A 134,830-nucleotide genomic window follows, 5' to 3' on the forward strand; every position below is an offset into this window, starting at 1 on the left:
ACACACATCCTCCATACAACCAGGCAGTGTACAAAAATTGCAGAGAACTATCAATGCTGCCAGCATAGGTGCTTGGATACTCAGTTCTCTCAAAGGAAGCAGCACTTAGTGCCTAGGATTTTTGAGCAATTTTAAGGAAAAAAACCAGGAAAACAGGTGACGCCAAGAAAACATATGTGTTCAGATGCTGTGTTCAAACAAGCTAAAGATTTGCTTAGTAAGGAAGGGTTTAAAGACATATACATGCTCTAAAGCAGTGCTCCCTCCAGTGATGTAATTTCAGGACTTTGTCCAGGCTTTTCTTCACAAATCCTACTTTCTTGAAGGACAGGAGGGTAATCCCTAGAGAGCAATAGGAGAGCCAACTTGTCTCAGGAGAGCTATATGCGCAGAGGGGGTGGAAGAGAGAGCCCACGCTATGCTGAGAAACAGAGGCGAGTGTTCACGTTGTTAGCAAGCTCTGGGGCAGGAGTTCTTACTCTCCTTCCTCTTTCTCCTCCCTTGTGGTCCCCAACTCGATGTGCGTGCAGTGGGCCAACCCTCAGTGTTTTTCTACAATTCATAGATGTATTTCTAGACACCTTCTCAAAAAGCTAAGAGAAGAGCAAACGAATGCTGTGGGGAAAATACCATGACAGGCATTTAAAGTAGTTTTTAAAATAACAGAAATTTACATATTTAAATTGTTTATAAATCTATAAATTATACACTATGTTATATTGTACATCTATTGTATGACAGCTGATGCTTTTGGAAGATGCTTGGAGAGAACTGTTTGTTCTAGGAATAGCACAATGGGCCATTCCAGTTGATGCTAACACTCTACTGGCTGTATCTGGTAAGAATTGCACAATTTAATGACTTTGTTACAAAAATTACCATAAAAATACATTACTGAAAAAAGAACAACATGTAAAGAATAACAAATTCGTACTGAACAATAGAGCATACCTGTCATTTATAAATCTATATTTAAATGCAAATAATGTTGTTTTGTTGTATTCATGACTGCTTGCATTGTCATTTAAATGCAAATTACTGTGTTTGTTATCATGCAAGAGAAGATTTTATATTAACTTTCATACAATATAGTCAGTTTACATCGAACCAGATAGACAAGTGTGACAATAGGGTGGATATTGATACAGAGGATTTTGTCAGAAATCAATATTAAAAAAAGCAAATGCCTTTAATGCTATTTAATTCATCTGTTTCTGTTTTAGGCATGAACGGTGACAATACAGATTCTCAGAAGCTGAATAAAATTATTTCAGAAATACAGGCTTTACAGGAGGTTGTGGCTAGATTTAGACAACTTCGGCTAGATGCTACTGAATTTGCCTGTCTCAAATGCATCGTCACTTTTAAAGCTGGTAAGCAGAAAGAATCTCTCAGTCATCTGGTCTGAGATGCACCAGGTTGCTACATTAAACCAAAGTGATGTTTCAAGGATCAGACATAGCTTTATATAACCCAACAGGTTTCCCAGTATTGAATTCCAATAGTCAGTGTTATTGTGTTTTGAAAAGCTGACAGTGGAGTGCTGGGGAACTAATGGGGATGCTTAATTTCCATTGATAGCACTAGCTGAACTGTTTTGACCCATTCAGGAGTCAAGTTGAACTAGTAACTGATCTGCTTTCCAGTGCCTACACACAGTGGTTCTGAACTGAGGAGCTTCCGAAACGCTGCTGCCATTGCAGCCCTGCAAGATGAAGCCCAGCTCACTCTGAACAGCTACATTCATACCAGGTCAGTGGTGTCTTCTCTCAATACTTCTTGCAAGTGTAGGGGTAAAATCTGTCTCTCACTATAGGGAAGGACACATTTCCACTGACTGAAATTGGGATTGGGCTGTTATCAGCGAGTATACGTTGAATGTCAGCCTGTTGGGATTTGGCATTTCCTGGTAGAATCATCATAGAAAAGGTTGGAAAAGACCCTTAAAATCACGGAGTCCAATTGCTAACCTGACACTGCCAAGTCCACCACTAAACCACGTCTCTAAATGCCACATCTACGTGTCTTTTAAATACCACTGGGGATAGTGACTCAAGCACTGCCAATGCTCGACAGCCCTTTCAGTGAATGATTTTTTCCTCCAATATAAACCTCCCCTGGTGCAACTTGAGGCTGTTTCCTCTTGTGCTATCACCTGTCACTTGGGAGAAGAGACTGACTCTCAACTCCTTACAATCTCTTTTCAAGTAGTTGTAAAGAGAGAAGGTCTCATCTCAGCCTCCTCTTTTCCAGATTAAACACTCACAGCTGTTCCTTACAGGATTTGTGCTCTAGACTCTTCACCAGCTTTGTTGCTCTTCTCTGCACACACTCCAGCACCTCAATTTGTTCAGGAAAATGGAAAAGTGGACCTGCAGAAGCAGGGATTTGGACTAGATGATCTCTAAAGGTCCCTTCCAACCCCTAACATTCTGTGATTCTATGTAGTGAACGTTGTGTGGGCATCAAAAGCTGGGAGAAAGAACGGAAAATATCCTATTACAAGAAGAGATTACCTTGGGATAAAACAGAGCTTCTTTAATTAAAAAAGTTTCTTTCCAAATGTCAAGCAGTATGCAACTCGTATGGTAACCAAAAGTGGGCAAAACAATGACCATGACAATCCAGCTAGGTTTGAATTGTGCTTTAAATGACAAGGTATTTATCACAGGTCAAGCTCTTCCCTGAACTACATCAAGAACATAGTTGCTGTATAAGAGACAAGTCAGAGCAGATCCTGTCTCCATGTTGCTACTATTCTGAGGCAATAAACACAGGAGCTAATCAAAACTCAGGTGACATTGATCTACGTTCTGCTAATCTCCATTATGAGGGTTTTCCTGAGGTCTGCCTTCTTGCTCACATGAGTACAGAACACTGGGGTTTGACAAAGGTATCGCCTGTCTGTACAACTTGTCAAATATTGGTCTCATCTATAAAGGAAAATCCTTTATTTGAAAAAGTAACTAAAGACATTAAATTAATTTTTTTCCTGTTTCTGTCTCCTAGGTACCCCACACAACCCTGTCGCTTTGGAAAACTTTTATTGCTTTTACCAGCTTTACGTTCAATTAATCCATCTACAATAGAAGAAGTATTTTTCAAAAAGACCATTGGGAATGTACCGATTACGAGACTGCTTTCAGATATGTACAAATCCAGTGACATATAAGTTACCTTCAAACAAACAATCAGGATGGACAGTTTGAGAAGAACTTTTACCTACGGAGAATAAGCCTCAACTAACAAAATCTACAGGAAGCATAAGCCTGGGAACGTTTAGCCTTTAAACCCATTGACAAAAAAATATCCCAGTAGATATGATTCTGCTGCTCTGAACAGAGTGATTTAGATCACAGAGAGAATGCTTTGTTCTACAGAAAAAGTGAAAGTGGTTGGAATTTGGCTGTTATTCCTGTTACTACAGGATGAAGGCAATTCAGATGCCAGTCATAGTTAACAAAGACTCCGCTATTCTCTCATTTAACTGGCAAATCTGAGACAAAAAAAGAAGGTACTTTAGTCTGTTGAGTATTTGGAAGTGTCTGACCAAACTTGGCTTCTGTTGTAACATGAGATGTGGTGGCCTTCAGAATTGTTTTAAAAGTAGCCTATGTTGGGAAAATGTTTTAAATATGATAGATAACATTTAAGACCGGGTTACCAAAACATTGCTTCTGCTGTAATACATCATGAAGTGGCCTTCAGAACTGATTAAAATAAATAGCTTATGACGGCAGCTCCATTCTTCCTGCAAAATGAACTGGTGATCTTTGGTGCGGACGTCACCACAATTTGTTCGGGCAACATCTCAAAGACAGAAGAGCTTTATGTACTTCCTCTCCAACCTTCCCGCTTTCTTCTTCCACACAGACCCACACAGACACACATTGACACGCACATACACCTGAAAAGATACAAGTCAAGAAAGGAAGACTGAAACAGCAAAACCAAATACAATGGAGATGACCGCTTCAGTGACCTGCTGGCTGTCCCGTTGGCACAGTGCTGAAACCAAAGGCAACGGTGGCCAAACTCTTTGTCAGTGAGATGCGCAGAGAAGTGAAAGGACTATTAAAAAAAATAATAAAATCAACCGAAGGAATTTTATTTCAAAGAAATAAAAAGTTGTTGACTGATATAATGCTAACCATTTCCAAAAGTCTCCAATGCCTTTTTAGAAAACTCCAGGTTCTAATTTTGAAGCCTTGTTCACCTACACTCTCTCACACACAAAAATGTTATAAGCTGCTTATTTCATGTATGAAAAACGTAGGAAAAAACATCATTTAAAGATAGCTGCTGTACTTTTCAAAATTTGATTTATTAGGAACTAGCACTGAGAAAAATCAGCACTTGGACTATCATAGAATGAGTAAAACTTTTCCTGTACAAAGTGGATTAACTGATTTGTGAAGTTAAAAAGTTGTACTCATTGTATTTACAAAGAATAAAAAAAATATATTGAATTTAAATTACTTTCTACTGTTCTTTTAACACTTGTCTTTCTATCTCTGGATTAGTTTCTTCCACTGAACCCTACTTACCAGGGAACAGAAATACTCTCCACTAAGACAGAATACCTTGGATGCTGTGGAGTTTCCATCATCAGAGGTTTTAAGACACAGTTAGACTAACATCAGAGGAATAGCTTAGGTGATCCTGCCTTGGGGCAAAGGGACTTTGCAGAACCTGCATAGAGCTACTTTCTGTAATTCATAGAATGGTAGGATTGGAAGGGACCTTTAGAGATCATCTAGTCCAACCCCCCTGCAGAAGCAGGTTCACCTAGATCAGGTCGCATAGGAACGTGTCCAGGTGGGTCTTGAAGACCTCCAAGGAAGGAGACTCCACAACCCCTCTGGGCAGCCCGTGCCAGGGCTTCCTCACCTGAACAGTGAAATAGTTTTTTCTTATGTTTAAGTGGAACTACTTATGTTCCAGCTTCATCACATTACCCCTTGTCCTGTTGCTAGGTACCATAGGAAAAAGGGATGTCCCAACCTCCTGGCATCCACCCTTTAGATATTTATAAATGTTAACAAGATCACCACTCAATCTCCTCTTTTCCAGACTAAACAGCCCCAGTTCCCACAGCTTTTCCTCATATGAAAGATGTTCCATTCCCCTGATCATCTTGGTGGCCATGCACTGGACTCTCTCGAGCACTTCCCTGTCCCTCTTGAGCTGAGGAGCCCAGAACTGGACACAATACTCCAGATGAGGCCTCACCAGGGCAGAGTAGAGGGGGAGAAGAACCTCCCTTGACCTGCTGGCCACACTCTTCTTGATGCATCCCAGGATGCCATTGGCCTTCTTGGCCACGAGGGCACATTGCTGGCTCATATTTAGTTTATTATCAATCATGACTCCCAGGTCTCTCTCTGCAGAGCTGCTCTCAAATATACAGCTGCTGCAAGGTTTCACTCTTAAGGAGCTGACACTTTTTACTCTCTCCAGGACACTTTTTCTAGGTCATAGGTCTAACCCAGTACAAGTCTTCTGTTTCACGCTATGACAATATTAGTCAATTGTGCACCTAACAAAGGGTGACAAGTGCAAAAATACCACTTCAACTAAAAAACTTCTGAGGTTTTATTAAGGTGGCCAATTGTAAAATTGTAACAAAGAAAGATGTAAGCAACTCCCAATGCACAGATCAAGTTGGCAACTGGAAAATGGAAATTCAACATGTTCATATGGCAATGAGTGACCAAAGAGTCATGTACATTAAAGTAACAGGTGGAAGTTTACGGTGTCTATCAGTGGCCCATTGGTTTCCAGCATCAAGGAATATGGATCACAAGTGAAATCCTAGCTCCATTGACTCCAAGTACAAAAATCTCACATGTTCAAGAGGGCAAAGTTTTGACTCCGACTCTCTTCCCTTTGCACAGTCTGTTGGGTCTCACATTGTTTCCATGAGGGCAAGACCATGAAGAACACAAGATCATTTTTTTGATGAGTCAGGTGAGACAACACAGGGACTAGAGAACTTCAAAATATCTTCTATACAAAGTAGCATAGAGCATTTGAAAACACATTTCTCAGGCTGCACAGCACATTCTTACAAAGAAAACAAACACTTCATGAAGCGTTTGTCCTGTATCTGTAATAACCTCAACCATTTTCTGCTCTCTATACTAAAAAGAGCTGGACAGGGCAGCAAAATCAGTTGTGGTTCTCCACTCTGTGACAACTCAGTTTATGAGCTAAAGAAGTTGAACGCAGTGCTCTGCAGAATGACAGAACACTCATTTCAGGAAGATTCCTGATGCTGTCCTAGAACAATAACAAACATGAACTGCATCCACACTGCAAGGCACCTGCACTCTGTGCTATTGTCCCTTTATCACTCAGGACAGAGAATGTAACAGAGCATACTGGCTTTCAGCTGCAAGGCTGAGAAGAATATACCTTCTCTTACCTGCAGGGCCTAGCCCTGCTACAGGACAGACTCACAAGATGCAAACAATGCCCAGATAGATATCCATGGTTTAGGCACAGCTGAACTCAAATCACATCTTCCTCCTAGCACTGCAGACTGCACAGAAAGTGAACCTCTTGTGCTACGCCAGAATTAGGGTCCCTAGCTAGCCTTGAAGTAAAATCCCAGAGTCCAGTGCAGCTGAGCTGTCAGCCTCAGACGTTAATACTCCAAAGTCCTCACCTGGACATCAATCATGACATTCCCTCTTCAGCTTTTTTTTTTTCACAGCAGATTATTCAGATGTATCATTGTCCTTTGGGCATGATGGGACATTTACTTTAGTTTCTGAAAGAAACTTCTCTGGGAAAAAGATCATTTGAGAAAAGACAGACATCACTTTGGTACATATCTAAGCCTAAATAATAAAACTTTATACACACTTAGCCCTTCTTTCCCCAGTTCCAAGAATAACTCAACTTTTAAGCATGATTCAAAAAGCACAGGGAATTTTAGAATTGGTTTTACACTATCAATTTTTTTTTTAAGGCTGGACTGTGTTAGAAAGATATGACAGAACATTGAGAACTGTGAGAACATTGTCAGTTTTGGTCTCTGGTTTCATGAATACATCTGTTGGACAGACTCTTCCCAGTCTTTTAAGTATGAAGGGGAAAGAGCAACTATTTAAGCAACTATTCAGTGTAGCTAGTCAGTAGTACTCCATTTAATGTCATCAGCCACCACTGTTTTGTACCTACATCCAGATTTTCATAAATGAGGTTGATAAAGGAAATCAATCACTTTAGCAGTAAGTTAGTAAGATTCTCAACAGTGGTTAAGTATTGAGACAGAAAAACCAGCAAAGCCAAGTCTAAGCCAACATGTGCTGTAACCAGATAGCACAAAACCCTCAATCACATTCCTAGTGTTCTTGAATTTGTTTAAGGCAGCTGGATAGGTAACTCCCATGCCACATTCAGAAGCACAGAATTCAGCCACAAAAACATCTGGCGAGAAAGACCTCAGCAATGTCCATGTCTGAACTGCAGTACAAATATCAACCACCTGCATTTCACCAGTGGTCACAAGCACAATGCTACAGCTTCCCCTTCCTTTAATATCCGGGAAAATAGTCTGTGATCACATCTTATAGCAGGCTTATATGACTTCATGCCTCTAACTGTAGTTGTAGAGCAGAGTTACTTCAATCTAGGACTGAAGTTGTAGTATATTGTAAGTTATGTCAACATTCCTTTCTATGTAGGATGGTATAATTTTCACTTGCTACTTGAAGACAGATTGATGCTTCTTATGCCAAACAGAAAGGTACTCTCTTCCCAAACTTATTAAAGCCTGCCTACCATGAATGCGCTTCTACCTTTGGCTCCACAACACGGGAACAGCTTTCAATACCTTTATATATTCTTTAACACTTGAGCACTGAGTGTCAGCATATCAGGGTATTTAGTGCTGGCTGTTAGTAACACAGGACTACATTGCAGAAGAGCATCACAGCAAGGCTGAAACACCACTTCACTCTTTACAGTCAAGTCCCTGCTTCTCAGAAAGCACAAGATACCCCACACTCAAGGTCAAGAGTGACAAAACATTTGAAGTGCATTTTCACTTTTATTTCAAAACTTTAGACAAGTTACTTTAGTATATAAATTTGACTTTTTCCTCTTACAGAATATAAAGATAATTCCCTCATTACTTCAGTATAAAGTGTTTTACAAGCTTGAAGACAATTGAATAAGTGTTTCTCACACAAGGTATCAGAAATAAAGCATTCTTTCTACAGGAGTTCAGACAGGTGACTACCTCAGAAACAGCAGAGCAGTTTAGTCAAATACAAGTGAACACGTGACACTACAGCTGTGCAAGTTCAAGTAAGGCCAAGTCAGTAAACATTGTTAAGTCATTGCAAGGAAGAGTGGAAAGGTTTGTGAGGCATTGCATGGGGTGGATGGTCTCAAAGTATAATACTTTTAAATCAGGGATTGAGAGGGATTTAGCTAGAAGACAAGTGAGATCTTTAATGCTATAAAGCATATACAAAGACCAAGCAGTGTACTGATGTTAGTGGAGACTTTGTGCCTGTTCATCCTCAGCATGCTAAGACAAAACTACCACCTCTTAAAAACCAAGCATAAGAACCACTAATGTGTGCAGAACTCAAGTATGTCTTATTTTGGATGGTGTGTAGTTTTTGTCTATTACTTCATCTTGTAAGAACATGTGAAGACAGCGCTCGTTCTGTGCCAGTGGGTGGCCTGCAACCCTGGAGAGGAAAACACAAACGTTAGTGCTAACAAACCAAGTCTACTTGTAGTTAGACAGCAGAACAAGGTTTTATACCAATAACCTATGGTTCTTGCACTTAGGCAGAGATCCCACTTCCATTTCACTGCTGGCAACTGAAATGATACCTGTTAGCAAGATTTGTCATTCTTGCCCAGATAAGGTTAGTCCATAGAAACCCTGATCTACCTCAAACAATTTCAAAGCACGTTACATCATCATGTCACCTGCAATGGAAGGGACTATCAAAGTGCCCATCCTAGCATTAGCAAATCCAGAGTTAAACATGACAAGAAGATTTTTACAGGTCTTGATGCCTTTGATGCAGGACACCTTTCTAAAGGTTAACCCCTCAGTTCTCAGTCTAATTCCACAGTAGCTGGCCCAGGAGGAGTTAGAGACTTAGTCCAGCAGGGGGTGTGAAGGTCTTCTAAAGGCTCTGACATCGCTTAGAGGAACGGCTCCTGACTTATCACAGGCACTATTCCTAGCACAAACAAGCAGCACTGACACACGGCCAGAGGGTACTGGGCATTCTGGAAATTGCAGTTAATCAGTTATGGATATGAAAACTTAGAAGCAGCTTGGTTTTTGAGAAAAGTTACACTTAGTTTTGTCAATCAAGACAGGTTTCTTCTTTTAAGAGAGAAAGTCCTCCTTCATTCCTAGAACAGCTTATGTCAATCTTATGGCCTCCATATCTGTCAGAACATTTCTACTCTAAATGGAAGCTGTCCAGATGAACACATATAATACATAGTCGACTCCATCATTTCAGCATCAGTACTTCTAAGCACTTTTGTACATCTTCTCCAAATGTATCTATTAGCACTTATTTCACCAGATTCACTTGTCATTGAGGGTGTCCTTTAATAAGGAAGCCGAATCTTACTAATACTGAATAGCAGAGCTATTTGAAGTGCAGTCATACAACCTATCAATCTTGCTAGGTTCTAGTAAATGGGTAGCAGTCAAGTACTGGCACACAAGGAAGACAGTCTGGAATGACTGGCTTGAGTTTATTAACCCCCAGACTTTAGCTGTTGGCCATGAACTTCAAGAAAAACACATACAGAAGATGACAAGGCAGTAGCATATTCCTTCTTTGTTTCTGGAAGGATTGCAAATTGGTGGCCAAATTGCAAGATTGGTTTTGATCTCATTCAGCTCTTGGTTTCACATGAATACCTCATCCTATATTGGCTTTTCCTCGGTATTCTTCACTAAGGTGACCCTTATATCAAATCCATACAACAGCACTACAGCTGTTTTTTCAATAATTTTCTGGCAGACTAAAAATCAGCTTTAGGAAGACCTGAATGTTGCAACATAGCCACCCCTGTGAATGTCATTCTAAGTAGTACTGATGGTGGTGGCAGCAACATGGACCAAGAGGACTGACTCAAGTAAGCTGCACTGCTGTGATTTAGTCCCTCTAGATTTTATGTCTAGAGGGACAAAGCTTCTCAACATCCATCTTAACACTCCCAGGTATCAAGAGCTGCCATTGGCACTCCAGGATCTTTTTTTGGGAACCATGCTTTCTGTTATCTGAGGGATTTTTCCTCTAAGCAAGGATCAGCTTTGAGGATGCAGTAATGTGAATGCATTATGCAAATTACCTTCAGGTCTAAGTTCACTAGTACCCAGAGTACTTGGTAGAAGCTTTAAAGCTTTTATATGGTTCAAAACTTTAATTAGTAGTATCTGCCTGATGAGGTGTTCATGCCATTAGAATAAATTGATGAGGCTGAATACCTAAGAGTTGTGCCTGAAAAGCCTTGTTCCAGTTGTACTCAAGTCTGCCACTAGATCAATATCTACATTAACAGTCTGCTTTCATGTTTCAAAGATGGAAAGATTGACCAAGAAGTTTTACACTTCCAAAAGATCGATGTATTACTTGCTGTAGGACTGAACAAGTGATAGCAGCAAATTGGCCACTCTATTTCTGTCAGCTATACTGAGTTTTTCAGACATTCCAGTTAAAATGACTGTTTCATCATCAGCTGCCTCAGAACATAAACTGCCCTTTAACCCCACATATTGCTAAACTCAGCATACAAAAAGTCAGTTAAAACTCCATGCCTGAACTAACAATAATCGACAAGTAGATGCTCATAAGTTCTGGCTTAACTCTGATATCCTCTGTCCCTGTTAAAAAGCATTACAGCTGAACAAGATTAGAATTCTAGCAGAATTGACAATCTTTTAAAAGGTAGCAGTCCCAAAGCCAGTTGGTGGGAACAGCACTGGCTCTAGTGACCACAAGAGCTAGTTAACTGACAGTATTCTTTCTTACCCACTGTTTGAATCCACATTGTTAAAGACATCAAAGTAGCTCTCAGGTCAATAGCCCTTCAGAAGAAGAATCCTCAGACTTTGGATTTTGTCACTGCCTTTCAAAGAGTGAACAGGAATTACAGTAATAAAGTGCCTATTTCAAACTATATGTTTGTACCTCAGGTAGTGTTTTTCCATCTTCAAAGACTCTCATAATAATTAGAGAAAGTATGCATCATTACACAAACCAATACCTCACATCTGCAATCAGAGTAAACTGCTCTAAGTCCACAGTAAACTCCATTGTTCCTTCAGTGGAAGATACCTTTTCAGAAATGAAAAGGTAGAAGTATTTTAAATGCTATAATTTTGGTAGTAATTTGCATAAATTAACAACAATACTAACATTCACTTCAGCTGCTCAGCTAAGCATTAAAATATCCAAAATAAACACTGGATGAGAAGTGTAAGTATGTCCTACTGCCAGATTACGCAAAAGTTATTATTATGAACCTAGTGCAGCTACCATAGGTGGAGGATTAGCACCTTTCATTCACAGTTTTCCAGAGCAGAGTTCTCATTTTGTATCCAGATAACTAGACCAAATACTTACTTGTTTATGAACTGTTCAAGAGCTTGCTTTCTTTCCTCTATAAAGGAATCATCAAATATGCCATCATCTCCTCGGAACGGGAGCTGACGGAGAAGAGCTTTGCCTGGTAGAGGTGGTACCACAACCTGAAAAATTTAGAAGTAAATTTACTTAAATTTATACAACTCCTGTGCCACCTCTTCCTCCTAGAGGACCCAACTAAATCACATTCCTAGTGAAGCAGTGAAACACGACTAAAGAACAGTATCTGCCTGCAGAGATAAGATGAATTCATGTAGTAACACTGAGTCAACTCAAAACCATTGAACAGCCTCTAGCATCGTATAACTGAGGTTTCCTGAAAGACTGACAGCATTTTAGTTCTGGACATTTCCAATCACAGTATCTGCTCTATATGATATATACGCACTATAATGATAACATTTCAGCATCACTACTCTTTGTACGTTTATGACTACTTATATTTACCTTCCATTTTACCCACCTTGCTTTCTCTTTCTAGCTCATTTCTTAGCCATTCAAAGTCACTGTATCTTCTTCTGACTGTAGATTCTTTCAATTTGAAGATAGGTAGATTTGTCTGAAAAAAAGAACATAAGCTATCGATTAGACAAATTTGAAGTTTTGACAAGCAGAAGCAAGAAGTAAGCTGTTAAGCTACAAATTAGTTCCACTTGACGAACAGTAATACTGCAAACTCACAGAACACAGTAATACAAAGCTCTGTAAGCTCAATGAATAAGCTGTGCCTCAAACTGCTTAACTCTGGGCCTTGTTTATATGGCATCCTGCGCACTGGTATTTTACCACCCTAGCACCTAGCAGAATAGCAAATGTGCTGGTCACTTGAGATGTTCCTAAAGTTGCACAAGCATCTGCTATCCTTACTGTCTCAGGAACTAGATTACCAATGCAAATATGTACAGAATTGGAGCAGGGGAGGGAGAGGAGAAAGAAAAAAAATACACACAGGCTTCTTATTGCCTTCAAGGCCAACAAGGCTGAGACATTCAGTGAAACATTCAACACAACATTCAGCGCTGATGAGATTAGACTGTTTTGCTACAAAATTAAACCATGCAGAGGGTGATTTCCTGAACATGACTAGGAATCAGCACCCAACTCTAACACCCTTGAAAGAGACATCAAACATGAGCCAGGCTATAAGGCTGCACAAGAAGACAAGCATTCTGACATATGTCCTTCTAGTAGCTTTTGTGACAGTTTACATTATTTCTGTTCACTCTTGGGATGCAGTGTTATTCCATTGCTGTAATCCAACTTGCACTTGATTTTCAGATTAGACATTAAGATAGCACTCTCCTAATGACATCTGCACAATGGAAAACTCCAAGACCATGATCTGAAGCTTAAATGTCATAGGTATGTCAAGCTGTCTAAAGGGTTACAAAAATGTTTGTAGAAGTTATAACCTACTAAAAGCAAGGACAAGAGTCTTTAATTGCCATACATCACCAAGAATAACAGAATAAAGCTTATTGTTGTCAGACTGCATATTCATTAACTGTCTTATTTGAAGATACATGAAGACTCGAGGAATACGCTAGGAAGTTGACATTCACTTGAGACCACAGTTATCCCCACTTTTCCTGTTGGCAGAAGCACAGTAGTCATTCTCAGATGGCGTCTTACTCTTTGTTGGTTTATTTTTAAGTTGTAAAGCCATCTCACTGAGCTTCTGGATGCAGTTTGAGTGGATATCCCCATACAATATCATCTGTAGAATGTTACGCTTTAGCTGTTGAGTGATACTTTTGGCTGCTCAAAACAGGTTTAATTGCAGAGATATTTTCCTGCACTACACAGGTTGATGACCATGGGCCATTGTATTACTACCAACCAATAACGAGGTTTTGGCTGTCCCAGCTCAAATACTTGAGAAGTTAGTTGTGTACTTCCACATTATGCTATTAGTCTGCAATTTCCAAGTGATAAACTACAGAACAATATTTTGTTATGAAATCTTATCACTAGACGCTTAAAAGTATTCAAGTTCTCCTTCCCAGGTTAAACATTATTGTTTATATAACTACTAATAAAACTGCACTTAGATCAGAAGTCAGTTTTTAAATACATGCTTTTGTCTTGAGGATAAGAATACTCAAGAGTAAATAAAGCTAGGTATCCCAGAGTGAAAGCAATGCCCAGAAGTGAAGTATTAGATTCTTTTTCTGATTTCAGCTACTAGCTTTTTAACCAAGTTCATACTTCCCGATTACAACATCAAATCTTTCTCAGCTTCTTGGGTAGAAAGTCTTTTAAATATTTCAGACATAGACTCTCACCTGCAGAAAACATTCCATTATCTTCTCAAGTTACTTACAAAAAGGATTAGGACTGAATAAAAGTGGCTAAAACATAATGAGTTCCCAGGTCTTCAGGAACTCTTTCCATGCTTCAGGGCATAAAGTCTATGAAGTTTAATCTCTAAACAACCTATCAGGCTTACAGGTACAATGTGGAGATAGAAGTGCCAATTGAGCTCATTTTACTTTCTGCATTCCCTTTTGAACTTTTGACATACTGGCAAGCTTACCAGACAAGAGGATAGTTAGAGTTCCTGTCTGTCCTTCAAGCTGAAAAATCTCTAATTTTGTCACAAGCACTGGAGATGTTAAAACTGAAGAGTATGCTAGAAAGCTCCCCTTAATTTAAGTGGCTTACAAGTCACAACTTGACAGCTACATGCTAGAGAAAAGTGCATGTCCCCTGTCCTTTGGTCTGGATTCGAATCGGAGCTTTCCAAGCTTAATTTCTAAACCTCATGTTTCTTAAAACCCAGAAACTGCAGCAAGTTTCCTTCCTCTAGAAATTAGTATTGGTAAAGCAGTGTTCTTCAGACATGCAGCTGTTAGAAAGGATCTATTTTCAACAAGCAACTTGAGAGTCCTATTTTATACTGCTTAACCTATTAGCATCTTAAAGTATCTATTTTTAACTTGGGATATAGTCACATCTGAAGTTACAGCATCTGCCTCTCATTACTACTCTGAGTAGACCACTTTTTCCTTCAGTAGCAAGGGTTTCTGCATGTCCTACTGCTTCCATCTACCACAGATAGATGGCTTTTATTAAGCAAGCCAGACAGCTGCTGAGGTACATACTATCATTGGGCAAGAATTTGGTAGGAGATAATCCTAAGGTGTCAATAGAAACTTACAATTTCTATCCAAGTGTTACTTCAAGACCATATAAAGTATCAAAAAAGTTTCTCAGACTTAAAGTTTATGCTCAAAATTTATCCTTGTGTTCTAGTTTCAGCTGGAATAAAGTTAATTTTCTTCTTAGCAGCTGGTACAGTACCATGTTTTGGTTTTAGGATGAGAATAATTTTTACAACACTGGCGTTTTAGTTATTGCTGAGCAGTGCTTACACTAAGTCAAGGACTTTTGAGCTTTGGATACTGCCCTGCCAGCATAAATTGGGAGTGCACAAGAAGCTTTGAGGGAACACAATCAGGACAACTGACCCTAGACGAACTTGTGACATCATGCCCAGTATATAAACTCAAGGTGGCTAGTTGGGGAACGCCATAGCTCAGGTATTGGCTTGGCAGTCAGCAGATGGTAAGCAATTATATCACACATCAATTGTTTTGTATAATCAAATTATTATTTTCCCTTTTCTGTCTTATTTAACTGCCTTTGTCTCAACCCACAAGTTTCACTTTTTCTTGCTTCTCTCCCTCATCTCACTGAGCAAGTGAAGCAGGTGGGCTGCTGTATGGTACATAATTGCTGGCTGGGTTAAACCACAACACCTTGATTAGTCAGAGGTGCCAGCAGCTATTCTGAACACTGCTAGTGTTTTGTTTGCCTGCTAGAACAGAGACAAGAACAAAGCATGAACCTTGAAGTCAGGCTAGTTTCATTTCTACAAACATTTCTCCCCATGCTCATTCAGCATTACAGCGTTGGCTTTCTGGCCTGCTGCTCTGCAAAGTCTACTGTCATGAAACTCATGATCCAGTTTGGCACAGCCCCTGGAGCACAGCTCACTCCCCAAATAAATTCAATATAATTACCGTAGCAATTGTTTCTTCTACTGTGTAATAATTAGTCTCATTTTTATCACAAACATTTTTAACAACTTCCTAGACCAAAACAATGCCTCTTAGCAGTTTGAATTCAAGTCTTCAACCTGAAAGGATTATGCATTACTTAAGACATTAGACAACCAGAACTCTGAATTGCAGATAAAGCATTATTCCAGAAGGACTAATAAAACAGCTCTGCAGAAGTCCCACACAGCTGAAAATCTTAAGCATAGAAAGATGCTACGATAAGACAGATTCTGTCTAGCACTGTTTCTGCATCAGACTACACATGGACATCCATTAGACTTTCTCTAACTGATAGTCAAAATAATAGTCTATATTCTGCTGGGCATGTTAATGGCCAAGCCAGTACATTGGAATAAACATTGTTAGAACCAGCACCAAGTTAAATAGCAGATGACAAAACTCAGACCCTAAGTCACTCCTGCTTTCCTCCACTCAGAAGCCAAATGAGCTTCTACAGTCACTTGATGGTTCAACAAACTGGCAATGGGAAGCAGTGGGTGCCTGCTAACTGATTTCAGTGCAAAAGCTACACTAACAGTAACCATACTTCTTTATCCATACTGATGCTATAACATATTCAAACTACAAGCCCAACTCAAAGATCAGGAGGTTTCCACTCGGAAGCAAACAGCATTTCTAAGACAGTAGCTTGCATAACCAGCTAACAGTCTTCTAGCTCTTACTGCAATCAATCCCTGAGCTTTGCCCAGACCGAAGTCCAAAGATTGTTTGTGTATACAAGTGAGGCAGAATGCAAGTAGTTTGAGTACTAGTCCATAGTGTCCACTCAGCTTCAGATACACAGCTCTTCAATGCAGCTGCTCTGGTATGTAAGTTAGCTTAAATGCAGGAATAACCAGAGTACTTGATTTTTAAAACATTAGTTTGTAATTCCAAGTAATTTTAAGTGTTCTGTTATCCAGAGTGGACTAATTTATCCAGTGAGTGGAAAAAGCCTTGCAAATAGCCAGATTTGCTCCCACAGATTTGTTTCCAGACAAATTGAATGCAAAGAGCATTTGAGTTCCTTCCAAGAGCATGCTGACTCTCCACAAGATTGACTCTGAATCCCACTGCAGCCTCATCCATGCCCACATCTGCAGAACCTTCCTCCACAGCTGCAGTTGTTCAGTAGAGTTCGGGGTAAACTTGATTCTTTCCTCATCTGTCAATGCAACAGCAGCACTGCACTGCCCACATTTCCCACTCCTAACAGACAGAGAAGAAAGCTGCACTGTTGCCATAGTACCTACTTCAATATCTTTTCAAATAGGTTATGGTAGCCTTGATACAACTCTATTTCAATTAAAATAAAGTGAAATAAAGCACTCTGATAGAAGTTTGTGGTCTTGGCTCTCAGAAGTTAAATGCCAGCTTCTTGCTATCTCTTCATAGAAGCTGTAATCTGTCTCAAGAGACTACATCTTTTGGCTACATTTAGAGTCAGCCAATGAGAGCTCTGGGGTATAACAGTATGTAGCACTCAGGGTGGATAACAAAGTATTACAGTTTCATTAACCTGAGAGCCTGCTGTCCTTTAGCACAAGGAACTGGCTCCAGCAGCCCATTGTTACCACAGAAATCTTGCCAGTGGTTTGTTTCCGTCCCAATTTGACATAAGCAGCTACCTCCCCATTTCCTACAATTATAAAAAGCAAGAAAGAAGGCAATCATGCTCTAAGGTTCAGTTACTGAGAGTTTAGATTTTTGCTGTGTACTTGACTGCAGGAAAACCTCTCTCCCCACTGCAAAAGGTCAGATAAGAGCTTGGGTTTTTTTTAAGGTTTCAGTCCTTTTGATCTAAGAGTTCCACCTTCCCTTTCATCCGCTTGGTGTCCAGGTCTACTGAAGGTACCTACATGCAAAAAACCTAAAGTTAACAGAACACTGAAAAAAATCTGACTACATGTATACACTCAGGTTTTTAGAAATACTGATTAATTATACCAGGAACTGTGGAACTTCCCATATCACAGTACTGAGACATGGAGCTCAAATGTTTTCCATCTTAAAGACTAAGGCAGTGAAATCCCAATGAGAAAACAATGACAAAGACTACAAGTCTATAGATAAGAGTTAACCTTTGTCAAGTCTAATGCCTTCAGTCCAGAGATGCTCTATGAAAATCAGCACAGACGTGTCTGGGTTTTTGCCAAGCAGCACCTATCAGTACCATATCAAGTTCATCAACATCATGAACAGATGAATTATCATATGCCATGACCAAAAGGATCAAAGTCTAGAAAAACAGATTGTGTACTGGTTCCTTATTCTTCAGGTTACATGCTCAGGAACCAAAGATAAAAACAGGATCCCACTTTAAAAAGGACACATTCAGGTAAAGGCTTTTACAACACCTAGAGAGAATCAGTAACTCTAGATAATTATTTCAAGGTTAGCAACCCAAAGTCTCCAAAGTCTCAAATTCTTAAGTAGCCATCTAATAAATACAGAAAGGCTTATAGCACCCATTCACTAATTTGTAGCATATCTTATCACTTAGGAGGTGCTGTGACTTATTTATGCTCATAGAAATAGTCCCTGAAGCTTTATTTCCAGGTATAGAGGTGGCTTTAAATCATTTAAGAAACAGCTTCATCTTCTTCTGGATTTTACACTAAAGCTGTACACACCAGCTTAGAGTTACAATTTTCAGAATGGCTTCATAGCCAAACTATACTGCCATATGCCCCAGAAGATCCTCCTATGTCTGGGTTCTCAAGAAATAGCCACAGAAGGGGTCTGTTCACGGATCTGTCTTCAGATGGTAAAATGTTGGGTTTTCCACCTTGACTAGAAAGTTAGGTCTTCTCCATGCTTCTCACATGAAAAAAAAAAAAGTAGCAACAGCAACTGCAGACCCTTCACTTAGTGCTATAGCTTCACAGGGCATTCAGATTATGAACTTACGAAAACAGCTTCTAGCAGTGCAACTGATATTGCATTACCAAGTGAAAAAACTAAAGAAAAATATTTCCCTTACAGTTAGAAGCTCATAAATTTACACTGCATTATTTATTTCCCTGAAAAACAGTAAAGACATGACTGCTCTGAAGTTCAAGCTGACACTTTTTTGGCAAGCCATCTAAAAAGTAAATATGTATCAAGATATTCTGGCACCACATATCTACCTGGATCACAGCCATCTGTCCAACAAAGATTAGTCATTGTTCTGTTGATTTGGTCTGTTCAGCACCATAGTAGAGTGCACTCTTAATATATGACAATCAAAGCCCACATTGTATGCACAGCAATAGAGACCAAGTCACTGGTTAAACTAATACACTAATAGGAAACACTATTCAGAGACTTAGATTTTATTTACACACTAACATACATCAACATCAGTACCTTTGGACGAGGTTCTTGAACCTAGTTCAATCAAATCCTCTACAGAAAAATCAGTTGCTCTGAGCAAATACACACAGTAGACTTGTAAATCTACCCTCCTTGCTCCAGACGTTTCTTTTATCCAAGCTATTCCACTTATGTCTCCCAAGTCAGTGTTCTGGGAAGTTCTTGGCCTTCCAGCTATCCTCTTCTGAATTATTACTCAACAGAACAGTTAATATTTATAACAGTGCAGTACCCGGGCTGTAAAACAGAAACGAAGTCACCTGAATCAGTGCATTTTTATTCTTCAAAAAGGAGTTTAAAAATACCTAACTGGTGGCGGTGTCTAGAATAGGGTACTAAAAAGAGTAATTAACTACAGTTAGAGCAGATTTGCAACATGATGCAAGATCTGCAGTGGTAGAGAAATAGAGAATTAGTGCTGATTATGCATCCCTAAACATATCCACACTGACTCAGTGTTTAGTCATTACTCTACCACAAGCTTCACTGACTACAAAACTGAACAATGCTGAAGTCAACTGCATGTACCAGCAGATTAGATTCTTCTCATGGTGGGAGAAAAGAGTCTGCAAGTCCAAACCTTGCCAAATGTATGAAGGACAAGAAACTTGGTATCATTCAAGGATAGAATATTTCAAAGACATTCACCAGATCAAGAGCACTACTTCACAAAAACATGGCATAAGACAAGTGCTTTCTGAACAAGTTAAACTTTCAGTTCATTTACCATTTTACTCTGACTCAATCTGATCGCCAAAGTCAGACTCAAATCAGTCAGACTACTACAAATATGCTGAAATGTAAACATTGTATCCAAGCTAGGTCTTGAAAAAATGGTTAATATGAGAACAGATTTTCAAAGCTCAAGATCAGCAGTACTTGGCCATACTTCCCCAATCCTTTGAGACCAATACTATTCTTAACACTGCAGGCACTTCACAGCCTGTGTGTTCATTTCCTTCCCGACAGTGAGCCTACTAGTCAAGTACCTCTGCGAGTCTACAGAAATCTTTCTGCAGAAGATATGGAAAAGGTGACTGCTACCTTAAAGAGCATTGTTGTTACCCAAGTGAGGTATTTCACAACATCTGGAAGCACAGCAGCAAGGCTACTGCTTTCTACACCTCAAGACAAGCCACTGAGCTATAGAACTTCAAGTAGCTTAAGTGTGCCTTAGTGCAGAGTTTAATCACACTCAGAGGAAACAGGTCATTCAGCATTAAACACCACAATTAACAAGACAAAGCCTTTTTGTTAAACGTTGGTTTTGACTAAAAAGAATTAACTACTTGGACTAGTAGCTCCTGTCACAGGTATTTTATTTTAGTTTTGTCATTTTGAATATTAATGATCTCTCTGCAAGTTCTCACTAACTATAAAAAGATAATTTAACCTTTCCTTCTAGGTGACAAACCCAACTACAATATGTGGCACAGAAAACTACAATATGTGGCACAGAAAACTACAATATGTGGCACAGAAAACTACAATATGTGGCACAGAAAACTACAATATGTGGCACAGAAGTCACTTCTACAGAAACAGTAACAGATGAAATTGTCTCAATAAAGGGTTATATTCCCAAATGTAGCAAGTTCCTGGACATTTCTACACTTTGGGTAGAAACTCAATGTGCTTATCTCCCATGGCAGTGCTTTTACAGTGGGTGTATGGCTCTGAAGCATGTCACCAGTTGCTGGGACTGGAGTTAGCTTGTAAAGCTTAAGTCTTTTCTCCTTAAAGGATTTTGCAACTGAAGCAGTTGCATAGAATCTGCTTAAGCAAAGATGTTCCTGTTGACCTACTTATCAGAAAAACTGTCTCAATTGCAGTAGAAGTCAAATGATACCTAGAACTGGATTGAGGACTGCAGATTACTATAGGATAATGTGACAACTTCTTTTGTTTTACATTCATTTCCTGGAATTCAGAGATGACTGGCTTACAGCCCATAAACAGTAACAGGTATTCACATGCCCTTGTTGAAAACTGTTGATGTGCATATGTCCACACTGAAAGCATATTACAAGTAGAAGGGAACTACCTTGCCTCTGGTGCTGGTTCCTGAGCAAACAGCTAGTAAAGACTCATGAGAAACACCATAAGGCATGCAAGGGTATTTACAATGGGAACTTCACTGTTGGTTTACACTCTCCTCAAGAGGTAAGGAAAGGGAAGTAGTTTGTTGAATTACTTCAGTAGGCTGTCTAGTGGACTATGTTAGTTTTAATCACTGCACAATTACCATACTGTGATCATCTAGATACCTTTAGATGAGAAAACTACTTTATCAAGTCTTATTTTGCTAGAAAAAACACTCGGAGCCTTATACCTTACCTTATCTTTCTCCCTTGTGACTAATCCTAAGCCTTGACACAAAGGATACCTTAGAATCATGCTGATGAAAAGCAAATTCTCAAGTGCCCTGTCAAGAACATAACCCACTCCAATTTGCTATTTTAGCACTGCTGGATAGCATTTTCTATCTTTTACCCTTACTGAAAAAAGACATTTGACTTCCATTGCCAAGCTGCACTGTAGTGTCGTATTGCCACATTGTATGTCTTACAGTAGTTGCTACACCTTGCCCAGTTTAGCAAGAACAGAATGTTATTTAATGCAAGTTCAGGCTCAGAAAGTCAACACTTTGGCCAAGTGACCACCTGTGAAGTAAGCTGCCCCATAGGAAATGCTGTTTAGATTCTATCTGCAGCAATCAGAGAGCTTAACTGCTTGTGAAAGTACCATACATTTACCACAACATATAGCCATCCTGCACAGAGATACACACTATGAAAAACTCTCCCAAGTATGGAAATACAATTTACTTGCTTATCCAGTAGTATACTCTTGGGCAGTCTACCCAAAACTTTTGAGTTCCCTATTAGGCTTTTCAGCTCCCACCAGAAGTTGAAGAGTACAGCAATACAAAACTGAAGCATGAGGTTGTTCTTCTTGTTGTTTTCCAAGCAACAGATATACTTCAGCTGCAGAGTCGGTAGAAAGTATACCAACAAAACCTTTAGGGGAACTCTGCAGTATTTCACACAAGTAGTTTTTGCAAGACATTAGCTAACAGATATCAGCTCAATAGTCTGCTCACAAGCTCAGTCTCCCAAAAATAAGTTACTGCTTTGTCTGAATCCCAAAGCTTTAAAGACAGAACTACCCTTGGACTGAGTTTGGACATTTGTATCATTGTCACAGTGTTTAAAACCTTTAATGCAAACATGAATCTCAGTGTCCTCTCTGACAGCACTTCTGGCTCAGTGTTATCTTCAGCCATAAGATGAAGCCTTTACCAGAGCTTGGCTGCAGTTACACCATCTATTTCTGTACCACTTAATATTTTGATGTTGGTATTAACAGAAGATACAGCTTTCCTGATACAATACAGGTAACTCACTCCATCTTCTCAGGTTTGTTCTGCTTGCCACTGCTAGCACTGCTGGGGCAAATTGGAAATGTCAGCTGCTACTTTCTGTGACCACAAGCACTTGTCAAACCACAGAGGCTAGCTGGTGGCTGTTGTCTGTCACACTCCAACAAGCAGTTTATCGTACAAGGCCTACCTTTCAGAAATACAATGCTACAACAATTCGAGTTTGAACTCTTCTCCCATGCTTAAACTTGCATATTAGCAATATGGTCTATGTTCTGCTGAGAAGCAGTTGACTGATACAAGCTTAGACAGCGAACATAATTCTGCATGACTTGTATTACCTGCTCTGTAGCCTTACAGCATACATAAAACTCAATTTTACCATTCATGATAGCTCTAAAAAAATATACAACATGGATGCTCTATGCACAGTCACACACAATTGGAAAGGGATTGATCATGAATGGTAAGAGATAGTCCTGTATACAGGCATGCACAGATGCAAGTAAGGAGGGTGGAGGAAGCAATATTTATATAGCAGTCAAACTGGAAGGAAGAACAGAGGAAAGTCACAGTACTATCATAGTGTATGTTCATTCAAGATACTTCCAGGTCTTACAACAGGAATACTCAATTTTCTACCCTAAAATAACACAGGGTACAAGAGTAATCTGTCTCAAATCCCATTTTTCTGTTTTCCTTTCTGCTGAAGAACTTCAGTTGGGGATTCTAAAAAAATTTTGTTTTTTTTTAATCCCAGCAAACTTGGGTCCCATTCCCAAGGTCATATCATTGCTAGGCCCTTTTTGTATCATCTTCCCTGGATTCAGCAATTTCAAACGCTCACTCACAAAAAAAAAAAAAGAAATCATCAGGAACTTAAGGCACAAATACTTGTCAGTAAGGCAGAAGTACATTTTTCTGCTAAATGGACAGGTAGGATTCTGTTAAGGGTACTGTAATGCAACACAAGCTGGTAAGTTCTAGTTTGTCCTCACATAGAGGCCAAACACAGGCTACAACTGTATTCTGCCTGCCTTACCGACAAATCTTGAAACATGAGAATAGCCCCTGGACATGGCAGTTCAGGAGCTTCAGAATTTAAGAAGTATTCTGCCTAGTAGCTTTAGATCTCAGTTGACTGCACTTTTAAAATTAAATTTACACTGAAAAAACTTAGGCCTTTAATAGTGGAAAAACCAGAGGGTTTTAGTCTTCTCTGAAGAATTTTAGCAGCCAAGGCAACAGCCCTCAGCTGAAGCCTTCTGTGCCATGAGGGTAAATGCATCCCATGAAGTTCAGTGAAAGAAGAACTCATGTTGAAGAGAATGGTTGCAGGGGCTAAATGAGGCTTCATCCTTCTCCATTACTGCCTACCAGCCAAAGACAAGGATCATGCTGTAGATACTGCATTTTTCTGTCCACTCCTCCAGGCCCTGTTTATGAAACTACAAAGGCTGGGGAAAATCATAATGACTTCACATAGCTTCTCAGGCTCAAGACTACTAGCCTTTGGGGGAAGTCAGTGAGAACAGCCCTTCCAGCTAGGAAGGAGCCTAGTACTACTAATAAAATAGTATTTGAGAATACATGTTGAGAAACTGCCCTATTTGTTAGGAATTCCATTTATATTTCAGGTACAAAAGGAAACAGGAAGCCTCCCCCCCCCCATACATACCTTATAATTTCAGTCTAACACATGTGCCCACTAGACTTATTTACACATTCTCTACAAGTTTTTGAGCCTGCTGGAATACTGAACTTGACCTCCTTCTCAGAGCAGATCCACCTGTATTACTACATTTCAGACAGTGCAGAGTTTGCTCTCTTCTATTTACTTAAGGAGACACACACAGTTGCTCACAACACAACAGTATTTCAGTCTAGTGGCAGTTGCACCCAGCAGTGCCGAAAGTGCCTTTGTCCTTGGGTTATCTTAACCGGGACGTGTTGTCTTAGCGACCACTGGACCGCCACGGTTATCATCTGCGGCCCTTTGCAGGAGCCGGGGCCTGCTCTCACGCCGAGGATGAAGCCCACGGCTGGTCAGTCGCCAACCTTCCCAGCGGCACTCACCGCACTAACTGTCAAATGGGTGCTGAAGGACACAACGGTGGCTTTCAGCCACCGCCACCTGGGCCGGGGCAGTGGGACACCCCTCGCATTTACGTAAGAACCGGCCGGACACACAGACTCCCCATTCCCTTCCTCTCGCCAAGGGCGATCGGGAGCGCGGCCGGCTCCAGCGCCCGCCGCCAGGCCGGGCCGGGCCAAGGCCAGGCCAGGCCGTCCTCTCACCTTGACGCGGATCTCGTAAGTGGTGAAACGGCCGCGGCCCACCCCCACCGTCTGAGGGTTGCCCACGTCGATCTCCAGGAAGTTGCTGGGCGGCCCGTAGGCGTCGTTCAGGTTCTGAGGCTTACTGATCAACCGCCGAGTGTCCGCAATCGTCTCGGCCATGGCGGAGCGCACGCCTTCCCCCGGGGAGCGCGGCAGGATTAAGCGAAGGAGCGAGCACCAAGCGCCGCCACCCCGCGCCGCCCGCCCTCTTATCGCCCCTCGGCCAGCTGACTGCCCAGCAACGCGCACCCACGCCGCCGCCGACAGCGGATGCGCCCGCCGCCCGCGCGCAAGGCGCCTTGGCCTCTGTAGTTCTCAGGGGCCGCTCCCTTCGCAACGCCCGGCGCGGCCTCCCGCCTCCCAAACTACAGATCCCGATGTGCGCGGGAGGCGCGGAGCGGCCGCTGTGAGGGCTGGTTTCTGGGGCCCGACAAACGGGCGGCGCGAAAGGCTGGGTGCGGGCTGTTGGGTTCGGCCCCCGCTCCAGCCGGCGGGTGAAAGGTTAGGCGGGGGCTGTGGGGCTCGGCCCCAGCTCCAGCCGGCGGTGCGGCGGGTTCCCGATCTTCCGCAGGTCTTCCTCCTGCTCAGAGTTCACAATGAGCCCCCTTCTCTCGTCCAGGGAAGGTGCTCCTGTGCGAGGTCGTGTCTAGACCGTTGTGCGGTGTGGTGCGGGCAGCTCCGAGAGGCCGCGCCGTGAGGCGACCCCGGGCGGCAAGGCCGAGGCGGAGGCCTCTATTGATGCGGTGGCACAGATCAGAAACAGAGCAGCGATGCGCAGCAGAAGTCTAACCGATTAAAAAACCCCCAAACACCGAAGGTTTTAACACCAGACGACAATAGTAGTACGTAACTCCTGGCAGAGACTTTTCACTTGCAGCCCATAAAGAGAGCAGAATGGAAAGACCACTTCATTACATCTGGGGAATCCCAGGTAGGTCAGGTTGCTATATTAGCCAGAATCATAATGTAGGTCTCAGTGTAAGAGAATACTACTATTTTTGCAATGGCATTGTCAGCAGACGTGAACAAATTTGTATGTACCAAGAAAAGGGAAAAAGGCAATGCCATAATCAAGGCATGAAACGGTAAGAGAATGAAAAGACTGGACAAGAAGTGCTGAATAGCAAGGTGTTGGGCAAAAGGAATCAGCCAGGTACAAATGTAGGCTGGAGATGCCTACCAAAAGGTCTGCATCAAAAACAAAGTAGGTATTGACCCAGCTTACCCACCATTGCATCGTGGCAATGTTTTCTGTAGTACCCTTAAAGCTTTTTAAAAATAGCAAGTTCTTGGGGAAGAAAGACAGAAAGAAACACAAATGAAAAGGAGTAGAGAGGCTGATGGGATTGTTCTCTCCTAAGACATTCAGATCTTTGGTTCTTCTGTACCTTACTCAAGTAGATGGTGTCCTACAATAAAAGAAATATTGCTAAAAGAAGTGGAATGCTTGCCTTTTTGGTGCATCTCAGACACCAGTGAATAGAAATTAGATTAACCCATGGCTAATATTCCTAAATGACAGTTTCATCTTGGAGGTCTTCCAGTGATTTTTTTTTTTTGTGAATCTCTAATAACAGTACTCCTCCCATGATTAAAACATAAATAATTTTCATTTTTTATGAAAGTGTTCTGGTGACACTACATTCTAAGCCTACACAACATTCTATGCAGGTAGAATGAGACTGTAGAAAAAATAGTTTGGGTGGGTGGTTTTTTTTATAGGTCATATGTCCAGGCAGTAAGCAAAACAGTAGGATGCCCACAAATCACATCTGAGAGATTCAAAGTTTTTAACATCTAGCAAGTTTGGTTAGTAGTTGTCTATGTTAATTAAAAGATAATCAAAAGGCAGAAATGAACCCAAGGTACAAAAATAGCCCGTGCACATAACCACAATGCTGTAGGTGGTTTGCTTGGTAACTTTTCTGTGAGTTTCCTGATTATCACTCCTCCAGCAGTATTTATACCTCTTACTAATACGCCTTCTTTCTTTCTACTAATAACTGTCAACTCTTCACTTGATAAACAGAAATTAAGTGGGCAGAGTTTTACAAAGAAGGAGTTAAAGGGAGCCTTACTTGAATTATACAAGTTATTAAACTAGTCTTGCAGCAAGGCAAGAAGAAACTCATTAATTCTACTGAGATTACATATGCACACATCTGGATAAGCTTTTGTTTGTTACACAACCTGCACTACCACATCTGACTGCAAATGTGAAAATGCAGCAGCACAGTGTCATTATCTTAAATATAATAGATTGCCTGCCTCCTGGCCAACCCTGGTTCCATGATGTATCCCATAGGAATAAAATGTGCCTGTCACTGCACATTTGGGAAGCTGGCAAGCCTATGATGAATCAAGAATATAATTTGTTCTCACCCTGGGTAAATACTGAGAGTGAGGCTTAAACTGGATGCTCTTCTCATGGCACACCAGCTTAGCACCATTGTTCTGTCTCCTTTTCCTAACAGAGAAAACTGGTGGTGGAGAGCCATATGGCGGCAAGCTACAGGAAATGAGTGTTTTAGTGCCTGTGTGTCAGTAGCTTTGGTAAGTAAGGAGGTTACAATGATTTGGTGAGGTCTCCCATCTCTGGATTCAGGGTTTTTTTTAGACATTGAGGTCAAATACAAGTCCTGTGATGTGGGAGACCAGGGGAAAGATGCACTGCTTCATGACTGCCCCTCCCCTTACATCACATAAAAGCATGCATGTCATACTGGCTAATGAGGCAACGAAAAGGAATGGAGATAAGTCCTGTGAGCCTCCTTATTTCCTTCCAATCTGAAAATACATGAGTTTATTTTGAATTATGTTTTGGATGATTTTTGCAATCTATGAGACTAGAGTTACACAATCTGTAGTTGTTCTTGCTTGGTAGAAAGGTTCTTCTCTCGGGATGAAGGTAAGCATAGATTCGGAAAATAACATTTTAATTCTATTTCTGACATGACCTTTGGGCTCAGTTTCACATCTGGAAGAAGAGAGGTCAGCTGTATTTGTATGTCCAAAGATTAGATGCAGGCAATCAAGCATTTAGAGTAACAACCAAAAGATTAGATACTCATATATTTGTTACGACACAAAATTTATTATGAGACAAAGATTTTCTGTTATAACTTCAAGTGGCAATATGAATATTGGAGTCTCATAGCGTGAACCCACAAAAGCAGGTATTAAAGGATGAAGAATTCTTAAATTTGGTATAGTACAGCAAGTAGGTTTTTGTTTGATTATTTGTTTTGAAAAGAAAAAAACACATTTAACTGAAAGGAAGACAAATTTTAGTCAACACAGGCATATTTTGTCAAAATTTGTGGGGAACGCTGACTCCGAGTAAGGCAAAACCCACAAGGTATTGAACTAATTGTGTAGTGCTTTGTGTGGAAAAATTACTTCCTGATCCTTTTTTTTTATCCCTTTTTTCTATAGTAGTTAGCAACAGGACAAGGGGTAATGAGATGAAGCTGGAACACAAAAAAAGTTCCAGTTAAATATAAGAAAAAACTATTTCACTGTTTGGGTGAGGGAGCCCTGGCACAGGCTGCCCAGAGGGTTTGTGGAATCTCCTTCCTTGGAGGTCTTCAAGACCCGCCTGGACACGTTCCTATGCGACCTGATCTAGGTGAACCTGCTTCTGCAGAGTGTTTGAACTAAATGGTCTCTAAAGGTCCCTTCCAACCCCTACCATTCTATGGTTCTATGGTTCTATGATCCTTGCATTAGCTGCCAGTGCTTTGACACACGGAGTATCTGCATTGTGTATTTACCTGCCTGGTAAAATTTTTAAGCTTATAGATATAATCTGTAATAGCCACATCATGTAGATATATTTATACCATATTTAATTATTGTATTAAACTCCTCCCTTTTCACACAGTATAATCTCTTTCAACAAAAAATGATTCTCTTATACACTTAGATTCCTTAATGTTTAAGATGTTGTCCACTACCTCATAGTATTCATTTCTAGTGTGAACTCCTTGTTCTGAGAGAAGCTGAATAGTGTCTATATGACTGGAAAACTGAGCAATGAGCACATTGAGTTGTTTGAGCTGACTGAAATGCAAGCTGTTAAACAGATAGTGAAAATGGCTCTAAGTCCACAAGTTTGGGAACGTTTATGCAGCTTTATAAATCTGAAGCTTTATAAGCAACATACACTATTAATATGCATATTTGACTGCATTGAAATAGATCCAAGTTTACTCCATGGTAATGGTAAGAATCCCAAGAAAATTACTTCTGATGAAAACTGGGGTTTTTTTTATGAAAACTATCCACAAAATCCATTTTCACAGAGCAGGTTTGAATGGTCAGTCCTAGATCAAAAGTATGTTTATGTCTGGGTGTCAAAGATGTTTCCTGTGGTGGGAATATCGTGGAGCCTTGTAAGCAGTAATACCCTGCCCTCCTTCTTCAAAAACTCAGAGAGGGTTTGGCAGAGACCCAAAGATCCTTGGACACCCGCATCCCCATAGGGTTCAGCGCATCAGGATTTCAAAAAGGAGTGCAGTTTATACCACTAGAGGCCAGGGAGGGCCTCTGGAAGGGTTTTATTATACCCCCGATTTTTATTCTTGTTAAAGACCACCTACACTTTAGGCTAGCCAGCAGGCTAATAATGCAGCTAGGTGGAACAAGTGTCAGTTTAATTTCGACTCTGTTGCAATGTCATGTTTTTGGAGGTGAGCAAAGGGACAGGTAAAGGGAGCAAAGTATACAGACGTACCACAGTACGTTCTGTGACAGAACCACACTAATCTACAGAATTATACTCGAAATTCCTATTGGTTTTGGTTAATACCAAAATGTCGTTTTGTCAAGTGCTGACAGCCAATACAGATTCAGTTAGTGAGGTGTGCAATACAGCATGTGGTGGCATTTCAGAGTTTGCCATTGTCTAGAAGATTCATACCATTGCAGAGAGTTTATTTGCTTAGGTAGAGTATGTCAGAATAGACCCAAAAGGGAAGTTTTTCTATGCTGCCTTGAATTGTTTTTCAAAGGTTATGAAAAAAACAGTGACAATTTAAATAAATCAGATGTTTTTGCTGAAGATTATGCTGTCATTTTCTCCAATTATTCTTGACATTTCACCCATTCGTATTGTGATTTGAGTTAATAATGGAAGAAAACCCAGCTCTTGTTGCCGTGTTTATTCTTTGTTCTCAAGGAGATAAGCTGTTTATAAAGATAACTTATTTGTTATTTAAATCACTTTTACTGAAGTTGTTTGTTTCCTTGTTTGAGCTTCTAAAAATATTGCAACAATTGCAATGCATCTTTGAGACATCTATTCAATTCACTATGATTTGTACTGGAATTCATTCCTAAATGGGCCCAGGTGTTGATAGCTGTAACATGCTAGAATGAGTCAAAACCAATAAAGGCTCAATAAAGAAAAGATGAAAGAAAATGCACTGAAAACAGCTCTTTTAAGATGGGATAAATTGGCACTTCAGTTCACTACTTAATTAGTTATATAGCACTGAAGATATGTCTGGAGCAACTAGATATTTTAAAACAGCTGAATGTGCTGGAACATAACTTTAATCACCATTAATATTTTCCAGATCAAAACCATTATTTTAAAAATTAGCAATACTGTTTAGGATATAATCAACTTTTGTTTGCAAGCAGTTCTATAGTTGCCTGATGCAACGTTTGCTATATTCTTTACTTTAAAAAAGTTAATAAATCTGTTAAAACACTTTGTTAACCATTTCTCATCTTGAACAGAAATTTAACTCTAGGATAAGATATAGGAATATTGCAAAGCCAAAAGTCGGTTAAAGCATTTCCTTTGCACTTTTACTATGAGCAAACATTTTGCTACCTATTTCTTGCACAATGTGCTCTGTAGGCAGCATCTGCTAAAGCCTTATCCTGACCTTTGGGTGTTTTTCTGATAGGAAGGGAGGACCACCCAGCGAACAAGTGAATGCTAGGTTAGTGATTCCAGAGTGCCAGGGCCTTTCCGTTGGAGTATAGGCTCTTTGCTTTGTGCCTTTTTGTCAGCTTTGTAGTCATAAGGGAGGCGGTTGCATAGAACAGTCACTACCTACCAGATGAGGCAGGTGGTTAGCGTTGTCTCAAGAAACTCTCAGGAGCCTCACGCGCGTATCTGTACTGATACCACCAGGCTTACAGCGTGCTGAGCACACACCAGCAGTACCTGGCTGAATCAGCCTCGAGGTTCTGTGTTCTTTTCAGAGGAATCTGCTTTTACATTATCTTGATGTTGTTGTTTAAATATAGGTTCATAGGTAATAAAAGCGGTTGTACTGCCCACGTGTCAACGGTCTTGACTCTGACCAGGAATATTTAATAAGTGTATGAATATTTGTCCTTAGTATTTTAACGGTCCATGCATTTAAAGGTAAAAAAACCAACAGAAGCTAGAAATGGCCAGATGCAAATTCAGTTGCCAACATTCCTCAGAGACAGCCAGGCTCACTGGCCAGGCGCTGCCGGCCCGCAAGCTACCGCGTTGCGCACAGCCACAGTGCAACACGGCACAGAGTATAGGCGACAAGCAAGTCATTTGGAAAACGAGAGTAAGTGGGTACGGGTCGTATCTAGGGTGGAACTTGGTGGTACTGCTCTCCAAGGCCTGTCCCGCGGCTTGCAGCTCGTTTTGCGGGCCAAGGGAACGGAGAGCGGGGAGGATCCCCTCTGTTAGAGCCGCCCATCCCGGCTCCTCCGCGTGACGGCCGCGTTGGCCCCAGGGGGCGGCGGGACTCCATTTCCCAGCGCTCCCCGCGCCCTCACCGCAGAGGCCGCGCCGGGAAGATGGTGGCGCCCGTGTCGCCCTTGGTTACTGCGCGCTGCCTGTTGCGGGCTTCGGTGCGCCGCGCCGCTCGCCTGCTCCCGGCGCGGCCCGCCGGCCCGCAGAGAGGTCAGTACGGCTGGGGAAGGGGGTTGCCCGGACCCGCCCCTAGCTGGCCGAAGGGAGGACGAGCGAGTGAATGACAGGCAGCTGGAGCACCGTGGAGGGTGTCGTGGAGCGGCCGCGGGAGCTGATGCGTCCCTCGCTGCCGTGGGTCTCTCGCCGAGGGGAGGGGGCTTGCCGGGGCCGGGCCGGACGGGTAGGGCGGCAGCCTACGGGACGCGCGCTCCGGCCGCGCCGCGCTGGCGTGACCTGTCTGTGTCCTCATGTTGCCCCGCCTGGGCAGGCCGGGGCGGCCTGGCCGCCGACCCAGCCCCGCGTGGTCCCCGCGTCCCCGGGCGGTGTGTCCGAGGGCTGGCGGCGGGAGTCGGCCTCCCCCGGAGCGTTGGGGAGCCCATCAACGGGGCCCACTGTTTTCCTGAGGTAACGGCTTTCCCTGAGTCAACAGGGCTTCGGCGCGCTGCGGCCGCATCGGGAACCTGACGGGCGGCGAGTGCGCTAGTGCCTGCCAAAGCTTTCGCGGTGCTTGAGGCACTTGCGGGGGCTTTTATTTGTGACAGAACGGAGTTGAGCTCTCTCTGGCAGCCTTAGTTGAAAAGTCAGTGAAATAAGACTATGGGGTACTAGGTTTTGTTAAGGCTTACGTTAGAAACAGAGGTCTTTGGTGAGAGTTATTCGTCTTCTGCCAGTCTTAAAAAAATGTGGGAATTCAGATGTGTCCCTGAGATCTGAAAGTCAGTAGATCTGTGAGAGTTGATAAACAGTCACATACATGCATTATGTTGTGATTGTTCCATATTTCTATATGGAATACGTGTTCCTATACATCCTAAGGAAAAGTGACTGAAAATAGATGTGCTGATTAAATAAGCACTACAGTTAGTACTAGGTTGCATAAAGTTTCTTTATTTGATATCGATCCATCACTTTACATTTGTGTAATTATTTTTTATTACCTGTATATTACCATTTTAAAAAAACTTACCTGAGCAAATCCAGTGGCTTTAGCTATAGCTCTTTGGCTTTCACTTTAAACTCCTTAAACATGTTAATTGAGGACATCTGCAGGGCTAGGCAGCCATCAATGAACTGATTTATAGTCTTGTTCTTATGATCATTGGTTTATAGTATTTTATGAGTTTTTGTGATAAGCTTTTGTACCTTAATTGGAAGACTTCACAAGTGTTATTTGTGCAAAGTTGTAATTTCACTGATAATTTTTTTCTGTCCTCCTTTCCAGAGAAAATCTGGAGATCAGACTGTTAAACAATGTGCATGGAAGTAGTACGTGTAATTTTATTTTGCAACGATGTCACAGGCATGTGTGCAAAAACGTGGGATTTTATTTCCAACTTGTATGTTTCTCTAGAAACTTAAATACTGCTTCATATATTGCCTGAATGAATGTACTGCAAGAAAACATGAGTTCAGTGATTCATCTAAGTTCATGTAATGGGCCACAGATGGGAGGGCAATCCAAGTTCTTGGTCTTGTGTCTTAGCTGCAAAATGCCTCTTCTGATTTGAACTACTCGTTTCAGCAGGAGTAGTGCAGATTTTCAGTTTGTGCAGATAATTTGGCCTCTTCCCAGCACCTAGCTGGTTGGACTTTACTTTTCCAAGCATTCTATTAAGCACGGAAAAGTAAACAGTTTTTTCAAATGGCCTCTTCTCCCATTCTTTTCATTAAGCTTTGCAAAATATTTTGAGAGGAGCAATTTTTGGGTGGTGTTATAGAACTATAAGTGTATTTTCTGCTTTATAACTAACGCATGTTCTCTTTCCTGAGAAGCTTATGTGCCAGCTCTTTGTTCTTCTGCAGGTTTACGCATGTGCTTAACTTCCATGCATATGCTTAATTCATCCAAATCCTTGTTCACTACAGAGCAGTTTACCTGCTTGAGACTGATTCTTCAAAACTTGCACGTGTATTTAATAAACAATCAGATGAGAACAGTATTATTATCCACAGGTTCTAGCATGCAAAAAAATGCCATAGGTTTTCTGATCTTTTGCTACCTTCATTCCCATTCTCCTGCTGGAAAATAACCTTTGGAGCTACAAGACTGTACTGTTGCCCTTCCTCATCACTGTGGTGTCATCTGGGAAGGAAAGATTTTGCAGAAATTCTGTTATCAGCTTAATTAGGAGTTTAGTGAGGTCTCTGATACCATCATCTGCCTATTGATAAAAGTGCCCTCTAACTTGAAAGTTGTCTCCTTCTGTCATGGCAACTGTTTTATATACAATTTTAGCAGCTTTACATTAAGAGTTTGGGGATTTGCAGCAGTTTGTCTTAATTGTGACCCAAACTAATGTTCTGAGCTTCATCTTGGACTATTGAAAAGAGGACAGTTTTTTAAAGTTGCTTTCTATTACTTTTTTTCTCCCCACACACAAATTCCAGTGCTTATAAAACACTCTCAAGGGAGAATTCTGTCTGCAGAGTAGTGATGAAACATGATTTTTGTACATTGCCTTAACACTGGTTTAGCAAAAGCTATTCCAGCTTCCCCATTGCAGTTGTCAGTGAGGTGACAGCTGTTTTATTTTGGAGTTGCTAATATTGGTGCATTTGTAACCTCCCTGAGTTTGGTTTAGGTGCAGTTCTCGAACAACTATCAGTTGGAAGTATTTTTTCATCTGTAAGACAAATAGTAACAAACCATTACAGCAAGGTGTCATAGGAAATGGTTAATTCTCCATCTCTTATGTCTTCAGAACATATTTTCTTCAAAATAAACTGCAATGAAACACAGTTCTTGAGCATAGTTCTGGGATAATTAGATAAATTTAAACTTCCCTTATACTTAGAAATTTTGTCTTCCAGCTTTAATCTCCATCAATGAATACTATTTCAGATCATTCCCTGAGGGAGCAGTTTGAAGCACAGGTACAGTACAAGGGTTAAAGAAGATTTTTTTTTTTTCCTTTTTTTCATCACCAGCCCCCTGAAGTGCTTGTTTCAACTTTATTTCCAGAATGAATAATATAAATTTTAACATGTACTGTGTGTGTCACCCTCAAGTGAGGTGAATATTGTAATTGCTTACCTTTTGCAATAAAAGGAGTTCAGTTCCAATTGTTTGTTCTTTGCTTCTTTAACTGGTTATTATCTATCTATCATGGTTTTTTTCTTTTTCATCCCATTAAAGGTCTACAATTCTAATCACGTGTTTAAAAGATTGTTACTTCAAGGTCAGTAAGAGATATTGCAGACCAAATTTGAATTAAGCCATGGGAGTGCAATATTGTTTTCTCCTACAGAATTGAGCAATAATCTTAATTTCACGTGAAATCTTTTTGTGTTACTTGAAAACTCCCAGATTAATAAATTTAAAGATCACCGTTTCTGCAGTCATGGAAAGACAGGAAAAATGAAACTAATGTCAGGGAAGGCCGTTTTTTTTTCCTAGGCTCTGATATACAGGGGAGACAAGGATCTTTGTCATGAGAATTCTTTTCTGACAAATTTTGGGCATCACGGTTCAAATCCATACATAATGAAATTCCAACTACTAGGTAAAAAATAAGGATTACCAAGGCGAGTCTTGTTTATCTTCATTACCCTCCAATGCTCTCAACCTTCTGGCTGCTGTCAGGATCTGATTTTGATGTGCCACAACCTAGCTTCCATTTCAGATTGTCTTCTTATATAAATAACTCTAGTGCTTGTCTCAGCTGTGGCTGTTGCTTTCATAAGCGGTGTTATTGAAACTTGCGTGCCTTTTTCCTGTGTTAGACATTTCCAAGTGGCAGTAAGAAAACTCGACAACATACTGATTAGTTTTTCAGTTTGCTCTTTTTTCCAGAACAGAAGGTCCCTGGAGTTAAGAACTTTTTTTTTTTCTTTTTATATGTAGGCAGTTGTCTTTGAAGTAGTAAATGAATGCCAGTTTACTGAAGGTGCCTGAAGTTCCTCACTGTAAAAGAAATTTTTATAGTTTCAGATCAGCATTTTCATTCAGCATGTATACGTTAATTTGGCTTTAGTGAATTTTTCTGTTTCTCCAAGGCAGGACTTTCGTGTGTATCACAGTAGATCTTCACTGCAGCTTTGTCTCTGTTTGTTGGACAGGCAAGCAGAAAGGCAAATGGAAGCAGCTAATTTTATGGCTTGAGATAAAATGAGATTGCACTTAAATATGTATGTCTTAGGAATGGGAATTTAATAAAATTTGCAACCTGGTGGTAGCTCTTAGAGGCAGGGGATGTCGGGCTAAATGTGGTGCTGGCCAACACTGTCGTGCACTCAAGAGGTGGGAAAGATAGGTTATGAATAAACACATCTGTAGTTTTTACACTGTTCTGTGTAAAACTAGGTGAATAATGAGTTGATGCTGCACTGTGCCATAGTCATATCTAGAACACTACCTAGAGATAGAAGATGCTTTTTCTTTGTGTTGACACTGAAAGATGTAATACAAAGATTGGGTAATGGGACAGGAGGAGATAAATGAAAATCCGTTTTTTGCATTATGAAGAAGGCTGTGGGACTATGATGTGCCTAATCACCGATGATTCCCATTGTAACAGTTTCCTTGATATAAAATTACAGAAGGTAATTGCCAGATATTCTTCTGCTATGTATTAACATTTCTAAAGTTTCCTTTATCAGCTTGGGAAAAGATTACTGTAGAAACATAGTTGTATGAATGATTTTGCAATCTATCCCACAAAATGCAGGTTAGAATGGATGACATGGATTTTTTCTTGTTTACTTAGGATAGTGTATCACTTGAATCTCTGTCTTCTGTTGACCTACCTCTGAAATCCCTACAAACTTTGTGAGACCATAGGCCTTTGTTTTCCAGCAACAAATTTTGAGTTTATCACTTACCAATTAGAGGGTAGTATATTATAGTGTATCTCTGCCGTAGTTAAATCCCAGCATTGAATGTTATTTTAGGAGAACAGTGAGTAAGTTGTCCCATGACACCCTGTGTCATTAATTGCACATACTGTCCGTCTCTGCCATCTGTTAATGATCAAGTATTTTTTTCCACTCCTGGGATAGTTAGCTGTAGGTACATGTAATCCAAGAGAGAAAGCATGTTTTTGAGCAGTTCTGCTGTTGTATTTGATCTGTGATCAGGAAGATCATGAGCTGCAGACCCTTATCCTTAAATCAGCTATTTGGAGGGGTTTTTTTGTCCAGTCTTGGGGTAAGCAGTAGGAACTGGTGGCTTTAAGGTATAATGGAGCACTGGCTGTTCCTCGCACTGGAGCTCTTAGAGCTGTCAGTCTCCATGCATTGTGAAGGCATCAATGGTTTACAGTTACAGATCACAGGACTGAGATTGACTGTATGTGAGAGTGGAATGGTGTAAAAGAAGATGAAAAAACTTTAGGAGATCATCTGTGCTTTTTCCCCTTGCCATTGAAGGTAGATGAGGTGTCACTGACCTGTTTCTGACAGACTGTTGTCAAACTTATTTTTAAAATTAATGAAAGTTTTACAACTTCTTGACTATTAATCATTGATTCCACTGCCTTAATTACAGTTATTAAGATAACTGTATAAATAGAGTTTATTTAATTTTTTTCAGTACCATATATGTATCTGAAAATAGCTCTGTATACTTTTCTTTAGTATTCTCTAAAGGTTTTACTCAAATTTTTCGCAATAACAGGCTTTGAACTTGACTCTCTGTGTGATCTCTTTAGCTAGGGGTGAACTAATTGCTTTTAATTCATAGCAGTAACTCATTTCCTTCAGGGCAGGAGAATTTGGTGTAATTATTGGCTGCAGATGTAAACAGTGACTGCCTTGCTTTGGAGAAACTATAATGTTACTCACAGTAAATAAATGTAACTTGGTATAATGTTCTGTTTTATAACTACATTCATTTGATGCTTGTTTTAATAATTTAAAACTTTTCTTGTGCCTACTACAACTTCTCTGTGGGTTGTGAACCATGATTTGACAAATAAGTAATTTAAATCTTCTTCTGTACTTCCATTTAGGTCACACCTCTCATGAAATGTGACATGAAAATTGAAAACCATCCAGGGCAGACTTTTCCAGTATTAAAATAGAATGTTTTTTCATATGTGATCTTCATGTATCTATAGAGAGATATATTTATACACACACACACACATATCAGAGTCTTGTATTTTGAGGCTTTTTTCTATCTTCTCTGATAGTGTTGTGGTGGTATCTTGCTGTTGATTAATGATTCAGTGTAACCCTGATATACTTTTCTGAAGAGCTGGTCTTTAGCTGGTCAACTCCTGCTTGGGTATAGCCTCGTCTCTTCTAGGCAGAAGGCTCTGACATTGCAGAACTTCACAACTGTTGCCTTGCTTATGGTGGTCTTTGACTCTTCAAACTTGCTTTCAAGACTCATGTTTTGATTTGTTACTTTCAGGCTTTTAAATTCTGTCTAGTTCAGCCCACCTCACTCCTAATGATTAATCGATGAAGAAAAATGGACTTTGATGGAGTTTTGTGGGGAAGAGGGTGAGGGAAGGTAAAAATTTCCCTTGTAACAGCTTATCAAAGTCTTACCAACTCTGCAACTGGGCTTTTTTTGTTGTGTATATTTAGTGATTTTTTAAAAAAAATCTATTAAACTAGACTACTAAGGGTGTTTACCACTGGTGTAAGAAACTGATCTAGTAAAAAACAACAGGGTTACCTGTACAATCACTAGAGTATGTTAAGTCATGTCTCTCTGTCTTTGCATAAACTGTTCAGAAAGTCTGGTGTTTATGAATGTAAGAGGATATTTTTCAAAACTTCTCTACTAATAATCTACTTTTCATTTCACAGCATACACAGCTCAAGCAGATGAGAAGACAGTCCTCAGCACTCTTACAGATGCTAATGCCAGAGCCTTATTGGTTTGCAGTGGACCTTTAGAACATTATGACTTTCTGATTAAGGAAGAAGAGCTGAGAAATGATGATCAGCAAAGAAGAGTTGTGCAGCACCTGCAGAAGTTGCATGAGAACCTTAAAGGCTACAGCATCAGTTCAAAAAGCCTTCTGTCAAAGGTGAGCTTTATAATGATAAAAGATAACCTTTTTTTTCCATTTGTATTTGCTTATAAGAATGTGCCTAAAAATAGACGAGTTTCTATCAACAAAAGTCTTATTTTTAGCTGGGTCTTTACATATAGATTGTTTGTGTTTGGATCTCTGTTCTTTTTTGGTTTATAAAATTCCAGTAGCATTCAATAAGCAACCGAATTAAGTGTGTTTGAAATAATTTTAAGAAAATCTGATACTATTTTCTTTGCATCCTCTGTCCAATGTAATTTGGCTATAGGAGAGAGGTGCCAGGATCAGATTTTAAGTCTCAAGCACTGGTATAACGTGTGTGTTTGGGTTTCATGTACAGAATGTTGATGTTTTGAGTTATTGCAGATATTCCATGAGTATAAGTGAAATTAGCCATCAAGGTCTAAATAATCCAAGCAAAAAAATTTAGCTTTGTAAAATATTATAAAATAGATCAAACATAACTTTTTTTTTTTTTTAAAATGTCCATGGTTCCAGTGTTGTTAGTCTCCAGCTGAGGTATGAAAGGAAGGTGGAGGTGTAATCTGCACCACAGTTTTGTTTTTGAGGCCATTACAGCTCTTTTTCGAAGTAGTGGCAAAAATTCAGACATATCCCTGCTGCCCTGCGCCTTAGCAACCACAGTTCCTTAGCATTAGTAATGGTAAGAGTCTGCAGCTCTGTAACTTTTCCCTGACGCTGTTGAAGCAATGTTTTTCAAGGCTTCTATGGCAGTATTTTTCACATCTTGTTCTCATGCTGTTATTCTCGGATTGTTGTGCTTCTGGCCTTGCACCTGCAAATCTCAATAGTGTTGTTATGGCAGGTTCTCGTGGGAAGCAACTAGGAGTGGTGTGAGAATCCCCCATCATCTTTCCCTGCTTCTTATTTTGTAGATTTGAGTTTATATCCCAGAAAACCAAATGTAGTGCCCAGCAAAGTAGATATTTTAATTAGCTGGTAAATATTAGTCATAGATGTGCTGGGAAGCTGAGCAACCAGTGAAAATGCACCTGATTAACACACTTGAATTGGCACAAATAATCATAAACATGGTGACAGGAAACAAGAAGAATAGAAATTTTGAGTCTAGTGATTAAATATAGTACTGGAAAAAAAAGCATGGTAAAATATGCATTGTGTCATCATCTTCACTTTCCCTGTTGGCACTAGAGACACATCCCTACCCCGAAGAGGAGGATGTCTGGAATCTGTCATTGCTCTTTCTAGCCAGTCATTGTGTGTTTTCCTTTTTCTGTCTCTGTTTCTCATGCACCACTTTTGCTTTTATTTTTCTTCAGAAGTAGCTTTCACATTTACAGTCAATGTATGCCATAAGCTGCAGACCTTTCTAATAAATCTCCATGCTAGCCTTTCTCAGCATCTGTTATGCAACACATCTCATCTCATGGGCATAAACCTAAGTATCTAACTCTATTTAACTTGTTATCAAACCATACAGTTGCCATTACAACCCCAGTTCTCTTATTACCTGACACAAATACTGTACTTTGTTTGCAGGCAAGCCTACGTGATGTAGCAAGAGCCTACAGGGCTCAAATGCCTCTAAATGATGTTCTGTCCTTTGCCCTTTAGGCACCAAATAACAAGTTACTACTCTAAGACTCTTGTGATGTATACTAGCTTCAAGGCATGAAAAACATAGAGAAGAGAACATTGGTATGAGAACAAGTGTTACACCTGTGAATATGCCCATTTCAAATAAGAAAGTATACCAGAGTGCAGAGCATTGGGACACTTGCTTGCCTATTGGACTATCTCTGACATCCCTTGAATACTTTAAACTCACATATGTAGCTGCAGAATCATGTATTTGTTAGTCATATGCTTGCCTGGAAATGCCATAAATGTCTTCCTGCCTCCTTGTCAGCCAGCTTGACTGACACTTTCTTAAAAGGAAAAAGTCAAATGTCATTTTTTAGGTTGAGAATGTATTTTTCACTAGTTCCTTTAAAGCCCTGCTCTCTTTCATTTAACATTGTTTTAATTCCATGCTTTAATTTTACAGCAGCTTTTAAAAATTATTGCATAGTTCTCTGATACTTGGGAACCAATGCCACAGGCAATGAGAACACCTGTAGAACTATTTGCTATTGAGATAAGTTGTTGCAGTTTGATGTTTTTCTTCTCGAGCTTGAGAAGTCTGTGGAAATTGTAAGAAGCTTGATAACCAGACTGAATGCTAGAGTGCTGTGCCAGTACATCAAAACTCTGAAAAAGTAGGAGAGCAGTAAGTTTTATGTAAGTCTGTTAAAACTTGCTGTCTTTGGTAATTCATGTCATGATTCCAAATGGAGCAGCTGGCACAACTTTCTCTTCCACTATCTTTGAAAAAGTTACTTGTCAGTTCAAACAGAACTCCTTTTGAGATAAAATGAAGCCAAATAAAGCATGGTTTAATTTCTCATGCAGGCTAGGTTTTGCTTCAGCAAAGTTGTAATCACTGTCCTTGATGAAGGTTTTCCACAGAATAAGAATCATAGGTGTGAATTGGTACTTGGTAAAATCATAGCTGTCAAGCACTGTATCAGCTGTAGACAGTGGCATCACGTGCTTGTCATATGTCTGCATTTGTCCAGAAGTTTCCAAAAAACAAGTAAGTGAATAGTAAGTAAAATAGATGTTTCTCTGTGATGGATTTTCAGGGTAAGGATGCTGTATCAGACTTGCTTCACTTTTGAAGAATAGAACTAAAGTTTTTAGTGCCAAGAGTAGATGATGAGTACTGCTCTCTGGAATTGGCCTGGATGTTATTAGGATACGTGTAGGCTTATGAGTGGAAATACTTCATATAACTAGTAGGAGTACTTGCATTGGTGTTAACGTACTTCTCCAGGAAGTACTAATGATATATGGTGCAGGAAATCTTACATTGTTTAATAGGCTCTCCTCCCATGAAAGCCTGGTGCTTTACAACGTCAAATATGCTAGGAAGTAAACGATAAACCTTATGCTATGGATGTTTAATTGTTTTTATGATAAAACAATTGTCATTGTTTTTGCTTATGTTTTGTACTTAATGGGTTTTATTAGATGTAAATAAAACAAAATGATATACTTTTTGGAAATAAGTCGACACTTTAATCAGTTCCACATAGTAGTTTGTAGATTAACTTTTTACTTTTGGGGGGTTTATAGCAACTTGACTAACGTACTTTCAGTTTGAAATGTCCAGTGTTGAAAATAATCTACCGGCAGCTTTTTTGAAATAAAAATAGTGGTGCTCAGCATTTCAAGCATGCTTATTTTTTTCTGGCTGTGTCATTTCAGTGAAGAAATGGCATAAGAGAGAAAGAGAGAGGCCTCTCTAGCCTCTTCTGTTCTCTGATATTCCCCATTTACTGCCCAGTTTATTCTGTGATAGAATTGCAGAAGCCTCTTGTAAAATAATAGTTATTTCAGAAATAGAAATTCTTGTACTTCTAAACCATTACAAGAATGATCTGCTTTATTTTTAGTTTTGTTCTTCGTTTGTCACTTGTTGTCTAAAGAGTTTTATTCACTAAAAAGATGGTAGAAGTATGATTAGGGAACAATATTTATATCAAATACAACAGAAGCATTTCAGTGTTTATCCAAGAGACTTGTATTACCTCAGAGGCAAAAGCTTTCTGAAATTAGCAGGGGAGGGGAGTACACATAACACCAGCCATTTCCTTTATGGTAATAAAACTCTTTTTTTTTTATCGTGTAGGTTTTTGAGGGCATCAGCTTAGAACAAATTAATGAATTTGAAGGGAATAAACAATTAGTCTGGCTGCAAACCAAGTAGGCTTCTGTTTTTCAAAATTATTACAGAATTTTGAACAATGACTGACTTTGATCTTCAACTTGGTGAAAGCATGGCCTTGCATGTTGAGATATTTTGAGGTACTCTGAATTGAAGTTCAAGGCTGTAAGAGTTTGCATGGATGTTTCAGTTCTCTAGCTTTTCAAAATAATACCAATTGGGACATCTTAAGAGTTGTTGAGTTGCCGTACTAATGACTTGAAATAAGCTCAATTATAAGTGAGGTCATGTTTTGAAAAGAGGTATGAACAATAGTAAACACCATTCAAGACCTTGAAAATGTCTTCAGCTACAACAGCAACCAAAAAGAAGGCCTAAAAGAGTGGGAGAAAGAGGCAGTTTTGTTAAAAAAAAAAAATCTGTTGTTTGGAGACTTCTCTCTTGAATTTTGCCTGTTTTAATTAAGCATCTCAGTATTGACATGCTTTTTCACTTAAAAGTTTTTCCAATTGGACTGTAAATATTCCCAGAAAATAAGTAGCTTGCTTCTGGTGTCTGAGGTAGGGAGCATGAATAGGTGAGAAAATATTGCACATTATTAAAGATATTTCATAAATAATGGGAAGTTGGCAGAATGAAAGAGATGTTTTGACCAATATAATTCCTTAGATGAGGTAGGATATTGATTGAGTAAGGTGAAGTTTAAACAAAAAAGAAAAATCTGATGCAACAGAATGAAAGCAAGACATATAGTTTTGAAAAAGAAATTTGTAAAACATTCTAATACTAAATATTATATAGAGACCCCAAATATGCTTTGGGGATAATATGGAAGTGAAGAGTGAGGAGAAGCTTGTTCGCTTAGTTTGTCTTCCTAGATCTCCCACTTTTCTCTCTTTTCTTCCTGAAATAAACAAGATTACCTTTATTTTAGGATAACTGGAGGAGGATATTCAGCATTAGCTCTCTCCCTCTTCTGGAGTGTGTGATCCAAGATCAATTTTCTGCTTTCTTAGCTCCCACATACCACTGGCTTTCTTGGCTGCTTACTGTGCTCCAAGTTGAACCAGTAGCATGGATTGGATTTTATTGGAATTCCTAGTGGAAGTTGCTTTTTTTTGTTGTTTTTTTACACAACTTCCAGGCTTCAGAAGATGCATGAGAATGATTTTGAAAAAAAATGAAGTAATTAAAAAAAAAAGTTATGATAATGCAAAATAGCTTGAGACTGGTGGGATGTCTTGAGTTTCAGTATTAAAAGTCTACTAATTGATTTTTTTTTTTAAAAAATAAAATATATGTTAAAAAAAAATCTTAAGAGTAAAAAAATAAATTCTTAGTGTTATACAATACCTGACAGGATTGAGGAAGTGTGTATCATAAAGGTGTAAATAACATTACTTCTGGCAGATGTATATATAAAATGTTACCGAAGAAGTTCTTTAATTGTTCAAAGAGGGTAAGAGGTTTTTTTCTGTCATTTGATTCGCTTTTGGAGATGATAAAAATAAAATGCATTTCAATCTGCTGCAGTATCTCTTATTTTTTATTTGTTTTTTTAGCAATTAGATGTCATTCAGAAATTGCTGTTTTCACTAAAAAAATCCCCAAAACCCAAACCCCAACAATTTTAAAAATCAATCAGAAATTGATTTAGACCTTTATGGAGCCCAAGCAATTATGTTTGTTTCCTTTAGTCAAAAAAACGTTTTTCTGTAACATGTTTTCTAGAAATGATAAGTACTGGAGTGAGAATAAAATGTACCTAAGAAGATGAAATTCAAGATGAGTAAATAATTAATAAACACTTTAGGATGAAAAAAATGTATAAGTAGTCATTACTACTTATGTTTAGATAACCTTTACAATGACAGGTAAATCAGTACTCTAAACATTGATTTGTTTGTCTAGCTCTGTGTCATTCTTTGTGAAATTGCAAATCATACGAAATTTATATAAACAGGCTATATTAGTGTTAGTCTTTTATCTTGTTAAAATAACTGTTCATAATCTGAAATTGAAAATAATGAAATTACTATGAATGTCTTTCATTCGATTTTTATCCATTTCTCCTTTCTTTGCTGCACAACTTTGAGCATCAGTAGCTTCAATGAATGCAAGCTCTTAAAAAGTACAGACTGAAAAGTGTTTGTCAATTAAATTGTCTTGCAGTGCTTTCAAAGCACTGGGGAGTACTTGCAGCCTTGTGTATTAATGGAATGATTTCAGAACATTTGGAACTGTTCAGCCATTGATACAAATGTTTGATTATCCTATTAATATAGCTCTAAATTAAATGTAAAAGTGGGTCTTTTATCAGAGTTATGCTTGCATGTTTTCTGAATAAACTGGTACTATAGACCTGAGACATTATCATTTTACTTTTTGATCATATATTTTCTTTCACATTTAATTAATGTTTTGCTACTGACTCTCCCGTTTCTTTAACATGGCATTGTATTTTGAAAAGTGCTTTAAATTCAAGTTGTTTGGCAATTACCTGGCTCCAAATCAGACCACAGGGTTGCAATTTTAATTTTCTCTGTTTCAGCTCAGCTCATAGAACTCTGAAAGTTGAACATTTCAAGATAACCAAATATTCTTCTGCAGTGTTTTTGTGGATGTGAATTCAGTTTCGTGGATTTATGAGAATTTTGTTAAGATCTCCAGTTTTTTTAGAAACTCTTACTTTGTAGAATCCCAAGTTTCGATGTACAGTACTGAGTTGGGCAGAGCACTGATTAAAGTTGAAAGTCTTGATGTTATTGTAGTTTTTTGCTATAAAATATATATTCAAGTAAAACAGAATAAACCATAAGGTTTCTTAACATGTTCTGAGTAATATTAGGAGGTTAAAATTCTTAAGCAGTATTAATTTAAGGTAAATGTAACTCATTTGAGAAACTGATTAATAAAAGGTATATTTTGAAAATAATAGCGTATATACACAGACATACTCATGCATGTCTATGTAGGTACCTATTTTTACTGTGACTCCATTGATTATAATCGTGTTTAAGGCAGAGATGATTCTACAGTTAAGATTCAAAGTGGAGAGAAAGGCGATCTACAGTGCTCACTGACTTTGCAATACTGATTTTCTGAATTGGAATGGTTTATATCTTAAGCAGACCAGCTTTGATAGGTAGATAGTGCATATAGCTATGAATACTACAATACTGCTCCATTTCATATACTTTTTCCTAGGACTGCTAAAATGACTTAATGAGGAAAAGATTTTGTTTTGATGATCGTGGATTGGAAAGCATTTAATGATTTTAGATATGTTCTTAGTAAAAAGGCATGTGTGCTGGGACAGGGAATGCAGATATTTTCACAATGATCTGAAAAACCCCAACCAAATCCTGCATGTGTGTTTGGCCTTGCGCAAACACACCATTAAGACTGCTTACTAATTCTGAGCTAATTATTTATTCAAGGTTACACTTCGTTAGCTAGTGATGCTTTGGTTGTTAAGTGTAGCTCCTTTCTTTTCAACAGCAATGTCCTCGCATTTATTTCACCTGATATTTGTATTTATTATTTTTCTCTTCCTTCATTTGCAGCTCTTTGCAAAAAACAAAACCCCAAAAGGTCTTTATGTCTATGGAGATGTTGGTAAGTTTCAGTTGTACCAATTCCAATGGAATTTTGCTTTAAATGCATGTGTATTCAGATCCTAAAGCATCTCAAAGCCTTATGTTTATGTAGCACTATTGCTGGAGTGAGTTTTTCAGGATTAGTTTTCTTCCACATTATGATGTTATTTAATACATTTGCACTCTGAATACTGGAAGCTTTCGGATTGTGTAGTTTTTTCTAACATTGCATTCTTAAATATTAGTGAGTGGATAATTTAAGAATTTGGGAAGTAATTGAGGGGAGTATGTATTCATGTATTCTATTTGCAGTAATACAGTGTGAAAATATACTCTCATTTCCAAAACAAAATAATTATGTTTTCTGTTTGTATGCAGAGCCAGTTGTGCAAATATGAGTCAAAATTTTGAAATAAAAAAATTAAAATGTAGTTTTTCTAAATTTTAATCAGAAAATGTAACAGTCTTCATAAATGATCTGGTCTTGTACGTATTCTGTGGGGAAGTATAGTTTCATTAAAGCTACTAAACGATCATTATTGTACTCACTACATACTGTTCTTAAATAACTTACCTGTTGCATGTTTTGTTACTTCTTTTCATTTGAAGGCACGGGAAAGACAATGGTGATGGACATGTTCTATTCTCACTTAGAAGTAGAAAAGAAAAAGAGGGTCCATTTTCATGGCTTCATGCTAGATGTGCACCAGAGTAAGTGCAGACACAGGTATTTACAAGAATTTTATAAAATATGGTATCTGTTAAAAGTCTGTCTCATTCTCATGTTTACATGAATTACCATAACATCATTTAAATATTTAAGCAAAAAAGGTGAAAAATAGGAGAGAAATTATAGAATTTTAGCATTGTTTGTCATACCAGGGTAGGTATTGTGTACTAATTTTCAAGTATCTTTTTGCAAAGATTCTGTATTCCTGATTATATAGTAAACTTGAGTGTATATTTATGATTAAATACTTAACTAAATGTTTTCCAGCTACCAGTTAGTTTCTGTGCAATCCAAAGAAGGCAGTTTCTCAAACTGAAATTTGAGCTTCTGGTTGGCAAACTTCATAATACTGACAGTAGTTTAGAGGAAAAAATAGTAGAAGGAAGTTAAGGTTAAGTTTTAGAAAAACTTTTGACAGAGTGAACAATGCACTTCATTTTGGTGCAGATACAATTTTAGGTACTTCCAGTTTTGCTTCTGATTCTAAATTCTGTGACCTTAAAATGCTGTGAAATTGTTAAATAGTGCTGTAATTTACAGGTATTGTGACAGCTGCATTTTTTCTTGAGAAGCTCTCATTGGTGTAAACAACTACAGCTTGTAGTGCCCACTTTTCTATCAACATTGTGTCTGTGTTGAGATTTCTTGTCATTTGTACTTAACAGAGGCAGCTTCTTGCTGCAGAATCTTTGTTTTCCAAATGTTTGTAGTCGGATGCAATACAAGCCACGAGACAAGGAAATGTGAATGTAATAATCTTACTTTGTACCAATGTCGTCATATTTACATTTTAAAATATAACTTACTATGTGTGACTTTTCAACTAAACTCACTCAAAGCACACCTTCAGAGCATGTAACGCACAAGAGCTGTGCCATTGATTTGTAAACATAATGAGGGGTTTTCATAGTCAAAGAGAAGCTTATGACAGAAAATTATAAATTACAAAATGAAAGTGGAACTGAGGTCATGAATTGCAGCAAGGTAAACCTGTAATTTTTATCAGTTTTTAAAAGATCAAGTATAGGTGCATAACATTCAGTGGTTCTTGGATTTTTGTTTTGTATGTTTCTAAAGAAGAGAATACAAATTACAGAATTGGTGAGCTTTTAATAGTTGTCTGGATGTGGTTGAAATTTTCTTTTCCATATTGAAATTGGGCTAAATTTGAAGCTTTCTTACTTTGACTGGACTGGGTTACTTTTATTTGGAAGCTAAATAATCTTGTTCTCCCTACCTTAGAAAAAGAAATAACACTTGTTCTTTTCTGTTTCACCAACTAAGGAATACATCGCCTTAAACAGAGCTTGCCAAAAAGAAAGGCAGGGTTTATGGCCAAATCATATGACCCAATTGCACCAGTAGCAGAAGAAATAAGTGAAGAGGCTGCTCTCTTATGTTTTGATGAATTTCAGGTAAGAAGCCAGAGGTTATTCCTTTGCTTTAAGGGACATGTCATAAAATTACTTTTCATCTTAAATATGACACTTGTTACTGCTAATACAGTGTTTAAATCAGTGGCCAGTAGTGAACTGTAGAAACTGAAGAGTGAAGTCATTTCACAGTTTTGAAGATGATGTTTGGTTTTTGTTTTTGTTTTTTTTTTTCCCCCAGGAAATAAGATGCAAGTTGACAGTCTAAGACTTCTTGTAGTGCTTTCATTTACCAGTCTGACCAGTTACTGGTCATAGAAGGGGGAGTATTAAGAATTTGGTGAGAAGCTCATGAGTACTTCAGGGCAAGGACCATCATCCTGTACTGAGTCTGTACAGTGCACAGGCTTGGCATGCCTGCTCTTTGCAATAGTTCATATAATGCAACAAAATTGTCTCGGTGTGACTAAGAATGTGAAAATTGCACGTCAAATTCAATCCAAATTCTTTGCTACAGTTATTGGAACCTTTGGCATGGCAGTCCCAGATTGTATCAATGTGACTAACATTTAAATGCACTTTTCTTGATTTACAGATGAGAATTAAAAACAAAGTTTATAAAATTCTTCGCCCAGGCTAACTTGGTTGTTTCATTTGTTTTGCACAGCTTGTGAATTTTGTTTTAAGAGCATGTCACAAATTGAAGTGTAGAATTGTTTTATAAAAAAATTTAGGATAAAGGCTAGAGGTATTTGGCAGCTCTAATCAGCTGAGATTTTAATTTATTTTGTAATTCAGAGAGAAAGGCAAAGCAAGGTAAGAACAGTTTTTAAGTCACCAATGGATAGAGCAATTTATATCTTCTATCTGTTATTGTACACCCAGGAAAATAACCTGTTTATGATCAAGTCCTATGAAGAGGATTTTATAGCTGTAGAGTAGGTGTTCTTGTTTTAAGTTATTGTTGTGTTTTTTTGAAAAGGGATAGAGTCCTTTTATTTATAGTTTCAGGATTTAAATTGTGCTTTGCTAGTGAATATGAATGCTGGGCCTCCAAAACTTGCAGTATAAAGTCTAAATACAGAGACAGTTATATTTACACCACGAAGAATTGGGGAGATTTGGAAAGGTTGAGGACAAATGTTAACTGTCGTTAAATGTTTGATGTCATGACATCAAATGCTTAAATGGTAGAAAGAGACATCTTTGCTGTACCATATATTAGTGGACTTTTTACAGATAAAAGTGTCTATTTACACTGCTTTCATATCCTGCTGTTGCTATGTTTCCAGACTCTCCTGTTTCCACATTTTAGGGGGAGAGACTGCCATTTTTTTTTTTTTTTTGTTTCCAAATTGGTTGCCTGCTCCCCCTGCTGACTTACTTGAGGTACATCAGTCACTTCACTTTGGAAAAATCACCTGGTTTTATCCGTGGGTAATAGTTGGGAAAGTAATAAAAGAATTATGCTTTAAAATTGAGTTATCTAAGACTTCAAATTCCTATGTGAACTTTGAAACTTCTTGTGGATGTACTAATGTTCTAAATTCACACATATGTGAACAGCTGAATTTCTTGACTGATTTCAGTAGCAGGGAATGCTTACTGAAAAGAAGTCCCAGCTTTCTGAAATTTTGCAGATTTGGGATGAAATTCGGGATAAGGAGCCTTCTGTTTACAGTCAAAGTAGTGCAGGGATTGGAAGAGGAGCTCACATGGCGACAGAATTAACATTGATAATAAGAATCCATATCTAATTCAGGATGTTTGCAACTCATTTCCTCAGTGGAGATAATGGCTAGATTTCACTGCAGAGTGATTCACTTGTATTTAAAAGAATTGCTAGATTAAAATGAAATTGTAAAGAGCTGAAGACTTAGAACATACACTGTTCTGGCTTGCAGATAAAGCTGCTGTCTCTTTTTGACAGATGAAAAGTCAAGTTGGGTCTTTGGGAAAATACTTGTGTGTGGAGGAAAGATCAGAAACTATTGAGACCTTGTTTAAACACTTCAGAGTGTTCTCAAATACCTGTTTCAACTGAAATAATTTATTTATCTTAAGATCTGACATACAGATTGGTGATATTGTTACAGCGACAGCAAAAAGTACTGTTAATGCTTATATTTCAGAGGAAACTGAACGCAGAACTTCAAAAGACAAAAGCATTGTCAAGCTTGCATGCTTCTTTTTGATGGCAGGCTAAAGTAAAACAAAAGTACTCTGAAGTGAATCTTTTAGAAAAGTCTATAGAGAAACAAGTGGAGAGTTGTCTAATTGATGTAGAAAAATATTTCAATACTTTAAAAAGTTATTTTGTGTGCCAAAATACTGTTGTATTTAAAAGTAATTACAGTGTCTGAAATGGGGTTTTTTTGCAAACACTATGTAATAGCCAGGACCTTAGTAATGGCACTAAGCTTCAGAGTCCACTCTGAAGTGGACACATTTTTTGTCAGCATTTACCTGAGCCACGTACTCTCTGATTGTTAAAACATTGCTAATTCTTACTGATCTTTGTCATACAGTTTACTTTAAGTAGTAAAGTGGTGGGTTTTGTTTTATTTTAAATCATGGAAGTCATAAGCCATTCTAAAAATCTGTCCTCGTTTTGAAGAGAAACCCTATATTCAAGGCATGTGTAATTATAATTTCAATGTTTCAGAACACAGGTTGGCCACTAAAAACAGACTAGTTATTGTTTAGTGATCAAATAACTATATATAGGTAATTAGAAGCTCTAATTTTGGCATGTGGCTGTAGCTTATGTTAGTATTGATGATGAAAACAGAATCCTTACTTCTTAAACTGGATACCACTTGGACTTAAAACAAACTACAGTTGAGGGATTTTTTACTAACCTGCATGCTATTAAAAGTCTCTAATAAAAATTAGGCTCTTATTTTTGTGCTAAAACTAATTACTGATAATACATGCTTATATTTGTCATTCATTACATGCAACTGTACAAATCAGTGGATGACTGTGTCTCAGACACTTATACATGTAAATTAACTATTAGTCTACTATTTTTTTTCTTTTTTTCCTTTTTTTTTTTTTGTGAGTCATAATGGAAAGCAGCACTGGGTCATAAAAATCTTTTCTCTTAAATGCTAATGAAATTTCTCCATTTTCTCCATTAGCAGGCTCCCCATATTGGTAATTTGTAGCCTTTGCTTTTGTTCTCTGTTGCAATGAATGCTGGATACAGTAAAAAGCATGAGAAATTACAATTCTTTAGTTACTGTCTTCTACCTGCTTTATTTTGTAGAAACTTTGTCTTTCCCAAGCTGTATTAGATAAAAAGAGCTCACATTTGCATCTCAGATTTCAAAATTGCTTTTTGACAGAACTTTTGAGAGTTTTGGACATTTTTTTGTAATGGAGTTTAAAACATCAAGATTCCATTCAAATAAGAGTTCTTATTAATCAGAGAGCGTTATTAATTGTTTTCTTTTATCTGAGCACTAGTATTCTTTCCTTATTTGTTTTGTAAAGGTAAAATGCTGCATAGCATTTTCAAGCAAAAAAGTTTGTATCAAAATGACTTTTATAAAATATATCACAGAATCATAGAATGGTAGCGGTTGGAAGGGACCTCTGAAGATCATCTAGTCCAACCCAACTGCTAAAGCAGGTCCATTCAGATCGGGTCACACAGGAACGTGTCCAGGCAGGTTTTGAAAACCTCCTGAGAAGGAGGCTCCACACCCTCCCTGGGCAGCCTGTTGCCAGGGCTCCCTCACCCTCACAGTAAAGTTTTTCTTTAAGTTTAAATGAAACTTTTTGTGTTCCTGCTTTTGTCCATTAGCTCTGGTCGTATCACTGGATACTACAGAAAAAAGTGCTACCCCACCCCTTGACGTTCACCTTTCAAATACATTTAATTATTAATGAGATCCTCCCTCAGTCTTCTCTTCTCCAGGCTGAACAGCCCTAGATCCTGCAGCCTTTCCTCATAAGGAAGATGCTCCAGTCCCCTGATCATGTTGGTGGCCCTGTGCTGGACTGTCCCTAGAAGTTCCCTGTCAGAATGTATTCTAAATACAATAAAAAAAATACTATAATAAATTTAAAATACATTTAAAATGTGTTAATATATTTTTAAAACTTGACCATTGGATTTGCTTTGTGCTACAAGAAATTCAGTCACTCCTAAAATGCACATACATACTGATTGTGACCTAGTTTTTTTGGGAACAGGCAAACTCCTAAATTTTACTATTCAGAAGTAATAATAGGTGGGTGCATAAGCAGATATGTTAGATGTGAAGTACAGCAGTGAATTGCTGCATACTTTTTGGAGTATTGGATCTTAGCGATCAGAGATGTGCAAATCTAAGGGCTGTGTTACTGACTGTGTAACAGTTTGGTTTTGAAACAGGAAAAGATTTCCAAATTAATGCATTCCATGGAACTAATTAGAAGAAATCTTCGGAAGAAGGAAACTGGTGTTTATGTATGGTTCCTTATGAACATTATTGCTTCCAAGCTAGCTGTCAGAAATGTAACCTAAGTTTTTACCGTGTCTAGTGTAGAATTAAGTTTTATTTTTGCCTAGAAAGGTCATTTGGAAATGGAGGAATGATAGAGTGGTGGTGGTGTGAAGGGAAGAAATACCATACTTGTTGAAGTGTTTCTGTAGATGTGTTACTATCACAACATAAACATTTAAACTGGCAAAGCACAGAACTATCAATCTGTTGTGTATTGAGTGCATATAACTCTCAGCATGCCAGTACTTCTTTATTTTGTCAGAATTGAGGTCTGTTTTGGTAAGTCAAAATGCAACAAGTGACATATAATAATCAAAGGGAATGTGGGAGAAACAAGTGTAATGATAATAAGGTTGGTATACTGATAAGGATTGCTGATCTCAGCTGGTGAACTCCTGTGAAATATAAATTAATGTTGTAACAGTGGGGGCTTATTGTTCAGAAAAAACCCCTACATTTTTTTCTTTTGTACAGAGAGCTTTCTCGTTTGCATTTCCTGTATTTCTTGGTACTGTAAAGCAAGTTAGTTAAACTAAACTTAGATATTTAAAAAAATTTTACTTTATGGCATATTTTTTATTCTTTATTGGTTTGGATTTTCCCCCTCTCCAATATCACTTGTCCCGCCCACTTTTATTTTTTGAGCCTGAAGGTTAGAAGAGGCTGACTGTGCTGGAAGTGACTGCCGTGCCTTTTGATTATTCATGGACAGTAATAGAAGGCACTTAAAAAGAACAATGAAATTGCTTATTTTTGTGATGGGCCATCTGTTGAATTGTTTTTTGCAACAATCACACAATAGTATCTATGTCATATCATTCTATTTTCAACAGCAGCTGATTATGTATAGTTGGCTACTTGTCTTTATTTCTAAAGTCCCATGACCATTTAAATTCACCTCTGCAAACCTTTGCCTCAAAGGTAATAGAAATGTAAAACAGCTGGTGTGTATTTTCTTTCTGTCTTCTGTTTTTTTCATGTTGTTTCTAATTAATTAGGCCTCTTAAATGTTTAGGTCTGTTTTCTGTGTCTTCCACCTGTAGTTTTATAATAGAAGTTAACATGGAATCATTTAGCAATTGGTAAAGAAATGGTGGAGTACAGCAATAAAGAACGGGCAAGTTTTGAAAGACTGTGGTACATTCACTGCTTATTAATTATCCCTTTTATTTTTTTTTTTCTCACCAAGCAATAATTAGAATCTTTCTCCGTGGCTTTCACTAACAATCATTTTTTCCTAGCTTATTATAAAGCCACTTGCAGATCTATTGCAGCAGAAGCTGAAAGCAAGAAAAAACAAATGTGTTGTCTCTTACAGGTCACTGACATTGCTGATGCCATGATTCTGAAGCAACTTTTTGAAAATCTCTTCCAAAATGGGGTGGTTGTTGTGGCAACATCTAACAGGCCGCCAGAAGGTAAAAACAAACATGTTATTAGTATTATCCAATCGCAATGAATCTCATTGTCTTACAAAACAATCATATTAAAACCATACAGTATTTAATAAACTAGTCTTCAAGAATCTTATATACTCCAATTTTTCCAGGGTTTTCTGTGTTATTAAGGGAGAAGGTTTTTTCACTTGAGTCATAATGCTCTCTTCTCTCAAATTGAAGATGTTCCATCCACCCAAATCCTTTTATGTTTAGTGATCTTCTCTACCCAAAGGGGTGGAAAGGTGTCTGGGGACAGTGGAGTTGAGTAGGGGTGAAATGTTGCTTCTGTTTTGGATATATTCCAGGATGGGAAATGATTGTACTCTGCAAAAAGAGGGGAAATGAGAATATGTTCTTGTTGCAATCTTGGAAACTTGCAGACTTGATCCCCTGCTCAAAGGTGGAGAACTCATCGTCAAAATGTCATTCTTACAGCTTGGTTTGAGTTCACTCATTGGGAATTATTTAGATGGAGAGTTATATCAATTTCTAATAATATTTTTAGTTAGAGAGTGACTAGCTGGGTAGATCATTCTAGAGATTCCCCAAATCTATATGAGTTTTAACCAAGCAGTAATTGTTGCTTTTGTTTGTTCTAGTGTACCGTTAGCATAATGCTTGCTTTCTACACAGCTCTTGTGGCATTTTAGAATAATTAATTTTGAATGTTGTTAAAAAATACTGAAGAATTAGAGTATTAACTGTAAGTAGCAGTTAATTTTTCTACTCAAATGAATGGAGTAAAAAAGAATCTCTAAAGGTTTACAATGCACTTTACCTTAAAAAGAAAAAACAAAACCAAACCTACTCAAATATTTTTTGCTAAAGAAGAAAGTAATTCCCTGCTGGTTTATTTTCCATGTTGGAGCAAATGGGATGAAATCATAGCTAGTGCAATTGAGTTAACTACAAATAAACTAGATGCTAGTGCCTTACTCAGTGTGATAGTTTGAGTTTGGGAACTATCTTTGTGTTTTTTGAAGCACTGCTCTTTAAAGTTCAGTTGAGATTTTTGTTGTAACTTGGCAATTGTATCCCATATCTTAAATTGAAATACCAGTTTGTGACCACTGTTGTCATATAGGTCATATAAAGTCACTGTGTCAACCTGAAAGGTACTCACTTTTACTAGCTGGCCACAGAGAATGTCAAGAATGATATCTCTAGAGCTGAGCTGTGTTACAATCCAGATGTTGGTCAATACCTGTCTTTTCTTTACTTCTCACTATTTATGCATACTCACAGTATATCTGGGATCCTTGCACTGGAAAGAGAGTTGGGTTAACATAGTTTACAACTGAATTCAGAGTTGTGAAAGAGATGAAGAGAAAAGGGGGAAAAAAAGAGATTTTTTCATTAGAGGGCAGATGTACTCAGCTACTGACCATTAGTGGTGCATGTAACTGTGTTAAACTTCTGTCCCGAGGGAATATGAAGGAACATAGATGCTGTGCTGACTTTTTATAAGGCTTCCTAATATTAATGAAAAAGGTCAGCCTATTGCACAGTTTAAGTAATAACATTATCAAGGAACAAGTAATTCTTTTATGAAGATGTTGAGCAGTAGTTTGTTTCCAGAGCAGAGAACTCTATGCTATAATAAAATACAGAGATAAATGATAGAAAATGCTACTTTGCAGTGTGTTTTTATATTTTGTTTTTTCATTCAGGGCAGATTTGCATTTTGTCAAAAATTTACATATGCTTTTTTTTTCCCTTTGCCTTAAGGATGACCCTTTTTTTTTTGCTGTGGAAAAGGGCCGTACCTGATAGAATTGCTAGAAGATAAAGTGTATCATGGTACATTTGAGTGAGAATGGTACTAATGTTCGAAACCCAAATTTTCAATTTACATTGGGTTTTTTTCACCCCTGCCAAATACTTGGGACTTAGCAGTTGCGTAGTTTTGTAACCTATTGGTGTATACTCAGCATTACAAAGCCTTTTTTATATCCTTTAAAATAAAATGCTGGTCTTATTTTTTCTACTAAAATCAGTTATATGTTGGTAGAGGTTTAAGTCATCTTTCACTCTGCCTTTGTCACACTTTCTCAGGGTATTCCTTTCTTCCTTGAGAATGTATTGGATTTTCATACAGCAAAAGAAGATAAATCAATTTCAGCTCTGCTTTTCTGCCTTTTGTTCCTCCTCTCTCTAGCAACACTGAGTTTTATTTACCAGACTAAAAGACAAGCCGACCTTGTTATTAAGACTAAGTAGCAAAATGGTACTGATTTCCTTTCTTTCAGATCTCTATAAAAATGGTCTTCAGAGAGCTAATTTTGTACCATTCATTGCTGTGCTGAAGGTGAGTCACTTAATAAATGCTTTTCAATTTTGCCTGCTGTATTAACAAGTTAGAGATTTTTACAGAATTGCTTTGATACCAATTTCCAGATTAAGGTGTGTATTCTTTAACTGTTTGAGGCAAAAATAAATGAACATAAGAAAAAAGGATCTCTTCCATTCGAAAATTAGCATGTCTTGAAAGCTGGACATTTTTAGTATGACAAAAAAATTAGCTGTTTGACTAAGGTAGCAGAATTTGTTTGTTTGGATAGGACTTCCTTACTGGTGTGTATATGCCCTGTAATATAGTATTCCTCTAACAATTAAGTTACACTGTGGTGTACTTGTGGGCATCTTAGATTTATCATACTATAAAAACTCAGTATTCCTTTCACATAAGAAAAGTGGTGTTCTGTTCGTATCCCTCAGTTACCTTGTTTCTGGGGTGTCTTTCTCATCCACAAGCGATTTTCTGAAGTGGTGTTTCTAAGGCTTTGGGTAATGTTCAAGACACAGCAGTTGTGAAGCAAAACTTAGGAGTCTGTATGTTGTGCTGTGGCAGACTGTAAACTTTTATATTTGCCTCATTTACATTGAGAAAGAATGCTTAATTTTTCAATGTGAATAATACAGTGGGTGCTTTTACTATTAAAAAAACCCTATCCTGATCTCACAAGTTGTGGGCAACTCGCAGATATTTTTAATGCACAAGCTGTGATGGTATTGTTACAGTATTGAGGGCTAGTATACAGATCCTGTGCCCTGTCTGCCTGGATTGACATGACATATAAAGTGGAAATAAAAGCACTTCTCTACCTCACAACAATACTGCCAGCATGAATACATAAATAATGTTAACCATAGTAATATCTAAGACAGAAGAAAGGTAAAGTAGAGTTCAGGGTAGGTTTGGCTTAGTGAAAGTTAGTGATTGCTGAATAGATATATTGGTTGACTGTTTCTGTTAAGGTGGTCAGCAGTAAAGTAGTTGGTAGTGCCTTGAGTTTTCAGTAGGGCGTTTTGGAATCATGAGATTGCCAAATCACCGAAGCATTTTTGAACATCCCATCTAATGTTGACATTGGAGTAACTACCAGGCTTGATAAATGTGAGGCTTTTCCTTTTCACTGATTATCAGACTTGGAGAGTATCTGTCAGGTATGCTTACTTGTAGCTTCCTTTTTCTCTTCATCTAGCCAAAAAAAGAGGAAAAAAGTGAACTGTAGTTTATCTATATAGAATACCTCATCAGAACTGAGAAGGTAACCTAAATTTTTAGAAGAGACCTTGTAGGTACAATACTAAAAGCCTAAAGATGGGATTGGTTTAGAGCCATGATAGGGGATGGTAGTAGTGCGATAAGAAACAAGTAGCATAATTCAGACTAGATGTAGACAAACATTACCGTAATAATCAATGAAGGGAAAAGAAAAGATTTCATTCAAACTCTTTATTGACACGGACCTTACGAAAATACTGGATCACTTGTTGCTTTTTCCTCCTACATGGTTGTGTTTTAACAGTACTCTAAATGTATGTGCCTTTTATGTCACTTAAGTAAATGTTACCAATGTAACATGATTCTTTCCCAAAAGCGTAATGCCTGAAAGATTAATCAGAGGAAGCCTATGAACAAATGCCTCTCTGACCTTAGTTGAAAAGGAAACGGTAATGGCAAGATACTAAAAATAGTAATTAAGTCTCCAAATCTACATTTTTTTAATTCAACATATCAGAAGTGAGCATTTAAAAAAAAACATATTGCAAAATATTTTAAAGTAGGATTTTAACAAGCGATCTTTACATTACAAAGGTATGGGTAGAACTAAATTGAAATACAGGTTTAGGCCTCCTCAGTATCATCTCTGTGTGTGATCTGTATCATGGTATTGCTATTAATGAATGGAGTAGCGTCCGTCTCAGCTGTTTATAATTCTACATGTGACTTTAGGAAATGTAAAAATGATACCTTCCAGGGTTTTGCATGGAAATAGAAAGATTCTGCAGGGCTTCTATTTGGGGTTTAGTGGAGTTGAATGGGTGGATTGGTTGTTTTTTTTTTTGTTTCAGAAATTAACTTTTATGATTATAAATCTTAAAGCAAGGCTTTAGTCTAAAAGTAGTTGAAGTTCAAGACAGGAGCTTTGAATTCCTTTTAATGTTCTTGGGAAGATGGGATGAATGGAGTGTATTGATAAGTACATTTCTGTGAAGATATGCTTCACTTGAAATAGATTTCAGGCTGTTTCAATCTTTCCCTATCTTCGGATGATCAAAAGAAATGATTTCTTTCCTGGTTCTAGAATTACCCATGTTCATCCATGATTTTGTTGTTGTTTTTATTTTCTTCCAACTATATAATTCCAGTATCTGTATTTAAGTTCATGTTTCTTACAAAGATAACTACAAACCCATTTCTGTGGAATAAGCAAAAATATGAAAGAACACTCTAGGGAAGATACCATTATCTTGCAATATTTGTCTGTGTTGCTTTTCTAGGTGATAGTTCACTGCAGTGACAAGTTATTGCTGAATGCCTGCAGTGGCAGGTGCAACTGATAAGTTCCAATATTTAGAGCAACATAAAAGCTCCAAGTTTCTGTAGCTGGGCAGGCCAGTAAGGCAACTCTTCCTGCCCTGTGTATGTCCCTTGTCCAATTCTGAACCTGTCACAGTATTCTCACCTTTTGAAACCTTAAATATTTTGAAATATAATTTTTCATCAGTTCTTTAAGCATTTAAGGGTTAGTTTTCATAAGCAGGAAAACACAAACATGTTGTGGCTTGAATTCTGGGACACTCTTTTTTTGTGGAAGGGCTGAGTTTCTGCAACAGGTAAGAGTGCTTCCTCAGTCCGTGAAGTTTTATACAGATAGAGCTTTGCAGAGAGTATTAGGAAGGAAAATCTTTTTAATTTTGTAATTTAAATTAGATTCAATCTCTTCTGCCTGAGCTTTCAATCTTGCAATATCTCTTACCAAGCACTTTAAAGTGTATGGAACTCAAGTAAGTAATTTTTTTGTTTTGTTTTTAGAAATTTACTTGAAAAATAAAACATCCATTGCTCACAGTTACTTTGTTCAAATGCTTAGAGCGGAAAAAAATCAAAAAATTGTTAGTCTGAACCAATAAGAAATATAAAAACTTTCTAAGCATTTAAAAACTGGCTTACAAATAAAGCTATGTATCTTTAACAACTTGGTGTAAGATCTAAAGTAAGGCTTTTCCAAAAAGAAAAAAAAAAAGAGAAAGCATGCTTTAATTTACTGTTTTGGCAGTAATTTTGGCAACATTTGAATTTTTGCAGACATTTAATTACGACATTTGTATCAACCTTTAACTGTTCTGGAATCCTAATTCAGTGCTTTATCCTTTAGACAGTCATGAAGGAAAGCTCCTCAAACAGTTTTTTTATAGAGTCTATAACTAAACTGTGCAGTTCTTGAGGTTCCAAAGGTTTCTTGGAACTGCAGTGTGAAGTGGAAACTAAATACTAAACATGTAACTTCTGCATTTTCTTATGTTTTCTTTATGCCATAGACCTGCACTGCACTAAATTTGAACTAAAAGTCAGGAAATTTTAGAGCCTTTCATAGTCCAGATATACCTTTATAATGAACAATTTTGAAATAAAATGTTTGGCTCTTTGGTTGAAAGAATCAACCAGAAACGTGTTGTCAGTAAGACATGAAATTACTGTAATCTTCCTATAGAGAACTTATTTTCTTCTGCTATTAGGGACCAAGTCATTATTTATTATAAAACTATTTGGTCTAAATGGCTCTTAATGGTAAGTGTGGTACACTCCTCTTAAATAGAAAGCACTGGGGGTTTTATATACTGTATTGTTCGCTGTTTTTCTCAAAATTGGTTCATGATTATTCATTGAGACTGTGGCCTATTCTGATTTCATTAAAATATACCCTTCCTTACAAAGCAAGGAGTGGAGGAATTTTAAAGTATTTTTGCTTTTTAGTAATTTAGCATGAATATGCGAAAAATACTTGTTTAAAACATTTAGAGCTGTCCCTAAGGAAATTGTGGGAGTTAGTTTTGTACAAAGGCATTTAGTAGATATAAAATGTCTTTGATGGTGCACTCAGCTTTTGTCCAACCACCTGTGTGAGAAATGCAGGGATTTGGTGATTGGCGGATTTTGCCTCTTCCCGCCCCCCCACCCCCCAAAAAGTCATCTCCTTGATGAAATTGATTTGTCAGTTTGTTCCAGTCTAATGGTGTGATAGCCCAGCAGCTTTCAGTATGTTGAATAGTTAAAACCTGCTTTTGAGGTCAGTGTCAGCCACTCTGACCCCTGTGAACTGTCACCTGAGTCAGAATTGCAGGGATTAGGCCTTTGATATTGTGATGGCTTTGCCTATCAATTGACTTTTTCATTACTGAAGATGTTGGGCCTTTTGTTTCCCTTCTTAGTATGTAACCAAGCAAACTCCTAAGTAGAAGGAGCATTTGTTCTTGGTCTCTCTCTCTGCAAGTAGTAGATGTACTCATCTTTTGTGAAGGGTACCTAATTAAACATAGGAAAAAAAAATAGAAAATACAACAGGATTGCAAGTATTTTTGTGCTGAACGTCAGTCTAATTTTTGGGCAATTTTAGACACATTTGTAAGATTGTCAGCTAACAATATTGCATATAGAAAACCATATGTTAGATTAGAATTTACCAGCCTTTCTGTATTCGGCTTTGTAAGCTTGCGTGTGTCTTTAAATTTAACACAAGGATTATTTGAACTCTGAAGTTCAGAGCACTTAACTGTACAGTATTTTATAAAAATACCTTTTGCTTTAGTGTGTCCTCTGGATGTTAAGCTGGTTTTGTTTACGTTCTACATCTGCCTTAAGCATGCACGTGTACACTGAGACAGTTTATTTAGATGCAGATCCAAACTTTATATTAGGATGAAATAGTTACTATTATAGCTCAGTATCGGGCTTCCTGCTTTCTCACTTCAGTTGTTGGCATTTCCCAAGTTCTTGCTTGGCTTGTTTACTCCTCGATTAAAATGAATAAATCAAAGCATATTCCAGATAGATATTTTATGGAATAGTTGATTCCTGCAGCATCAGGGTAAATTAGTCTAATTACACGTGGCAGTTTTATTTGCTTGTGATGTAATGTGAAATGAGGTCCTGCCTCCCTGCATAAAGCTCGAGCCAATTAATAAAGCTTTTAAGCTCTTTGTCACAGGCCTCCATGGAGGTCTGCAGAGAAGAACTTTAATCCAATAAACATTTCATTTAGATCATGAAAAGAAAGCATGAGGAGAAGCTCCTACAAGAGAGGGTGTTACCAGCAATTCTAGACATGAAGAGATGTGAGGAATTTGCCAAATTACCCAAGAAGCCTTCATATTTAACACATAAATGTGTCAAAACTAATAATAGAATAATTTAATTTGAGTTGAACCTTATATTGTTGAAATTCTAAGAAGCCACGACTGTTTTCTTCAAAGACTTTACTGTCGAGTTGGATGGACAGGGCAAGGGGAGGTTGTGAGAAACCCAGATAGCAAATAACACTGGCCAAAGCTGGTGGAAAGGGGGGGGGGGGGGGGGGGGGGAAGGAATAGATAATTAGGTGTAATTAGTGTGTATGAATTGTTGTCTCCCTGCCCTTGGCTTGAATAAATTTCGGAGAAAAAAAAACCCCAAGTAGTGAAAATGCTTTGATGTAAGAAGAGTCATTGTGGTTTGGCAGCATAAAGGCAGTGTTTTATACTTCTTACATAATGGTTGTGATACAGAAAGAGTGAATGGACCCTGCACCCCCCAGCCTGCTTTATAGCAAGGACTTTTGGATTCTCTTGAAACCAAATGCATCAGAAGTTTTCAGTTGTTGGTAATGAGGTAGCGGACCGCATCAGATCTAAGTGTAAGCCATCTTTAGCCTTTGTTCTGATCTTAATCGTGGGCTGTTTTTTTTTTTTTATTCTGGGAAATCCAGTTTCGTAAATCAATACTACTCTTTTTTTCTTTTTTTTTTTCTCCCTGCCTGCCAACAGTTCTGGCAGGAGCAAAGGCTAATACTGCAAAAAGAAATACAGATCAAATGTTAAAAAGAAAAACAACAGCAAAAAAGAAATCTAGACAAATAACTTCATGCGGAGTATAATTCCAACAAAGTACATTATTGGGAGTCAATTTGACCCTTAACTTGTGAAACATCACGGTATAAATTCAGAGTGAACTCTTGGCATGCGTTTTTCACAGAACGCTACAGCTTGTTTATTAGGAGATGGAAAGTTACAGGCACTGCTGGTTCTTTAGCAAAACTGAATGTTGCAAAGAGGTCTGTGAGTTGATTTGGAGTTGTTTGGTGTTTTGTTTATTTATTATACTCACTATGCAAGGAAGACTTTTTTTTTCTTAAGTGATGTGGAATGGGGAGAGCTGTTCAGCGTAATTCTCAATAAAATGGAAGTTTACTCTGCCATTCTTCTGCTCTCTGACTGAAAACAGGAGAGGCTACTTGTCTCCTACCCAGCATAGCCACATCTGTACCTCCTGAATTCTTTCACTTTTGTCTGGATAGCTGAAATACTATTCACAGAACAGTACATTTTAAGAGTCTCTGTCCTTATTCATGCACCATTATTTTACGAGTTAATTGTCTATTTTTCCTCTTCTTAGGGGGTAGCTGATTTGTAGCTAGACATTAAAATAAGTTATTGAAAAGTGGTACAATAGATCGTATGTTCCTTGTAGTAGCAAGAATGGTGAGGCTCTTGGTTGTTAAAGTTTTGAAGGCTGTAATGTAAACTTGTGTAACTTTCATTGAATTAATTTTGCTTCTAAATTTATCTCTGCTAAACTTCTCCGTTCAAGTTTAAATGTTCTTTTCGCAAGTATAAAACAACTTCATGAAAAAAACCCCCACATGTGGCAATGTCTCACTCCCTAGATCTTTGTGCTTTGGGTTCGTTTAAAAATATTTCACAAATAAAATGTTTGTCATCCAAACTTAACCTGAACATGATTAGTTTCATTTATATTGTACAGTATATTTGGATGACATTTCGAAAGTTTTTTTAAAAAAATTATGTTTTGGAGGGTTAAAAACCCCCTTGTTGTTGTTGTTACAGTGTTTAAAATTAGAACCAGTGAAGTATCTAAGCCTACTGTAACAGTTTCACATATTGTGTTATTGCAAGTAATGAAGAATCTGGGGGGAAAAGACTGTAAAAACATTTAGTTAACCCCTTAAAGCATTACACTATCTTGTGGAACAGGATAGCCTTTTGTACTCAAGGTTGATTTGATCTGTGAAAGACAACACCTGAGTCTCATGCAAGACTAAGTAATTATGGCTGATTGTAAGAGGATTTTTTCAGGTATAGGTCACAGAAAATTCAGTTAGGGTAGAATATGTACAAAGCTAAGAAATATGCAGATTTTCTGTTGTAAGATTGTGTAAAAATTATTTACAGTTAATACTTGCATAAAGGTTAGAAAGGTTGATGAAGTGATATTTAGTTTTGCTTTACTATTCACTGCGTGTCAGAATGTAATTATGACTGATTCATGAAACTGTCTTAGCAATGAACCATCTTTATTAAAATGCTGATCAAGACAAGAGCTGACAGTAGTAAAGAATAGAACATTTTAGTCTTGTTGCTTTTGAATGATTGCTAATTACCCCAGAGGTCATGTATAGTGCTTATGAGGATTCATTGACATTTTCTTTGAAGTCTACTGTTTCAACAACATCTGAACAGGGAGGCAAAAACTGTATGTATACCCAACAGTGCTTGGACCAAGTTCTTATCTGCCACCAAATACCTGATGATTCCCTTCCTCTTTCTTCCTCCCCCTGAGTACATCTCATTCCCATGGATCAGTGTGGCAGAAAGGTAGGAGTGTTACAAACACCCTTTACTTCTTTTTTTTTTGGTGTTTTGAGGGATTTTTTTGTTTGATTGTTTTTTGGATTTTTTTAAAACAAGGCCAATTTTAATTATGGCTAAAAGGAGCAGCCCTTTAAAGGCCCCACACCTGTACCATACTTGCTCCTGATCTTTTAGAGCTGCACGAGAGGGGAGACACTGTACTTGAATTAATACGTTTCGATTGGCAGTCCATGGACAGACTTTCCCAGCTCCTCAATCTAAATTGATCCATATTGGACCAGTTTAACATACTGAAACATGCTCGTGATTGTCGGTTGCTGATGACATTGAGAGTACACCAAAGTTAAAACCTGTTGGATATACTTTGTTGGTCAGAAATAATTTTTTCATGACACACTGTATTTTCGTTTGAGAAGATTCTTGTTCTTGTGCTAAAGAGGGGATTTTAAGAAAGAGGAAATAATATTCTACTTGACAATCTAACACTACGTGGAGTCGAATGATGAGGAATAAAAATATTTCAGTCTAGTTTTACCAGAGGAACTCTTCCTCTGTTGCTGGCTGAGGGTTCGTGACATGTGTCTACATGTTGTGTGATGCAAGAGAATATTTTCTTTCTTAGGCTACATGTAAATGTATAAGAAAAATGATTACCAATGAGCAATCTAATTTTCTGATTTGCTGAAGGGAAGGAATATTAGTGAACCTGTGTATTGTTAGTGGAGACTGAATGAGCCAGACAGGTGTGGGTTGGTTTCTTAGTGGGGTGGGGTTTGGGGTTTTTTTTATATAAACTAATACAAGGAGTTAGATGCTGAGGAGGTATTTGAAAAGGGAACGTGATACCTACGTGGAAATTATCACAAAGAGTGGTTAGATGTTGCACTTCTCAGTGACGCATGGCTTGCTCGGTTATTAACAGTAGGTGTTCTAACGTGCTTCTTAAGAACTATACCAGAGCCCAAGACTACTAATTGTGCAGCTTTGCATACCTGGGGACAGGACTATACTCTTCTTGTATGGAAGGTCTATTTGATACTGTAGTGCAGTGCTGCTGCTGCATTTGCAGGTGTCTGGTTTGACCCAGTACAAAAGGCAGAGGAAGCTCAGCAGGTGTGGGAATTAAGGCAATGATCATCCCCAGCACACTCATACCTCTATTGCCTTACACCTTCTCTAGAGGTCCTAAGACAGGATTTGTCCGGTCCTGTGGGTCGACAGGATGATTTGTATGAGTTTGTGTGGTGTTTTTTGGTTTTCTTCTTCAGTGCCTTTAAAATTCAGAATGGAGAGTGACATTTGGATTGACATATGGTGATCTTCAATAAAACTAAGAAGTACCTCCTCACCTGCATTATCAAGGGTCAATTGAGTTGATCACAATATTTGAGCTCGCAGGGATGTGTGGTGTTTAGTAGTGTATAATGTGGACCACCAGGCCATCTATTAGCATTTCTTTTTTTTTTTTTTTGGTGATACATGGGAGATACACATCTTGACAACTTGTAGGTTATCCAATTAACTTTGCCTAGCTTTGGAAATTTTCTGAAACCTTTGTTCCTCTGCTTAACCATCAGGTTGAGTACTTAAATTTGAGTGGTTAAATGTTTTAATCGTTATCAATCCTGATTACAATAACAAAGGGATGTTAGAGGTGCTTACACAAAGAAAAATGCATCTATATTGGTCTATAGCTTTCTACATTAGGTATACTGAAAGTCTAATTTTATCTATTCTATCTGAAGGTTTTCATTTTAGATATTCTGTCTCGAGCCTTGAGGCTTTGTCTCTTTTCATTCTGGAATAAAAAGTTTTTATGCCACTTCAGTGGCAATGAGTGCATGATCACGCTGTATTTTTAGCTTACTAATTGTGTTTTCAATTCTGTAACTGCATTTGTTCTTTGTATACATAAATACATAAATGACATCAAAATAAATTGTATGACTAATTAATTTTATGCATTTGAATTGAATAGGGTAAGTCAGACTTGAAATATCTCAATAGAATAGAAAATGTGTTGGAGACTGTAGGTAGTTCTACGAGAACAGACCACACTAACTGTAGCTACAATTTTAAGTATTTATTTCAAAAGAAAAGTAGAACTGTAGCCCAAGTAAATGAAATTTGAAAATTTAAAACTCCATCTTAAAAAATGGAAACCAATAGTTACTGTCATGGCTTTGACAATTAAGTGCTAGCAATCCAAGCACTCCAGTTAGTTCTTTGGCTGTTGATTAGGATTCCATGGTGGTGATTAGTGAGTATGAGGATGCAATCACATCTGTAGGGTTTAATCAGTCCACTGCTGGAGAAGTTAGTCCAATGATAGAGTGAGAAACTAGAACTTACATGTGTAATCCCAGTAGAGCATTTCCTCATGCTGCAGAAAGGTGAAGGGTAAAATGTAGGGAAGCCTACTCCTCCCTGTCCCTGCCACTTGCATCATTTGTAAATGACAGTACTGATTTCTCTAGTTCCATGATGCAGGATTATGGTGTTGATGCTTGTGAAGGGGAGGAAAGATGTATGGGTGGTACTCACATCGCCACCCTCTCCGAGGTTCAGTGTTTCATTCTTACAGTTGTGACCAGTATTTGTTTTTCCAAACCATGTAACCATGTCTCTGACTTTCATTTCTGTAAATCTAGTATTTTAAGTGTTTAGCTTGGACAAATACAGTATTTGGTGTGCTTTATTTCACTCGATTATACCTTCCAGTTACATGCTGTCTTTTTAATATTTGAAGCGTTTATCTTGAAAAAAAAATATTTACAAATATGAGCATTTTGCCCTCTGTATTCCTATAAGAAGCAGATAGGTGAATGTGTGTGTTTGCAGAAACAGAGAACTGTGGTGGGTACCCTTGTCTGCAAAGGAAACCCTAAAAGGAAAAACTTTTTGATCTCTGCTTAGCACATAGCTTCTCTGTCACCTTTTTGATTCTTGCTTTGAATAAAGGTGACCGTGTGCTGAATTCCTCTTTAGAACCATCTCCACTGATACATCTTTAATTTGGAGGAGTGATGCTGCTGTTGTTGCCTGGCAGTGCAAGCAATCCTCTCATTACAGCGCTTCAGTTCACTGGTACTGCTATCACACCCTCTCTCTACTGCATAGACCTCAGTTTGTGTACATGGCATTGCCCACACTGTGTATGCTTCTATGCTGTTTTGTTGGCATTAGTTCCTTCCATATTGTCATTTAATGATTTGTTTCTTTATTCATGCTTCTGTTCGATTTTTGTGTGTGTGTGTTACTGTTGTTCCCAATAGCACCTATGGATCTGTACTCTACTGTCATATATTCACATAGGGAGAAGGTTTTTCCTACCCTACAGAGCTTATAATCTAGCAACAAAAATAATGTTTTAAAGAAATATTTTCAGGGAACTTGTTGCTAGGCAGGTTGTGATGTTTTGTTTTAATAGCAGGATCTGTCCATTTAACGGACATTTATTCAGTACCTAACAGAATAGGTGTCAGAAAGCTTTGAAGTGTCTCAGTAAAAATAATTAATGACAAACAGTGGTAGATACTTACATGAACGTGTGGAAGGGTTAGGAAATTCTTGTGACTGTTTCATTTTTATTTGGTACATGGACTCTGAATGGCTGGAGTGCCTCCTGAACTGAGCATCATTCTGGAGAGGTAAAAGAAAAGGTGGGGGGAAGGAGTGAAGAAATAGCTTTGAGGTCCAACTCAGTGGTTCTTGAGACAGTAATAGATGAAAAATATGCTAGAGATTCAATGTAAAATATAAACCAGAATTTGACTGAGAAGGCTGTTTTGAAAAACAGGAGACAGAACTGTATTTCAAATCTAGGACAGAATTAAGGAAAAACAAAACAACAAAAAAACCCAAACCCCAACAAAAACTAAACTAACCCAAACAGAAAATTAATACGGAACATCCAAGGAGCAGGAATTGCTAAATGTTTTCCAAAGGACTAAGTATCTTTCTGTTCCCTCTAACATATTTTTTAAATAAACTATGTAATTATATCCCATTAGAATGAATAGTAGTATATTATTGTAGATGTACAGCACAAGGTTTATAGGGAAAAGAAGTCTCTTTCATTTAGGCAACTGTTTGTTTCTCAGCCTTTTTTAAGCCACATAAATAAGCTTTTGAACACACCAGCTATTCTTAACTAGTGTTGCTAATGATAGCTATTTTTCCTGAGTACTGATAATACTAATTACTTTGAATAAAGAGAAGGAACACAGAAGAAATGCATCTACTTCATAGCTATATTGATAGTATTTCCATTACACTTTTTACCTCCAAAACTTGTTCACTGTAACTTAAATTGTAGTCGTAAAAGACTGTCAGAGCATTTAAGTAGTGATAAGTTTGAAAGCAGAACACAAGTGGACTAAAATATTGCAGTACTAAGTGTTGGTTTATGTTTCAGCAAGCCACAGTGACCTGCATAATATAGCACAATATCAGCCTGTGTTTGAGTGTACAGAATGTTTGTTCTACTCAGCAGTCGTTAGCAGCTGAGCTGCAAGCACCACGGTAAATATCAGTTACAGTAGATTTACACCATTCTTAAGGGGCACTTTTTAAAAATTCCGTTAAGCCCTGCCATAACTGTGTCACACTCTTAAAGAGGTGTAGCTCTGTATGCTGCACACCACTCTCAGGGAGCTGTAGAGTTTGTAAACCCATCTTGATGGCCAAAGAGATGAAGCTGAATTCATGCAAAATTCCCTCTCTCTTGTTTCCAGGAAAAAAAAAAAAAACCCAAAAGATAAAACAGCATTACTAAATATCTGTGGTCTGTGGGAGAGGATTTTGCTGCAGGCAGCTTTAGCCTTGAGGCACAACTCTCCCCTTGAAGCACAACTCTCCCCTTGAAGCACACAGATAAACAGTCCTGAGAAAGAAGTGATAAGGTGAAGAACTGAGGCACAAAATAAGATGTGAGCATACCAAAGAAGCAGCAAGAGCAGCATGTGAACAGTATTGCTTAGCCAATCATTATGTTAGCATAGGCATGTGCTTTAAGATTTTTACCCAATTAACTTAGAATAAACTGTGCATGATCGGGGAGTAAGAGTATATTTAGGGGGAAGCTTTATCAATAAACTGGTCTGCTGCAACAAATGCTGAACCCATCTGTACGAGTGATTTTTGGCCGCTACGACACATGTCTAAGGTGAATCTAAATAATCTTGTAGTCCACATAGCTGTAGTAGTAATGTGGGGAGTTTTTTCCCTGCTAATAGTACTTGAGCTAATCTAGTACTTTGACAAAATAAAACATTAGGTGTAAGGATGCTGAGCATCAGTGCCTAGCAAAGTACACCAGCTTTGCTATGAAATTTTAGGAATTGTCCTTCTAGCCTTGACTGTCAGACTGATGCTTAAGAAAAGCTTAAATATCCTCCCTCCCTTGTGCATATTATTACATGCGTCTGGAACTTTTTTCTTCTACTCTGTTATTCTCTCTCTTAGTAAGCTTTCACAAAAAGAAAGGGAATAGATTATAATAATATTGTAGTACCAATGTTATTGTGTTTGCGCTAGCCTTAGCCCAAGATAATGATTTGGTTAGCTTGGCTTTTTCACTTACTGGAATTGAAGATATATTGGTTTCTGTGCTTTCAGGATGATATTTTTTCACCTCCTTTTTCAGGTGTCTATCTTGCAGAGAATCTGGAGGTTTGAAATACGTATAGAGCCTTCAGTAATAGCCAAGGGCAAAAAAATAGTGCAACGAGTCATTACAGTAATTCCTGCAGATATTTGTAATCTTTGAGTTCTATGCAATGCATTTGCTCAAAAAGGCCATTGTTCCTTAAATCACTGATGATAGTTCTTCTAAAATTTAAGAGGGTTTTTTTTTTCCTGCAATGTAGTTGCTATAAATGAGATTTGACACTTCCAATTTTGTTATTTGAATGGCCTCAAGGAGGTTCTGAAAAATTTGACACATAGAATATGAAATGCTTAACAAGGGTATTAAAGATAAACTAATAGTTCATTGTGCAGTGAAGAAGTAATTTAAGGAACTGTGGCAATTGCAAGAATTTTAATGGTGTTGAATTACCAAAAAAAAAAAAGTTTTATTGTTTTAATTGATGATAGAAGTGTATTTCTTAAAATATTAAAACTTTTCCTCCCTTTCTTTTACAGCTCCTTTTGCTTATAGCCACGTATCGCTCCAAAGTTGGGTATACTGGCAGTAGTAATAAGGGAACAGTTCTGCTTATCTGTTTGCCAGAGAATATAAAAATCTTGATCCCACTGGGATGAGTGGGAGTTTTACTCTCAGCTTCAGGCCTTATGTCAAAAAAAACCACACTTCAGTACAGCGGGTTTTGAGTTTTATAACAGAAGCAGTTATTGTGACTACTCAGGGACATCTGTATCAGGTTTAGAATCTTACAGGTTGTTTAAAGAGTGGGGAAAAAAATGAAGATCCTTTTGTAAGTCAACTCAGACATTACAAAAATGAAACAAAATCTTTTTGGTATAGAGCTTTGTTTATTCCTCATTGTGCTTTTGTCCGTTTTGCAGCAAGACTTGATGCGATTTGTCTGTTTGATGTTGGACTGAAAATTTTTCACCTTCTTAATAGAAAAAAAAATATAATCTTTAGCTTATAAGGTAGAAGTAGTTTCAGTTGTCTATGTTAGAATTTGACTATAGTCTTAAACTGTGAAAATAATTATTATTACACACTCCCCCAACAACCCAGAGAACATGAGTAATATCCAACCTCATTTAATTCTGTGTGTTTCCAATCTGTATTAAATTTCTAGTTGACAGACTGTCTAAAATGGTTACTTTTTTGTTTTGGTTATGTGAATGATTTGCAGCTGAAAGGAGACTTCGATTTTATGGTGTTGAATTTCAGTTTTGCAGATGATATTCCTGCTGAGGGTTTATCACAGCAGTGGATCTCCTCTGTAACACAGGCAACAGTAAATATAGCTTTGGCTTGAGGAAAGCTTCTTTTTTTTTTTTTTGTCTCTGTAGAAATACTGCAGCACAGTCCGGCTCGATTCTGGAATAGACTACAGGAAACGAGTGCTTCCTGCTGCTGGAAAACTTTACTACCTGTAAGTTTATTTGGAATATGATATTTGCACCCTTTTTTTTTTCTTATTATTAGCCAATAATTTCCTAGTCAATGGGAAATAAAAAATGTATAGTAGAATTAGCAGGGTGTGACTTTTCCTTTCTTTGCCTTCTGGTCCATTTTGTTCAGCAAACCGCCTTCCATTATGCCTTGATATTAACTTCATTAAACTACATTTTCAGTATCCACACTAGCATCATTTATAATGTGGGACTGAATAAAAACTAATTAGATTTTTTGGGAGGTGTGGTATTTGGAGAACTGAAGTGACAGATGGTTAGAAAGTAATGAATATCCTCTTGTAAGAGATTGCACAATTCTCTTATAATAGAAGAACATCCTTATTGTATTTAAGTAATTAAGTATTTATAGAAATCTAATGACAAGGATTCATTTAATGTTGTGTGTTTCCAGCGCTGTAGATTAAAAAAAACCCAACACCCTCCTATTTTGACAGATTGTTTCTGTTTATCATGACAAAATTTCTTCAGCACTTTATTCTGTATTTGCAAATAAATATATTTTAAAATATGTTCACAGATGTGCTTATGGTTGCAGCATATATCTGCCTAATAGAAACATCTTCTCATTCTTTAAAATACTTTGAAACCTTTGCATTACAGACACTTCTCTATCTCGTATTTGCTCTCAGAGTATTATTTAATAGATAACAACCTGAACAAGGCAGACAGCAATAGCTTAAAATAAGATCTATAACCATTGTATCTTTCAACTCAACAAACAATATTGATTTTTAAATTGTGTTTCCATTAAGAAAGGTGCAGTATTTTTGTCAATGTGACTGGTGTTTGAAACGATGTATGCCTGTATCACTTTAGCTAGAATTGTCAGTTGTTTTTCAGGAAGGAGGAGTACTGCTTAGGAGAATTAAAACAAGTAACTACTTCTGGAAAAAATGACAGAATTTTATATATAGAAAACAGATCCAATGCAGGTTTTGTATCTTCAAACTGTCTAGACTCAAGAAAAAAAAAAACTTGTTCTATATATACTTGCCTGGCTCTACTTTCTTTAAGTTTGGCAGTGTCTGCTCAGAAGTACTGTTTGAAACCACCACTGTTCTCTCAGCATTGCTCACCGCGGCTTTTGATCCAATGTTTCTGTAACTGTCCCTGCTTATGGCTTTATGTGTTGTCTCTGTTGCGCTTTGGGACATTCCGTTTGATAATTGTGGAGAGTGCCTACCATATATACTTTTCTCACAGTCTGTACTCTGAGGAAAGAAAAGGCATGTATGTGGTTTCTGACAGGTAATAGGCTAAACAGAGTGCTTATGGCATGAGCTGTCAGAGGAGAAGAAATAAGAACAAGTCCCAGTAGTACCCAGATGAAGTATGTCATGATGTTTCGTGGTGTTCTGCAGTACAAGTGGTCGTCAGGTGAATGGCAGAGTTTGTTGATAAGTCTGTGTTCTCTCATTGGAAGGATGTTGGCTACCTCTAGAACTTCTTGTGTAAATCGTTAGAAGCAGTGGAGGGGGAAAAAGAAATTTAAAATCCTATAGCTGCCAATGGAGAAAAGGATACTTATTTCATTGTTCTTTCTTTTTCTGATGGAATCTCATTCATTCTTCTATTCAAACTTGTTCATTAGAGCTTTCAACTCTGCAGAACTAGCTTTAATATGTGGGGACTTGTTTGTTTGCTTTAAAATTAGGTACTGTACAGTATTTTGCTACAGGTTTTTGAAATTTAGCTAGCAGTCTTGCCTCCAAAAGAAAATGTTCTTGTCTGATATGTTTACATTTCCCTGTTAATGGTTATAGTATCATCATCACATTTTTTTGCAGAATCCTCCTGATGCTACATAATTTGTGTAGTTTTTTCTTCATTTAAAATAGGCTACTGGCTGTTTCATACTTATCTGAAAGCAATCAATGTAACACCATTATGAGATTCCTGATCGAAGCAGCTTCCTTGATCTGAGTCTCAGGTGTCTGTTTTCAAAAGAAATTTTCTTTGCAATTAGGTGCAAAGATCCACATAGGCATCACATTCAGCTGTTTCTTCTTGTAGCCTTTACATAAAACTTTTTGATAGTCACATGCCCTCTGAAATATATATATATGTGCACTCTTTTCCCCCTTTTATGGCTTTTTTTTCCTGGTTTTGTCTATTCATTTTCATTTGTCAATTTGTCAGAGAAAAGAAACACACAAATATCAATGTTGAGAGAAATTTCCAGTTTTGAAGCTAAAATTTCAGAAAAGTGGGGTTTTTTCAAGTGTTTCAGGTTGCACTCACAGAAATCTGAGGGTGTTTTCCTAAATCTTTTATATCTACAGGACTTGCTATTGTTAAGCTTGAGCTAAAAAGTAGTTACTTCAGTTCTGCTGTTAACATTTTTAAGGTGCTTAAGGGCTAATGAACAGGAAAGTAAATGTGTAACGTGTTGATCATCACTTGTCATTTAGAGGAGGTCTAGAACTGTGTGAAGCAGTGCAACTTAAATGCACCCACAATCTGTAGAAGTAGACTTTTCACATCAAAAGAGATGATACAAACTTTAATGAAGCATTACATATTCTAGTTCTAGTTTCTTTTCTACTGTTGCATTAATTTACTATTCTCAACTTTCAAACTTAGGTAGAAATATCTATCTGTCTATAAGAATGAAACACAGAAAGATTGACCTTCTGACCCATTCAGTGACAAAAAATATTCTTTGATCAGACTGATTTATAATTCTCATGGCAACCAGAAGATGAATATAAACTTTACCTCAGCTCTCTGCATAGATATTCTGTATTTTCATTGTATGTGCATGATCTTTTCCCAAATAGTATTTGGTACAGGGGGAGAAACTGATAAAATCACTAATGCAGACATCATGCTGGTATTGTGAATTTCGTGGTTTAATTTTGCAAATTGTTTGATCAATACAATCAGTTGACTTGACACGCCCCCCTGAAAGCCCTTCCAATATTTAATTTCATGAAGTCTCCTCTCAGAAATTTCAAAGGCTACTTCTTTAGGTGCTTGACTGGCTTGCTTTGTCTATTTGCTCTTATTTTGCATGCAAGATAGAGCCAGAAGCCTTTTTTCTCATTGTGTACACATAGTGTTAATGGATCTGCTCTGCCTGTATTGCCTCATTACTGGAAACAGCTCAAAACACAGAAGTCTTTCAGTGTATGCAAATAAGGCAGAATCATCTACCTGAGAGTTAATATTCTCTACTTTTAAGTGTATTCTAAATCTAATGTTTGTATTTAGAGCATAACATCCTGTTCTCTTTTTTATGGGCAAAAAGCTAAGCAGGCTCAGGCAGCTGTTTGATGTTGGCTTCAAGTGTTATTAATTTCATATTCTATTATTCTTTTCACTGTAGCACAAGTGAAGCTGATGTGGAGGCTGTCATGGATAAGTTGTTTGATGAGCTGGCTCAGAAACAAAATGATTGTACGTAAGTTAATTTCTCTTGAAAGAGAATACATTTAGAACACAATGCCCAATCTCCACTGACCAATTAATAAGTTCCATTGCTGTATATGGGTTGATGCCACACTCAAGTGGCAGTCATTGTATCAGCATTTTGGCTAATTTATGTGTTGAATCATGTGCTATTATTCATCAAGCTATGCATTTCCTATCTGTAAGAGATGAATTTTATAGTAATTATCCAGAGAAGATTGAGTCTTTGTTCATGTTCCCATAGTAACTAGACCAAGGATTCTAAAAGTGCAAGGCAGAGAGCTGAGGCTGAATAAAGCGTGTGGAACCATTGCAGACTTCACATTTGAAGAGCTGTGCGACAGAGTGAGTACCCAGTCAAATCTAGATCAGTGAACTCTCATACTTTTCAGTTGAGAAAAAAACCCCACCAAATCCAAAACACAAAAATATGCTATTTTCCCAGATGGTGCTAAATTAAAAGGGCCTTTTTTAACTTGGGAAGGTTTGGAATTTGACTGGGGGGAAACAACTCCCCAGAACAACAATAATAGTTTCCTTCTTAATGATACAGCGAATTCACTCTTGAGTGTGTCAGAGATTATCTTAAAAAATCCTAATACAGGATGTGCCTGGGCTAACGTCATTGCTGGGATATTAGTAGTCATAATATTAATATGTAAATAGCATTCAAATACTGCCTTTAAAACCTGGGCTTCAAGTTGGCATACAAGCCAGAGGAGTAGTAATCCTGGCACCACTAGAGTACAACTATAGTTGCATGCCTTGGTTGTGACTAGTGGTAGAAGGGCTGTTTAGTCTCAGGCCTTCTCAAATTGTGCCAAATTTTGTTAAATATTACCGTATTCTCTGCTAAATGTGTGGGGTGTGGTTCCTGAAAAGTTCTCTTTGTATATGACCAGTGGGTTTGAAGACCAGAAGTTGCATTGTACTTCAGTGACCTCTCTGCTGATACCCAAAGTTACTGTTAAATGATCACAACTCTAAACTGGGTCAATAGCACCTTTAATTCAGAAGGCTGAATTCTGATTATCTCACTATGTTTTCACTTCCTTCTAGCTACCAAGTTGATAACTATTTGGATGAAAATTTCACTGGTTACGTCTCAGACTATAGGTTTTGGGATTTGTTGGTTTTTAGTTTCGGACAAAACCAGTTGGCCATTGGTGAGAATGGAGATATAGCATGGGTAGAACAGTTTGCCTTTCACTACAGGTTTTGAGACTTTCTGTGTTGTGTCCAGCAAGTGTCTTGCGTACCTATGTGGCATGATAAATTGCTTCTAATGAGAAGTGCTCTAGTAACTCATGTAGCAGCAGCCAATGCTTTAGGTCTAAAGGTTCTGATCCTGTTGAAGAGTTAGGTGATGTTCAGATCATCTTGGCATGATGTAGCTGAGGTGCTTGGTTTGCGCTCAGAACAAGTAGAGGGAATCCTTGTGAAGTAGTAAACATCATTTAACAGCGCTGTTCTTACATTGGTCACCCAGGACTTGGATTGCCATGCTGTCTAGATTCAGATACTTTCTGCATGTGTTGTAATAGTCTCTAACAGAATAATAACATTCTTAAAACTAAACAAACACAGCAGATAATCATAGAATGGTAGGGGTTACAAGGGACCTTTAGAGATCATCTAGTCCAACCCCCCTGCAGAAGCAGGTTCACCTAGATCAGGTCACATAGGAACATATCCAGGTGGGTCTTGAAGACCTCCAAGCAAGGAGACTCCAGAACCCCTCTGGGCAGCCTGTGCCAGGGCTCCCTCACCTGAACAGTGAAATAGTTTTTTCTTACATTTAAGTGGAACTTTTTGTGTTCCAGCTTCATCCCATTACCCCTTGTCCTGTTGCTAGGTACCATAGAAAAAAGTGATGTCCCAACCTCCTGACACCCACCCTTTAGATATTTATAAATGTTAATAAGATCTCCCCTCAGTCTCCTCTTCTCCAGACAAATAATAACTGATTTGCTTTAACAACCTCATCAGTCATCGCTTATTATCCTTTCATATGCCTCCACTTGTTTCTACCTTGAACTATCATATGCATTTATTTATTTTGCCATGATTTTTCTCTTTGGATCACTGTTGTACCTTCCTAAACATAACATTAATGGACTGGTAAGGTGGTGTCATTCTGCTCACTTCATAGATGGAGAAGTATAGTCGTGACCTTTCTAACTGTCTGATAAATTTGGATGAATGGCTTGGGTCACCTCTAATATGACTTCTTCATCAAGAATATAAAATTGTGTAGCACATCACGGCATTATTAAAGAATTCCCATCAATAAGCTGCACTAAAGATATTGCCTGCCCTATTGCTTGGTTGGCCTCTCATTGCTGTTAAATCTGCTGCAAGGCAAGAGAGAAATTCCATTTTCAAAGCATGAAACCTTTTTTTTTTTTTTTTCACAAAATCTTGTAACTTTTTTAAGGAAAAATGATACATATGTTCCAGGTTTGGCAGGACAGGACTGAGCATTGGGCTCCTGGTGGTGAGCAGTGACACCAGGCATTACTCATTTTCTATATTCCTTTGCTGTCACAGCTGTTTGTTCTCTCCTTGTGTTCTATTAAATTGTCCCTGTCTCAATCCACAAAGCTTTACCTTTTCCACCTGATTCTCCTCCACATCCTGCTGAGATGTGGAGGAGTGAGTGAGTGGCTGTATAGTTTGATTGTTGTCAGCTGGGTTTAAACCATGATGAAATGCAGTGTTTTTTTTTTTTTATCAGTCGGAATGGGAAGTCATTCCCTCTTTATAGTATCCAGAAGAGTTGCACTGGTGTTTTGTAGCCAGGAGAGTCACCTAAAGTCAAGAGACATTCAACACAACAAGGAAGTATAAAGTCATTTGTATATATTCAGGTAAGCTGAGCAGGATAAAGCAGAAATCTGTAGGAGATGTAGCTACAAGATATTTGAAACTGTGGTGCAAAATGGGGGATAAGTTGACAGGCATTATGAGGGCAACTGTTAAGAAAAAGGAAAGTGGGAAACTGAGAAAGATGTAATGAAAATGAAGACCTGCAAGAGAAAAATACTGGAGGGGAATTCCTTGATTTTGGCTAGGGTGAATCTGCATCTTTGTTTGTGGGGGCAAGGTCCCATGGGAAGGCAGACTGAGTGAAGGGCCATGGGAGGCAGAATCCTCCTAGCTGTAGCCTGTGGCAACCAGGAAGGGGCTTAACTGACAGCTCAAGCAAAGCGTAGATAGATGCAATTTAATGTTGGTATCATAGAAGCCAATCAAACTTAAACCAGAATTGAAAACAAGATTTACAGTTGGTCTTATGTCTGTAGTAAGACCTGGTGGTGAGCATGATGGATGGGAAATTCTTGTTAATGGGGGAAAATGAAATATAATGAAAATATTGAAACCCTGTGGGACAATTCGTAAAATAAGAATGTGGAATCAGTGCTTAGAGCCTCCTAAGGACAGAGTGGCTAAAAGAGGTGGAGGAGGGTCTGCATCAAAGACACTGCAACATGCCGTAAAGTTGATTAATAAAAGGATTCTGGATACATATCAGTTTACTAATTAACAAACCCAAGTACTCACAGGAGTCTGTTGCAAACAGAGAATGAGGAGCATTGCTTCTTGAGCACTTGGATATAAAAAGCATATAAAGAAAAAATACTGTTGTTATGGGAAGCTTATGCTATAGAGGAAGTGCAGGAAATGGTGAAATGTAATTAGCCTGAAAATTGCTAATGATAATTTTCTAACATAAAATATACTACATCTAGTGCAAGGTCATTTGGTTTGAGCAGCTTTGTGGGAGCGTACAGTGATGAATTGATCTAGAACTCTGTGTTGCGTAGAGACAATTTCTTCATAACTTTCTAATTCAGTATAACAGAAAGATAATTCTAAACAATGGAGTTACATATTTGAGTGTTCAGGAAGAGTAATTTTCAGAAGCAAAAGGCAAATATGACCAAAACTAACTGGAAAGGGATGTGTAAACAACAACAAAGAACAGGAAGGACTTTTTGAGGAAGAAGATCTGTTCTGTGTCATTGTTGAAACTGTCGAATCAATTAATACAGGATGAATGGCAAATATTTACGAACTGCAGGAGAATTAAAGAGAAATGGGGTAAATATCATATATGCTCAACTATAAGACTCGTTGTTAGGCAAAATGGGAGTTCTTATATGGTTTTTATTTCCTGAATGTTATTGGCTTCTTCTTAGTTGGAGATGAATTCATTTTCCCTAATGATGGGAAAAAAGGAAAAGGTTTTAGAAAAAACACTTGTTCCAGGTGAAGCAGAGTGAGCTATTTGTTTCACTAAAGGATAATAAAGTAACTTTCTGTCTCTTAATAGTTAGCATGCTAAAAATATCCTGCAAACAAATTTTGAATCATTGGAGTGCCAGGAAACTAGGTTGAGATCTTTTACTAGCTTTTTATTTTTGGTAAATGTTGGAGTGCAACTGAAGTTCCACAGCTCTAGAAGAAGGATACTGTGTGCCGATATTAAAAGAGAAAGAAGCAAAATCCACACAAGCATGACAGCTAGTATAACTGCAAGCAGTTAGTCCAGAACGGGTAATTGAGAAGCTGGTTCTGGTTTCACACAGTGGATAACTAAGAATGGAATTCCAGTCTGCCTGATTTTGTGGAAAAGGCTGAGTTTTGTAGATGCTGTTCTTACTGAGAAACTTGAATTATGCAGTATTTGTTAAATTAATTGATAAGTTAGTTACCTAATGTATAAAAAGTATTATGGCTGATTGTTGTTGAGTGTAGCATTTCTAATGAACATGTATTTATACTAAGCCCGGTATAATATTATTTTTCCCATCAGTTTTGAACAGTAACGTAAATGCCAATAAAGATCTTCATCATAGTGCATTCTAGGGAACTGGTTCTTGATGAGCAAATGCATGTTATTATTGTCCTTGACAAACTGTAGAAGGCTTTTTTGATGGTCAGATCTGGTAACTTGAACTCAACAATATGTTCATAAAAAAGCTTTTTTAATTTCCTTTATTGCAGTCGTACGTATATCCAAACTTCAGGTGAAAATACCTTTTAAAATAAAACACACATTAACATGATTTCAAAGTCTCATTATTATAAACGAGCAATCACGCAAATTCAAGTCTCACTACTCCATCCAAGTAGTTTCATTTCTCTGTCTTTACACATAAAGATAGGCGTTTTTTGTGCCTTAGAAAAATCACCCTCTGCCAGTTCTCTTTCTTCACTTCCCTTTTAACATTTTGTTTAAAAACCAGTAGCTGTGACAGTTTGGCTCGACTCTTGAGATGCTATAAAGAATTTAGACAGCCTTGCATGTAATCTTTCAAGGTCTTCCGGGAGTAAGGAGATACAGTCCTGCTCACAGTATTCCCTTTTCATGTCTTCCTCCCACTTGTGCATAGCAACCACTGCCCTCTGCTGGGAATACTGACTTTGTGGTGCATGCAACCAAAATTTAGCCTTTGCTTTACAGAGGTTGAATAACTTTGTTTCTTGGATCCTGTAGTGTTTTCGTTAGACGATTAAATATATCCTTTCATCCAACTGCCAAGTACCAATTAATATAATGTCTTAACATACTGATTTTGCAGATAGGTAAACTAAAATCATGTTAAATGTAAAAGGTTTCATACAGAAATGCATGGAAGTTCAGGAGCAACACGTCACTGGTATCTGGGGAAACATACTAGCAAACTATAGCCATATGCATGTCCTATTCCTATATTCACCCTAGCCAGCTGCTGCTGGCCACTGTTAGAGGGTATGGGGCTAGATGAATCTGTGGGGTTTATTATTTTTAAGTAGCTTGAATAAGGTCATGTTTTCAGTTTGAACTGGAAAACAGAGCAAGGGAATTTGGGTTACCATTCATAAACATTCTACAGCATAACAAAGCAGAGAAAATGAATGTAATATCTATGTTGTAAATGTTCACCTTACTGTTTTTTTTTTCTCTAGAAGTTATTTAGCATTTATGTGATTGGCAAGATATGGTACTTGTATAGATTAACACAAGAGAGAAGTGACAATTACAAATAGTTCCATTGCAGTAGGGGTACTCTGCAGACCAGGAGGAAGATGTGGTTCCTAACTTCAATATCTTGTACTTCAAAATGAAAGATCCAACTGAGTTTTTTTTTAAAAAAATAAAATAAAATTACCATTTAAAAAAAATTACCATTTTCAAAGGCAACCAGTGATCTAGGAATGCAAGTGTCTCCCTCTAAGTCAACTGAATGTTTCCCCTGCATGGATGACGCAACTCAGCTGCATTTGCAGTTTAATGATTCTTAATCATTTTGAGGGAATTATCGTCATTAAAAACTGCTAAATGTAGCCACTGTATAATTTGATGTCATCTTTAGGATTGTCGAGTGTAGTGAATAAACATGCCATGGAGTTTTTCAGTAGTGAGCAATGTTTTCAGGGACTTTTTAGAATCATAGGTTTCCTTAGTTTGATTTTTATCTTAGTTTTATTCCCAGGAGCTTTTGCAGATTAAGCTCTGGGCTTGAGACTGGTTTACATTGGTTGCATTTGCTTCAAGATTTTAGTTTCTACGTTCCCCTCTGCCCCTCCAAGTGCCTTAATCTTACTCAGAAATATGTGTTACAACAAACACTTCGGAAACTTACTTCAGATGCAAATGTTGTAATGTACTGATATTGTCACTCAAATGTTCTTTCTGCTTTATACCTAATATGTATCTGGGCTTAATTTTAAACAGCACTCCCTTCAGTGAAAGCTGCATATACCTTGAGGTTTTAGATCTTACTCTTTATAGACCAGGGAATACACCAAGAGAAGATTTTTTTGAAGCTGATTGTAGTTTTAAGGGTTTGCCTTTTTAATTCTTATTTTTGTTTCTTTCTTAAATACCCAAATGTATTTTTTGTAAAGCAATGGATTTGACATCTTAAGAGTAACTACCAATGTTTAAATAGACTATAAATAAAATTACCCATAAACCTAATTTCCATAGTTTCTGTGTTCTTTTCATAACAAAGATCAAAAAAGATCACAAAGATCACTCGAATTGTGACCTAGGGGCCTATTTAAGGGGAACTTACATGTAATTTTGATGTATATATAGTTTCTTTTTTTTTTCTTTTAGCCTGTTTATACCTGTTGAAATTATTTGTAGGCTTGTTTACTTTCTGTCAAGCAACAGAAACGTCTCTTTTTAAGCCTTAAATCAATTCTTACCAGGATTCTGTGATGAGTTAACCCGAGATAGCAGAGGACTGTTCTTGAGCCAGAAAATACCTTCTATACCAGAGTTTTTAGATCTCAGGTTCCTGCTCTACTGACCATCCATGTGAGTGTCAAAGATGGAAAACAACTCAAAGGATGTGCAGTAGGTATAAGATAAGGTGCTATCAACTAGAAAATGCAGTTAGGAAATTCTAGAATGACAGTTGCTTGTGTTATCTGCATTTGTCCCTCCTCCTGCATAGGCACTACAGTAATAATCATTGCTGTGTGCTATTGTAATTATATGATCACATACAGCTGAGTGCTGCCTTGCATATCTGTCTTCTGTCATAGTCTGCACCACAGTGAGTGTGTGATACTATTCTTACTAAAAAAAAAAACCCAAAAGACCACCTAAACCCCAAGAAAATGCAACTACAACCCCACCTTTTATGCTATTGACAGTTGTGAATTTCGGACATTCGTCTTGAGGCACCGAGTCCTGCATTGACACAGTCATGGCTCTAACTGAAGTCAGTGGGCACTGTGCTTTGATAGTATTCCATGAAACCTGAAAAATCAGATTCCAGAGGTCTTTAAGCTGGCATATATTCTCACACATTCTTTTAACTCATATATCAGCTCATATAGTCTTTTAACTTGTATTTTCTCTGTCCTCTGTAAATTAAACGTAGTATCACTTCTGTGATTCACAGCAGTACTTGCAGAGATAAATTTATTTCTTCAGGTGAAGTACCTAGCTGTTGTGGTAACAAAAGCTGAAGAAGAAATGCATTTGAATGCACAAAAACATTTGAAAAGTCAACAAAAAAAATGAGATACTATGGTAACACTAGAAGGACAAATAAGTGTGTATTGTATGAGAACTGCTGTTCTTTGCATTGGTAGGTCAAGGGTCCTGGGAGAGGAAGAATTATCAGTCCAGACTGTAGCATATATCCAAGAGATAAAGATTAAAGGCACACAGGCAACTGCTGTCTAACATCTGTGTCTGACCTTTCAGCTTTAATAATGTTTTTAAACTGTAGCTTTCATTTTTGTGATAACTGCTGGAAATGTCATCAATCTGTTTATTTTTTGTGTCTTCCCCCTTAGTAACTAAAACATACATTAAAGAGCACTTTAAATGGATGAATAATGAATCGATTAGTGAATAGTTCAAGAGACAAATTGTATAGCATCATGTCAAATGATGTTCAAACAAGTTAAAATAATGATTTCAAAGTTTCAGGCCAACTCATTGTTTAGTTAGGAAGCTCCAAAACAAAGCTACACATTATTTTAATCTTTCTCCAGTACGGCCTCCGATGTGATCTTTAATTATACAATGACATGCCTTTTTTGCTACCAGAAGCCTTCAGTAAAACTTGATAAGAAGTTGCCTTTTAAATTAAATTCTCAGCTTATTAGTATGCTTCAAATTAACTTCTCATCTTTGCCTGTAACTTACAGTTTTTCAGTAGCTTTGCAATTGCCATCAGTGTCTTAAATTTTTTTAGTCGCTAGCCGTGCACTCACTATCTTACATTTTTATTTAAACTCGGCATGCAGCCACATCACAGATCATGCCTTAGGTTTGTCTGTTCCTTTCTTGAATTGTGGTCTTGGAATATTACCTCTGTATTGTATTTTGTCAGCCCTACTAGTGTGGCTCCTTTGGAAACAACAGAAGGAGCTCTATAATTTTTTGTTACTGCTTTATGTCTAAGTTGTAAATATTATCTAGTCTTAAAATATATTTTGGTTTTAGGAAGTGTTAGAGCGTCTGCACTAAATTGTAGCTATTGTCAATCACAACTCTTCAGGACATTATTGCAACTGTCCCTGGAATATCTTCCAACATCAACAAAAATGAATTTTATTTTCAGATGAAGTATCTTTTTCTAGCATACGTAAAGTGTTCTGTATTCTTCAGATAATCTCTAAAAGATGAGCTCGTTTGTCATTGATGAGTCAACAAAGAAGAAGGATGCTTTATACCTTAATTAAATGGAATATATAATAGAAACAGGAGACGACTAACTCTTAAAACAACCCAGAGAGAGCTCCAAATTATAAACATCCTACTTGAACTGAGATGATGACAGCTGAAAATGCATTAAGTAGACAGAGAAACAAAAACAAATGAAGGTGAGAACTCAGTCAAGCAGGCTGAAGTGGAGTAAACACTTTATCAGAAGGGTAGCCCATGTTAGTGCTAATGCGTTTTGCATTAGTATGATGCCTATAAAATACTGACTCCTGGCATCAGAGTTAATGACAATCATCTACAACAGTTTTACCTTACATACACATACAGGAACAATAATACCATGTGAAAGATTCTTATGTGTTAATGTTTTTGTTGGTTTTTTTTAAAAAAAAAAGATAAAATTAATGCAGCATGTGAAAAAACTGGTAACAAAGGGTAAGTGGCAATTGTTACATATGTGTTATAGTTCTGAAGTTTTAGTTTTGATCAATAATTGATGGAACAACAAAGATGAGACAGGACCAGAAACACACACCAAATCGTGTTCTTTTTAGAATGTTTTTCAGAGAACCAGATTAATCAGATTGAAGTTTTAATAAGAGGATTGTGTTCATGCATATATATATATACACACACGTGTATGTATCAATATTAGGAGGATTTGTAGCTTCATTAGCAATTTCAGAGGAAGTAATACCTTTTTCTGCTGACTAAAATGAGAAACCTTTTGTGACTGGTTGAGGCACTGAAGTTCATAAAAGAAATTTCAACCCTGGAGGATTATACAGAGGACAATGCTGTGTCTGAAATCATTTCCCACTAGTCATGTTACCTAATCTGAACTAGCCAAGACCAAGCCAACATTTGCTGCAAGGCGAAGAAGACAGGCCTGTAGACAATACTGTAAAGGTGAGAGGAGGAGTGCTGGCTGCTGAAACAGCAGAAATCTGCTTCTTACTGGAGTTGCTTTATATGGACTGTGTAGCTAGAATCTCTAGCAGTGGTGTAACTGGCCTTTGAACCCATTGTCCCCGACTCCTCTGTGGCACAGAGTTGGTACGTGCTTGCTTGTGCCAGCCCCATGGCAATTGTGCAAGGACAGTAGACCAAAAAGAGCGGGACTTGAGAAGCTGTTGGACAGTCCCTGAGTCACAGTCTCCGGCATTTGGAGTGTAGCTGGTGAATTAGAAGAGCTTTGAAGCAATTGCAGACAGCATGGAAATTAGGCAAATTACCCAGGTTAGATGAATACTAAAGGGGCCCTAAATTGTCTCTGGGGCACTGTTGGTGGTTTCTTCTTTCTACAGTAAGTAGAGTAAGGCAGAAGAAAATTAAAGGACTTGTCCAAGATGACAGTAAGTCATGTTGAGAACAGGATTAAAAGCTTTGTCTTTATTTCCAGCGTTATGTATTTCTAAACTCCAAAAGGAGAAAGTTTGAGAACTCCTCTATGTGAAGAACTACAACTGATGCCAGCTGAGCCATAGATAACAACAGACTGGCTCACTCAGAGTTTCAGTTGCATCTCGCTAGACTTGAGTCTTGGCAGGGAGATACAAACTTACTCTGTAAAAATACTTACGGCTGCTAGGCTCAGGTCTTTCTGATCGTAAGATTTTTAGAGTCTCCAAAGGCACATTTCTGCCAGCTTTTCCAGAATATTACCACTTGGCACTCACGTAGGTGTTTCAGAAACTGTTGTTAAGCATCTCAAAATTATCTGCCTTTTATGTCCTTAATTAGAGGAATTTTAGAATTGCCTGCTTTTTGCACTGCTAAATTCCTTTATGGCTGTTACAAAGATGCGTATTGTAACCCTCTATGAACTGTGGTTCTATGTCTGTATAAAAAGCAAAAGTATTCCATCTTCCTTTATTCCCATTTGAAATGCAATAGTCTTATTTTTGTCCTCTACCTGTTTCTTCCTTCTGACTCCCCACATTTTTTTCATGTTTGGGTATCCACCAAGGTGCTCACCAAGTTCTCAGATTTATAGCTTGGTGGTTGGACGCTTCAGTTTGCAGATTTTGCAAAAGTTGGAACCATTTAATTTTTATTTTAAAAATATTTATTTTAGGAATCAGCTTTTAATATCTAATCCTTTACATTTGAAATCCTTTGTATTTGAAATGAGGAGGGTTTATTCGTATGCTTTGAGTGAGAAAGTATACTCCGTTGGGGCAAGACAGAGTAATTCCTCAGGGTTTTGGGCTTTGACAGGCAAGTGCATGGACTCTCATGGACCTGAGCAGCAGTGATATCTGTAATTTCTCGTCTAAATAGAGACGTGAGAACTGATTTTTCTCTCTCACATGCAACTAGATCACTGCTGCTGTCCCTTTCAGATACTCAGCTCACAAGCATACACGATCGTCTCTGTACTTTAACAATACTTCAGTCCTAAGTATGGAATAAAAGTTACTGTTACCTAAACTGTTGACTTGCCACCAATCTCGGAATCTCCATCAGCATCTCAGTTGTGTTGCTTTTAGTGCTTCTATTGCTTTCTGATTGTTGTCCAGCTAGCTCTCACTTGCATCTGACGACAAGATTGGTCATGGGCTAGCTCTGTAATGGTTCTTTCAACTTTCTTGATCCTTTTCATGCTTTATTTCATCGAACCACTTTGAATTCAGCAGCTCTTTGACCAGAGGAGATTTTATCAGAGGTGATGTATAAAGCTGATGATGGTGGCCCTTATGATTTTTAGTTTATTAGTTACTGGTTAAGAAATCCATAGTAGTGGCTTGGACACTCAAAGTAAACCATATGTATAACTTTGAGGAGAGGAAATAGTACATACTGCTCTTAAACACTTGAAATTTTTTGTAATAATTCTTTTCCATAAATGTCACAGGGAAGTTGCATGGCTGTGAATGGTAAGCCAGGTGAGTGGCTTAGAGTTGGAGGCTTTGACACCTGCTAGGGGGGTTAGCTGGTGAGAAACTCCTGCTTATGCCCATTAATTTTCAGAAGAATTTTTGAAATGCCATTAGGGCTTCACTGTCCCGTGCTTGCTTATTGAACATTCCTGTGAGGTTTTTCACTTTTGTGTCTAAATAAACCCCAAAGTCCTGGTTGTGGACAGCTGTTAATAATGGCTCAAAACAACTTCCTGCAGAAGGGTCCTAGTTAAGCAGAAATGCTTGGCCTACAGCAAATTTGTCTAGTAATTTCAGTTAGAGAAAATGGTTTTTATTTGCTGTGTTTAAGATATAGCAGTATTGCCATTCTTTGTAACCATATGATACTGTCAGTACATCACATTTCATTAGCCTGGAAGGGAGATGTGATGTTATTGTGCAAAATGCTGCTGATTTTGCCCTATGGAGTAGTTGCATCCATGATACTGCGTAAAACTAATGAGATGAGTTTCAGTGGTATGAAGTTTTTCTCCTAAATGCAATGATTTAATAGCTCAAGATAAGTACTGTCTGCAGTACTGATGGGGTAGATCTTGCAGAAAAAAATTGTCTTCCATCTAGTGAAAAAATAATTTTAAATGAATGTATTTGAATGTGTACTTGAATGAGCTCCTGTTACCTGTGCATATCTTCTATTGATGGTAAGTCCTTATTATAGATTTTAATTTTATTATTATAGGTGAAACGGTGAACAAAGGAGCTACTACAAAATTGTATTTTTGTCTGTTTCTTATTGCTTCCACTGCTTGGAACTTGAGACTTTTATTCAGTCTGGGTTAGTCTTGGGTGAACCAAATGCAGGTCAGTAAGGGCAAACAAGCATTCCCGAAGCAAAATATGAGGAAACAGAAGCATGAATATGGTCAGGACTTTACACTCTCTCTCTTGTAATTGTAGTATTTCAAGGTAAAGTGTTTATGTATCATTCAATCATGGGTTTCCATTTCTTATGTTTTATTCTGTTTCAGCCTCTTGGGGCCAGTGACTATTTGGAGATATCAAAGTGCTTTGACACAGTCTTTGTTCGCGACATACCACTTCTTACAATGGCAAAAAGGACACAAGCTCGTCGTTTCATTACTCTTATTGATACCTTTTATGAGCATAAGGTGAGGAAATCTAAAAATTTTAACATTTTAATCTGTATAGGTAGTTCGTTGAGAATCAGTGCTTTCCTGAATAGGATACAGAGGAGTCAATAGCATAGTTACATTGTTATGTAAAGGAAACAAATCGCTGTAGGCCTTATATTAGGTTGCAGAACTGCTAATGGAATAGTAATGGTAAATGCAGCACTTGATGTGGAAGGGATCTGATGATGAAGTCATGGCAGTCTAGTGAAGTTCCCACTGGCTGGAAAAGGGGAAATATGACCCCCAGTTTTAAAAAGGAAGACCCAGGGAAACTGCAGGCCAGATGTTCTGAGTATCTGTGTTCTGTATAGCAGATGTTTTGAATATGTACTAAAGCACAGTTACACTGCTCTCAAAGTCACATGAGTTGTTATCGAGAAAAAGATCCTATAAAGGTAAATCTGTGTAACAGCAGTGCCAATAAGAGAAAGGGAAAATACCTGGGAAAAAACCCCAAGGTCATAATTTAAAGTTTACTTTTCATAAAACGTGTATTTTATCCCTTTTCTGTAAAGCCCCAGTGATGATACTGTTGCCTTTTTCCTTCTCCCAGGTGCGTATCATTTGTTCTGCAGCGACTCCTCTCCAGAGCTTGTTCCTGGTGGAACATGACAGCGGTGGGCTAGAGGAAGGCAGAGTGTTGATGGATGATTTGGACTTGAGCCAGGTACATGGTATTAACATCGTCTCCCTTTTGTAACAAAATTGGTTTTGATCTCATAATTACAGCAGCATTTTAGGAAGAGGAATCAAGTAAACATTTAACTAGTGATTTGCTGCTTTTTCTGCAGTATATCTGTCAGTCTCATAATTACACGTTATGTTATTTATTCATAGTCAAAGAAAATGTCACAAAGTATAGAACCCTTTTGCCTAAGTTTTAGGGTCATTTAGATTGTTAATCATTATAACTGTTCAATCACATATGAAAACACTGATTTAAGTTTAGCTCCTGCATGTAAACTTACAGAAATAAATGATGGTCTGTTGTTCTTCCTAGACTGCCTCACAAATCCTCACAAATAGTACTATTTTGCATGTTGCTTATTCTCTTTTTCCTTTTCCCTATAACTTAGTTTTTTTAAACTAATTTTTAAATGATTTGTCTAAATTGGTGTATAATTAGTCAATAGAGCAGTAAAAATAGATGGTTAACACATCATCATGTTGTTTTAAGCTGAGTATTGCTTTGCTCTGTTCCTTCAGAGGATTCCCTAGCTGAAACAGGTGTTTTCCTTTAAATTTTGGATGTTAATGTTTGGGTTTTTTTGGTGCCATTCTGCTGCCTGGTATTGTCAAAGCCTGTAAAGCACTCAGCCTTTGGAGTCAGATAGGATACACTTCAGCACAGCTATGTCTCTCACAGTTCTGTGGTCTGTTCTTGTGTGTTAATGTAGGATTCCGCTCAAGGACTCTCCATGTTTACAGGAGAAGAGGAAATCTTTGCCTTTCAGCGTACTGTCTCACGGCTTACAGAAATGCAAACTGAACAGTACTGGAAAGATGGAGACAGAAGCAGAGTTTAAATTAAATAAAATCTCTAAAAAAATTAAACTACAAAATGAAAGCTTTTTAGCACAACTGAAATAATAATTGCACTTTATCACATGGACCATGGTATTTTTCGTCAGTTGTTTTTTGTGCTTGAGACACGAGGACGCAGTTATTTTTTCTATACCATCAGTGTGTGAACATGTGGAATTTTGCCTTTCTTTTCGTTTCTGTAAAATCTAACTTTCATGTTTAGGAAATTTAATGGGATTAGAGTTTTTCTGGAGACAAAGTTAATGGGCCGTGCAGGGTTTACAGTAGATTTACCATGTCACATGAAGAGGACAATTTGTGGCTCATGCACTGCTTCTGCCATGTACAATTGCACGAAAGAAAAGTCAAACATTGTCTTTATGAAACTTCTGTTATTTAATAGGTCCCTGGAGCTTCTCTGTTGTGTATTCTGGGTTAGGTTTTTTCTTTCTATTTTCTGTGTATAGCCATCTGCTGATTTTTCAGATTCTAAGACTTTCTTGTAGATTGTTTCTCAGTCAGGTTCATTGAAAACTAACAGTTTGAACCAAGAGAGAACCCTGAGGAGGAGCTCGAGGCCGCACAGGATTAATATCTCAAGTAATCGTGTCTGGAAGAAGCTGTGATAAGACAAGGTATACTGTAACATGTAAATGCAAGTTAATACTTTTCTTAAGCTTTAGAGTTGTTTAGAGCCTGGATATGCTGCCTCTATACCAGTGACTTATCTCTACCCTGAATTTTCTCAGGCTTCATCTGTACCAAACCTTCCATTGCTGCCAGCACACCTGCCCTGATCTGATCTGGGGAGAGTAGCATACAGTGCTACTGGGGCAATTCGTCATCGTTACAGTAGGTAGCAATGTGTTTTATGAAAAAGATGGGATATTGACTGATACCTCAGAACATATCACCTGCTTTCTTGTGTGTGTTTGTTGGAAACTTCTTGTAGTTCAAAATGCAATTGTGTCATTCTTGGTTTTCATCTAACTGGAAGAAAGTACAGTATTGTGTGTGTCTGCTTATAGTGTATGTTTATAAAAAGTAGTTGTAAGAGCACATTTATAAACTCTGAATAGGGAAAACCATTGTGCAGATGGACTGCAAAGATTGCCCTGATTTCTTAGGGAGGAGATACATAACACACTGTCCCCAAATTTGAGGGGTTTTCTCTTGTTTTCCAACATGATCTTCTTCTTCCACTGTATCTGTTATAAAAATATTCTTTTCTGCCTTTGTTAAGCCCATTTAAATTATTTCAGTTGTACCCCTCATCACAACTACAGAAAGTTTTTAAAAGGGACTTTTGTGGGGACAGGGAGGACTGGAGAGGTCCTGTGTACTTACACGTGTATGGCAATACAGATGTGTTGGAACTATGTGCTCAAGATTGATTTTCTGTTCTGATCACTTCTGTTTGTCCTGGAATTTCCGTACACTAGCTGTACCTGTTCTTCAGAGAATTTTTAAAGCCTATATTTATGGTTTGCAACTTCATGTTGTTATTCCCACGAGGGTGACAACTGTGGAGAATTTTAATGTGTATTTATGAACACCCCAATCAGAATACATTGCTTACACTTAAGAACATCTAGATAATTTATGTATATTTTGAGAGATTTGTATTAGGTTTTTCAACAGAGGGGCTATTGAGATTCATGCACTTGTGTCTGCATATGCACGCACATATGTATACTTAGTTTATACATATGTAAATATAGATAAAACTAATATATATAGCTTAAGTGTTTATGGTTCTCTATTTATGGCAGTCTGTACTCAACAGCCTGTGCTGATAACTCTCCAGAAGCTTCAGCCTTGCCTTTTTTTTCTAGTGGCATTCAGATGCCTCCAGCCTTGTCTGGAACAGAATTTGTTGTGGGAGAATGGGAGGTGGTGGTAGACACCTTAAAGCATCTGGCTATTTATTTGCATTCTTTTAAAAACTGTGGATATGTTTGGCCTGTGTGTCTCCATCATGTGATACAGGGGAAATACATAATGTTGGAGAACACCGGTGAGATATTTGTTGGCGCCTGAGAGAGGAGGTTCTGGCAGGTTCTGCATACCCATAGGGACTGTCTCAGCCCAGGGAAATGAAGTGTTTCTTTGTGGTCTCTGTGGGTGATGATCAGCTTCCAGGGAGGCCCTGGGCAGACTTATTTGTGTCCAAACTGATGCAGCTTTACCTATTGGTATTTGAGGTTTTTCTGCCGTCTGAGCATCCATCCCAAGTTCAGGCTTCTTTTGGAAGCTTCTAAATGCAGTGGTATTGTTGAAAGCCACCAGGGGTGTTGGTGAACTCTGTCAAACCGCAGGAGGGAAGTTCCCAAAAGCTTCCAGAGCTAGTGCTGCTTCCAGGGCATATTGCTAAATAAAACCCTAGTGCAGTCATTCCTTATCTAGCAAGGAAGCTGCCTGCTGGGAGTTATTGGTAGGTGCCAGCAGTAATCAGGCATAAGAAAAGCCAAATATTCCAGTAAGGGTTTGGGGATGAAAGAGACTGTAACCAAGAAAAACTGCTTAAATCTCCGTGTGATGTTCATGGCTGCACTTCAGTGTGGATTGCCACTTGTAGGTCAGGATCACGAGGAGAGATTGATGGGATCAATTTGTCAGCCAGCCCAGATGCTGAAGCAGAGATCCCCGCAGTAACCAGAAGAAACATATTTGTGTGCATTCGCTTCCCTGAAGAGAGTGAGGCCCTATGTGCTTATTTTACAATGCTGCTAATAATGCTGTGGCATGCATCCAATCTCTTTACAATGGGGAATTTAGAGAGGGCTGCGAACTCTTCAGAAGGGATATTCAAGGAAGGAGAGGTATGGGGTTAGCCCTCTGTTAGGGTGTGTCTCGACTGTTTAGAGGTCAATGATGGTGATGATAGAGTTGAGTATTTATGGGTGAGAATCGGGGAGAAGGACAATAAGGCTGATGTGACAGTAGGAGTCTGATTGACCACCCAACCAGGATGAATAGACAGATTAAATATTCTATACGCACCTGGGAGCCCTTTTTCTCATGAGGGTCTTTTACTTACCAGATGTCTGCAATACAAATGTCTGCAAATGCCATATAGTGAAGAGGAGGTTACTGGAGTGTGAGGAAGATAACTTTCTCTTACAGCTGGTGAGGGAGCCAACAAGGCACAGTGCCTTGCTGGACCTGGTGTTTGTGAACAGAGAAGGACTTGTGGGAGATGCGATGGTTGGAGGCCATCTTGAACATAGTGATCATGAAATAATTTATTGATTCTCAGAGAGGCAAGAAGGGTTCTCAGCAAAAATGCTGCCTTAGACTTCCAGAGGGCAGACTTTGACTTATTTAGGAACTTGGTTGCCAGAGTCCCTTGGGAGGCAGTCCTGAAGGGCAAAGGAATCCATGGAGGCTGGACATTCTTCAAGAAGGAAATCTTAAAGGCGCAGGATCAAGAGGTTCCCAGGGCAGGGAAACCCAAGGAGGAGCGAAGAGACCCTCCAGAAGCTGGTAGGTCTTGTGAGGGGGCCGGTCCTGCAGGGGATGGATCTACTCTGCAATGGGTAGAGAAGTGGCTGGCTGTGCCCAGAGAGTCATAGTGAACGGAGTTAAATCCAGTTGGCTGCTGGTCACCAGTGGTGTTCCCCAGGGCTTGGTACTGGGGCCTGATTTGTTTGACGTCTTTATCAGTGACCTGGATAAGGAGATCAAATGCACCCTCAGTAAATTTGCAGATGACATCAAGTTGGGCAGGTGCATAGACTTGCTTGAGGACAGGGAGGCTCTTCAGAGGGACTTGGACAAGCTGGAGCAATGGACCAATTTCATGAGGTTCAACAAGGCCAAGTGCCAGGTCCTGCTACAACAAGCCCAGGCAACGCTACAGGCTTGGGGCAGACTGGCTTGAAAGCTGTCTTGCAAGAGATTAACATCTACATGTTAATCTACAGATGACTGAACATGAGCCAGCAGTGTGCCCAGGTGGCCAAGAAGGCCAATGGTATCCTGGCCTGTACCAAAAATAGTGTGACCAGGAGGACCAAGGAGGTGATTATCCCCTTGTACTTGGCAGTGGTGAGGCTGCACCTTTAATACTCGGTTCAGTGCTGTGCCCCTCACTGCAAGAGGGTCATTGAAGTGCTAGAGTGTGTCCAGAGACTGTCAGTGAAGCTGTTGAAGGGTCTGGAGAACAGATCTGATAAGGAACAGCTGAGGGAGCTGGGGATGTTTAGATTGGAGAGGAGGAGGCTGAGAGGAGACATGATCACTCTCTACAACTGCCTGAAGGGGAGTTGTAGTGAGATGGGAGTCAATCTCTTCTCTTCAGAAACTAATGATAGGACATGAAGAAATTGGCTTAAGTTGCACCAGGGGAGGTTTAGATTGGACATTAGGAAGAACTTTTTCACTGAGAGGGTTATTAAACTGAGAGGGAACAGGCTGCCCAGGGAGGTGGTGGAGTCACCATCCCTAGAGATATTTAAAAGATGCATAGATGAAGTGCTGAGGGATACCATTTAGATTAGTGGTGGGCTTGGCAGTGTGAGGTTAGTGGTTGGACTTGATGATCTTAAGGGTCTTTTCCAACCATAACAATTCTATGATTTAAATAGTCCCCAGGAGCACATGACCAGGATGAGTGCAGTGCAGCAATTTGCACAGGCAGGGCAAGCAGGAGTGCTACCAGCTCGACAGAGAATGATGGTAGCCACCCAGCTCAAAGCCAGAGCTATGGCCTTAGCATGCTCAGCAGCAAACTGGACTGAACTGCAGAAGAAGCGTGCGGCCACCCAGGTGTCTGGATGTGAGATGTGCTCTTCGATCAAGTCAGTCCAGGGTGGAAGTGATGAGCACTACTGTGCCAGGTGTGCCCAGGTGGAAAAACTACTCTGCTTCATGGCAGAGCTCTGTGAGGAGGTGAGTAGGTTGAGGAGCATCAGGGAGCGTGAGTGAGAAATAGACTTATGGGATTGTACCCTACCCTCCTTGTGGCAGGTCAAACGGGGCAATAAGACACCTGACCCAGGGATTCCCCCTCTTTTCCTTGCCCAGCTGAATCCAGCACCTCCAGGGACAGAGGGCAATACCAACAGGTTGCTGCCCAGTACAGTAGAGGAGTGTCTCCTGCAATTACTCCCCATTCCCAAGTGTCCTTGTCCTTCAGAACAGGTTTGTGGCGCTGCAAGCAGAGTTGAGCACTGACCAGGATGAAGACTCACCCTTCATTGGATTCGAGGAGTTACCAACATTCAGGTGACCAGCACCCATCAGAATGTCTTCCCCAAAGAAATAAAAAAGATGGGTCGTCATCATAAGAGACTCCTTTCTGAAGGGAACAGAAGGGCTGATATGCAGACCTGACCTGCTTAGGGAAGTCTGATGCCTCCCTGGGACACAGGTCACAGATGTCAGGAGAAAAATCTCTCCCCTGGCCCAGCCCACAGACTATTATCCATTTTTGATTTTCCAGGTGGGCAGTGATTAATTGTTAACCAGAAGTCTAAGGACTATTAAGGGAGACTTTAGGGCCTTGGGATGCCTGGTTAAGGGATCGGGAGCATGTGGTCACTTGGGGGTCATGTTGTAGTGGTGCAAGCTATATTCATTCAAAGATGTAGAGAATCTAGGTAATGCACATGCAGAGACATACACAGGCAACGTAATACAACCAACAGAGTTGACTCAAAGCCACTCTTTCTTTGCTAGCTACTTCCTTATATGCAGCTTCTGCCCATGTGATCACCCAGGGCCCAGTAGATTAGCTTGCAGCACCTGTTTCTGATAATTGGAAGTGGCTTGCCAGCTGCATTAACTTGTCCCTACCATCTTTATTCAAGCTGTCTGGTCCAAGTCACATTTGCCCCCCTTTTTCTTTTTTGGACCAGCCAGCCTTCAGCAACACATTTCAAAATTAAAGGTACATGAAGAGATCATAAATATTTTTACCCATGGCCATGAGTTTACAATAAAAGGTCAGTAACAGCTACATCGCTGAACAATATAATACAAAAATCCATAAACTCAAAATGAACATAATCTGATATATGTTGCTAGGAGGGACGCATACTAGCAAGAAAGGATGAGTTCTCTGTACTTCCAGTGATATTTCTGTTTCCTGAATGTAGTTTTGGGCTTTTCTTCAACTTCTTTAGCATGTTTATCTGTGAGCATTATCTGTAAGATGGAAGTATCTCTTCATCCGTAGAAAACACACCATTTTTGCTTTCAAGTTTCCATTGGCCGTCTTGTTAAGTTCTTCAGTTCTTTTAATGCGATACAGATTGCTGGAGGAATTTACAGCAGCATATGTGGTGCCACAGTTGACAGGGTTTACATTTTAATAGGGTGATGGATTGAGGGTGGATCACTTGGTTCTTTCCTCAAGATTGTTTTTTCCATTGCTCTTACAGTCATTAAGTCCTTTCAGTGGACGTAGCTTGATCCATTTTGCCGGAATCCACCGGGGACCTTGATCTGTAATGACACAAGCATAGCCTCTTCCCCACGTTAACACATCTGCAGGTCCTTGCCACTCTTCAGTAATGGGATTCTTATACCAAACTTTAGGTTTCTCAGTAAAATCCAAATCCCAGCTCATTTGGGCAAAGTGTGTTAATGCCGGTGGTTCATTCCGGTTTGCCACAATTCTGAGATGATTCATTGTATAAAGGGCTTTCATTAGTCTATCTTGAGGGCTTACCCCCTCTTCCCCTGTTTTATGTTTTTCTAGCAGTCCTTCTAAGGTTTGATGAGTACGTTTGATAATGGTTTGACCGATGGAATTTCCTGGGATTCCAGTAGTATGTTTAACACCCCATAAGTTCAGAAACTTACGTGTTCTACTGGCTATATATCCTGGGCCATTATCAGTTTTTATCTCTCGTGGAACACCAAGGACAGCAAAGCAGCTCCTCCAGTGTCTTATGACGTCTCGAGAACTGTCACTGGTTAAGGCTGTGGCCCAAACCATGGCTGAATAAGTATCAATAGTGACATGTATTCGTTTAAATCATCCAAAGGGAGCATAGACAGTGATATCTGATTGCCATATACCTAATGGTGCCAGACCCCTGGGATTGACTCCTACTCCTAGGCCGATCTGATTCTGGCATGCAAGGCATGTGGAAACAGTACCCTGAGCGTCCGATATAGTCAGGTCAAACTGCTTTGCCAGCATTTTCACACCTTGGTGAAAAAAGTCATGCGATCTTCGGGCTTGAGAAAATTTGTCAGTTATTGGCCCCATAGGTATCAATAAAAGAGCTGTCACTATCTTGTCAGCAATTTCATTGCCAACTGATAGGCCATCTTTTAAGCCCGAATGGCTTCGAATATGTCCAATATAATAAGCAGTTTGACGTTCATTTATCAGATGCCAGAGCTGTAGAAATAAGTTATACAGATTCTGATTAGAGATTTCTTTCAACAACGCTCTCTCTAATCAAGTGACAGCATCGACCACATAGAGGGAATCAGAGATGATGTTTAATGGGACGTCTGGCCATTTCTCAAAAGTTTTAACTACAGCCATCAGTTCCAGAAGTTGAACTGAACTGCCTGGGGAGTGAACAGTTAGGTTTTGCCATTTTCCATTCTCCCACCAAACCACTCCTGCTTTGGCTTGAGTCTTACTCGCGTTGGTAAAAACAGACAGGCCTTTAACGGGTACTGCTGATCTCAATGGCCGGTCTTCCATTCGAAATTTAACAGAAAACAATTTATGGACTGGATGATGATTATTTATAGTCCCTGGATATGACAATAAGGCCCACTGTAATTCATCAGGATTGTTGCAGTGCCCAGTTCAAGAACTCATCTGTGAGAGGAACAAAAATGACATCTGCCTCAATCCCTGCCATTTCCAGCAGACGTTTTCTGGCCTTAACTATTATTTTTGCAATTGCCTCTAGCCTTGTAGTAATTGTTTTTTGCAAATTATATGGCAAAAATATCCACTCCAAGATCCTCAATGGGTCTTTTGCTACTGAATCCCATTGCATCAAAATTGCCGTTACATGCTGGTTTTGACTTATCACAGCAATGTTAATTGACAAGTCAGGATCATATCGGTGACTGTAGTTATTGACTATCTTGTTTCCTATCTTTTCTATTGCTTGGATTTGCTGCCGGGACAGTTTTTGCGCACTATCAGCCTCTACTGAGCCCTTTAACAAAGGCATTAGTGGCACAAGACTCTCATTTGTGATACCACATATGGTTCATACCCATTGGATATCACCTATTAGCTTTTGAATGTATTAAATTAGCAATTTCTGTTTTAATTGCTACCTTCTGAGGATAAATGCGCGCATCAGTGATAATAGTACCTAAATATTTCCAAGAGGTGTGCATTTGTACCTTCTCTGGCGCAATCACCAACCCGGAGTTGCTTAACTGCCGGTTCACTTCTTGTAGAATCTGATGCTGCTCCAAGTCTTTTCCTGCAATCAGGATATCATCCATATAATGGTAAAATAAGACACGAGGGTATTTTTTGCGCAGAGGTGCCAGCGCCCAGGCAACAAAAGTTTGACAAATAGTCGGCGAGTTCTTCATTCCCTGAGGTAAAACAGTCCATTGATATTGTTTTGCTGGCTCTTGTTTGTTAATTAATGGTACTGTAAAAGCAAACTTCTCACTGTCATCCTCATGTAGGGGAATTGTGAAAAAACAGTCCTTTAGGTCAATCACCAACAGGGGCCATTCTTTTGGAAGCATTGCAGGAGGGGGTGATCCTGGCTGTAAAGCACCCATGTCCTGCATCACTGCATTAACAGCTCTTAGATCGTGTAACAGCCACCATTTCCCTGATTTTTCAGGGATAGTAAAAATTGGTGTATTCCATGGACTAGTGGATGGCTTAGTATGACCTTTCTCTAATTGTTTATTTACTAATTCAAGAATCTGGGCAAGCTTTTCCTTGCTTGGCGGCCATTGATCAATCCAAACTGGTTTATCTGTTAGCCAGGTTAACTTCAGGATTGGTCGCCCATCAATGGCCGCCATTAAAAATTTTCATTCGACAAACGAAAGCCCATTTGGCTTAAGGCGTCTCTACCTAAAAGCCCGACTGAAGTGTTCATTACATAGGGCCTAATTTGTACACATCTGTTCTCTTTGTCCTGTATCCATGCCGAAATCAGGTCTCTGCTAATTTGTGTCACCTGTGTTCCTCCTACTCTGACAACAGGAGTGTCTAAATTCTCTAAAGGCCAGCTTTTTGGCCAATAGGATAATGGAACAATGGTAACGTCTGCTCCCGTGTCCAGTAACGTGTTGTCCCCAGCCATGTGTTCCCCATTTGGATGTTGGAATACAACTGTCTGAGTGGGCTTTGCCTTAGAAAGTGGCATTGCCAGCCTTACCTCAGGTACTCCAGTGGATCCAAAACCACCTTCTCAACACTTACAACTACCTGCAAATGGAACTTTAGCCCTGAAAGGAACTAATTGAGCTATTTTAGTTCCTTTAGGTATATAAATTGGTGGCTGCCAAACTTTAACCATTATTCCAATGTTTCCTTCATAATCTGCATCAATAACACCACAGAGAACAAAAATACCCTGTCGAGAGGCCAATGACCGTCCTAAAAGCAAAGCACTTAATCCATAGACAAGGGGTCCAATAGCATTTGATGAGATAACTGTTACCTCCGTATTGTGGATGGTTACATCTACTGCTGTTTCCACATCCACTCCTGCGCTTCCTGAGGCCATCCAGGCAGCCATTGGTGCTGAAGGGCATTTTTGTGTCATCGCGCTCGCCCTTTTTGCTCTCGTTAACCTGTTTCCCTTAGGCGTTACATGTCTGACCACTCGAGAATGGCACTCAGTGGCTCTGTGTCCAAACTTGCCGCATTTGTAGTAATTACCATTAAATCTGCCGTTGGACCCCAATGATCTGATGGAGCTGTTTGTCCATACCAATGGACAAATTTCTGGACCGACATTGATTTTTCACGTCCCATTTTTCCACAGTTAAAGCATTTTGGCCTCCAATTTCCTTTGTGCTGTTGAACTAAAGGTTTCAATGCTGTTGCCATTGCTTCAGCTAAACGTGCCGATGATCCTACCCTAGAGCAGGCTTCTATCGTGTCAACCAAAGTTGCTGTCCATGGGAGAGCCTGCAGGATCTTTTTGCAGTCATGGTTAGCGTTAGCAACTGCTAAGTGTAATCCTATTTCCGCTTTTACTTCAGCTGACATGTTTAGTATATGATCCTGAGCTGCTCTTAGATGGTCTAAAAGGGTCATAAAAGGTTCATTGAGTTTCTGTATAATGGTTGTGTATGAGGGAACTGGCACCCCCATGTCAGGGACAATCTTAAACACTTAACGAGCCAGTGTCTGTGTTTGTTGCAAAATAGCTTCATGGAGTCGGGCTTGTACCTGAGGGTCAGCAAACGGTCCTTTTCCTAACATCATATCTGCTGTGATGGCTCGCTGCAGATCTCCCTGCTGTAAGTCCATATTTTCTATTACTGCCACATCAACTCTTTTTTCCCCATTCAGACTCCCATAGTAACACCTGAGTGGGGTTCAGGAAGGTTTCTGCTAGCTTCTGGCAGTCAAATGGAGTCATTAATCTGCTGGCGAAAATATGATCTAATAAGGTTTGAATGTATGGGTTGGTCAAGCCATATTGCATCACAGCTTTCTGGCCTTCCCTTACCAACTTCCAATCCAAAGGTGCCCATTGTCATTGTGCAGGATTATTATGTACTGTTATTACTGGAAAGGCTTGTGGAATGAATTCTCCTTCAATTACTGTGTCACATGTGAGGCCTCTCCATTTCTTAGCTGGATCATAGTCATCTGGCCGGGGGTCTCTGAGCACCTGTAGGGGTGAAACTTTAATCTTTGATCTAGTTAATTTCATTAATCCATTTCAACAGTTGATTAGCTGTTGCTTTTGGCTTTTCCATCAGTTCCTCCAAGTGGGCCAAAGTCCATTTCATATCTTGTCCGTGCCTTATTAATTCTTCCTGTAACAAGTGTCTTTGTTGGTCTTCCCCTTCACTAGATGTTAGAGGTGATGATGGAAGAGGAATACACTCAGGGGTTGATGAGCTCAGGGGCAATGGCAGATCCACAGTGTCATGGGCAAAGCGTACCTTTCGTTCTCTTCCAGGTACTCCTTCAGGCATAGCAGCAGGATGGGATGGGACAGGACTGTGAAGGGTGAGTGGCATGGGAGGAGAAAATGCGTGCATTTGGCTCCTGGGATGGTGCTCTAGGGGGTTCTGGGGGAGGTGGGCTCACATCCATGCTCTCCTCTTCTAGAGGTGGAGCCGAGGGTATTATGACATTATCCCCTCCGAAGAGTCTCTTAGTATTTTCTTCTAGAGGTGGAGCCGATGGTACTATAAAGTCACCACCTCCAAAGAACCTTTTAGCATCTACTGGGAACGCAGATGGTACAGCATTTTCTGTGTTCACGGCAGTAGCTGTAGCACGCTCAGCTTCTAGCTGTTGTAGAATGGATGATACCAGTTTACACAGGCCAAAAGCATTATTCAACGTGTCTCCTAGATTTTCCCAATGTCCCATTTCATATACTTCCTGTGGGGAGACGAAGAGACCTACTTCCTGTCCCCATCTTACACGTCTTAACAAATTCTCTCTTTCATGGTTGAATCCTTTCTCAGCAAGGATATGCTGGAGGGTGTCAGTAGGGTTTTCCTCTTTGCTCATCATCTTTCCCATTATACCAGTTTAATCGGGTCACTTGCCTTTTCAGACAGGAATCCAGGCGATTTTCTGCCGAGGGTTCTTAATCCAACAAATTTGGCTGATCACATCGGGGTCACCAAATGTTGTGGCAGTCCAAGCTATATTCATTCAAAGATGTAGAGAATCTAGGTAATGCACATACAGAGACGTACACAGGCAACATAGTACAACCGACAGAGCTGACTCAAAGCCACCCTTCCTTTGCTAGCTACTTCCTTATATGCAGCTTCTGCCCATGAGATCACCCAGGGCCCAGTAGATTAGCTTGCAGCACCTGTTTCTGATAATTGGAAGTGGCTTGCCAGCTGCATTAACTTGTCCCTACCATCTTTATTCAAGCTGTCTGGTCCAAGTCACATTTGTGCCTAGAGGGTCAGGACTTCTTCCCCACAAAAGGTGGGCAGATCAGTAGCCCATCTGAAGTGCATCTACACCAATGCATACAGCATGGGCAGCAAACAGGAAGAAGTGGAAGCCATTGAATAGCAAGGGAGGTATGACATAGTCATTATTATGGAACTGTGGTGGGCTGAGTCATGTGACTGGAATACTGCACTAGATGGCTACACACTCTTCAGAGGGGATAAGCAAGGCAGAAGAGGCAGAGGGGTAGCCCTCAGTGTTAGGGAGTACTTTATATGCTTAGAGGTCAAAATGGTGAGGATAGGCTCAGGTGTTTATTGATAAGAATTAGGGGGATGGATGACAAGGTGAATGCCATGGTAGGAGTCTGCTGTAGACCGCCAACCCGGGATGAGGAGGTACTCTTGGGATTGTTGGCCCTCATTCTCATGGGAGATTTCAACATGTCTTCTGGGGATACAGTGCAGCAGAGAGGAGACAGTACGAGAGGTCCCTGGAGTGTGTGGAAGATAAGTTCCTCATGCAGCTGGTGAGAGCCAATGAGGGAAGGCACCTTGCTGAACAACCCCATGCACCAGGACAGGCTGGGGGTCAAACTGCTGAAGAGCAGCTCTGCAGAGAGAGACCTGGGAGTCCTGATTGATAATAAGCTAACCATGAGCCAGCAATGTGCCCTTATGGCCAAGAAGGCCAATGGCATCCTGGGATGCATCAAGAAGAGTGTGGCCAGCAGGTCGAGGGAGGTTCTTCTCCCCCTCTCTCTGCCCTGGTGAGGCCTCATCTGGAGTCCCGTGTCCAGTTCTGGGCTCCTCAGCTCAAGAGGGACAGAGAACTTCTGGAGAGAGGCCAGTGCAGGGCCACCAAGATGATCAGGGCACTGGAACATCTTTCATACGAGGAAAGGCTGCGGGAACTGGGGCTGTTTAGTCTGGAGAAGAGGAGACTGAGGGGGAATGTTATTAACATTTACAAATATCTAAATGATGGGTGTCAGGATGTTGGGGCATTTTTTTTTCTATAGTATCTAGCAACAGGACAAGGGGTAATGGGATGAAGCTGGAACACAAAAAGTTCCATTTAAATATAAGAAAAAACTATTTCACTGTTCAGGTGAGGGAGCCCTGGCACAGGCTGCCCAGGGAGGGTGTGGAGTCTCCTCTGGAGGTCTTCAAGACCTGCCTGGTCATGTTCCTACGCGACCTGATCTAGGTGAACCAGCTTCTGCAGGGGGTTTGGACTAGATGCGTCTCTAAAAGGTCCCTTCCAACCTCTACCATTTTGTGATTCTATGACCTGGTGTTTGTAAACAGAGGGACTTGCGGGAAATGTGGTCACTGGAGGCCTCGTAGGGCATAGTGATCACAAAATGATCAAGTTCCCGATGCTCAGAGAAGCAAGGAGGGGGACCAGCACTGCCAGAACTGCCACCTTAGGTTTCCGGAGGGCAGACTTTGACTTGTTTAGGAAGCTGGTTGCCAGTATAATTTGGGACACAGTCCTGAAGGGCAAAGGAGTGCAGGAAGGCTGGACGTTCTTCAAGAAGGAGATCTTAAAGGCACAGGATTGAGCTGTGCCCATGTGCAAGAAGGTGAGCTATCAAGGCAGAAGACCATTCTGGCTGAACAGGGAGCTTCTGTTGGAGCTCAAGGAAAAAGAATTTGTGATCTTTGGAAAAAAGGTTAGGCAGCCCAGGAGAACCACAAGGATGTTAGGAGGTCACGTAGGGAGAAAATTAGACGAGCCAAGGCTCAACTAGAACTTAAGCTGGCCACTACTGTAAAAGATAGTAAGAAAAATTTCTACAAATATATTAGCAATAAAAGGAGGGCTAAAGGGAATCTTCACTCTCTAATGGATGATGGGGGAAAATTAGTGACCAAGGATGAGGAAAAGGCTGAAGTACTTAATGCCTTCTTTGCCTCAGTCTTAAATAGTAAAACCAGCTTTTCTTTGGGCACCCAGCTCACTGAGCTGGAAAACGGGGACAGGAGACGGAATGAGGCCCCCTTAGTCCAAGGGGAAATGTTGTGTGACCTGCTGCTCCATCTTGATGCACACAAGTTGATAGGACTGGTTGGGGTAGACCTGAGGGTGCTGAGGGATCTGGTGAAAGTGCTCACCAAGCCACTCTCCATCATCTACCAGCAGTCCTGGCTCACTGGGGAGGTCCCAGAGGACTGGAGGATGGCAAATAAGACCCCCATCTATAAGAAGGGCCAGAAGGAGGATCCTGGAAATCCTGTCAGCCTGACCTTGGTGCTGGGGAAAGTTATGGAACAGATTATCCTGAGAGCCATTCTGAGGCACACACAGGGATAACCAAGGGTTCAGGCTCTGTCATCATGGCTTTATGAAGGGCAGATCCTGCTTGACTAGCCTGATCTCCTTCTACGACAATATGACCAGCTTAGTGGATGAGGGTTGTGGATGTTGTCTGCCTGGACTTTACTAAAGAGTTCAATCCTATTTTCCACAGTATACTGCTGGAGAAAACCAATTGCCTGTGGCACTCTTCATTGAGTGGAAAATTGTCTGGCTAGTCAGGCCCAGAGAGTGGTGGGGAATGGAGTTAAATCCAGTTGACAGAAGGTTACCAGCAGTGTTCCCACCCGTATTCACACTGGGACGTGTCCAGAGATGGACAATGAAGTTGGTGAAAGGTCTAGAGAACAAGTCTGATGAGTGGCTGAGGAAGCTGAGGATGTTCAGCCTCGAGAAGAGGAGGCTGAGAGGATACATGATCAGTCTCTACAACTATCTGACAGAAGGTTGTAGCAAAGTGAGAGTTGGTTTCTTTCCCCAAGCTGCAAGTGACAGGACAAGAGTTAATAGCATCAGGTTGCACCCGGGAAGGTTTAGATTGGACATTTAGAAAAAACTTAATCACCAAGAGGGTTGGTAGACACAGGAAGAAACTGCCCAGGGAGGAGCTCATGAGATGCATAGTGTTAGTGGGCTTGGCCATGTTAGGTTAATGGTTGAACTCAATGATCTTAAAGGTCTTTTCCAACCAAAATGATTTTATCATTCTAATGGCTTTTTAAGTTTGTCTTAACCTGCCGCGATGGAGAGACGGAGACGCAACTTGATACAAGCAAAGTGTCCACTTTATTGAATACAGGCAACATATTTATATATTCTTAAGGCCAACATGTCACTTGCTAATTGGTACAATTGCAAAAGCTGAGCTCCTAATAGGCTAATAAAAAACATACGATTCTGCCAAGAGATTGTTGTGTCTCAAGACTAGATAAGTTTCAAAGTTTACCTAACAGGGTCCTAAGATCCTGTTACTAAACAGAATGTTCTTATCTGTAACCACAAATTCCTGTACTTTTGTGCTTACTTCTGCATGTTGTAATTTTCCACTGTCCTCAGTGCTTTTCCATACTGACACAACAAACCTAAAGGCCAAAGCTAACTTTATTACTTACAATATATATCTATATAATTACTAACATTCCATAAACTCAAATAACTCCTATCTTTACATAACCTACATCTCCCCCTTTTTGTTTTTAAGCATCATCTACTTCCCAAGGTTTACGTCCGACTAGCTCAAGAACATCTCATCTCACTAGCTCCTCTGCACTAGAAGTTTTTACCAGGTCTTGCTGTTATACAAAAAGAATCTTATTGACAGAAACAGCTATAGATTTTTTCAAGCACTGCAAAATACATGGAATTATTACTAACAATATACAAACTACTAAATTACATTGAGAGGAATAGACCATTTCCGAAAGACACGAACCACAGCCGACAATTCTGTTATTTGAGGAGAACTCTGTACAGTTTCTACATCAGAGTCCCAACGTCCAGACTTATCATCCCACCAAAGAATAACAGACTTGTGGGTTTTTCCCGATCCATCTGTAAAAACAGTAAAAGCCTGCAGAGGCTGATCACTTCTTTTTGGCATCGGCAATAGGTGAAAATCAGCGTATAACAGTTTATGAGAAGGTGGATGCGAAGTAAGTTGACCTGCATAGTTGACTAAAGCTGTCCCCAAAGCATCCGATTGTTGCAACAACCATTGCAAATAAACTGCTGTTACTGGTAAGCAAATAAGGGTAAAATCTATTCCTGCCAAAGTTAACAGTCTCTGTCGAGCCTTGATGACAAGGGATGCAAACATTTCATGCTGTGTCGAAATAGTTCTTGTAGCTTGGTTGGGTAGAAAAATCCACTCAATAATTAACAAAGGGTCCGGTTTCTAGTTGTCCCACTGAAAGATCAACGCATGAGGTTGCCGCACAGGGTTTAAGATGATGAGTTGAAAAGGCAACTCAGGTGCACACCGTTGCGCTTGTCTGCTGGTAATCGCTGTGGCAACCTTTTGTAACGCATTCATAGCCGCATTGTCAAGGCTCCGTGGGGCGCATAGGTCTGTATCCCCTTTAAGCATTTGAAATAATGGACTTAGATCTGTATTTGTGATACCAAGTAAAGGCCGCACCCAGTTAATTGTTCCCAACAGCTTTTGTATGTCATGTAAATTTCTCACATTAGCACGTATTTGTAAAGGTTGTGGGACAACAGTCTGAGCTCTAATACGCCATCCTAGATATTTCCAAGGTGGTAATTTTTGTACTTTCTCTGGTGCGATACAGAGGTCTGCTGATTTTACAGCAGCCATGACAAGGGCTACGGCTTCCTCCATGACTTCTTGGCGCTGAGCTGCCACTAGAATGTCATCCATGTAATGATATATCAACACTTTAGGTACTGCAACCCTAACAGGGCTAAGTATTTTCGCTACAAACCATTGACATATTGTGGGGCTATTTTTCATTCCTTGTGGCAGCACAACCCAGTGGTATCTCTGCAAAGGGGCTTGCATATTGATGCTAGGGACTGAAAAGGCAAATTTAGGGGCATCGTCTGGATGCAATGGGATATTAAAAAAACAATCTTTAAGATCAATGACAGTTAAATGCCAATCACGAGGAATCATGGTTGGTGATGGTAGCCCGGGTTGTAGGGCTCCCATGTTCTCCATAGCATCATTAATTTTTCTCAAGTCATGGAGCAAGCGCCACTTGCCAGTCTGTTTTCGGATAACAAAAATTGGCGAATTCCAGGGACTTGTAGAGGGAACAATATGTCCCTCAGAGAGCTGCTCTGCAACTAATTCTTGGAGGGCGTGAAGTTTTTCTATAGGCAGGGGCCATTGATCGACCCAAACAGGAGAATCGGTTTTCCAAGTTAATTTTAGGGTTTCACGCCCTGCAATGGCCCCACCTAAAAAGGCTTTTGGGTAGTTTGAATAAACATTCCCCATTGAGATAACACGTCGCGTCCCCATAAAACCATAGGGACAGGTAAAACAAATGGTTTAACAGAAGCTGTTTGACCATTCGAATCCTGAATCTGAATCAAATCAGAGCTTTGTCGGCTAGTTCCATAGCCCCCTATCCCAGCCAGCGCCTGAGAAACATTTGCCAGTGGCCATTGTGGGGGCCACTTAGCTTGGGAAATAACTGTAACATCTGCCCCTGTATCAATGATTCCACTTAAAACCACTCGGTGATCCCCGCGAACTAAAGTACAGCGGCACATGAAGCGCTTCTGGGTGATAGATTGAACCCATAAAATCTCAGGCACTCCTGTAGAGCCAAAAGCTCCCTGTCTTTGTTTCGGCTGGCCATCAGACTGGAGGCTAGTTGCTTTAGGGATTAAAATCAATTGTGCTATTTTACTATCTTTTGGTATGGTACAAGGTGGAAACGGAGTCCAGACCATGATTTTAATTTCCGATTCACTATCAGAATCAATTACTCCTGGCAATACAAAAAGACCCAACAGGGTAGCAGACGACCTCCCTATTAATAATGCTTGAGTCTGTGGTGGTAAAGGGCCAGTAACTTCAGTAGACAACAGGTGGACAGAGGAATCAAGTAAAGTTACTGTGTGGGAGGTTGCCAGGTCCAAGCCGGCGCTCCCTGTGGTTGCTGGGCAGAGGTCAGAAACCCTCCGGTTTCCTGCCCCCCCCCCGCGTACGGAGGGGCACCGGGGCCGGTCGCGGAATTTGTGTCTGCACACGCCGCGGATTCGCGTTCAGCTGCCGGTTTCCCGGTATGGGACGCCCATTCACATCAAATTTGGATTTGCATTGGTTCGCAAAATGCCGTCCCTTCTGACATTTAGGGCAAACCGGGGGTCTTTTACCAGACCCAGTGTTACGGCAATTCCTTTTGAAATGCCCTGGTTTTCCGCAACCATAACAATTCTGCCTTTCATTACCTCCCATCGGCCCTTGCATGGCTGCAAAAGCGGCGGCCATTGCTTCATATTTATAATCCACCGTGCCAATCCTGTTACAAGCCTCAATCATCTCAACTATCGTAGGGTTTTGATTCGGGAGCGATTTTAAAAGTTTTTTGCAGTCGGCGTTAGCGTTTTCTACTGCTAATTTCAGCAATAGGATCTCCCGAGCTTCGGCATTATCTATTTGCCGATCTAGAGCCTGTTTCAGCCTATCTATAAATTGCATATACGGTTCTCGAGGCTCTTGGATGATATTAGTAAACACCTTTTGAGGCTTTTGGGAATCCGGAACTTTCATTAAGGCTCTTCTCGCTTCCTCCCGGACCGCTTCTAAAGCGTCTCGGGGGATGTCTCTAGCCTGAGCGGCTGGGTCTGCGTGTTGCCCTGTCCCAGTAAGATGTTCCATAGTTAAAGCTGCTAAAGCGGCATTAGCGTGCCCCGCATACCCCAATAAAATTGTTTGTAGCCTTGACCTCCATTGAGATTCCCACATTGTATACTGAGTCGGGGTTAACAACAATCGCACAAGAGATTTTAAATCATGCGGCGTCATGACATATGTATCGAATACAGAAGACAAAAGACTCACAAAATAAGGAGAGGACAGTCCGTGCTCAGTAACCGTACGACGCAATTCCTTAATCACTGAGAAAGATAGCGATTCCCATTGAGCCGCCCCCCCCCCCTTCCTTCAGCGCTTGGCGCTTAATCTCTCCCCAAACATCATGGGGGCTAGGAGGGAAAAGATCAGGCTCTTTTTCAGGGTCAATGGGTCCCGGATCAAAAGGATCATCCTCTGGTGGGTAACCTGCAGCACAGGCTAACGGGGGGGGTGACGAAACAGCGGGAAGTGGTGGTGCTGAGGGCTGCGCTCCCCCCTCCAAGCCTCCCTGGCTTTGCTCCTGCGCTTTTACCGTCTCATAAATCAATCTCCACCGTGGAAGCATTCGTTGAGCCTCCTCATTTCCAGAAGTAGCTGCGTCCCATAATTTTACCCCCACATCATCCCAAAGTTCCTGAGTAAAAATTGAAGAGGCAGTAACCGTGGGGATCTTAACCTGGACCCATTTAAGAATCAACTTAAGATCCTGACCCGAAATGGACTTTTTCCCATGCTTTTCAAGCAAAGCTTCCATTAATTCATAAACGTCTCTTTCAGGAGAACTTGTCTGATTCCCCATTTTTCAGTTTCCCGCAGCTCACCTCTCGTTCCAGACGGGGGTGATTAGCCGGCTTTTCCTGCTTCGTTTCAGCAGCTCCTTCAGTTCTGCGGGACTCGCAGCACGCCACCAGATAGGTGATTATCTGTCTCCGACGGACTCTTCACAGAAGATCACGTCGGGGTCACCATTTGCCGCGATGGAGAGACGGAGACGCAACTTGATACAAGCAAAGTGTCCACTTTATTGAATACAGGCAACATATTTATATATTCTTAAGGCCAACATGTCACTTGCTAATTGGTACAATTGCAAAAGCTGAGCTCCTAATAGGCTAATAAAAAACATACGATTCTGCCAAGAGATTGTTGTGTCTCAAGACTAGATAAGTTTCAAAGTTTACCTAACAGGGTCCTAAGATCCTGTTACTAAACAGAATGTTCTTATCTGTAACCACAAATTCCTGTACTTTTGTGCTTACTTCTGCATGTTGTAATTTTCCACTGTCCTCAGTGCTTTTCCATCCTGACACAACAAACCTAAAGGCCAAAGCTAACTTTATTACTTACAATATATATCTATATAATTACTAACATTCCATAAACTCAAATAACACCTATCTTTACATAACCTACATTAACCTGCAAATTCGTGTCATCTCAGGTTTGCAATGTGATTTTTTCCCTTTTAGTCATTCAGCAAAAAATTCAGTTCTTTTTGAGTAACCTTATTGATGTGGTATAACGTTTTGTTGTCACAAGAAGTAAAATCATTGCGATTATGGACCACGTGAAACATTTCTTGCTTGTTTGTAAAGGCCACGTCCTGGCTGAGGGCATCTCCGCTAACTCCTTTCAAATACTTGATTGATGAAGGAATGTTTCCAATGCCTGAAAATTTAAGATGCAGTTTCTGTGAGCATAGTAACTATCCATATGGACGTTTTATCTTGAAAGCTGTTTGCATTCTTGTGCAGTAGCTCTTTTTTTATATATATAGATAGATACATAATGCGATTCTGTCATTCAGAGTTACTGGTTTTTCACTATTTTGGACAGATGAAGGGAACAATTGAAGTATTTTGAGTATAACAAGACAGCCTTCCAAAGGCCTCTGGAAAGATTGCAGATGTACTTGTTGCTGTTGTTGCCTCTGGATCTAAAAAGGAAAATTGTTAATGGCTTTTTTTGAGTAAAGGTGATCATAATGACACTATAGATGGATAGATGTCACCTGTTTTGCAGCAACTTAAACTCGATGATCTTAAAAGTCATTTCCAAATGTAATGAGCTATGAAAAATCCTGACCAGGTTTCAAACAGTGCTCAGCATGGTCACCACCCATCTAACAAGGAAGAAAACTAGTCTGTCAAGACCTGCTTGTAAAAGCATCAAGGTCCAAGAGTTCTCTTTCTGCAATTACCTGAATCTGAATAGTCCCAGTGCCTCAGTTTCTCTGTCAATAAAAGGGGAGCAATGTTACTTTCTTGTCTGCTAACACTGGAATGCTGCCAGGCTCCGCTCATTATTATTCTAAGATGCTTCCTGGGGCTCTGGGAGGAAAATACTTCAGTAAAGTACATAAATAGTGCAAAAAATAATTTAGCTGCTCAAAGTGGATTAGTTTCCTTGTTTGGGTTACGGAATGAATGCCATCAACTAAACACCACGTGCCTCTTTGTAGTGATGATGTTTTATAAAACAATTAATCTGTTTTCAAGTGGAAAAAAATACTTGTGATTTAAACCCTAATCAATTAATTTTGTTTTTCTTCTACTTGTAGTGACGACTTTCCTATATGAGTCAGTACAACCTGAGCTCCTGTACTTGTCAGCTACATTGGCTCTGTAAATTCTGTTGGGATTTTCCTCATGTATTGAGAATTTTGTTTAAAAAAAGTGTCATTTTGAGTCCAATATATAACAAACTGAACACTGTTGAATCCTTCTGTTACTTGAGAAGAATTGACTTTGTAATAAACTAATAAATCCAGATTTTATAAACATTTCACTTACTGGTCATGCTCCTTTAAGGTGTGTGTTCTGAATAGATAAGCCTTCTGCTAATTGGTAAGATTCATATTTTCTGTGTCTCTTGTGTCCAGAGGGCAACCCTGGACTGGCAGCACTGACCATTTCTGGGTCCTTGGTCACATGGGTGAGCTGCAGCACTGCAGACCACTACCCTACACATGGCTTGTGATAGGTACGTACATCCAGGACTTGTCAGAAGGGTCCTTCTCCAGAAACACTTTAGAGTTATCCTCCTCAGTTACTACTACCAGCAGCCCAAATTTTTGGTCTGGGAACCTTTTTTTCCACCTCTCTGACTCCTATCCATCAACTTGAGAGTGAGATGCAGCTTTATGCAGCTTGGAAGATCCTCCCTGGGAGGTGTTTAGTTAACATTCGGGCAGGTACAGAAGTCCCTACACACTGGTGGGTTGGGAGGGTCTGAGGGTGGCTGCAGCACCTCTGGGCAGGTGCCCTTATGCAGCACCTATTGGTGTGGTCAGGAGGAGAGCAAGGCTGCTGCATGACACTTCTCTGTGGATGCTAGTAGCAGATAGTCAGTTCTTGTTGACAGGTGGCCAACAGTGCTTTACAATTTGGGCTGGAGAAACCAGTGGTATAAGTTTGTTTAAAAGGGGTTGAATTTGGGGTCTGTTTCTATACCTTCTGCCAGAAGCATTCAGTCTTCCCATTTCTTGAAGAGAAGGGACCATCATGTTGATTATCAAGCTGTGAACTGACTTGCTCTAGTATCTTGCTTGCAGCAATGCAGTATCCAACGTTTGAGAAGAGCACCATCCAGATAATTTCTTAATATCTGTAGTGGTTTTTCCTGGGCCAGGTTTTGGTAGTGGGGGGGAGCTACAGGGCTGGCTTCTTTGAACCAAGATCTGCCAGAAGCTTCCCCTGTACCTGACAGGGCTAATGCCAGTCAATGCCAAGATGGACCCCTCAGCTGACCCAGGCCTGGACAGTTAGTGGCTGAGGTAACACCTCAGTGAATAATGTATTTCAGAAGGGGAAGAAGTTGCTGGGCAGTTGCTAAACTGCAGCAGCAACAGGGAGTGAGAATGTGAAAACATCTCCACAGACACCAAGGTCAGTGGAGAAGGAGGGGGAGGAGGGTGCTTAGGCCTTGAAAGAAAGACTCCCCTGTGACCTGTGGTGCAGCCCGTGGTGAGGCAGCTGTGCCCCTGCAGTCCATGGAGGCCACCGGGGAGCAGAGATCCACTGGCAGCTTGTGGAGAACACCACGCCAGAGCGGGTGGATGCCTGAAGGAGGCTGTGACTCTGTGGGAAGCTCATCCTGGAGCAAGGTCCTGGCAGGACCTGGGACCCCGTGGGGAGAGAGGAGCCCACGCCGGAGCAGGTTTGCTGTCAGGACTTGTGATCCTGTGAGGGACTCAGGCTGGAGCAGTCAGTACCTGAACGACTGTTCTCCTGGTGGGTGACCCATGTTGGGGCAGAGTGTGAGGAGCTGCCCCTGTGGGAGGCCCCATGCTGGAGCAGTTTGTGAGGAGCTGCTGCCCATGGGAAGGACTGTCTGCCGTGGGAGAGATCCCACAGTGTAACATTGGGAAATGTGAGGAGACCTGAAGCAGCAGCAAAGTCCATCTGTAATGAACCGACCGCAATCCCCATCCCCTGTGCTGCTGGGGGGGAAGGAAGGAGAGTCCTGGAGGAAGGAGGGGTCGGGGGAGGTGTTTTAAGATTCGGTTTTATTTCTCATCTCCTTGTTCTTATAGTTTATTAATAAAATCAAACCTTTTTCTCCCCAAGTTGAGTCTGTTTTGCCTATGACGCTAATTGCTGAGTGATTTCCCTATCCTTATCTCGACACACAAACCTCTTGTTACATTTCTCTCTCCCCTGTCCAATTTAGGAGGAGGAGTGATATTACACCTTGGTAGGCACCCAGCACCCAGCTGGGGCTAAACCATCACAATATCCTGTTACAGATTCTTACAGGTTTGTGAAGCAGAAGGCTATATCCTCGCCAAATTATGGGATCCTTCTCCAGGCTGTGATTAGGATCCTTAATTTCTTTTTCCTTAACATCCTGCAGCAGTGAGCCATCAGGGTCTAATTAGAAATTTTGCTCAAAAAAAAGAAGTCCTTTTGCATGCTTTGCTGCCTCTTCCAAATACTTCCAAGAACAGGTGTGGCAAAACTGCCTTTGCACTTTTGTTTGTCCGGCAGCTGTTTCTCTCTTGCCCCCCTCATCTGTTTTTCTCTTGGAGATGAGCAATCCCCAACACGTCTGTCACTCATAAGAGAAAAGCGCTGCTCCCCTTGGGACACTTAATCCTCTTCTCTTGTTCTGCAACCTCATTTTTTATGTAGGAGCACAGGTTTGCATGTCTCAGCTTCCCCAAGACTCATGGGCTTTGAGTTTCTTGCTGCTTGGCTTTGGGCCTTAAGAGCTCTGGCAGATGGAATGTAGGGGGTGTGTAGCCTGCGGCTGCATCCTTGCCCCTGCAGAACGGGAGATGTTTCTGACCCTCAGGCTGGGGCAGTGCCTGCGTCTGCCTTTCTGTCCACTGAGAAGGGGGACTTGCGGCAGCAGTCCCTTGTGCCAGAGTAGAAGAAGGATGGAGCAGATGGAGGATGTAGGCCACTTGCTCCCTCTCCAGCCTTCTGCATTCTCCACATATTTGTAAAACAACTTTTGTTTTAAATTGAATTGAATTCTAAGAGCGCCATTAAAATACACAAATGCTTCTCACTGACCTATTACTCTGCATTCATGTTGGTAAAATTTTGGATGAGTTTCTATAGTCCTCCCGCCAGTTCTTTGTCAGGGTGAAGGGTTTAGTTGGCTCTGTTAATCCGCTCTCTAGCTGAAATTGTTCATTTAAATCGTTACAAAAATCCACTCTTTTCCAAAGCGAAACCTATATTCCCAGATTCAAGTACTGCTGCCAGTGCAAAGACTTCAAATTCTTTGAGTGCAATCACACTGTGTCAGTCCAAAGCCAAATTGCAAACACTTATCCACAATTTCCCTTACTCAGCTTTAAGCTAATTTTTCCAGCAGGCAACAATAGCCATAAAAGTATAGGGAAAGATTATTGTAAGAGCTTAAGAAATGGTCAATCGATTCCTTCACGAGCTGTGGTGTAATTCTACCCCGTCCTCCTCTCGCAAGAAGCAGAACCTTTCCTTCTGTTGCTGAACGCAGTTTTACCACACGGTTCTTCAATGTCACAGTAATTAAGAGCAATCGAAGCCGCTGAAAGACGAAGCAGGGAACAAAAGATCGAGTGGTTGTTTAAGCTGAAGTTAACTGAACCAGGAAAAGTAAGTTCACTGTCATGAAGAAAAAAGCTCTCTTTGTATCCTCCGCTCTTTTGCAATTAGCAAAGGTGAACAAACTTGTGTAACTTTTCCTACCTACAGTGATGGATAATGTTCAGGTTCAGGTCACAATGTGACGTGTTAGGTGGTGTGGTTTTTTTCCTGCAGGCTTGTTAAGAGCATCTCTCACATCAGGTGTTTCCTGTAGCTGAAGTATGATGTGCTCAAGAATGCTTCCCTGTTGGTCGAGGTTCAGACATGCTACAAACAGCTAACAAAGTTAGTTGGGCTGAGAGGAGCAAAGTTTGTCGAAAACACGGGCACAGGACCAGTCTCCTCCAGTTGCAGTTAGTATCTCCGGAAAAGTAACATTTCAGAGGCCAATGGAGAGAGGAGCAATTACTGTCCAGCAAAATTACAATCTGAATGGGCTGCCATTTTCAGTGCTTTGCTAGGATGGTCCTGATTGCTATAGAAACTTCTGAGAGTGAGATAGAGAGGTTTTCCAGCACTGGAAATTGCAAATGGAGAAGGTTAGACTGGGTGCAAAGCCCATTCAGTCAGGCAGCTGCCAGTTGAGCCTCTTTGCCAAATAGATTGTAGGAAATGCTGATTAAAATGTCCACTGCACACACCAGGCAAATTAAATTTCAGTCCCAGCCACCTGGGCAGTTTTGGTGGGAAGACGGCTCTGGCGGGTGGTGCACCTGGGATGGGATCACGCTGCCGCCGGCGCTTCTCCCATGGGCGCCTGCCCCCTGCTCACACCTCTGGCAGTGATGGGGACACAGGGGAGATGAGGGTTGTGGGGAAAGGTGGTAGCAAGTGGTCTAATAAAGGATGTCTGTGGGGAAAAATGAAAAGCCAGACTTAGTTCCAGGTAGAGGAGCTGTGTCCCTCCCCAACCCCAGCTTTGCCATCTCTCCCAGGGCACAGGTTCAGTAGATGGGTGCTGCTGCCACGTTCACCTCCTTCTGACCGGGCTGGCACCCCTACTTTGCTCCATTCCCTGTGGTGATACATATACAGGACTTCTCTCTGTGAATCATTGCCTGCCAGCCCCTTCCCCTCCAAACAGCCTGTGATGGGACAGCTGGTAGTACAGCTGAAAACCCACTGCAAAGCAGGAGGCAGGACTAAGCCTGCAGGAGGTGCCAGTGCTCCAGGCTTCCCCCCTCACATCTCCAGCAGGCCCCTGAAATCCCCTCTGCAGCCCATCAGTCCCCAGCTTTGGTTGCAGACCCAGGTGCACCTGCAGCTCCCATAATGTCTCTTAAGAGGCTGCTCTTTCTTCCTTTCCATACCCGCACTCCCCAGTCCTTTCATCTATGCCGGGAGACAGTTTAGTACCTTTCTGCGTTATCACTGGCCTTGGAAAAACAGCTTGTCACCCTTTTGGCAGCAGGCTGGCAGTGGTTATTCCAGTACCTTGCTCTCCACCAATCCCCTTGAAGGACTGTTGGTATTATTAGGCTTTATCACCACCATTGTTTCACTTCCTTCTCTCTCCTGTCTCTCCTCGGCCTCCTTTGATGTAACTCCTGCCAGTCAGCCAGAAGAGTCTCAGGCAGGTAAGCTCAGACAGATGCAGTGCTGTGACATTACAGGGCCATTTCCTTTCTCCTCCTCCTCCTCCAGCTGCGTGCAGCTGATGTGTCAGCGTGGGCAGCAAAGCCTCAGTGCTGTGCCCCCTTACAACAGCTCCACTCAGTACACTTGCTTTTGAGACAAAACAATAAACTATTTCGTGAATCAGTGGGATTTTCTACCTACCTGCAGTGCAGTTTCCAAAGATACCTGTTCTTCATGGGCTGCATTTGGGACAAAAAGTGTTTGTATCCAAGTACAAAAAATTATATGTCCTGTATTAATAAAAGCAATGAGTTTTGTCTTGCAGCGTAAAGGTGAACAAGCCTTGGCTCATTAAATCCACAAAACATTGCCTGGATGCAATTCTTTTTCTTTTTTTTTCAGAAAAAAAAAAAAAAAGGTGATGCACTTTTAGTAGTAAATATAATTGGCATTTTGGTCTGATTGGGATTCTGTTCATTTGCAATTCCTTAATGCACCGTTCTTTAAAAGTCAGGCTGACTTCACTCTCTGTTCTAGGAGGCACCTGAAGACTCGAGTGCTCAAGCATCAAGACACCTGCTCAAGCCAATGTCTGTCATTGTCTCCTTTGGCTTTTTATATGCATCGGGTATTTGTTTCACTAACAGCTAACACAAAGCTGTTAGAGGAGTGTGCATCGATGTGTGTGTATGTGTGTGTATATATATGTACTCAAGAACCTAAGAATGGCTTTTGCAGTCCTCCTGGCCTCTAACTGCTCCTATTGCCATGAGTTAAGGACTGGTTAATGGACACCAATCTGTCAATTCATGAACAATTTAGGAAAGCAGTTACTGACATAATGGAGAAATTATCTGAGTATATCACAGCAACCCCTACTTGAGGACACCTCTGTCTGCCAAGGTTGACCCTAATAATTAACAGCCTTACCCAGTGTCCCAGAGGTGCTTTATAAGGCACAAGGCTGAAGGGTAAATGGCTTCTGTGCATCGGATGTGCTCATTACACCAGTACATCTATAATGGCTTTGCTGAAGCCACAGCAGCTTGTTAATTGATTGTTCTAATTTTATAGTCTTTCCAGGGGTCTCCTGTACCATTACAAAGCTGTGCCCTTGTCCTTGCCAGATTGCCTTTTCCTGTTCAGGCTGAGAACTAGTGTCCCTTTGCTGAATGGGGACCTGCCTGCCACCCCTTTGTTTGCCCTTGGCCAGCTGCACAGTGCTTGCTTGGGCACCCTCCGTTCCTCTTCCCCCAACCCCTCAATAGCTGTCCACCTGCTGTTGTCTGCCACCCTCAGCCACCAAAGTTTAGTATCCAGGTAGCCCTGTGGTTCTCCTCTCTTTGGTCCAAGGTTTATTTAACCAAGATTTCCAAAATGAGAAGGCACTGATGAATCGAAAGCTAAGTGGTGTGGAAAAGGAACAAGGTTTGCAAGGACAGCACGACCAACTGGTAAACCACCTGCTTCTCTGAACAACTGCTACAGCTAGAAAGAAAACAGAAAAGCTTTCTGTACTGAGACCACCCTTGCCAGCTCATTTGAAGCTAAAGCCGTTGAACTATTAATGCCACCTGCTCCTTCCTATGTCCCAAGTGAGAATTGAGCTGCAAAAGCCTCAGCCCTTGGGTGGAAATCCTTCCATGTACTTGGGTACCTGGCTAGAGTGGAAGGCTGGCCCCTATAAAGGAGCAGCTGGGCTCTCACACCTTGTGTCTTTTAAACAGGAAGATGATTCAATTGTTGTCATGTGTATAACAGGGTAAGCAGAGGCTAAAAGCAGGGGGAAATGGGTTTCAGCAGAGCTTCTCTTTTCTTGGCTATAAACAGATCCAGACTCCCATCCTCCCATTTCCTTCACTCCCCTGGTCATGCAAGGGGGATGCATAAAGCCCTGTTTCGCTATGGCTCTTGGGGAGATTTTACTGTTTCACTTGGTCAGAGATTCTCCTGATACAGTGGCTAGACACACCATCAACATTTGTGGCCCCCTCTCTCCCAACTTTAGTGCTTTTACCAGCAGAGGCAACAGCCAAGTTCAATGTGGCATTTTAAGTGACTTGGGGCATCACCCTTTGCATGATCTAGGCAAAAAGGGAGAATACGAGCTAAGGCAGGATAAGCAGTAAATTACCATCAAAAGCAGATTCTAAGGAGAGAAAGCTAGTCCCTAATCCAGTTTTGTAGGAATACCTTTGTACTTGGGCACATCATACGCCATCATCTAGCTCCACCGTGTGTTGAGAGCTCTCACCACAGGGGAGAGAAGGGCTTTTTCTCCTCACCAAGAATCACGCACTAGCAATGCTCTCTCTTCAGCCGGGTGTCCCAAGAGCACCAAGCAGGCAACTTCATGCAAATCACGCTGGGCTTTGGGGTTTTTTGGGTGCAGTTCAGGAGCATTTTCAACTGAAATGTATTCTCAGTCCTCCTTCGTTCGTCTTCTCCTGAGTGTGCACACACTGGCCTCTCTGATGGTAAAAAAATAGCGAACTGAATCCTAGAAAATAAAATCCTAGATTTGTAATGACCTAGTGGGATGACTGTCCCCAGGCATAACGGAAGGAGACAAGTGGAGAGCCCAGGACCCCCACAAGGCTCGCATCTCCAGGGGCTCGGCAGACACATCCCTCCACTCTCTCAGTAGTCAGTCATTTCCCCCGATGATAAAACGGACTGCCTGCCCCACGACGGCGTGCCTAGGGCTCTCTCCTGCCGTTATTTAAAAACACCTTTCGTATTTTAAAGCTGTTTTGGAAAAATTGTGGGGAAAAAAACCCCAAACCCAAGAAGCCCCGACCGCGCGGCGCGATGCCCCGAGCTGTGAGGGGGCCCTGGGAGGCGGCCTGCAAAGGAAGGCGAAGCCCACAAGATGGCGGGGCCGCACCGCGGGAGCGGGGCCCAGGCTGGCGGCTTCTGCAACCGCGGCTCTAAAGGTGACGGGGTGCGATATGCCCGCACTTTCACCTTGTCGTCAGGCTGACAACTGTGTGAATAAATATGCTGTGCTAGCTTGGGCAGAGAGTCCTTTCAGATAGTGGTAAAAAAGTAATGAAAACTCCAAATACCCACGCTCCTGGGTAACGTGTGATGCGCCTCCGCAGTGCCCTTTGGCAGCGGCTGGAGGCTGAAGCCATGTGTGTGGCACTTTGGCGATACCCTGCATCCTGTCTCAAGCAAAAAAAGTGGGGCCGAGGGGTCACACAGGGCTGTGGGCAGGCAGTTGTGTAGGGCAGCATGGGGCAGGTGGGTAACAGAGCCTTGTGCAGGACTGAGATGACTTTACCTTCATCGTGACACAGAAGAGTCACGTTTTCAATACACAAGCAGTCAGTTATTACTTGGGTTTAGTTTTGGTAAGCAACAGATTCCTTGGAAGTGGAGCTGCCTTCTATTCAAGTAAATATAATATTTCACATTGCTTGATCCTATCCCAGCCTTCCCCTCACAGCTTTTGCCTTGCAAGGGCTCAAGCAAAACCCTCCCAGCTGCACCACCACACAGGGTCCTTGGGTGCAGAGCACAACGTGTGCATCCTCCTGACCAAAGAAACAAGTAGGCCCCCTGTCTTGGGTTTCTGTGTAGCCATTGCTTGTGGGGTTTTTTTGGTAATGGGGAAAGGGCTGCACTGCTGTTTGCAAAACTTCCCTTGGCTCTTGAGTTGGACCCACTTCCAGCTGGGTCAGACCAATCTGGTGCCTCTGCCATCAGTATTCAAGAAGGTAAATCTGCAGCAGGAGGAGATGGAGAGAGTGAGACAAGATGAAGGTGACCACATGGGCCTTGCAGTCAGCAAGGGAGAAGGGGAAGACATGTGCTAGACTGGAGAACTCCTTCAGCCTATGGCAAGATGGCAGCTCTTCCCATGCAACCTGTTGACAATAATAATGGAACTGAAACTTGTCAGCAGCTCCAGCAGGACCCCATGCCAGAGGGTAACGGCACCTGGAGGGACCAGAGATTGTGTGGGAAGGCTGCTGTGAAGCAGGCGGAGCTAGGCTGAGGCCTGGCTGTAGAGGAGACCTATATGGGAGCAGTTGGTGAGGAGCTGCAGCCCTCAGGATGGACCCACAGCTGAGAGGTCTATGCAGGACCATCTGATGTGTGAGGGACCCCACGCTGGAGCAGGGAAGACCAATGAGGAGTCTTCCTGCCCTGAAGTGAGACAAGCAGTAGGAGTCATTGGAACAGGACTGACCACAACCCCCATTCCCTGTGCTGCTCAGGAGGAAGAAGGTAAAGGTACTGGGATCAGGTGTCTGAGTGCAGGAAGAGGGTAGGGGTGGGGGGCAGGCGGTCTTAAAGGGCTGGTGATACTCTTTGTCATCTCACTGTTTTGATTTGTTTATTATGCCTTTGATTAGTGGCAGATGAAATTGATTCCGTTTCCTTCCCCAAGTCGAGTAGTCCTGCCTGCTTTTTCCAGGACTGTAATAGGTGAGCGGGTCCTCCCTATCTTTTGGGGATCTGTCTCCATGAGTCCCTCAGTTACTTTTCTTTAACCCATCCTATCACGGGGAGTGGGAGGAAAGTGAGCATCAGCTGTGTGGTCCTTGTGCCCAGCTGAGCCTAAAACCATGACACCCTTGGAAGTGTTTAGAAAGCCCCGGGCTTCTGCATGGCTACTTTGTGACTTCTCAGGTAGGCACACACATGCCTGGATCACTGTCTCCAGCCTACCCTTTTTAGCACTTGTTGGCACTACATTGGCTTGGTAATGCGAGGCCATCGCTATCCCGGGGCAGAGAAGCTCTTGCAGGGAGGTCATTGCTGCCCCTGCACATGGGGACTTTTTGGCAAGGGAAGCTGGTGAATAGTGCTATCCACACCTGTGATTTTATTTAATTCTGGGATGCTCATTACGCTTACAAGAAAGGGAGGATCATCCAACTTCAGGTGCAGCTGTGAATTCCCAGCTTTTGACTTCAAGGGTAGCTGAAATGACAAGTTGCTGTCTGTGTCTCAGTAAAGAAATCTCCTTAGTGTGGTCTTCTTTATCTCCTGGGGTTCTGATATTGTTCTCAAAAAAAAATCACACCACCTGGAACAGCTTTGAAGCTGATACAGCCTCATTTCTTCCCTAGTAGTACATGATAGTGCTCTTCCAGCTAGAAAGAGCTTGGCTTTTGAACAAGCCTGAAACGCCAGTGCTCTGAGGTCTGGACAAGATGTAACAAGTCAAAGAACTTTGATGGAGTTGGCTTTTCTGGAGAATTAGCTGGATTGCCAGGGTAACCAAATCACAAAAGGACACGGGATACAGTCAACACATGGAAGGATACAAACCTTTGCTGAAAAGTTCTATGGGCATAAAAAAATTAAATGAAACTGGATGTCCTAGAAAACAGTTTTCACTTTCATCACGTCTCTTGGCTGGATTCCACAACATTGCAGAAACATTTCTACAAGAATTGATTAGTTCTCACATTCTGGGCCCTGGAGAGCTTCCCATGCCTCTCAGAATAGGTAGGCCTTTCCGAGTGCAGGCTTAGAGGTGAGACCTAAGCCAGATGGGCAAAACCACCATCCTTCAATTATACATTACTATGCATATAACTGAATCCTGTGGTCAGCAAGCTGACAGGAAAGAGAGTAAAAGGACTAGCCACTTATTTTACCCACATGTAGCAGCAGGATATACCTATAACCTTGACGGGGGCAGGGGGGTTGTGGGGGAGTGAGGGGATGTGTGTGTAAAAAGTTGAGGTTTTTTCCCCACATAAAAATAAGTTCAGGACTCTCAGTCTTTGGAGCTCTCAGTTCAAACCCCTGACTCTAACTTCCCATGTTCCAGAGTGTCCATTCACCAGGTTAATGGCTTGTGGGTATTGATGACAACCAGATGACAACTTGATGACAATTCCACCCCTTCATTTTCCTTGTTTCAGCTCTGACTTTGTACAGAATTACCCTTGGGAGCAAGGAGAAGCACATAGACTGGACTTAGGGCTCGAGAGAACAAAACTCAAGCAGATGGGGAAGAAACAGGAAAGCACTGGGACCCCAAAAAAGGCAACAGGGAATGAGAAATTCTTGACTTCTACCACCAGCTGGTCTTCCAGGAGATAAGCCTTGGTTTTAAAATGAGATTAGAGCACTTTTCTATATACAGATTGCAGGTATTTTGCAAAGATGCCTTTGTCCGTTCTTGTCAATAGCTACAGCATCTACGAAATTATACTTCTGGATAAAAGGCACTTTATCAAAAAGTTCCTGACAAGCTCTTATCTACTTAGCACATCACTCACATACCCATCCTGTATGAAATCTGTACAAGACAGTGTTCATTTTGTCAAATTATGAAGAACAAACGATGCCAGGCTGAGTAAGATGCAGCCTCTGAGATCTACTGCACCACAGGTGATCGACGCAGCACAGTCCACTGAGCCCGGTGGCAAAAGCAATACAAGGAAACAGATATTAGGGAAACTAGGAAGCATAGAGAACAGGCCAGTCCAAAGCTCAAGAAGATAACAGCAAACAAAAAGGAAACTAATTGTCCAAGCTACCACATGAGCCACTGAGCATCACAAATTTTTACTCACAGATGGTCAGGGTTGGAAGGGACCTCTAAAGATCATCCAGTCCAACCCCCTGCTAAAGCAGGCTACATCAGGTCACACAGGAACACATCTAGGTGGGCTTTAAAAGCCTCCAGGGAAGGAGATTCCACGTCCTCCCTGAGCAGCCTGGGCCAGGGCTCCCTCACCCTCACATGAAACATTTCCCTCAAGTTTAAGTGGAACTTTTTGTGTTCCAGCTTTTGTCCATTACCCCTTGTCCTGATGCTTGAGACAACAGAAAAAATTGTTGTCCCATCCTCTTGACAAACACCTTTTAAATACTTGTGTTAGTGAGATCACCCCTCAGTCTCCTCCAGACTAAACAGCCCCAGTCCCGCAGCCTTTCCTCATAAGAAAGATGCTCCAGTCCCCTGGTCATCTTGGTGGCCCTGCACTGGACTCTCTCATAAGATGAAAGACACTGACACCAATCCGTATGGAGGGTTTGTGGACTAGAAAAAGATCAGTTTTGTGATGGATGTTGAGAATACATTAGTAAAGCCCTGAGCAGGTGAGTGATACTGTCCTTGCAGAAATGGAGGGCACATCAGTGTTTCCGTGACAGGATTGTTCCCTTCCCCTTCCTGCTAAGTGCTGTTTTTCCCAGTCTCTCAGAGGTTAAGGACAGGTAGGAACCATTAGATCTTCGTACCTCCTTTGGGAACTGTAAGTCAGACCTCTTGCATCTCACAGCCCTTCAAACCCCACCTGCTTACCTTGCGTGAGACTTAACTACAGTGTCACTCATGCTTTTAGCTGCAGTTAGAGCACATCCATCAGAGACGTGGCCGTCTTGGCTCAGACACATCTGGAAAGCGCGCCAGTTGCCCTGACAGCTTGTTACAATGATTAATCACCTTCATTCCAATAAATTTGTGCCCAGTTTTTCATATGAATTTATCTGGTTTCAGCTTGCTGCTACACATTCCCATAATTTACTAGATGAAAGAGCCTTTCAGTACCTGATATTTTTCTCCCAAGGAAGTTCCTTCACCATCATAATCAATTCTCTGCTCAGTCTTTTTTGATAAGCTAGAGAGAGCGAGTGCTTCTCATCTCCCATTGCAAAGCATTTTCTTCAGGCTCGGAATCATTTTGTGTGGCTCTAATGTTCCACCACCCATTTTTCAACATCATTTTAAAACACGCAAGCCATCCCGGTGCCAGTCTCATGAATACAGTATGTGCTCATATGGACTTGCTTGTCCCTTAGGACTCTTACAAAAAAATAAATCTATTCAGAGTCTTAGGCAGGTGCAAGCTGGCTTCCTTCTGCCTGGCATTTGGAGCAACCAAAAACCAGCCGTCAGTCACCTTCGCTGGTGCTGCCATCTCAGCAGGTAAAGAGAAAGCATGACAAGGCTGTCTGCCTGCTCGTTCACTGTGATGTGGTTCAACACTGGAGAGCCAGGCTGCCCCTGTGTGGGATCCTGTGCTGAGCACAGGTGGCCCCAGGCACACTCAGACCACCTCCATGAGGAGAAACTAGCCAACAGGCACAGAGCAGCCGTCTTGGCCTGTTAAACCCTCTCACCCATCAAAGTGGAGTGGCTGCAGCCAGACCTTTACGTCCATGTCTGGGAATTGTTTGGCAAAGTGCTAGCAGCCTGGGCCAACACTGTGCCACAGACCATTTTGCAGTCTCACCGTGGACCCAGCTGATCTCCAGTACCTGCGAGCGCTGCCCACTGCCACCCCCTTTACCAAGGGAGATAAACATCTTAACCCAGAACAGATCTCCAAAGAGGGAGAAGGATGAAGCATCTCCCTCGCTTTCTCTTTCCAAACCCTCTTCCCTGACAGGTCAGCAAGGCTTCAGATCACAGAGGTAGCCACAGGCTGGGGTATCTTTTTCCTGCCCAGTGGCAGTCTAAAGGGTTCCAACTGACAGCGGACAGGCAAGATTTCTATTGCAGAAGAACCTCTGGCAGGCACACCAGGCCTCTCAGCACAGCCTGATGTGCCTCAGCAAGAGAAAGGACACAGGAAGAAAAGGCACTTTTGCATAAGCTGAGAGGAGGGCTTGCACCTGAGAGCTTGCATCACCATGCAGCTGAAGCCAAACCCAGGCTGAAAACCTCACCCAGGCCAATGCTTTAGCCTTGGGAGGGTCCCTGAGCTGCCTATCCTGCATCAAACATCCACCCAGCATCAGCACCCCAAAGCTTTCTCAGGACAGGCTTGTCCTGCTATCGCTTGTCAGAGTTGAAATGGGAGTCACACTGGTATCCAACAAGGCTGGTGGCACTTGACACCCGTTATAAGCAGATGAGGCATCCAGGCTGAGCTTGTACCACTTTTTCTGCAGTTCCAGGGTTATCAGATCAGGAGATTGAAGGAAGAATGATTTTAGGAAAAGATAATTTCCCCCCAAGTCAACAGAAGGGACCAAAAATATCTGATATATAATATTTTATTAGGTTTTGACTGGAAAAATAGGAACTTTATTTTCCCCACAGAATTTTCCCCTTTCTTACATTCTGTCAGTGGCAGAAAATGCTGAATCACAAACCTGGAGCTTTAAAAAAAAAAGTATTTCATATGCAGAAGAAACATATCTTACATCATTTCATGCTTCCTGCTCTGCTCTCTGGTGCCACGTTCCTCATTTTCAGGCTGTTTTAAAGGTCAGCTTCGCAGAACAAATCCTGACCTCAGACATGGGAAAAATGCTGCCTCATCACTCCAGGATCTTTTCTCACATGATTAGTCCCAACATTCCTGCAAGTAGAACAGTCCCCAGCACCACTGCAGCAACCAAAAAAGAAAATAATAGGAAAAAAAAAAAGGCAGCAAGATTACTTTTTTCTTTCCATTCCCCAAGTTAATACTCGCCACTCATTCCATAGGCTGCGGGCTACCGCAGCAGTGTTATGCTATTGCCATCTATGGACAAGTAATAGCCTTACCAGTCATACATACAAGTTAAAGTTGGAACACATGCCTGAACTGACAGCTGCTCTCAGGAAAGTTTTTAAAGGATTTTTAAAGAGGATTTTTTTTTAACATTTTCCAGCGGCTATGATACAGGATCTGGAGAAAAGTTAACCAAAGATGGCAACTACTTCTCAATGGTATTTGTTTTAATCCTTATTATGTGCTCATCCAATGGTCTTCATCTTGCCTGAAGAATTTTATTTTGATGCTACAAGTTGAGCAGGCGGGAGAGGTCACGTTAAGGTGTTGATCCAGAAGCAGCAGATACACCCTGTGTTTATTTCGAACAGAAGATCTGAACTTATTCGAAATTACTCCCGTCGGTTATCAAATGTTTAACGAATGATAGAAGGCACAAGAGTGATGAATAAGCTTCAGTGCTACAGGAAAGATGAAGATTAATTCACTTGCTTAATAACTCTTCTGAAAACGTACGATTTAAACCTTAATAAAAGAACCAGTCAATTAGTCTGCTGGTTACAAATGACAAATACATACTGACAAAACAGTTTGATTGAAGTATAGAAGTTACAAAGTTGGAAACTCTTTTTGGCTTGCTTACGTCTCTAAGAAAGAATCTGGCTCTTTTTCAGTAACTTAGTGGATCATGTTCCTATGAAAAAGTTTCTGTTGGTATCTGCAAGAAACACAAAGCAGGCTGAACTCCCACTCACTGGGAGACTCTACAGGTGACATTTAAAAGAAAGCACAGCACCACAGGGAGATGAAAAATGGGCTTTATGTTAAATTATAACTAGGCAGACGGTTACACTGCCCTCAGGTTCACGGTAAAGGTATAAAGACTGCCTGCCGTGCCTGCAGAGCTCATTGCCAGGTGGCACGAACCGTGCATGGTTCACTTGTCAGGCTCGGCCTCCTCTTGCTGGTCCAGCGGGAGGACAACGCCCAGCCCCAAAAGCATAGATTGCCCCACTGCTTGTCACTAAGCAATAAAACAAGCGGCCAAGGCATCAGACCCATCTCAGCCCCTTGCCAGGGGAAGGGCACTGTGAGACTGAGCCTTGCAGAAGTCATAGGGAAAGAACCAAAGCACCAAGCCCTCCTCTAACAAAGTTGGAACAAAAGTGTTTGGATAGGATTTCTGCGAGAAAGAGCCAGAGGTGTTTGTGAATAAGCACAAGAATAGGCACTTCCAGTGACTGCAGAACTATAAACAAAAGCACTTTTGTGCACTCCCAGATTACTTGCTCTTATTTTCTCTCCCAGTCACATGCTTATGTAGGTCTGTACTCTTTGAAAACATGATTCATTAAGACGCCTTAAATTGCAACTGCATATTGTATTACTAATACTGACTTTGTTTTAACTTTCCTATTACTTAGTATAATTTATTTCATAACTATATCTCTTATGTGACCAAATCCCCACTGAATCCTTTAGAGCTTTTGTTGCTACGTGTACTATATTTCCAAAGAGTTTCAGATTTATGGGCTTCCCCCCCTTCCTGCCATTGTTTCAGGGACATCCCCTTCTTTTCAGTAGACTGAAACATCCAGTAATCTGAAACACATTTGGTGACCCTGTAGCATTAAATCACGCTTCGTGGTGCTTTATTCCTGTTCCAAAAGACTTTATGCATTAGCGGGTACATAAAATTGCACCAGACTGAATACATATTGAAAAGTAATAAACGAGTCCATAGGGTCTTAATTTTTCAAAGCAGTGCACCACTGTTTTAAAGCAAGAGTGTTTAATTTTCCAATTAGGAAGATTTTTAAATAGCCCTTTTAACCCGCAGATACAGGAACACTCTCACCTCAGGTGTTCTACCCAGCTGAGAGATTTGGGTGCACCAACAATTTTCACAGTCAAGTGGTGTCCTCGGTTAGCTAGCTAGCAAGGGTACAATTAGCCAAGGCAGTTAATGTCTTCCTTTTATTCAAAAAAGCTTGTGTCATCATTACTGCGAAGACACAGGTCACAAAGCCTCTGTGAGCAAACTGAATAGCATACGTTCCTCTTTAAGCTTCACGTAGTTGAACATCTGTCAGACCTCAGCTACAGCTCCTCCTTAGTTTTCCCTGCTTAGTTCCAAGGCAAAAAAAGAAATCCATTTTGGTAAAACAAGGCTTATAATACCTCTGCCTAGATACATTTTGAGCGTAACGTGCCTGTTATAAAGAGTTGCTGCTGTTTTTAGAAAGAGCAGGCTCTTGAGCAGATCAGTTCTCAGTGTGTATTCACTTACGTATGACCACTTAAATGGTACGCACACACCCCCCACCCCCAAAAAAATCAGGTCTCAGTGTCGCTGCCATTGGCTCTCCAAAGCAGTGAAGGACTTAAAATGCACACCTTTAACACAATGGCATTCTAGACTGAAGGAAATTATTTGCAAGGCAAGTGAGGGTGCGTGTGAATGGAAGAATTCAACTTTTCAGATTCCAGGAGTTTGCAGGGCCAGTTTAGGTCTAACTGCATGCCAGTTAGATTTAAGCAGTACATTTAAGCAACGCTCACGAGCTGCAAGGAATGTAAGGCCTTCAATACTAGAAGTGGGACCACGGCAGAACTGAGGCATTAAAGTTCAGAACTGCCCTCCCAAAGCCCTTGCTCAACCAATGCCTAATCCTGGAGGCTCTGGAATCCTATTTTTAGGATGCCAAGATAGAGGACATTCTGCCTTTTGCATACTCAGAATCACCCAATGTTGGGTAGCTCCGTGCCTCTCGTTGCCCTGAGTCCGGCGCTGGAATTTGGAGCTCAGACACGTTTCCATGCAAGATGAGCCCCATGACCCTGGCCGTGCAGCCTGCTCAGAGCACATCCAACACATACCAGTGGGCACCACACACCGCTATGATCGCCATTCCAAGATGGGACAGCAAGTAGGAGGTCCCCGTCGCTATCCCAACCCTCACTGCAGCATGTCTCAGGCACTTGGGAAATGTGACCCCCTTTCCATTCCTCTGACTCGATGTAGCTCCTGAGTCAGCAGCTGCCCAGTTCCTCCAGCGTAGGGGAGAGAGAGAGAGAACCAGCTGCAAATGCTTATCATTGACTTCCCCACCATGTGCTAAGCTGCTGACTGCTTTTGCTTAACACTTCACCAGCCCCTTTGAACCCTTTCTCCACTCCCCAGGGGGAAGTTCCTTCCCCCTGGCATGCCTTGCATTGCCCCCCCATGCCTGGAAACCCAAGGTCAACTTCTCCCCCTTCTGCCAGATGGGGTTCAGCTGCCTCCCTCTGCCCTTCCTGAGAAGAATCTTACCCGGGAAGTGGGCTATCCTGAACAAGTATCTATCAGGAGGTAGGCTAAGCCTAATGCGCAATCCGTTCTCAACCAGCCTGTTGAACCCGTACTGCTGCCTGGGGCAGAGGGTGGGGATTCAGGATTTAGGGAGGCAATCAAGGAGAGGGGATGACCTAGCAATAATAACATTGCCTTAAGGAAAGGAGGGGAACAGCCTCAGATTTCAATACCCTTTTCAAAGTCTGCTCAATGTACTTTACATCAGAACACGAAGTTCTGGGAAAAGGCCCAGGAGCCACATCTCCAGCTCCTAAGCAAGTGCTCTCATCACTGGTGATATAGAATGACAGGGAGAGGGAGGTGCTTGTACTTCTTCCTCCAGAGGCCACATACAGGAGAAAATAATTATCTGAGGGAACAGAACTATGGTGTACACAAGCACCTACTCTCAAAAGGAGAGGCCAGGCTGCGAGCTTCAGCAGAGGGAAAACCTCTCCTGCAGGTCTCGTCTTCACCTAATCTCCAGTTAAAGCCTCTGCAATACAAGCATGCCTTAAATTTGCAGGTAGAGGGAAGCAGAACTGCAAGAGGTGGTTATTTTAGGGCTATGGTAAGTGTCACTACGTCAAAGCACAGATTGAGGCCGCATCTCTCTGCATAGTGCCATGTAGACAGGCAGCCGCCTCAATGGAGGGGCCGTATTTTGTCCCATGAAGACAACCAACAGTGCCACGGTTTCAAAGGTCTAGCTTTCGGGTCTCCCTATCGCTGCTCTACCTCTAGACACCTAAAGTCTAGAGATACTCTGGATCCAGCTGCTGGACGCCTATCCAGCCCCTTTCCCTCGTGCCACACGCAGACCTCTGCTGCCTCATGCAGGGTGCAAGTCCCATCTAGAAATGGGCTTCAGCTTAGCTTTGAGACAAGGGGAATGAGGAAAGCGGGAGACAGCTTTGCTGGGCTCTCGGTGCAGCTGTAAGTTCTGGCTGAGGATAATTTTTAGTGTGGGTGTCACAGTACCTTAAGGAAAGGCTTTTCTCCCAGCGCGGCTGCAGGCGGTCCCAGCGGCCTGCCTGCTACCTCATCGCAGCACGAAGGGGCAGCTTCAGGGCACGGGGCCCAGGTGGGCTTTGCAGAGGCCGTACCGGATCCCCCCCCGTCCGCACCGCGCACCAGCGGCCTCCTGCGCTCCAGCCTCATGCCAGCCAGGGCCCGGCGCCAGACGCTCACCCCGAGCCGGGAGGGCAGCCAGTCGCGCAGCGGGCCTGGCGCGGCGCGGCGCCCAGAGAGCCCTCCAGCCCGCCGCCGCCGCCACCGCCCCGGCCAAGGCCATCACCCGCGAGGAGGAAGGGGGATGGCCGGCGCCCACCCGTTCCGCAGCGGGATGGCGGGGGACACCCCACCGGGACGCGGACGCTCGCTGCTGCTACGGCTGCTGCCGCCCCTCCCCCCCCCCCGCGCCGCATTTTACTCGATTGTTTATTATTTTCCAAGGGGCGGTGGCGGGGCGGAGGCGCCGGCCAATGGGAAGCGCCGCTACCCTGACGGGCGACGGCTTCTGGCCAATGGGCGGCGAGGGCGTGTCCCGGCGGTCACGCGCGGCTCTAGAGCATGACATCATCTGTTTGCACGGCGCAGCCTAACTTGTCGCGGGGAGGGGCGGCGGCGGCGGGGGCGGGGTCGCCGTGAGGGGGCGGGGCGGCGGCGGCGGCGGCGGGCGGAGCGGCCGCTGGGAGAGAGCGCGGCTCGGCGGGGCGGAGGGTAGCGGCGGCCCCGGCTCCCCCGGCGGGCAGCTGGTGGGCGTTGGGCTCGTAGGGTGCAGCACCTCAGAGGGGGTTGTCGCTCAGGCAAAGTCCGCCGCGGCTCCTCGGGCAGAGCCGCTTCCCCCCGGGGTGTGGGCAACGGAAGGTGTTAAATGATAATAATGAAGTAATTAAGCGATAAGTGGGTATAATTAAGGCCGTCTGGGGTAAGCGAGACGGGTTAAGCGACATGCCCGAGTTGCACAACGTTCAGTGGCAGGGCAGAACGCTGCTCGGACCGGCCCGAGGCAAATGGGCGAGCGACCTCTCTCTGTATTCACAGATAAAAGAGATCCGTGGTGGTGCCCTGATGGGGCAGGAGGCAAGGGGAGATGACTAAGTATCTCCTGGAATCATTAACCCAAACTACTGTTGCGAATATTAAATTATCATCTAAGATGAATGTCAAGAAAAAAAAAGGTGGAGTTTTTTTGATGGATGTTAACAGTTTGACTCACTTCACTCGAATGATAGAAACTCGATATATTGCATATACTTCCAAGTATTCAAAAGTTATGATCCAGGCTTTTGAGCAGTGTAATGTCACTTTGAAAGGTTTTAAAAAATGTAATTAGGGTGTTTTTTTTCTACTTTCTCTCTGGCCCTGAAAGTGCACTTGGCACATCAAGAGCTTGGCTATTGGTTTAAAATGGAAGCTGAGATGCTTCTTTAATGGAACTTTAAGAACAGGGATTTCAGGAAAACACTAGTATTGCAGGAGTCATAAGTAAAGCTGAGAGAGCTGGCAACATCACTATGCGCTGCTATTTGTGGCTGTTATTAAGTGTACAAAGCAACGTTAGAAACCCACTTCTATCCATAAGCAGCTGAGAGCCTTTTCTGGCCTACAAGGTGTGGCTTTTTGGTGGGCTCTGGCAATATGACCTCATCAGACGTAAGGCTGCTTTAATGACAATTTTGGAAGCTACGGGGTTGAATTTTCCTACTTCCTTATATCTTTATTCAACCTTTTTTTTTTTTTGAGGTTTTCCAGAAAGGCAGTCCTGTTTTGGTTGTTTTTTTAATGTGGATGATTGCAGTCACCGTACTCTGCACAGTGCAGAAATGGGTCAACAGTTCTGCACCAGTGGGTGCTCAGGTTTAGGTGTATGCAGAACTGAATGCTTCCAGCCTTATACAGTCCCCAAATTGTCAAGATCACTTGAGAAAAGATGATTTCTCTCTGCTGTAGCAATGTCACCGTTTCCTTCTGCTACTGCACTTCTCTTCCTTCCCCTCCCCTCTGTTACAGCAGCCAGTCAGCCAGTTCACAGGCTGAAGTCCAGCTTCAATTGATCTTTAAATTGCTGTTCATCACTTTGAGGAAAATGTTATAGCCAGAACTCTGTAGCTGCCTTTGGCAAACCTTTCATGTGTCCATGGCACAGTTTGGACCCTTGCTCCTTGTCTGTCTGCCAGTCAGCCAGTTTCCCTGTAATAACCATGGAACCTATAAGCCAGTTTTAGCCAAACTGGGCAGAAAGGTTAAAGTCTTGGAGTATGAAATTGACTGGCTTGTGAACAACATTTCTTTCTAATCAGCATACAGGTAGATCTGAACCAGGTACAAAACCTACTGCCCTTTGCCCAGTCTGTGTTTAAAAGGCGTATTAGGGAACCGTGAGAAGAACAACAAACACACTGAGGGAGCTGCTGTCTTATGGAGTGGATGGGAGGAGTAGATGGGGTTATTGCAGCAGGCACAAACTTCTCGCAGACCAGGCTGCACATGGCTTGTTTGTGTCATATGCTTGTTTGTATGAAGTCCATGTAGACAATGCAGCAGTTGTTTACTGTAACTGCAATATAAAGTTGTTTTATTGTGCAGTAGCCCAGTTTTCTATAATGATGTCATCTCAAGACCTTCTGGGTCTCCCACTGCACCATAACTTTAGCTCCAACCATGGTTCATCTGCAGTAAGATATTTGTGTCAGAGAGGCAAAGCCAGAAATGTGACCTGCACTTCTCTACCTCCCAACCTGGAGGAATATAGGTTATGGCAGCATGAAGGAGTGATCATATCTGGGTTATCACCATGAACTGGAACACTTGTCTTACAGGAAGCTGACACTCTGAATCGACAAAAAGGAAGAATGAGAATGAAAACCAAGCCGATGATGGCCTGCTGTAGTTGAACGTAACAGCTCAAAAGAGTTAATCTCAACGCAAAAATCACCTAGGAGGATTCCCACCCAGAGTGCTGTTGTACACATGCTACTTTCCTGGAAGCAGTGTGCCACAGGCCCCATGTCTCATGGGTCTCTGGTATGTCTGAGATCATCCACAGAGATGACTCAGAACTGCAAAGTAACAGTGACCCCACCAGATGTATTTAACAGAGTATCATGACAGGTGCAGATGCTCTTGATATAAACTTGGGCTGAAAGACCAGATAAAAGAAGATGCAGAGGAAGACGTAGCACTACCCCGAAACAGTCACAGTCTTAAGTAGGCACAGTGAGTGAGTGAGGCTTTTAAATGGCCTCAGGGCTGGCCTAACTTTATTTCTGTTGAAGTCAGCAATAAAACTTCCATAAACAAAGCCTTTTTTGAAAATCCCACTCTTGGGGCATTAAAGTACTTAAAGAAAGAGACTAGGAATCACGCAGGCTTTAGATTCAATTTTGATCAGGTTTTGTATGTATTTCACTGGGCTCGGCCACAGAAGGGCGATAAGAAGGGCTCCCCAGTCTTTTGTTTTCCTCATGCACACTTGGTAAGGAAAATGCGTAGGAACAATTATACTGTGGTTTTGATTCCACCTCTAAACTGCAGTATCGTGGGCACACATGTGCGGCATGGAGCTGTGAGGAACTGGTACCATGACTTGTGTGACAGAGGCTGTACAGATGATACACCAGTGAATTCTGGAGAGGGCGGGTAACCTTGCAGTAGAAGCCCAGGGCTGGCACTTGGGAGATCCAGTTCTATTTCTCAGTTCTGACATGGGCTTCCTGTATGACCTTAGCACAGTCATGTAATTGCTTGGTGCCTCAGTCCATCATCTCTTTAATAGGGTTACTACTTACTTATTTCCTTTCTCCCACCCCTGCCTGCCTTACTTAGACTGCAATTCTGCCAGGGAGTGGAGCATTTCTTAGCACGTGCAAGGCCTTCACCCCATACAATGAGACCTAATGGTAATGCCTGTAGAGTAATGCAATGCCAATTAAGTAAATGAATGAAGATGATAATATCATTTAGGACTAGATTTGCAGCTTGTGATCCAGCCCAAAGTCAATGCGCTATGCTTCCCTAGAACCTCAGGACTCTCCACGGGGAGATTTCTGAACTGGCCAGAACCAGCCCCAAGCAGTAGCAGCTTTGGGAAAGGGACTGAGCATCAGTCACAGCTCTGCCACCATCCTTCTCTGGCTGACTGCTGAAAGCCACAAGTAGAGGCTCCTTGGAAACACAATGTTGGACTAAGCATCTTCTTATTGTTCACAGCCTTGTCTGATCTTGGTTCCTGGCTCTTTGATGCTACGGTGGTTCTCCTCCCCTACTGATGGCTAAATCATACACACGAATGCCAGCATCCCACTGCAGAGTAGCTGGTGTCTTTTTGAGATGCTTTGCATTCCCATCTGGGGCCACATTAAACCAAAAGCCATGGCAGGGCACACAACTTTGTGACCTCAAATGGAATTGCAGTGAAAATTATTTCTGTTACTCAAACCTCCATTCATTCTGATTAATTCAGTGCCTCCTACTATATTTAGATAACTGAAGATTAATTGTATGCATGCTGAAATGCTGTCCCTTGTAATAAAACCACGCCAAACTATGCCTAACTTGAGTGCGACTTGAATTCGAAACCTAAGTAGACTCTGAGGGCCTTATCCCTTACTTAGCAGGATGTGTAAGGCACGCAGGGTCAGGGCCTTGCTGTTTTCTAATCAAACGGAATGATTTCCAAAGCTCATTGTTTATATGTGATGCTAAATAAACCAAGAATAAATTGTCTGCTAATTCTACCCGGCGATGTTTCAGAAGCACACCTGCTTTTCGACGCGTGCCATTGTCCATATCTGGTATCAGAGACATCACTACTCTTAAACTCGTTCACAGTTTAGGTCAATACAAAGCTAGGTGAGAACTGATAGATCTACGTTTCTGTGTAATATATTTATAACTACAGCTATATTAAGAGCTTTATGTTCCTTGGCTTTGTGGGTCACCTCTTTATCCAACCCGTAATTAACTATGTCGTCAAGTGAGCTAGTTTGGAACAGTAGCATGGCACCGAAGGAGGAAGTACAGAAGGATTATATTCACATGTGGACATGTCTGAACGTGCCCCGGTATCACTCGGTGTCAGATTTCAAGTTTTATAAAAAAATCACTTAAACTGGACTCCAAATTCAGAGTTTATCAGAGTAACTTGTCTATAAAGAAACAG

General features: G+C 40.7%; 3 protein-coding genes and 1 long non-coding RNA gene across 7 annotated transcripts in view; 2 read left to right on the forward strand and 2 right to left on the reverse strand.

Moving 5' to 3' along the window:
- Positions 1-3,172, forward strand: part of NR2E1 (nuclear receptor subfamily 2 group E member 1) — a 14,287-nt gene extending 11,115 nt beyond the window's left edge. Inside the window, exons 6-9 of the mRNA XM_061990403.1 lie at positions 742-838; positions 1,224-1,373; positions 1,647-1,752; positions 3,010-3,172. Of these exons, the coding sequence (XP_061846387.1) occupies positions 742-838; positions 1,224-1,373; positions 1,647-1,752; positions 3,010-3,172 (516 nt within the window). The remainder of the gene's footprint in view (positions 1-741; positions 839-1,223; positions 1,374-1,646; positions 1,753-3,009) is intronic.
- Positions 3,173-8,039: 4,867 nt separating this feature from the next.
- Positions 8,040-25,245, reverse strand: SNX3 (sorting nexin 3). 2 transcript variants are annotated; one of them, XM_061990404.1, is made up of 4 exons: positions 24,750-25,108; positions 12,112-12,207; positions 11,628-11,752; positions 8,040-8,711 (listed from the first exon to the last, which is right to left on the reverse strand). In XM_061990404.1, exons 1-4 carry the CDS (start codon positions 24,909-24,911, stop codon positions 8,606-8,608), a joined length of 489 nt encoding a protein of 162 aa, XP_061846388.1. In that variant the 5' UTR covers positions 24,912-25,108; the 3' UTR covers positions 8,040-8,605. The 2 variants fall into 2 exon arrangements, with proteins under 2 accessions (XP_061846388.1, XP_061846389.1); XM_061990405.1 differs by lacking the exon at positions 11,628-11,752 and having other exon boundaries at positions 24,750-25,245.
- A 6,344-nt stretch (positions 25,246-31,589) lies between these two features.
- On the forward strand, positions 31,590-110,994 carry AFG1L (AFG1 like ATPase). 3 transcript variants are annotated; one of them, XM_061990400.1, is made up of 15 exons: positions 31,590-31,695; positions 38,464-38,687; positions 46,011-46,062; positions 46,653-46,754; positions 48,058-48,188; positions 53,961-54,060; positions 56,331-56,389; positions 71,230-71,312; positions 74,684-74,754; positions 75,011-75,111; positions 87,843-87,983; positions 88,561-88,674; positions 89,405-90,166; positions 90,281-90,383; positions 110,814-110,994. In XM_061990400.1, the coding sequence occupies exons 1-13, from the start codon at positions 31,590-31,592 to the stop codon at positions 89,531-89,533; spliced, it is 1,413 nt and encodes a 470-aa protein (XP_061846384.1). In that variant the 3' UTR covers positions 89,534-90,166; positions 90,281-90,383; positions 110,814-110,994. The 3 variants fall into 3 exon arrangements, with proteins under 3 accessions (XP_061846384.1, XP_061846386.1, XP_061846385.1); XM_061990402.1 differs by lacking the exon at positions 110,814-110,994 and adding an exon at positions 105,125-105,487; XM_061990401.1 differs by lacking the exon at positions 110,814-110,994 and adding an exon at positions 100,637-100,685.
- A 13,877-nt stretch (positions 110,995-124,871) lies between these two features.
- On the reverse strand, positions 124,872-130,069 carry LOC133624974 (uncharacterized). Its single transcript, XR_009818239.1, has 2 exons — positions 129,646-130,069; positions 124,872-128,381 (listed from the first exon to the last, which is right to left on the reverse strand). It is a non-coding gene; the product is annotated as an uncharacterized LOC133624974 (long non-coding RNA).
- Positions 130,070-134,830: the final 4,761 nt, after the last annotated feature.

The sequence above is a fragment of the Colius striatus genome, chromosome 2 (genome assembly GCF_028858725.1).
Source record: "Colius striatus isolate bColStr4 chromosome 2, bColStr4.1.hap1, whole genome shotgun sequence".
In the NCBI taxonomy this organism is placed as follows: Eukaryota; Metazoa; Chordata; class Aves; order Coliiformes; family Coliidae; genus Colius; species Colius striatus.

Excerpts from the sequence above, each read along its gene's own strand:
- SNX3 (XM_061990404.1), bottom strand. The coding sequence starts at position 24,911 with ATGGCCGAGACGATTGCGGACACTCGGCGGTTGATCAGTAAGCCTCAG. Across the intron at positions 11,753-12,111 it reads AGCTAGAAAGAGAAAGCAAG|GTTGTGGTACCACCTCTACC; the intron begins GTGGGTAAAATG and ends TAAATTTTTCAG. Across the intron at positions 8,712-11,627 it reads CTTGAACAGTTCATAAACAA|GGTTGCAGGCCACCCACTGG; the intron begins GTAAGTATTTGG and ends TTTCCTCTCCAG.
- AFG1L (XM_061990400.1), top strand. The coding sequence starts at position 31,590 with ATGGTGGCGCCCGTGTCGCCCTTGGTTACTGCGCGCTGCCTGTTGCGG. Across the intron at positions 46,063-46,652 it reads TTATGTCTATGGAGATGTTG|GCACGGGAAAGACAATGGTG; the intron begins GTAAGTTTCAGT and ends TTTCATTTGAAG. Across the intron at positions 71,313-74,683 it reads GCTGGAAAACTTTACTACCT|CACAAGTGAAGCTGATGTGG; the intron begins GTAAGTTTATTT and ends TTTTCACTGTAG.